The sequence below is a fragment of the Trichosurus vulpecula genome, chromosome 5 (assembly GCF_011100635.1).
Source record: "Trichosurus vulpecula isolate mTriVul1 chromosome 5, mTriVul1.pri, whole genome shotgun sequence".
In the NCBI taxonomy this organism is placed as follows: Eukaryota; Metazoa; Chordata; class Mammalia; order Diprotodontia; family Phalangeridae; genus Trichosurus; species Trichosurus vulpecula.
In genome coordinates, this window is record NC_050577.1 from 296,989,119 (window position 1) to 297,130,524 (window position 141,406).

Consider the following 141,406-nt stretch of genomic DNA (forward strand, 5'->3'; position numbering starts at 1 on the left):
TCTTCCATGGCTTGAGACCAATTCATATTTTTCTTGGAGGTTTTTGGTGTGGGATCTTTGTTGACTTCTTTTTTTGATATTTGTCACCAAAAAAAAGATTCTATAGTCTGAGTCTGAGTCCTTTTACACTGCTTGCTCATCTTCCCAGCCAGTTATTTGATTTTCGAGCTTTTGGTCAGAGTATGACTGCTTTCAGAGTGGAGAGTGCTCTGTCCCAAGCTTTGGAGGGCCTTGTGCTGCTGTTTTCAGAGCTACTTCTATTCTGAGCTGGGGATGATGCTCCTCTCCTGGCCTGTGCTCTGAGCACTCCTTTCTGCTGTGTAACTACCAGGAGGACTCCCTCTCCACAGTCACCACAAAGCTCTGCTGCTGCACCATGTCCGCCACCCTGGGACTCAGTGATTCAGGGCCCTGAGGACTGCTCTGCCCCGTCTACTCAGACCTGGTCTCTTCAGGCACTGCTCAAGCTGGTCTGCACTCTACTCCCAGCACGGGGTGATAGACCCTTCCCAGCCACCATCTAGGCTGTCCTGGGCTAGAGACTTGTTTCCCTCTGTTATTTTTTGGGTTCTGTAGCTCTGGAATTTGTTTAGAGTCATTTTTTACAGGTGGTTGAAGGGATTTGGGGGAGAGTTTCAGCTAGTCCCTGTTTTCCAGCTGCCATCTTCCATTGAGCTCTCAGAAAGGGATATTTCTAAGGTATGGTAAGGACAGTTAGTATAAAACATCCCCTCAGAAGTCCATGAGGTCTTTCCCATCAGTGGCTAAGTGTAATCCCTTAACCCTAATGAACTGGGGATCGAGAGTCAGCATGATGTTATGGAAGGAGGTCTGGGAGTCAGACACTTAGAGCTTTGTGATCACAGGCAAGTCACTCTGCCGGTCTCAGCCCCAGTTCCCTCATCTGTAAAATGGAGATCTTGTCAACATTATTATGAGGACAGTCCTTAGCAAATTTTAAAGATCTACAGAAAAGTCAGCCATAATTATCATCAGAGAAGGGTTGCCAAGAAGCAGGCACCAGGCTGGCCCAGTGGGTAGGAAGAGGGAGTCAAGAGGACTTGGGTTAGATCTCACCTCAAATGCTCACTAGCCACCTGGGCAAACTATTTGCTTTCTTTGACCCTCAGCTTCCTCATTTGCACAATGGGGTCGATGATAGTACAGAATTCGTGAGGCTCAAATAAGATAATGTCTGGAAAGCGCTTTGCAAACCCTAAAGGTAAATGGGAGCTATTTTTATTACTCCTATTATTGCTGTCACATGACTGCTTACATGGATTCCAAATCACTAATAGAAAATGGCTAAGGTAAAAGTCGTAAGAAGAGAAAATTGTTTTCTAAATTTGGGAGCATTGAGCAGGAAAGGAGGAGGAAGGGGAAAGTCCTTAATGTCTGTGTAGAGTCATGGACTATAGGATTTGATTGTGGGATTTGGAGGGGCAACAACAGTCATAATAAAATAATAATATAATATAATAAAAATAGTCATAATAAAATAAACACACATCACTGGGTCAACTGGGTGTCACAATGGATAGAGTGCTGGGCCTGGAGTCAGGAAGACCTGAGTTCAAATCTGACCTCAGACACTTACTAGCTGTAGGACCCTGGGCAAGTCATTTAACCTCTGTTTGTCTCAGTTTCTTTATCTGTAAAATGGGGTTAATAACAGCACCTACCTCCCAGCATCGCGAGGGTCAATCGAGAATGTAATAGTGAAACGCTTAGCACGGTGCCCCAGCAATGGGCAGTGTCATTATTACGTAGCATGTGGGGACCAGTTCTTCAAAGAGGCGCAGATGTCTTCTTCCTGCTTCCCATCCAACAGCATGGAAAATGTGGGGAGCAGTTTCTGGTCGCCAATAGCTCAAGATTGTTGGTATTGTGTTGTTCTGAGCTGAGGTGGACTCGGGCGGGTCCCCTGGTAGTTTAGGTTCAATCTAATAGTGGAACAGAATGAGACCCTCATAGGTCGTCCAATGAGGGGATTTAGTCGTTGCAGGAGAATTGAAGACACTTGGAGTTGGTTCAGCTGAGAGATGCTCCCTTGCCCAACCGGCCCATTGTGATCCACCAGCCAAGCATCAGAGAAGGCACTCCTCATGGTTTGTATTTAGGCAGTCAGGAAGTGATGTCTACCCCTCCCCTGAGCCAGCCAAGTCTTGAAGATGGGCTCTATACTTTTTAAGGAAAAACCAACCTAACTTGCACAGGGGTAAGGGTTAGGATGTCTCTTCTACTGCACGGGTGATGATGGTGTCTTCTCATTGGCTGTAAAGTTACAATGATTGATGACTCAGGAGTTCTGAGCAAACAGAAGGAGTGACCCATCCACATCTTTCTGTCTCTTTTCCTTTGAGGCAATAAAGGGTAGGACTGCTTTGAACTGAGGGTTTTGAGCCTTCCGGCCAAATGCCCCCACCCATCCAGGTGCAAATGGCCCCTTTGTTCCTTTTGTCTTTAGTCTTTACTGATCTTAGGTGAAGGAGTGTTCAGAGATGGGAGTGCCCAGCCAATCTGGTGAATGAGGGAGATTGGAGAGTCCCACTGTGATGCCAGGCTGAGGACAAACCAGTGCCTAGAGATGAATGTGGAAAGAGACTCACCTTAGGATGAAGACAGTTTAGGGGAGTGAGGCCCCTCAGGGTAGAGAGAAAGACCGACTGTGATCTCAAAGAAGATCCTAGGTGGGCGGCCCACCCAGCAGGAAGCTACACCCAAGGGAAATATCATGAGGACTCTACAAAGGAGAAAAGAATGTTCAGGGCTTTGGGAGATACCCCTTTGCTACACATGTTCTCTACACATGTGCCTCATTATCTTTGTTCTTTAATTTGAGCCTACCCCTCCCCCAATCCATGTCTTTAAAAGGAAGAGCACAACCCCTGTTTGGGGGTGTTTTATGCCAACTGTTCATATAATAACTTCTTGGCAAATCCCTTTTCTAAAACTACTAAAAAAAAAACCCAAAGAGCACACCAGTAGGGGCTCCTTAGGGATAGCACTAGAAATCCAGCCCCTCAGGATTATCTCTAGAATGTGAAGGGTAGTAGCAGCCACCCATGGGGACCCAGCCAACCAGTTCAAATGGGAGTTGGAGGAGTATTCCCACAGGGATTCTGTACTTATGATAGAGGCCAGAGAGCTTCCTCTGGATTGGAGTGGTCAGGGAAGACTTCTTGGAGGAGGAAGGATTTGGAGGTCTCCTTGAAATCTGAATAGGATTTGGACAGGAAACTCAGAGGGAGAAGGGACTGCCTGGTGGTAGTAGACAGGAAGTAGTATGAGCAGAAAGGTAGATTTGGGAAGAAAAGACAGGGCGCTAGGCAGGGAAGCCACCCAGGGCTCATCACCACAGAGGAAGCACACCAGGGAGACTTTGAATTGGACTTTTGATAAATAGGTATCTTTTTTTTTTTCAAAGCTCAGCTTCCTGAAATAGGTCAGGGTTTCTTTTGTGATAAATGCAGTGTCCCGAGAAGGTTGGACCTTGTACGTAAGCATGAGGTAATGGAGGGAAACAAGTTGGATACCAGATCCTCTTGATCCCTTTCCTGCTGCCCATTACAAAGGAGGTCACATCAACTTTGTACTGCTGTTGTCATGTTTCCTTTGTGTGGAAAGGGGAAGGAGGGCAGAGTTCCACCAAGGACAGTGGTATGATCATTGACTTAGAGCAAAGCAGGCTACTTCATTCCGATGATGTAATAATCATGGGGAACTGGTCCTTCCCCATGCCTCATTTCAGTGCCAAGGAGACCCTGAGTTCTCACAGGCTAGGCCTATGCAATGCAAGCTCTGAAGAGGTGAACCCCAGGTTTGCTTCAGGATAACAATTTTTTTTTCTTTCCTTTTCTTTTCTTTCTTTCTTTCTTTCTTTCTTTCTTTCTTTCTTTCTTTCTTTCTTTCTTTCTTTCTTTCTTTCTTCCTTCCTTCCTTCCTTCCTTCCTTCCTTCCTTCCTTCCTTTCTTTCTTTCATCAGAGCCAGCTCTTGAGAATCCACTACCAAACTGAAAGAGGACTGAGATCTGTGTTGGTGAAGGGAGCAGCCACACGGCTGAAGGGATGAAGCAATCAATATGGATCACAACAAGTATTTATATAGCTGCTTCAAAGTTTCTAAAACACATGATCTCATTCAGGCTTCACAAGAGCCTTTGTGAGGTGGGGATGAGAGGTATTATTATCCCATTTTACAGAGGAAGAGGTAAAATCTCAGAGAAGCAAAATGACTTGTCCATAACCAGACTAGGTCAACATCGGTGGCAGGATTTGACCCCAGCCCTATCTTCACTCCAAAAGCAAACCTCCTTCCACGGCAGCACATGGCTTCTCTCTTGCTTAAGGTGAGGGAAAAGTAAGGGTTAGAACTCAACTATAGATGCTATGTAAAGTGTTCAGACCCCTCCCCCCACCCACCATGGTGTCATCTCTATCACCTGTACAGCTGTGCCCCGGCCAGGAATTGTGGCCAGGAGGACTTCTGCTCTACACCTAGAAACTGAACTGTACCACCCCCCTTTTAAAAATAAAAAGATAATGTTTATTGATGTCCTTCATTTTTCTAGCATTTTTATTTTCAAATACATCCCTCCCTTCTCCCTTAGGGGATAGAGCTCTGGTCCTGGATACAGGAAGACCTAAATTCAAATCCCACCCCAGACAGTTACCAGCTTTGTGGTAACTAGGCAGCTCAGTTAACTTCTGCTTGCCTCAGTTTCCCTATCTGTAAAGTGGAGATAATCATGGCATCTTCTTCCCAGGGTTGTTGTGAGGGTCGAATGATATGATAATTGTAAAGCACTTAGCACGAGGCAGAGCCTGGCACGTGTTGTTATTGTTGAGTCGTTCGGTTGTGCCTGACTCTTCGTGACCCTGTGGACCACAGCTCTACAGGCCCTCCTATCCTCCCCTGTTTCCCAAAGTCTGTCCAAGTTCACTTGCATGGTTTCCATGGCACTAAATAGCCCTCTCATCCTCTGATGTCCTCTTTTCCTTTTGCCTTCAATCTTTCCAAACATCGGGGTCTTTTTCTAACGAGTCCCATCTTCTTATTATGTGGATAAAGTATTTAAGCTCCAGTTTCAGTATTTGACCTTCCAGTGAATAGCTTCTTCAAGTATTGACCGATTTGATCTCATTGCTATCCAAGGGACTCTCCAAAGTCTTCTCCAGCACCACAATCTGAAAGGGCCAATTCCTTGGCACTCAGCTTTCTTTATAGTCCACCTCTCACAGTCACACACTACCCCCGGAAAAACCATGGCTGTGACTACGTAGACCTTTGTTGGCAAAGGGATGTCTCTGCTTTTTAGTCTGCTGTCCAGATTTGCCATAGCTTTCCTTAAGAGGAGCAAGCATCTTTTAATTTCATTGCTGCAATCTCTGTCTACAGTGATCTTTAAGCCCAAGAGCATAAAATTTGACAGCGCTTCCATTTCTTCTCCCTTTATTTGCCAGGAAGTGATGGGCCCAGTTGCCAAGATCTTAGTTTTTTTTGATGTTAAGCCAGCTTTTAAATTCTCCTCTTTCACCCTCATCAAGAGGCTTTTTAATTCCTCTTCAAGAGGGCAGCTAGGTGGTGTAATGAATAGAGCCCCAGCCCTGGAGTCAGGAGAACTTGAGTTCGAATGTAGCCTCAGACACTTACTAGCTGTATGACCCTGGGCAAGTCACTTAACCCTGATTGCCTCCCCCCACCACCAAGAAAAAGAGAGAAAAAAAACTTCCTCTTTATTCTCTGACCACAGAGTGGTACCATCTGCCTAGCAATATTAGTGATATTTTTCCTGGCAACCTTAATTCCAGCTTTTGATTTGTCCAGCCTGGCATTTCGCATGATGCATTCTGCATATAAGTTAATCAGATAAGGTGACAGTCTACAGCCTTGTCATACTCCTTTCCCAGTCTTAAACTAATCACGTGTTCCACGTTTGGGTTCTAACTGTTGCTTCTTGGCCCAAATACGGGTCCCCTGGAGACAAGGAAGATGATCTGTGCTCCCATTGCCTTGAGGATGTTTTGTTGTGATCCGCTCAGTCAAAGTCTCCTGTGTAGTCAATGAAACAGAAGTAGATGCTTTTTTCTGGAAATCTCTCCCTTTCTCCATAATCCAGTGGATGTTGGCCATTCGATCTCTAGTTCATCTGCTTCTTCGAAAACCAGCCTGCTCTTCTGGTAATTCTCAGTTCACGTATTGCTGAAGCCTAGCTTGCAGAATCTTAAGCATAACCTTGTTGGTGTATGAAATGAGCATAATTGCGAGGTCATCTGAACATTCCTTGGCATTGCCCTACTTTAGGATTGGGACATAAATGTATCTTTTCCAATCTAGTGGCCACTGTTGAGTTTTCCAAATTTGCTGGCATATTGAATGCAGCAACGTCTTTTAGGGTTTTAAATAGCCCTGCTGGAATTCCATGGCCTCCACTAGCTTCATTCTTAGCGCTTGATTTCATTCTCCAAGATGGTTGACTGAACCAGTATCCGCAGCATCATGGTTATTGGTGATGTTGTCTTTCTTATATGGTTCTTTGGGGTACTCTTGCCACCTTTTCTTAATCTCTTCTGTTTCTGTTAAATCCCTACTATTTTTTATCATTTATTATGCCCATTTTTGCCTGAAACATTCAACATCACAGTAATACAAGTTGACCAGTTCTATGAAGACCTAAAACATCTTCTAGAAATAACACCCAAAAAGATATCATGTTCACCCTGGGGGATTGGAATGCTAAAGAAGAAAACCGAAAGATAATTGGAAGAACAGGCAAGTTTGGCCTTGGAGTACAAAATGAAGCAGGGCAGAGACTAATAGAGTTTGGTCAAGATCACACGCTGGTCATAGCAAATACTCTGTTTCAACAACTCAAAAAGGGGCTCTACACATGCACATCACCAGATGGTCAATATAGAAATCAGACTGGTTATTCACTTTGCAGCCAAAGGTGGAGAAGCTCCTATACAAGCCATCAAAACATGACTTGAAGCTGATTTCTTTGCAAAATTTAGAGTTAAATTGAAGAATGTAAGGAGAGCCATGAGACTGTGTAGTTATGACCTAAATAGCATCCCTTATGAATATAAAGTAGACGTGAGGAATAGATTTAAGGGATTAGATCTGGTAGATAGAGTGAGCCAAAGAACTATAGACAGAAGTCTGCAATATTGTACAGGCAGCTGCAACAAAAAAAAGTCCCAAAGAAAAAGAAGGGAAAGAAAGCAAAACGGCTGTCTGGTGAGGCTGAGGAGAAAAGGAAAGAGAAAGAGAAAGGGGAAAGGGACAGATAAACCCAACTGAATGCCGACTGCCTGGGAATAGCAAGGAGAGATAAGAGGTTTTCTTGAATGAGGAATGCCTGGCACATAGTAAGCACTATAAATGTTAGCTATTACCGGCTGTAACTAGCTAGTTACTACCCAGGACCACCTCTCATAACAAAGAATAAAGAAAGAAAGAAAAAAGCAGTTCAACTAAACTGAACTGATAATTAATTTATGAAATTATAAAATGGGGTTGGGCACATCTGGTTCTTTGGGCACTCACTGGGAGAGCCCACATTGGCAGCGCTGGATCGGCAATCACTTTTTGATAAGGCACAGAGGGTACAGAGATAAGTACGAAAGGCGTGGAGAGGCAGATGGCATGGGGACAGGGGCATGGGAGGTAGAAGGAAGCAGGTAAAGGGGACAGGATGGACTTCAAAGCCATCAACCATCCACCCACCATGGGTTAGAGTTGGGAGCACTAGGCAGCATGGACCCAATGGAGATGGAAGAGAGCAGGAGTTTGAGGTCTCATTTTTATAGTATTTTTGGGGGGGGCGGGGAAGAGACTTAACTCTTATCTGCGCCACCATGGGCTTGGTTCATTAACATATCCAAATCATCTCAAAGTTAGGGGTAAAGCTTTTAAGTTAACATGTCCATTTCATCTCAAAGTTGTCAGCACCTTTTGATGTTCTGCTGCTCTGGAACTACGGAGGTCTGGGATTTGTCTGAGATTCACACTTCATAGGACCAGAAGATCCTGACAGCCGCACCTGGGTGCCTTCTCCTGATTCAGCACATACAACCAGGATGTGAATTCTAGTTAACATATGATACAATTTGCAAATTTTGTTCCTCTAATCTTTGGGATGGTTTGTCCGTGACTTCCAGCTTCCCCTTTGCAATCTAACTTCGTGCTATTGCCCTCTTCATATTGGCTACTTATAAATCGATTACACAGACCAGAAGGGAGGGGAGGTGGTCAGGGGGACTAGAACAAGGCACAATTTTAACACAAAAAGAAACCAACACATCACAACTGAGTCTAACCTGAGATGAAGTGGTTTTTAAATTTTATTTTAATTTTACTGATATTCTTGACCAACACTAACAAACACAGACATTTCTATCTACAAGGACAGATAGGAAAAGAGAATTGGATAGGAAGCTATGACTCTCTACTGGGTCCAGTTTGCTTGCCTTTTTGTGTATGTGTGATTTTTTTGTGATTTCAGGGGTGTAGGGGACATCCCACGTGGGGAAATTCCCTCCACCAATGGAAATCTCAGTGACTTGGAGCCTTAGAGAATTGTCTGGGCATTGAGAAGCTCAGTGATTTGCCCATGTCACATAGCCAGGATATATCAGAGAATTTGAACCCAGGTCCTCCTGGCTTTGAGGCTTTCTCCCTGTTATATCCTGCTGCTTCTCCACCTTTTTTAAAATTATAAAATAAATTGAACACAGTTTCAAAGCTTGTTTGTGTTTCCCTCTAAAACTCTTTCTGTTCACTTCTGTGCATTCTTTTAAATGTTTCATTAACACTCCCTTGGAAGGGGAGGGAGGCTGAATGGGTCTATAGGGGCCACCCATAACACGGAGCATGCTCAGAGCTTCCCTTCCCACTTTGATGTGGGAGCTCCAGGGCTGGATTCTGGCCATACATCTGACTCATTGTAAAAGGGGTCAAGTTTGAGATGATGGAGAGTCCCCTAATTGGCTGAGTCACAGGACTGGTGATTTGAAGGAAATCTACCTGACCTTCTATTCCTTTTCAGTTTTGAATCATGTAGGACTGTTTTCACAATGCATCCTGAGAGTGGGGTTGGGCAAGGAAATAGCACCTCTACCTGCCACCTGAACTCCACGTGCCACAAGAACATGGCCCACTGAAGCAAGATTGTACCTTGGGCTCCAGATGCAACTTTTTTTTGTATTCATTCTTTTCTGATCTTGGGCCAAAACATAGGGCAGCACCATTAGGATGGGCATTACACCTTGGCTTGTCACTGTCCAAACAACTCCTGGTCCGTGTCTACTGATAAAATGGCTAGGCTTGGGTCAGTCCTCTTGTTGGTGGCCATCTTCTACAAGAGTCCTGGAAGAGCTGCCAAGCCTTTTCCCTTTGTTGCCATTCAGCTCCAACCCAAAGGACTAAGGACTTCTTGAACTCGAGAGGTTAAGCCTGAACACATCCATCTCAGTGTAGACAGTGTCTACCTACCTGGACCCTCAGGCAATGTAATCTGACCTGCTGAGTACCCTGCAGGAGCTGGACTCTTAAGTGTGGTCTCCCAATTAGAGTGGGTGTTTTTATCCCTGGTGCTTAGTAAGCACATAGTTAAATGGTTAATAAATGCTTTTTTATTTTTTCACTTATTACATTCATTCTCCGGAAATCCTGGAAGTTTCCAGGGAAGCTCCTAAGGACACATTCCCTGAAATGGCCCTAAAAACCAATTCAAATGTTTAATGCCAGAAAATTCCAATTGGCTGCATGGTCTTGAATTAGTCCTTTTCTCTCTTTGCGTTTCAGTTTCAACCATAGAAGGATGGAGCTGGATGAGGTGGTCTCTGAGGGGTCATTCTAACTCTGACATTGCATGTTCTAAAGGTCCTTCCCGCTCCCACATTTGCTGTTCTAAGGTCCTTCCCACCGCTGATAGTTTCTGTTCCAGAATCTTTTTCAGCTCTGACATTCCATGTTCTATTTTCTAGGGCCCCTCCCAGCTCCAAAATTCATGTTTCCAAGAGTTCTGATATTCCATGAGGCAGTTAGGCGTTGCAGTGCAGAGTACTGGATCTGCAGTGAGGAAGATCTGAATTCAAGTGCAGTCTCAGACAATTACCAGCTGTTTGATCCTGGGCAAGTCACTTTACCTCTGCCTCAGTTTCCTCAACTGCAAAATGGAGATGGTAGCAACACCTCACTCCCAGGGTTGTTGTGAAGATCAAATGAGATACTACTATATGCCTGGCACACAGTAGGTGCTGTAGAAATGTTATTCCCCTATTCTTCTAAGGTCTCTCCCAGCTCTGACATCCCATAATTGTTCAAACATGTTACAGTGGGTACTCAGCTGGACAGCCACACACAAAAAGCACAATTTCCCAACCTTCCATCAGGCTCTCACTTCTGCTACAGAGCCAGGAGCTGTGACCCCAGCTCTGTGCTTCAGTTGATACAGAATACAATGGTGCATGAAGACCAGTCTCCCCTCTCCTCCTTTATAATCTCTTCAACTAAAAGTGATCACTGAGGGCTGGCTCTGGCTTTGGAGCTAGAAGGCCAGGGCCCTATCCCCCGTTCTGCCTCTGCCATCTAGGACAGAGTGAATGAGCAGAGAACCAAGTGTATTTGGTAAGTCTGCTGCTTTCCACTTGGGTAGCCTTAGAAAAATCCCTTCGACATCATAACGGATGGTTTCAGAGAATCCTGGTAAGACTTATATGAACAGATGCAGAAGGCAATGAGTAGAACCGGAGGTCAGTCTCCCTCTATGCCATTTCCACTGGTGATCTCATCAGATCCCCTAGTTCCAAAGATCATCTCTATGCTGATGACTCTCATTCAGATGGAGTTATCCAACCCTGTGGTGTCTCTCCAGATCTTTAGTCTTGTATCTGCAGCTGCAGACTGGAGATCTTGAAGTTGGGGTCCCAAGGACATCTCAAATTCCAAAGCTAAACTCATTATCTTTCCCTACAAACCTTCCACTCTTACTGATGAGGGCAGGGCCATCATCCCAGCCCCCCGACTCCCAATCTGGGAGTCATCTGGGACTCTTCACTCCCTCTCTTCCCTCCCATAGCCAATCTGCTGCCAAGTCCTGTCAATTTCACTTTTGCAATGTCTCTCACATATACCCCCTTCTGTCCTCTGATGTCCTCATCACCTCCCCTCTGAATCATTGCAGCAGCCTTCTCCTTGGTTTTCTTGCTACAAGGCTCTCAGAACTCCAGTCTGTCTTCCACTAAGCTGACAGAGATTTTCCCAAAGCATAGATTGGACCATGTAATTACCCTACTCAATAAACTTCAGTGGCCCCCAATTACCTCCAGGATCAGATCGAAAAAAAAATCTGAAAAAAGGCTGCCCACCTCCTGACAGAGAGGTGGTAAACTCAAGATGGAGAATGAGACACGTTTTTAGACATACCTGGCCAATGTGGAGATTCGTGTTGCTTAGTTATATTTGATACAAAGGGTTTGCTTTTCTTTCAGTTTGGGGACGGGGAGTTTGGATGGGGGTGGATAACGGGAAGTTCTGGCAATCGTTTTACAGCAAGTGAAGAAAAAAGTAAGGAAAGAGGGATGTCGGGAGGACTCCAAATGCACAGAAGGATGGTGAGTAGGAAACAGGGAAACCAGACCGCTTTGAAAAGAACGTGTTGAATTTGTCGATGCTGGGAGGAAGGAGCAAAACGTCACCGCAATCTTTTTTTTTCTTTCTGTTATCCTTTGTACATAGCATTTGGTGTTTGTTAAATTCAGAATAAAATGAAATAGAAAAGGAGTCGCGACTCTCTGGGACTCGGTTTCCTCATCTGAAAAGAGGCGGGGGATTGATTCAGACGATCTCCAAGGCTCCAGTCAGCTCTACATCTGAGATGCCATGGGCTTGGCCAAGCCTCTTCTCTCAATGTTCCCACAGATAGAAGTGGTGGGCTTGGTCTGGATCTTCAAGGCCCCTTTCGGCCGTGACTCCTGTAAGGAGTCCACGAAAGAGGCTGCACGCCCACTCCCGCCCCGTCACTTTAAGCTGCGTCTTGTATTCCCCTCTCTCAGCCCCAGCCTCTCACTGCGGCTCACTGAGATGCCCGCTCTTTCCCGGCTCCCTCGCGAGCCACGGCAAGAAACAGGCGGGGCTCCCGGGCCAGCTCCGCCCCGTCCCTCCTCCCAGGGGGAATGGGGCTGGACTAGAGGCCGCCAGGGGTGACATCAGCGCATGACTCTGTTTTTATGAATGAAAGGAATCCTGTGAGTGAGTAATTCCAGGAAACTCACATTACAACTCAGCAGATTGCTGCGTTCGCCGCTGTCCCGCGCGCCTCCCCGCCAGCAGCCAGCCTCCACTCTCGGATACCCGAGCCCGAGTCCGATCCCGGAGCACGGCCCCGGGAGGCGGCGGCTGGAGGCCGAGTGGGACCCGTCACGCCGGGACGGCGGAGGAAGAGAGAGAGACAGGGGAGAGGAGAGAAGGGAGAAGGGGAAGGAAGGAGAGACTCCCAGACCGAGTAGGAGAACCAGGGTGAGTACGCGCGGACGAGGCCGCTTCTCCGGGGGCCTCCAAGGTTGGGGTGCGTGGGTCGGCCTTTCCGCTGTCCTGCTGCTGCCTTCCACCCCACAGTGACCCCCTTCTGTCCCTTCCTGTCCGCTTTTTGCCCCCTCGCCGACCTTGGCTTCCTGGAAGCTTGGGAGGGGAACGCTGGACTAGGAGTGTGTGTGTGTGTGTGTGTGTGTGTGTGTGTGTGTGTGTGTGTGTGAGAGAGAGTGTGTGTGTGTGTGTGTGTGTGTGTGAGTGTGTGTGTATGCGTGTGAGTGTGTGTGTGTGTGTGTGTGTGTGTGCGTGTATGTGTGTGTGTCTACCTGTCTGTCTGTCCTACTGTCGCCCCGGGAGGTTGGGCATTGTTCGGAATTGTTCGGCTGTCTGTCCCCTCTCCGCAGAGAAGGGGATTCCCTGAGCTAGCTTTGGGAGGCACTTGCTGGGCGGGGTGGGAGGAAGAAGGGGTGGGTTTCTGAATCGCCCCCACTCCCCGGTTGGTATACAGAGGAGGGGGAAGGGTGTCTGTCTGTCTTCCCCACCCCGGGACGAAAGGTACTTCACTGAAGTTCGGAGAACTGAAAGTAAAGGTGTCTGTCCCACCCCACCTCCCTCTGTAGGGGGAGGGAAGGCGGAGTGTTTGTCTGTCTCCGCCCCCCCCCCCCCCCCCACCACCCGAGTCTGAGCCAGAGGGGACCTCGCTGAGGTTGGGGAACCTGGAAGGAAAATTTGTCTGTTCTAAAAGGCTGGCTAGCTGTGGGAGGGGAGGTGGGGCCCAACGTTCCTGACTGGGGGGCCAGGAGGGCAAACTTGGGAATGGGGGAAGAAGAAGCACGCCCCCTGCCCAGCCCCAAAGAGCCGTACTATCGGAGCCACTAGCGAGGCGGGTGGGAGGCCAGGGGAGCCACACCGGGCGCCCTTGGGGCGGGTGTGCGTGCGTGCGTGACCCAATGTGTACATTCCGTTTGTTGTTCGTGTGTGTGTGTGTGTGTGTGTGTGTGTGTGTGTGTACACTTGCGCACGCAAACACGGATTAGCTCAGCGGGGAGGGGGAGGGGGAGGGGGAGGAGGAGGAGGAGGAGGAGGAGGAGGAGGAGGAGGAGGAGGAGGAGGAGGAGGAGGAGGAGGAAGTGAATGGGCCGGCCCCAGGCGCCCGGGGGAGCGTCCTGTCCCGCCCGAGCTCAGGCTGCGGCCAGGGTCTCCTGGCTTCCCTCCTTCCCTTTCCCCTGCTCTTGACTTTGGTGTTTCCCTGCTCTCCTCCCCGCTGCAGGGTTCCTTTGGGATGTTTGTGCCCCCGGATGAAGCTTAGAGATCAGAGAGGCCAAGGGGCTTCCCCAAGGTCACACAGCTAATTAGGTAGAATAACCAGAATTCCCATTCAAACTCAAGACCAGTGTGCTCTTCGTGGACTGTCTAGAGCTGCAGGACTGGGGGTGGGGGTGGGGGGTGGCCAGGGCCCATTAAACTCATCCCTCTTTTAAGGCCACCTCAAAGCCTTGGGCAGAGGGTTTGGGTCAGTCCGGGCCCCTCCCACTTGGCTAGATGGATCAGGAAACACTTGTCTAAGACCCTGAGATGATACACCTCATGGGCTTGGCACCTAGCTCACCTGTCCTCGGAGATGATTTAGAGCTGGCAAGGGCCTCAGAGGTCATTTGATTCAACCTCCTCATTTTATGGATGGAGAAGTTGAGGCTCAGAAAGGGGGACCTGCCCAAGGTCACAAGCTGCAGAGCTGGTATTCCAACGTCCTCATTCCACAGAGAGGAAGTGGCTGACTCTCCAGGTCACAGCAACAAAAGCTGCAATGAAACCCAGGGTTTCTGGGGCCCAGGCTTTCTCCCCAGATGGCAGGTGTTAGCTGCTGCTGGGTGCTGGTAGGGACAAGGAAGGGGCCCCCGGGGGAGACAGAGGAAGAAGTCAGAAGCCTAGAGCTCAGAACTCGATGTTCAAATGTGGAGGCCCAGCTGGGCTGGTGGAGTCCCCACCCATTGACACTGAGATCCAGAGTATACAACACCTCAGTGTGTCCAATGCCGGGGAAGGGGGTGGGGAGTGGGAGGAGAAGCAGGCAGTGAAGGGGTTAATGTGTATGTGAGGAGGTGGGGGGAGAGGAGGGGAGGGAGCCTCAGAAGCTGCTGCCCCCCCCCCCCAGCGAAAAGTCAAAGGAACCAGGATGCACCTGTTTCTGCCCAGTGGTCTGAAGAGCCCCACGTTAGGACTGCTGGGTCATCAGCACCCCCCCCCCCACCCCTGGCATCTGTAGGTCCAAGTCTCCAGCTCCTCCCACTTCCTGTGCATTGTAGAACAATACTGTTCTCCTAAGCATATCTGCCTGCCCCCCCCCCCCACCTTACCACCAGCTGAACTGGGGAGGGGACAGGCAGGCCTAATCAGAGGATCCCTAAGCTTGGAGATCTTAGGCTTACTGGAAAGAAGCTGGGTACCTAGACTTTGCCACTGTAGCTGTAGAACCTCGGAGGTTAGCCCAACTATCTCATTTTACTGCAGACGCTAGGGCTGAGGGGCTAAATGCTCTCCACAGTAAGTGGTAGAGCCAGATTTTGAACTAGGGTCTGGTGGTGATTCCAAGATTGATGATCTTTGGGGAACACATGCTGTTTGAATAGCTAAAACATAATTGTGTGTGGGGAGGGGGGCAGAGATTCCATTTATTCTGTGTTTCTGGAGGCAGTGCTGGCTGGCTTTGGCACCAACATAAGGTGGAAGTTTCTAATGGTTGGAGCTGCCCGACCATGGACCAGGCCACTTCTGGCTTAGTGAAAGGTCTTCAAGTAGAAGCTGCAGGATCCCTTGCCCAGGTTGGTGTAGAGACGAGCCATGAGGCAGGGGCTTGGACTAGATGCCCTTTAACATGGTGTTGGGGTATGGTGAATACAGCCTTTCAGTGCTCTAGCCATTTCCCTAAGTCTATAAGTTGCAGAGAAGGCATCATGCTGCATTTTTTTTTTACCTGGGAGTTCCCTAAACCAATGAAATCACAGGTTATCTCTACCAGCACAGTTAGAGAAACTCATGAGAACATTTTGGAAAGAGACCACGTACTGTTAGCTGGACTTCGGCTCAGGCAAATCAATTCAATAAACAGTCCTGTAGATATGGTAGGTACTCAGCAAATGGCTCATGGGATCCCAGAATGATAGGACTTGGAGGGAGCTTAGAACAGGGAATGTCAGAGCTGGGAGGGAGCTTAGAACAGGGAATGTCAGAGCTGGTAGGGAGCTTAGAACAGGGAATGTCAGAGCTGGGAGGGGCCTTAGAACAGGGAATGTCAGAGCTTGGAGGGAGCTTAGAACAGAGAATGTCAGAGCTGGTAGGGAGCTTAGAACAGGGAATGTCAGAGCTGGTAGGGAGCTTAGAACAGGGAATGTCAGAGCTGGGAGGGGCCTTAGAACAGGGAATGTCAGAGCTTGGAGGGAACTTAGAACAGAGAATGTCAGAGCTGGTAGGGAGCTTAGAACAGGGAATGTCAGAGCTGGTAGGGAGCTTAGAACAGGGAATGTCAGAGCTTGGAGAAAGGTTAGAACAGGGAAGGTCAGAGCTGGGAGGGGCCTTAGAACAGGGAATGTCAGAGCTGGTAGGGAGCTTAGAACAGGGAATGTCAGAGCTTGGAGAAAGGTTAGAACAGGGAAGGTCAGAGCTGGGAGGGGCCTTAGAACAGGGAAGGTCAGGGCTGGTAGGGAGCTTAGAACAGGGAATGTCAGAACTTGGAGAAAGGTTAGAACAGGGAAGGTCAGAGCTGGGAGGGGCCTTAGAACAGGGAATGTCAGAGCTGGTAGGGAGCTTAGAACAGGGAATGTCAGAGCTTGGAGGGAGGTTAGAACAGGGAAGGTCAGAGCTGGGAGGGGCCTTAGAACAGGGAATGTCAGAGCTGGTAGGGAGCTTAGAACAGGGAATGTCAGAGCTTGGAGGGAGGTTAGAACAGGGAAAGTCAGAACTTGGAGAAAGGTTAGAACAGGGAAGGTCAGAGCTGGGAGGGGCCTTAGAACAGGGAAGGTCAGGGCTGGTAGGGAGCTTAGAACAGGGAATGTCAGAGCTTGGAGGGAGGTTAGAACAGGGAATGTCAGAGCTTGGAGAAAGGTTAGAACAGGGAATGTCAGAGCTGGGAGGGGCCTTAGAACAGGGAAGGTCAGAGCTGGGAGGGAGCTTAGAACAGGGAATGTCAGAGCTGGTAGGGAGCTTAGAACAGGGAATGTCAGAGCTTGGAGGGAGGTTAGAACAGGGAAAGTCAGAACTTGGAGAAAGGTTAGAACAGGGAAGGTCAGAGCTGGGAGGGGCCTTAGAACAGGGAAGGTCAGGGCTGGTAGGGAGCTTAGAACAGGGAATGTCAGAACTTGGAGAAAGGTTAGAACAGGGAAGGTCAGAGCTGGGAGGGGCCTTAGAACAGGGAATGTCAGAGCTGGTAGGGAGCTTAGAACAGGGAATGTCAGAGCTTGGAGAAAGGTTAGAACAGGGAAGGTCAGAGCTGGGAGGGGCCTTAGAACAGGGAAGGTCAGGGCTGGTAGGGAGCTTAGAACAGGGAATGTCAGAACTTGGAGAAAGGTTAGAACAGGGAAGGTCAGAGCTGGGAGGGGCCTTAGAACAGGGAATGTCAGAGCTGGTAGGGAGCTTAGAACAGGGAATGTCAGAGCTTGGAGGGAGGTTAGAACAGGGAAGGTCAGAGCTGGGAGGGGCCTTAGAACAGGGAATGTCAGAGCTGGTAGGGAGCTTAGAACAGGGAATGTCAGAGCTTGGAGGGAGCTTAGAACAGGGAATATCAGAGCTTGGAGGGAGGTTAGAACAGGGAATGTCAGAACTTGGAGAAAGGTTAGAACAGGGAAGGTCAGAGCTGGGAGGGGCCTTAGAACAGGGAAGGTCAGGGCTGGGAGGGAGCTTAGAACAGGGAATGTCAGAACTTGGAGAAAGGTTAGAACAGGGAAGGTCAGAGCTGGGAGGGGCCTTAGAACAGGGAAGGTCAGGGCTGGGAGGGAGCTTAGAACAGGGAATGTCAGAGCTTGGAGGGAGAACAGGGAATGTCAGAACTGGGAGGGAGCTTAGAATAGGGAATGTCAGGGCTGGGAGGGGACTTAGAACAGGGAATGTCAGGGCTGGGAGGGAGCTTAGAACAGGGAATGTCAGAGCTGGGAGGGAGCTTAGAACAGGGAATGTCAGGGCTGGGAGGGGACTTAGAACAGGGAATGTCAGGGCTGGGAGGGAGCTTAGAACAGGGAATGTCAGAGCTTGGAGAAAGGTTAGAACAGGGAATGTCAGAGCTGGGAGGTGCCTTAGAATAGGGAATGTCAGGGCTCTGAGGGGTCTTAGAACAGGGAATGTCAGAGTTGGAAGGTGTCTTAGAATAGGGAGGGGCAGGGCTGGGGAGCTGAGAGATCATGCAGTCTGACCCTCATGTTTCAGAGATTAGGAAAGTGAAACCAGAAAGAGCAGGTGCTTTGCCCTAGGGAGTCAGTGGGAGACCCCAGATTGGCAGCTTGGGCTTTGAACCCGAGCCCTGTGCCTTCTGCATTAAACCACAATCAGTTAATAATGCTCACAACATCCTAGTGGATCAGTGACCTCCAAGACTCAGGGGTTTCCTGCAGCGATGCAGAGAGCAGCCATCCATGGTTGCCCATTCTGGGCAGCGCTAGCCGTGTTCTCCCCTAAATTTATCATAGGGGGTCCTTAAGAATGCCCCCCCCGGGCCCAGATATCTGCTAAGGGTACAGGACTTTTCCAAGCCATTTCTTAACCCTGATCTCTTTTGGAATGTAGTGAAGAGAACGCTGGGCCAGGAGTCTGGAGACCCGGGTTCCATTCCTGGCTCTGAAATGATTCACCGTGGGACACAGACAGGTCTCTCTCTGGCTTTTGTTTTCTCCAACGTAAAAATGTGCGTGGCTGGCCAAGAACTCGTGGGACTGGCCACGATCTGCCAGTTCCCTTCTCGCCCTGACATTCTGTGACTGGGGGACACCCAGACTGGTCCCAAAGTGACCACAGCCTGAAGTTGGGAGGGTTGGTGGGAGGGGGGTGCATCTATTCCTCACAGGTCTTTAAACGAAGGTGAACAGAGCTAGGAGAAATGAGGGGACGTCATGAGGAAGCAGAACCGGGCTCCATGGAAGGGGAAACTCCCCCGCAATCAGAAATGGAATGGGGGGCCCATAGGTGCCAGGTGCTCCATTCAAGGCTCATAGCCCGCCTTCCATAGGAAGCTTTTTATGGTCTCAGCCTCCTCCCTCCCCCTCCCCTACCTCTGCTCTCGATCGCTTTAGAGTAGGGAGGAACCCGAAGGCCATCTGATACACCCCATCATTTTACAAATGAGAAGACTGAGGCCAGGAGGAAAGAGAGTCCGGATCCCAGGATCACACATGTAAAGCTAGAAGGACTTTAGAAGCCCCCCAATCTCTAATTTTGTAGATGGGACTAGAGGGGTCAAGGGTCACAGAGCAAGAGCTAGAAGGGACTAAGCCCCTCATTTTACAGATGAGGAAACTGAGGCCCAGAAGTTGAAATGACTTGCAGTGGCTCTCTATCACCTGACCTCAAATACAAAGTCGTCTGTAACCTAGTGCCCCTCCCCCACCTTCACAGCCTTCTTACTCCCCAACACAGACTCTTCAGTCAAGCGACCCTGGCCTCCTGGCTCCTCCTCTTCTCTTGGCTGGGCCTTTTCTCTGGCTGTCCCTCCCTGGCTTCCTTTAAGGCCCAACTAAAATCCCACCTTCTACCTTCCCCAACCCCTCTTCATTCTAGTGTCTTCTCTCGGTTAATTCTTTCCTGTTTATCTGGTATCTAGCCTGTTGGTTGTGCTCTGTTAGATTTTGAACTCCTTGAGGGCAGGGCATGTGTTTTGCCTCTTTCTGTATCCCCAGTGCTTAGCACAGCGCTTGGCAAGTAGGAGGTGTTTTAAAAATGCCTGCTGGATTGGATTAGATAGGGCTAGAGCTGGATTCAGAGGGCCCTGCTTCAGGACTCTCAAGGTAGCATCCCCCAGACCAGAGAATGCCAGAGTGGAGAGTGAAGGGCTTGTGGTCTCTAGTCAAAAGGCCAAGGGGAATAGCACCTTTCCAGGTTAAAGGGGGAAAAATGGAAAGTGGACAGGCAGCCCTAGGGGGCCACTTTGACTACTGCCTAGATAAACAGAGCCCTGGGCCCCAGTGAGGAACCAAGGGTGCCCCACCTCCCCACACTGGCCCCCTTTAGGAACAGAACTTCCTCGGCGGGGCTGAGATCACATCTGCCTCTGTGACTGATGCCCACAGTCTCTTCTCCATTGGCATGCTGGGATCTGTTGTCCTATGCCTCAGAATCACAGAAACTGGAAAGCCGGGCAGGACCTCAGGGGTCACCAAGTCTGGCCCCCTCATTTTTCAGCGGGGTGCGGGGGGAACTAAATTGCCTCAGGTCCCAAGTGGCAGAACTGAGATTTGAACCTGTGTCCTCAGACTCCAAATCTGCCACTCTCTCCACCCCACTTCCTAGCTCTGGGAGTCTGGCTGATCGTTTTGGCTCCAGAGGTAGAGGAAAACAAATTTTTTCTCTCTGTGCTCACAGGATGGGTGAAACCGACTGAGAGTCAGAGACAGAGCAGCCTGCCAACATGGGGTGGGGCAGTCTGCGGCAGGATTCCTACAGGGGACCCAAGAGGGATTTTTATAGTATCAGTGATGGCAGACACACTCATAGGCCATGTGCTGAACAGGCCCTGACCTTGTCAATTTTATATCTCCAGAAAGAATGTCAGGGCCTGTCCCCCTCCCCCCAAATCGCTTAGGTCAGCTGTGCTGGCTTTGTAAGTGACCAGGAGCACAGAGGAAGCCACTGGTCGTGTCCTGGCCTGGGAGGCAGGAAGTAGCCCTGGCCTATGGACTCCATGTGACCTTGGACAGGTCCCTGTCTGGAGGGGATGAACTCAAGGATCTCTTAGGTCCCTTAGAGTCCTAAGGATATTGTGATCCTAGAAGCATCTTTCTGTTTACAAAGTGTTTGACAGCAAAATTTTTAAGCCTTCCTCTCCTCCCCCATTTTCATTTTAAGTGTTCAGAATACGCAAACTTCTTTCAGCAGCAGACTAAGTAAATCAACAGAAAAATAAAACAACATAAAATTCCATTTAATTTAAAGAAGCGGCTGTCCAACAGACATCTAAAACTCAATATGTCCAAAACAGAACTCATTATCTCCCCCCCAACCCTCCCCATCTCCTATTTTCCCTATCACTGTAAAGAGTATTGCTATCCTCCCAGTCCCCAAGGCTTCCAACCCCAGAACCATCCTGTTCTCCTTAGCTCTCTCCTCCATAGTCAAGCTGTTGTTGCCAAGGCCTGTTGATTTCACCTTTGCAGTGTCTCTTGTTGATTTCACCTTTGCAGTGTCTCTTGTTGATTTCACCTTTGCAGTGTCTCTTGTTGATTTCACAGTTGCAGCACCTCTTGCATAAGCCCCCTTTCTCTTCTGACACTGTCCCAACCTAGGTGCTCACCTTATGCCTGACTGTTGCAGTAACCTGCTGGTGGGTCTGCCTACCTCAAGTCTCTACCCCCTCCAGTCTATCCTCCATTCAGCCACCAAAGAGATTTTCCTAAAGCCCTTATCACATTATTCTGCACCCTCCTTCCCACGTGCTCTCAATGAGCCATAAGGGCTCGCTCTTATATCCGGAATCAAATACAAGTGAATACTAAATAAATACAAGGTAATTGGAGAGGGAGTGAATCACTAACAATTATGGTGATCAGGAAAGGATTCTTGTCACTTGAGGTGAGCCTGGGAGGGGGCTAGGATTTACAAAAAGCAGAGGTAAGGAGGAAAAGCATTCCAGGCTGGGGAGGTGGGAAGGGGCAGTCTATGCAAAAGCCCAGAGAGGAGATGGAATGTCATGAATGGAGGTAGACAAGCAGGCCAATTTGGCTGGAATGGAGAGTCTATGAAGGGGAGTTGGCAGCAGTAGACCTGGAATGACAAATAGGCTGGAGCCAGACTGTGAAAGGCTTTAAATGCTAACCCAAGGAGTTTGTATTTCTAAAGAATATCATGACTTCAGTGACTCCAATAGGGGTCCACAAAGTCATTTATTAATTCAACAAGCATTTGTTAGGGCCTACCATGATGACTGCTCTCTTCTCTCTGCTTTAAGCAAATTTGAATGCAAGGCAGGGGTTGTAGATAAGGGAAGGAGTTGGTGAATTTCCCTGTAGCGTTCCATCAAATTGCCCAAATGAAATAAATTACTCAACTAACAATCATTTATTAAATACTTATGTTATATGTGCTAAGAAGATTGAATTCTGCCTTGTACACATATTAGCTGTATGATCCTGGGTAAATAATCTCAGTGCTCTTTGCCTCATCTGTAAATTGGGAAGGATAGCAATGCCAGCCTCCCAGGTTTGCTGAGGGCATCAAATGTGATAAGATATGCCAAGGATTATCCATGTACATGTTAGCTATTATCCCGCCTGACTTGGAGCTTAAAGGAGTTTGAACCCAGATCTTCCTGACCCTAAGTCTGGCCTCCATATTGCCTCTGTCTTAATGGTCTGACTGTGCTGGTTTCAGCCTCAGTGATCCCGTGATTTCCCCAGAGTGCAGCTCTTTGGGTATCTTCCTGGATTGCTCTGGCCCTGCTCAGCAGACAGAGGTGTGATCTAATTCATTTGTTCATTCCACAAACATTTTTGGATCGACAAAGATGTGTGAGGAGGAGGAAGAGGAGAGTAAGCAGGAGCCAGAGAAGGAGGCTAGGACTCCCTCATTGTTGAGGCTTTCCTACAGGACGTGTCTGACTCAGCTGAGCCTGAGCATTCCTGGGCAAGGAGCCTAGCCTCAGCCAGGACCTGGGATGTGGCTGAGAAAGCCACTGCCAGGGTGAGGGAGAAGAGATGGGAAAGGAGCCAGAGAAAGGCAGAACCGGGTTGAGTGGCTGTGTGGCATCGGGCTTGGAGTCAGAGGACCTGGGTTTGAATCGATACTTAACACCTGTGTGATCTTGGGCACTTTTTCTTTGGGCCTGGTCTATAAAGTGGAGGCTAGGGAAGTTTGGATTAGATGACTTCTTGTCTTTCTCCTCAAAGCTGAATATCTAAAGCTGCCCCCTCTCCTTCACACACACTTCTCCGGAAAAAGGCTGGTGGACTGGGAACCACATCTCAATGACTCCTGGTCAAATGACTCCTACCAAAGTTTCCCAAATGAGAGATCTCAGGCCAAGCACTTTCCCTGTCTTGACTTCAGTCTCCTCACCTGTTAAGTGAGGCAGGCCAACAAGATGACTTTCAGGGCAGTTATTCCAAGTGGAATGGTCCTCTGAAAGTGTCACCATGCTTTCCCCAAAGTTGATGATGGACCCACCTCTTCAAGGTCTTCCCTTCAAAGTCTGGCTTCTCTCAATTCCACAAATGCTTATTACTTCTTTCAGGGTCCACAGACTAGCACTGTGCTAGGCCCCTGGGAGACAGAAAGTTAAAGCAGGCTGTTTAAGAAATAACTACAGCACAGGCTAGAATTGTGTGCCTGGATGCTCCGAGGAAACTTTAGGAGGCAATAGGAAATTGAAGCCTCCCAAGCAGGACAGTTTATCACGTTTTGTGTTTGGTTTTTGTTTTTGTGCCCCCAGACCTAGCACACAGTAGACATTTAATAAATGCTTATTGGTTGATTCAAGGAGGGAAGGATCCCCTTTAGCTTCAGGGATCAAGGAAGACTTCATGGGGGAGGAGGCCCCTGAAATGAGCCTTGAATGAAAAATAGGGGAGGAGGAAGTGAGTTCACTCCAGGCACAGGGGCCCCAGGGGACAAATGCATTGTGGAAGGAAAAAGCAAGATGAGATTAGGGAATGTCTGGCTGACTGGCTTGGTTGGAGCATATAGTTCATGGAGGGGGACAGGTGGCTGGAATGGTTGGTTGGGCCAGATGGAAGAGCATTTGGAATCCTGGGCTAAGAAATTTCTGTGTTACCCTTTGGGCAATCGGGGGCCACTCAGGGGTCTTGAGCAGAGGGGGGATGTGGTGAGACATGGGCTCTCCTATACCATCCTGAAGGTCAGCTTGGAGGGGAGAGGTTATTATAGTTGTCCAGGCCAGAGGTGAGGAGGGCCTACGTAGGGAGGGTGGCTTTGACAGGAAAGGATGGGAAGGCTACGGCCCCCAGCCCTGACCTTTGCTTGCTCTCATAGGAAGGCTGCCCCTCTTCACCTTTCCATAGCCAACCCAGCCCCTAAGACCCAAGTTAAACCCCAGGCTGTATGTAGCTAGAAGAGACCGAAGAGACCATCTAGTCCAAATGTCTCATTTTACAGTTGAAGAGACTGAGGCTCAGGGCAGCAAAGCCACTTGGCCAAGGTCACACAGGTAGTAAATAGAAGGGTCAGGGTTTGAACCCGGGTCCCTAGACTCTACATGCAAAGCAGTCAGGCTGCTGCTTGCATCCTGCGGGAAGGTTTTCTTAAATCTCTCCCTATCCTTGGTGATCTTCCCCTGGCTTCCCATTGTATTTACTGTCTGAACCACTCAACAGGCCCTTAGCATAGGATGCCTGGGACTATCACTCACTATGTTATGGTTCAGTCACCCATAGGTCCCAGCCAGCTCTCGGTCCCAGGAGCCTGTGGGCGGGGAGCAGGGCCGTTGACCTGGCTGTGCTGAATCATTGTGAGACAGCATCTGGTCTACACGGGACTCTAGCTCCCAGTCTTGCCTCCTCCCCCAGAGGGCCCTCCCTCTAGATCCCTGTTCATTCATGCCTCCCTTCATGGCTCTTGGCCCAGGCAGGACAGGGTGTGGAGGTGGTGGTTTTTCTTACACATTTCCCCCTTGCCCTATTTGTCATCATCTCCCACCCCCTTTATTCTTCTAGGGAACTGAGAAGCTAACAAGGCCAAGTCTCCATAGGTGACCGTGTGTTGTGAGTCACAAGGATATGCGTGGGGCCCTCTGAGCAGGGCACCAGCCTAGGGGTCAGCATCCTGGGGCTGTAATCCTGGCTCTGCCTTTTGAACCCCTCAGCCCCAAGGGAGTGTCAGCTGGTCTTGCATTTCTGCCCCCCACCTCACCTCCATGACTTAGGTGGTGCACATACAATGGTCTCCATCCACAAGTGTGGATGAGTTGGTGACCTCAGGGAGGTCTTCAACACTGGACTTCAAGGTGGAGCTTTGAAATCTTTGATTAAAAATTTATTAAGATCTTTTGTTTTCTCTTCCAAATATATCCATGTCACCTCCTTTCCTCAGAGTCGACAAAACGACAAAACTGTGACCTGATTTGTAGCATTTGCCAGTTTCCAAAGTGTAAATGCTCACGCTGAAAGCTAGACAACGATGGCTTCCAGCCTGGCCCTGATAGGTGCGATATTCTGTACTTCCTGTTGATGGTGGGATTCTGGTTGGGACTCGAAGGCAGCCAGGGAAGGCAGGAGGTGGAGATGAGGAAGGGGGGCCTTCCAGGCATGGGGGGCAGCTGGAGAAAATGTTCGGAGCCTAGAGATGGAGGGTCTTGATTGAAGAGTACAAGGTGGGGAGTACGGGGTAAGAAACCTGGGAAGGTAGGAGGGGGCTGGATTATGAAGGGCTTTGAATGTCAAGCAGAGGATTTTGTGTTTCATCCTGGAGATTCTCAAGTAGAGGGGTGACACGGGTCAGACCTGAGCTTTTGGGAGGTCACTTTGCCAGCCCAGTGGGGGATGGACTGTGGCAGGGCTGGGCTATCTCAATAGGCCAGAGGGAGGGGACAGTTCCTGGCTCCGGGACTCCCCTCAATCAGGGCAGATCTGTTCCTACTTTTAAATGTAGTCTTAGGATGGTGCCAGGAGCAGAGAAGTCACACACAGTCAGTGCCAGAAAAAGCACTTGAACCCAGGTCTTTGAGGCCAGTTTTCTGCCTGCTGTGTTTTGGTGTCTCTTCAGTAGGATAACATATTTACCAAGTTGTCCCCATACCCCCTTTGACAGATCCCAGAAGTGCTGGGCCCCAGAATCCTCTCCAATTCTAATCTGGAGCTGGGACCATTAACTAATCATATGGGCCTGCCTGGGGACAGACCTCCTCCCTCAGCTGCCTCAGTTTCCCCAAACCCATCTCCTTTCTCTTCCTCTCTGGCCCAGGCTGCCCCACCCCTTCCTCTCAACCAGGAATGCCAGGGGCAGTGGAAGGATGTGCTCATCAGAAGGCTGATGCCAAGGCCCACTCCTGCCTCTATGGGCTCTGATGGACTCCCAGGACATGACAGAGATGGGAGGAGAAGCTGTGCTTTCCTGGGGGACTTCCTAGATCACCAACTTCCTCCTCAGACTTCCTCTGAGCCTTGTTCCACTCCCACTAGGAATGGCCTTGGTTCCCTCTGGGCTCCATCCCCTCCCACCCCTTACTCTATTCTGGAGGAGCGTCTGAGAACCCGGGGGAATCTCCCCACTTCTGCCTAAGTCACCCTGATGGGGAAGAAGACTCCATGACCCTGGAGATAGGGAGCAGGCTGAGGGGCATGATATGAGATGAAAAAGGATACCCTAGGGTGGAGGGTTGGCAGAAGTGGCAGAGCTTAAGGAGCTGGTGGAGTAGGAGGAGCGGAGAGTTGAAAGCAGTAGTGGCCTGGGCCCCTGCTTGTAACTCTACGCTAGGCAGCTAGTGGAAGGAGGCTCTGCCTGTCAGAAGGAACAAGGTAACAAACCTGAGGGCCAGGCCTCTTGCCTTTGTGCCCTGGTGTCTATAGAGAAGGGCTGGCCCTGGTTAGAGCAAACCTGACACCTTTCTTACTCCCTCCCCCAACCCTATGACTATTATATTTACTGTGTGGACACTGTGTGTTTTAGCTGTGTGGCTGGGGACTCACAGGTCCCTCCCAGCTGCAAATCTATGATCCTATCATTTATGTCAGGCCCCATTTAAATGAAAAGCTGGGACTGTTTGTTCTGTTTGTTCTCCAGGGGGCCAGTTCTGTGCCTGGCATACAGTAAGCACTTAATAAATGCTTTGTTCATTGACTGACACTGGGTAGGCACTTAAGTGCTTGCTGGACTGAATAAAGTGCAGTGGTGTGGTACCAGGAGAATGCTGGTTCTGGAGTCATCAGACCTGGGTTCAAGGCCCACCTCTGACGGTTTACTATGCGACCCTAGAGAAGCCACTTTTCTTCTTGAGGCCTGAGTTTCCTCACTGGTAAAATCTGGGGTGTAGATCAGCTGGTCTCTGAAGTGCCTTCCAGCCTATGAACTCCCTATGAGAAGCCAGGCTCATATAACCAATGAGAAGTGCTCCGTGTACTCACGTACCTTGCTCTGGCCTCAGTTTTTTCATCTGTAAAATGAAGAGGAAGAATCAGCTGTGTATGACCTCTGAGGACCCGACTCATTCTAGATTGTGAAGACACGACCAGGGCCTGCCCCACACATGCTCAAGTATGATCCCTGTTAGAAAAAGGGCTTCACGGTACGGGGTGGCACAGAAGAGAACTGGTCTGGGAGCCAGGAGTCTTGGGTTCACTATGGTATGTGGCCCGGAACAAGCCAGTTCCCACTCTCTGGGCTCCATCTATCAAATAAGGGAGTTGGACGGCGTGGTGTGTGACAAAGAATGCTACATTTTTCTTCGTAACCTTGAGAAGCCTGATGGAGATATCTGCCCAGGTGGGCCTGTTCTACTGGCTCTCCTGCCCCCCCCCCCCAAACTGGCCAAAAGTGCTACCAGGGGCTGCTTCTGGCCCAGGCTCTGGCCACTTTCCTCCAGAAAAGATACCTTCTCCCTGTATCGTGCCCATTTCCCCAGCTGTGCTCGGGATGAGACATCCCTTCTCCTCCAAAGTGGCATCCCTCGGGGAGGCGCCAGTCCTGGACAGCCCTAAGTACAAGCACTCCAGAGGAGAAAGGGACCCCCTTGGAATTCTCTTTTCACTAGATGGGGGAAGAACGAGTCAGCTGCTGGGAGGGATGGGCGAGGCTGAGTATCTGTGGGGAGGCCACTGGTTGGTCATAGGAGGCTAAGAATAATGCACGGGCATTAATAATAACGTGTACAGTGCCTGGCACATAGCAAGCCCTTAGGAAATACTTGTCAGCTGACATAATAATAATGACAACACTTATGGTTGGCATTCCCATGACACTTTAAGGTTTGCAAAGCACTTCACAGATATCGTCTCATTTGAACCTCACAACAGTCTATCGAGGTTGGTGTCATTACCGTCTCCATCTAACAGATGGCGAAGCTGAGGCTTCTTCCACTATACCACGCTGGTGGGCTGTTGGGTGATCAATGACAAGGCAGGTGGGGGAGGCTCAGCAGGGGGGGCCGGGCACTGGGAAAACAGGAATCCCTCAGCCTTGCCTTCCACTGGATGGCTCAGCCCTCCCCTCCCTGCAAAGGGAAGAGGCTTGTGAAGGGTGGGAGGCAGGAGGAAAACCCCTCCCACCTCGAGGCAGAGGCTGCGGCCACAGAGAGTGCCTTACTGACCTCACAGCCTCTCTGCTGGGCACGGGGGGGCCCGTCACAGGCAAAGGCCTGGCTCTGGAGTGTCGGTCAGCCTGGTTTGGGGAGCCAGCCCTGCCATTTACAAGGCATGTGACTCCCCTTTGGCTGGGCTGTAGCTTCTTCCTCCATGGTGTTGTTGTTCAGGCGTTTCAGTTGTGTCCAACTCTTTGTGACCCCATTTGGGGTTTTCTTGGCAAAAATGGGGCTTGCCATTTCCTTCAGTTCATTATATAGATGAAGAAACTGAAGTAAACAGGGTTAAGTGACTCATCCAGGGTCCCACAGCTAAGTAAATGTCTGAGGCCAGATTTGAACTCAGGAAGATGAGTCTTCTTGACTCCAGGCCCAGCGCTCTGTCTGTTGAACCACATAGTTAACTAACCCAACAGAACGATGGCTAGGATCAAATGAGATATGGCACATAACTCACCCAAAGAGTATAGGTGTGTACGCATGAGGATGGTGTGGTATAGTAGGTAAGAGACTTGGCCTTAGAGTCAGGAAGACCTGGGTTCAAGTCCCACACCTGACATATGCTGGCTGTGTGACTTTGGACAAGTCACAGCCTCTCAGGACTCTGAGAGGCTCTAAGTTGCTGATCACCTGCGTTGGTGTGGGGAATTTCCTCCTGGGAGTTCTCTAGACTAATAAAACCAGCCCTTGATCACTTAGGCTTATCATTATCCTGTCCCACATCTGGCTGGCTTCATCTACCCACACCAATGCTCCTGGGCCAGTTCTAAACCTCATTCACCCGCCCAGGTGGCATGGGGTCGGTCACTGACTGGGCCCTTACAGGTCCTATAGCCCTCATTGACCAGACCCAAGGCCACACAACCAGTAAGCACAGCCAGGTCTTCCCAACATCAAATGCAGGGCTCTCTGCACTGTGCCCCATTACTGAATCTGCTTAGCCATGTCCATTTACGAGGTCTTGTAATTAGGTCTCCATATAGCAGTCTGCCTTGGCGTCATTGCTTTGCTAGACCGTGACCTTTCTGAGGACAGGAACCCCAGCTCTATCTTTCTTTTTTTGAGACTTGGGTCTCCCTGCCTCCATTCTAGGGCTCATCCCATTGGTGCCCCTAGATTTAGGGCAGACACCTAAATGGCCCAGAACTCCTGAGCTCAAGTGATCCAGGAGCTTCAACCTCCCTAGCAACAAGGAATCCAGCATTGTGCAGCCACTACCAGCCTCCGCTGTTGAGGCTAGAGCTCTGCCCACAAAGTAGGCACTTCACCAATGCTGATGAATGAATGAGTCCAAGAGGAGGGATTTCAGAGGAGGCTGACGGAGGAGGAAGTGCGGGGTTGGTGGCCACCTGCTTTGTCCATGGACACAGCTAGCTCCGATCGTGGATGAACACCTGCTCAACCCCATCCCTCAGACGGAAAGTAAGAAATGGGGCTTGGGACCATAATGCTTCATCTCCTCTTTTCCTCCAGGTCTCCAGCCCTGAGGGCACCTGACCCCAAAATGTCTATGGACACCTTATCCAGCAAAGCATTAAAGGTGAGAGCCCAGCCTCCCCTCCCCTAACCCTTTCCCTTGATTCTTTCACTGCCTGCCTTGTCCCCTACTTCCTCCCTGCTCCTCACCCCAAGCTAGTCAAGGTCCCAAGTTCTAGAATTCTCCTAGCTCCCCAGACACAAGATTCCAAACTCTAGTGTTGTCCTGGCCCCAAGGCCTAGGTTCTAGAGTTCTCCTGACTTCCAGTCAAGTCCTCAGCAGCTGCAGATGATCGACTTTAGAGTTAAAATGGAACCTGGGGATTCTCTAGCCCAGGGGTGGTTAACCTATTGTGTACAGATTTCAGGGGAGAAATCATGTTTACCTGTGTGACCCTGGGCAAGTCACTTCATCTGTTTGCCTCTGTTTCCCTATGTGTAAAATGAGGGAGTTGGACCAGATGGCTTCTGGGGTCCCTTCTGGTTCTAGAGCTATTGTCCTTCTGTTTTTTTTTTTTTTTCATTTTCCCTCAAGACCAGTCCCCTTAGGTAAAGGGAATGTGGAAAATTTAAGACCTTTCCAGGTAGAGGTAGGGAGTGAGTGATACTGCTGGGAAGTGAAGATATACTCAACTCCTGCCAACAAAACTATGATGTGTATGGCACTGGCCTTAGGAGAAAAGAGCCAAGATGATTCCTCTATTCTCGCCTCATCCATGGCCCCTCCACCCCTCCATCCCCTTCCCTCCCCCTCCTAGTATCAGGAAATAGAAGGTGGTAATTGGAAGAGGGTTAGAAAGGAGGAGGCAGGAAGGGAAGCAGCAGAAGGAAAGAGGAGGGAGGAAGACAAGAAAAAGAATACAGGGAAAAGCAGCATGATTGAGGAGATTGGTATAAGGAAAGGAAAGATGAGGGAGGGACTGAGGAACGGGGAGAAGGGAGAGTAAGGATCACAGTTTGGTTCTGGAGCTGAAAAGGATCTTCTGAGATCATCATTTTACAGAAGAGAAAATTGAGGCCTCCAGAAGAAGGAAAATCAGAGGGAGAAGGGAAGTAGAGGGGGACTAATGAGGAAAAGAAAGAGAAGATAAATATTAGAAGAAGAGAAAAGAAAGAAGATAAAAGGGGATCGAGGAAGAAGAGAGGAAAGAGAGAAAAGCAGAGGGAAGAAGAGTGAAGAGAAAGGGGAAGACAACTGAGAAAGATGAAAGAGAAGGGGGAGGACAGAGGAAATAGGAAGGGGAGGGGAAAGAAAGGAAAGAGAGAGAGAAGAAGCAGTAACAGAGGAAGGATGATGAAACGAAGGCAAAGAGGAGAGGAATGGGACAACAAGAGAGAAAGGAGAGATAAGTTAGAGGAGGAGAGAAAAGCAGAGGGAAGGGGAGAAGAGGGAGAGGAAAGGACAAAGTGAGACCAAGGGAAGAAGAAGGAAGATGAATGGGAAGGAGCCAGTGAGAGTTGAAGAGGAAGCAAAGTAGAAGTAAATGAAAGGAGAGAGAAAGAGCAGGGGAAGAATAGGGAGAGAAGAGAGAAAGTGGGAAACGAGGAAGGGAAAGAGGTAAAAAGAAGAGAAGGGAAGAGAGAAGGGAAACTGAGAAGAGGGTGAGAGCAGAGGAGGGAAGAAGAAAGGGGGGATGAATGAGAAGAGAAGAGCAGGGGAGAGTGGGAAGAAGAGAGAAAGGAGTGAGGAAAGAAGAGAAAGGGAAGGATGAAGGAGACAACAGAGAGAGAGAAGAAATAATATTGAGAGAAAAATGGTGGGAGGAGAGGAGCCAGGTGAGAAGAGAAAGGGAAGGATAAAGTAGAGATGGTATGGGCGATGGTGTCCACGTTGGTGTCTGTGTCAATGTCTGTATCAATGTCAGTATCTGTGTCAATGTCATCGTCAGTGCCTGTGTCCATGTCAGAGTCAGTGTTTGTGTCAATGTCGATATCTGTGTCCATGTCAGTGTCTGTGACAATGTCAGCATCCGTGTCTGTGTGGATGTCGGGGTGTCGCTGCCCGGCTTCCCAGCCACGCCCGCCCCGACGCCCTGCCTGATCCCGCAGATCAAGCGCGAGCTGGGCGAGAACACGGGCCCGCACCTGTCGGATGAGGAGCTGATGGCGTTGTCGGTGCGGGAGCTAAACCACCACCTGCGGGGCCTGTCCAAGGAGGAGGTGGCGCGGCTGAAGCAGCGGCGCCGCACGCTCAAGAACCGCGGCTACGCCGCCAGCTGCCGCGTAAAGCGCGTGTGCCAGAAAGAGGAGCTGCAGAAGCAGAAGAGCGAGCTGGAGCGCGAGGTGGACAAGCTGGCCCGCGAGAACGCCGCCATGCGCCTCGAGCTCGACGCCCTGCGCTCCAAGTACGAGGCGCTGCAGGGCTTCGCGCGCTCGGTGGCCGCGCACGGCGGGCCCGCCGCCAAGGTGGCGCCCGCTAGCGTCATCACTATCGTCAAGTCCTCGGCCACGGCTTCCGCGGCTGCTGCGGCCAGCCCAGCCACCTGCTCCTCGTGACCGCGGGTCCCGCCCCCCGCTGCCCCTCCCTGCGCGGATGGGGGGTCCAGGCCCCGCCCACACCAAGGCCCCGCCCTCCCCTCCCAGCCCCGTTCCGCTGATAGGGTGACCTGGCCCTTGCCCCGCCCCCCGATCTCATCCCTGCGCAGATAGGGCGGTCCTTGTCTAGGCTCCACCCTCATATGGGCCCCGCCCCCACGACCGCATCCCTCCCTCATGGGATTTCAGCTTCTCCCCCAATGCCCCGCCTCCTCGTCCAAGCATTAACACCTCCCAGGCCACGCCCCCTCCCCTGGCCCCGCCTTCCAAATCTCCTACTTCAGTCGGCCTGGCCAACGCCCTTCCGTTCCTCGTGCTCCTGAGTGGCAGCTTGCAGCCCCGGGCCCAGCGCTCCTTCTTTCGTCTGGCCCCTCACGAGCCTGGGGGTGGGGAGTGGGTCTGGGGGTGGACATCAGCTTGGGAAAGGGGCGGCTGCTCGTTGCCCGGTTGGGGGAAGGGGTAGCTCAGAAGCAGAAACTGAGAAGAGCAAAGCTAGCCCCTCCTTCGCCCCACCCCCTCAAATTTTGTTGGTTAAATCAGTGAGCATTGATTAGGCGCCGACCTGGTGCCCGGCACTGGGATGTGGGGCACCCCTCCACTGCCGGCCTTCACTCTGTGCTGCCCACGCCCTCCCTGCTCTTAGCATCCTGCCCTTCCTTAGCTGGAAAATGGACACGAGGGAGGGGACACACAGGAGGTGGGGGGACGGACAGGCTCAGGATTGTTCTGTGCGGACCCCCTCTTCCAAGAAAACGGACCAGCAAGCTCAGCCCCTTTCTCCCAGGCCCGGGAGGAGAGGGACAGGTAGGGAGGATGGCCCAACCGCCCCCCTCCTCCGATTTTTGGTTCTCTTGGCCCCTGCAGCAGAGACCTTGGAAACAGGTTGGAGACCAGGCTTGCATGCATGGGAGCTCTCTTCCTGAGGAATGGGGTCTTCACAGGGGGTCCAGACATCCCTCGAGCCTGAGATGGTCCCTCCAAGTCCCACCCACCACCACCACCCAGCTTGGCCATCGATCTTCCCAGGGCCTGGGGCTCTCAGAGATGCGCTAAAATTACTCCTGGGCGTCCCTGAGGGCTGGGGTCTCCGGGAGGGACCAGTCTGCCCTAAGAGAGGCACTTGGAGCTGGAGAGAAGGAAGGATTATGCAGGGTATCAGTGAACTCGGGAGGGTGGGAGGCGGTGGCCAGCATGAGATCCCTGCTTCCAGGCAGGAAGGAGAAGATCTAGGTCCCCTCTCCGTGAGCACTTTTGGGAAGGGGGTCAAAGACTCTGGGGTTTCTTGTCTTCCAATGGTAGGCGCTTTGTGGTCCCCCTCCCTAGCCCCCCAGCCTCCCCTTGCCCAGCTGCTCCCCTCCCTCAACTACACCCCCCCTTCATTCCGCCCCAACCCCCTTTTTTATTTATTGCACAGAGCTAAGTTATTCTCCGCCACAGCTGCCAGCCCACCTCACTGGAGCCCAGTCTGGGTGGGAAAGTGGACGAGCTGGGTGTTATATTTTATATCTGCAAATAAATCACAATTTATCTATATGTAACGGAAGACCCTGAAAAATGTCCCCCAGGGGTTCCAGAATTTATTTATTTTCTGACTTAGAGTAAGCGCTGCTCGCCTCCTGTATTTTGTAGACTTTCTGAATAAAGCAAGTTCTTTTTCACTGAGATGAGCGTGGCCTGGATCGTGTCCTGGGAGGCACCTAAGGATGGCTGGGAATGTTTGGGCATGGGCTCGAGTCCATAGTTGCACTGGCATGTACCACACTCACAGAACCAGCTAGTGGACCTGCCTCTTCATTTCCACCAACAGATCGTCCTCTAATTTCATCCAACCCATACAGGAAAAGGAACTTCCCTATGGTCCTGCCAGAAGACCTCCCAGGAGGAGGAACCCACTACCCTCAGAAGAGGAGGTTCTGGGGAGGTAGAAATCCGAGGCCAGTTAGGTCAAATCCCCTCTCTTCCCACCCCATGGTGAAAGCTCTCACTTGAGCCCACTTCAGGAGGCCCAATGGACAGAACTGGAGGCGTTTGAAGAGACCTGGGAAGGACATGAGTGAGAGGCACCTCCAGTAGCAGAAAGGTGAGGTTCAAAGCCATGTTGGGCCACATGTCAGGGAAAGCTTGATAAAAATGGACCAGAGGCAGAAAACCTGGGTCTGAACCTCTCATTGCTGTGTGGCTCCGGACAAAGCATTTCCTTAGAGCCCCTCCTCTAGAAAGATGTCAGTGTGGGCACTGCCACATGAAGAAACCCTTGTGAGCCCTAAATTTATCCTAGAAATGGGGGCCCTGATTCCCATTTCTGTTAGAGAGAGGCTGGGTTAGGGTTAGTGGGAAGGGCACTGAATTTGGAGTCAGTGGGTCCAAGTTCAAATCTCCACTTACAATGTTGGCCTCTAGTCAAAGCCTGTTTTGTCTCCTGTAGAAGGAGAGTCAGATAAGATGATCTTTCTAGGCTTGAAATCCTACACAAAGGCCTGTACAAGGGCCCCAGGTGTGTCACTGTGGGCAGGTGTTCAGATAAGACTTGATGACTGAATATTTTGGGGACTCAGTATCTGGCCCAGGGGAAGCAGCCAACCCTCCAGCTCCTGACCTGAATGTCAGGCAGCTCTGGCCTTGGAAAGCCTCTCCCTCACCCCTGCAGGAAGGCCCCATCACTCCTCCCCAGCTCCCCTGGGGTTTGCCCTAGGATGAGGGCAGGGCCTTTCTGCTGTATTTAGCACAGTGCCAGGCCCATAGGAAGCCCTTGAGAAATGTCTGCTGACTCGATCTTCTCCAAGTCCTTCCCCCAGGCTGGCCTCACTCTCCTGTCTAAATGAGGGGGGTGGGTTAGATAGCCCCTAGCTCTGATACCTGGTGATTTAAGTCCTGGACATTGATCCTTCTCCACCCCACCCCCTCATTACCCCACTCCGGAGGTATTGGGAGAGAAAGGAACTTTGGAATTGGAAGTCCTGGGTTCTAATCCTACTGATCCTGAATGACAGACTCTAAGTCACTGCCTCCTCTGTATGACAGGGGTGGGGGGCTGGACTAGCTGGGTTCCAGCTCTACTGCTATGATCCTGTATTACTGTCACCTCCTCCCACTCCAGGACAGCTGAGCACAGGCCCTGCTAAACAGAGATCGCACCCCAATCACTGCCCCCCCCATACCAAAGTGCTGAGCTCAGCCCTCCCCCAGGCTGGGCCAGCTGCTGGCACCAGGCTCTGGGCAGGAAGCTCCAAGAGGGATGACAAGGCAGCTATGTTTACCCAGAGGTCAAAGGCTGGTGGGGAATTTCCCCCACCCCTGCTACATTCCAGGGGGCTCAGATCAGTGAGCGGGGCCAGGCCCTCCAGAGGCATGCAGGTTTCTGGCACCCTGGCCTCATGCACACCTGGCTCAGCCTCTGGGCACAATGCCAACCTCAGAGCAGCTCCGGCCTCAGGCCTCTGGGGGGCACAGATAGGGGAAGGGTCCTGTGGGAGGATGCCAGGCCTAGGGGCAGACAGCATGATGCCCAGCCCCTAGGGTGCTCCAGACTCCCATGTCGTCCGTGAGATGGGGCTCGAACCCCAACACCAAAGCTGCAAGGAGTGGGCCCTGGGAGGCAGCAGGAAGGGTCCATGTCATCCAGGCAGCGATGGAGCTGGAAAGGGGAGTGTTGGTGCCCTTCACTGTGGCTGAAGCACTGGGTTGAGTCCCAGGACCTGTGTGTGAATCTTACTTGGCTGCCGTGACCAAAAACCACCTCTCTGAGGACCAGGTGAATAAGGTCTGCTCCGGCTTCGATCCCAGCCTAGGTGTCTGGGGGACTCAGCAGCACGAAATAGACCTTCCTGTGAAGGCATCAGGCTCAGACAGACAGGCCTGGCTACCCTGTCTCTCAGCCAAACCCAGGGCTCACCTGGCAGCCCCCACCTCTGGGACTGTGTGAGTCCCACCTCAAGTACCCCCTTGCGCCAACACCCCCCCCCCCATCAAATACAGAAAGAGGAGGTAGGGACAGATCACTCACAGGCCAAAGTGATTTCAGTACAATCTATATTATCTCATGTATATATATATATATATATATATAGATAGATAGATATATATATATAATCTCTCAGCTTATCTGCTCCTGTCCCGGCGCCTTTAAAATATCACAGACCAAAATAGAGAGAGCTGCTTTCTGGGGGAGCCTCACAATCCTACCTGGCATACAAAACTAGGTGACTCTGACTTCTCATAGATCATACAATGAAGGTTTCAAGTCTTTATATACAAAGAGCTACACTACCTGAAAATAATAATCATACAAAAAGGGCGTGGGAGGTAAGTTACACATAAAAAGAGCAGGAGGGAGGCGCCCCCCAACCTGCTGCCCCAGGAGGCTTGGGGCCCCTGCCCCCTCAGAGTTCTGGCAAAGGCCTTCATGGGCAGGGGCAGCAACCGCTACTTTGGCCCAAAAGGCATGAGGAGGGAGAGGCCATGATGGGAGAGGGGACAGTGGGCAGATGCCCGTCCTGTGGCTGGGGAGGGCTGGGCCTGGCCTTGATGGGGGCAGTGGCTAAGGCCCACACCAGTACCAGTGGGGAGGGTTAGGGGAGCTCATTTCGGAATCACCACCAGGATCACAGGCAGAGAGGCTGAGATCTCCCGCCCCCAGCCAGGCCATCCCATCTGCTGGGGTTCACCTCATAGAGTTACCTCTGCTGCCCCTCACTCAAGGGACTAGAAAGACATTTGGTGGGAAGATATCAATCAACAAGCCCCTCTCCCCTCATCTGACCCAGGAGAGGCCCTAAAATCAGGAGCCTTCCCTCCTGAATGTGGGGAGGAAGGTACATCTAACCAGAGGGCTCCTGACAGCCCTCTCTCCACAAGGCCAGGGGATGATGGGAGGTGTTTGTTTCATGCATTTCGAAGTTCTGATTTACTAATTACAAGAGAAGATTTGCTCACTCAGCCTGCCTTCCTGTCTAGGAAGAGGCCTCAAGGTAGGAATGGGGGGGTGGTGGCAGTAGGCGTGAGGATGGTGGGGGCATTCTGACACCTGCTGAAGGCCCCCGGGTCTCAGAGCCCAGTGAGCCTGGTGGCAAACGTCCAGGTAGCAGCTGGCTCTCAGCGAGGGGCTGGGACAAGGTGGATACGCCTGAAAGGGAGGGCAGGGCAAGAGAAACTAAGGCACACAAGAGACAGGGCGTCTGGGGGGTGGGTCCCAGAGCCCTGCCAGGCCAGAAGACAAGAAGGGGCTGGGCCCTCCCTCCCCTCCCCTACTGAAGGAAAGCCCCTCTTCCATCTTCTCATTTTCTTTGCTCCCCTCTCCCCAAGCATTCTGGAGAGCTGGCTTTCAGGGACCTAGAGAAACTGGTCTGAGATGCCCCACGACCAGCCCTGAGGCCTACACAATGGACCAGCAGCCCTGCCCTGAGGCATGATTCTTCTGGAAGAAATCAAGGCTCTGGAGGAGACTGGGGTTGTGTGGCCCTGGTTTCCATGAGAACCTGGCAGCAGGGAGTGGCCTGGTGCCCCACTTGGAGGGGCACCATGGGCCAGGGGCACCAATTCTGCCTGGCATGTCAACGCTGTGAGGAATGGACCCACTTGTTTGGGGGGGAGTGGTCCAGGTTCTCTCCCATTTCTCCCTCTGGAGCAAGGCTGAGGTACTCATCAGGAACAAAGGAAGGAGGAGCGAGGGAAGTATTGCACAATTAGGTGGGGAGTGGGGGCTGCACCCTGTCCCATCCCTGGGCCTGGGGGCCTGGCTTGGTGCCAGCTCCAAGGGAGACAGACTGTGAGGGGCTGGGGGAGAAGGTAGGAGTGGATTGTGGCAACCACCCCATTCATCCAGCTCAGATACACATGGCCCTGGTCACTGTGCCCTGAAATAGCTGGGGGGTCTGGAGGCCTCCCAAGCCATGTGCTCTGACTGCTCTCTCCCAGGTTCCCAGGGGACCACCTGGCTCGGCACTCAGAAATATTCCTGGGGAGACAAACCTGGCCTGTTCCCCTCTGCTGGGACGCTCCTCCTACCATCCAGGGAAGTGATATGACTTGAGTGTTTCTGCTTTAATAAATTAAAGGAAGGTTCCAAGGCTGTGCTAAACAGTTTCCAACATCCCCCTCCCCTGGGGAGGGCGGGAGGGCGCCTCAGCTCTGCGCCGGCTCCTCGGGCTGCCTGGTCCTCCATCCCACTGGCTCCTAGAACTCATCATCGGAGCTCAGCAGAAGGGTCTTTTCGTTGTCTCGGCCGCCTCCACCCCCAAGGCTGTGGGAGCGGGCAAGCACGTGGGCGCCATTCCTCCAGGAGGGGCCATGCTCCAGTGTGGACTGCTGTGTGTACTGCTGGTAGGCAGGGGAGAAGTTATGAATGGCGTCCTGCACAATGTCATGGGGGTTCATGGTCTCCTTGAGGCTGCTGGAGATACTCTTCATGGGTGCGCAGCGGCCTGCAGGGAAGAGGCGGGAGAGGACTGTGAGGTGGGCTGGGCAGCCCACCCCCTTCCCGCCCCCACCAAAGTGGTCCTCAGTCTATCCCCAAGAAAAGGCCCCTGGAGACCAGTCCAAAATCAGCCACTGAACGACGATGCCACGCTTGGCCAACGCTTTGTGATGGATGTGTTTGGTATTGAGGAAATGGGAGGGAAGTGGAGAGAGCCACGCTCAGGCAGGGAGGGAGGCGGGTGTCTGGTCAGCCAGGCCCAGGCAGCAGGAAGGGCACACCCTTCTGGCAAGGAGAGGGGACCTTCGCCGATGCCCAACCACCAGTGGTGGCCTTCTCCTGCTCCCAGGGGCAGGGGGACCTGCTACTGGGGTGTCTTTGAGTCCAAAGAGCCTGGGGGGAAGGAAGCAACTGGAGACTGGGAAAAAAGGGAAAGCAAATGGGCATCTCCAGTAAGGGAGGTGGGGGGGGACGGACTATGGGGGGTGAGGCCGCAGGGTCAGTGGGCACCTGGATGGGAAAGGGCAGCGTGAGGGTCCTGGGGACAAGAGAGGCCATGTCTGTGCTCTGAGCTGAGGAGAGGGGGCCTGATGGTGCCCCCACCCCATCACTGCTGGGCAGCGAGGGGCTGACAGGGTCAGAACCCCCTGGATGGGGAAGGTCAGTGTGAGGGGCCTGGGGACAAAGGAGGCCATGTCTGCACTCTGAGCTGAGGAGAGGGGGCCTGCTGGTGCCCCCCACCCCATCACTGCCAGGCAGTGAGGGGCCAGCAGGGTCGGAACACCCTGGATGGGGAAGGACAGCGTGAGGAGCCCAAGGACAAGAGAGGTCACGTCTGAGGGCTACAATTCCCTGACTTGGTGACAATGACAGCAGAGACAAGAGATGGCCTCCCAAGCATTTCTTATCACTCTGTAGTGACCTAGCCTGAGCCTGGCCAGCTCTAAGGGCAAGGCCTCCTTGGTCAGTGGCACCGGCCAGGTGCTAGGGCTCTTGTGGGGATGGTGAGGGAGGGAATTCCCAACACTAAGGACCTCACGGCTTCTGGCTCCCTAAGAGGTCCTGGCACTGCTGGGGGATGGCACAGTGGGACATGGGGGAGCCCTGGAGTGGGGGAACCAGCAGCTGCCGTAGGTCCCTGCTGATCCTTCCCCTCCCAGGGGTCAGTGTGGGCTGAAAGGGCAGGGGAACAAGGTGAATGGAAGCATGCTGGCGAGGCGAGGAATGGAGAGGATGGAGGCCGCGATGGCCAGAGTACCTACCGTAAGGGCCATACGCCAGCACTGCGCAGCATCAGAAACCAGTCAGGAGAGAGGGGAAAGGGAACCAGAGACAGAAAGACGGGAGATAACTGGATGAACAAAATCCCAACAACCAAAGCAGACCCCTCACATCTCCGGAGCTCATGGACCCGCTGACTCTCGGGGGTCAGGCCTGTCCCTCTCAGGCCCCCACGTTCATGGCCGAGGCCCCCTAGGTGGCTCAGCACTGGGATTCGCTCCCCTTTCTGCATCCCCTGGGGCTGGCCTGCAGCATCCTGGAGGATGGTGGGGAAGAAGGCCCCCTGCCCCAATCCTGGCACCCTTCAAACTCAGCCGCCCTGCTTTCTCTAATCTGTGGCCTGGCTCAGGGGGCCTGGCTCCTCTTCCCATGTATAAGCTTCCTAAGGGCAGGAGGTGTTTCTGTTGTCTCTGTACCTCCAGGATTAGAACAACATCTGGCACATAATAAGGGCTTAATAAATGCCGACTGCCTGATGGGGCTGCTTCTGACTGATAACAACCAGGAAATCCTGTAGGACAGCAGAGCCTGGGGCCCAGCCAACAGGGTCAGACTGAACAGCTTTGGACCCAACGGGTGGCCACAAGGACCATTCCTAGCATGGATCAGGAAGAAGCCACAGGGTCACTAGTTTGGCCACTGCAGGCCAGAGCTCTCCATCGGGGTAGAGGGCATTTGGAAAACTCACTTTCAGCCTGGGATACTTCCCTGCTGGCCTAGTCAGGGTTCAGGGCCTGGGACACCACTATAGGAGTGAGGGGCAGAGAGGCTCACCTCCTCCAGCTCTAACCTTCACTGGCTGCATGGGACGTGGCAAAAGCGGTTTCCCTTCTGACCACAGGATGAGGACAAGGTGGCCCCCCTGAGGACAAGGCTACGGAACAGGAAGCTGCTGGCCTTATTCTGCTGGGAACCCACCGCAGTGCTCAGCATGGGATCTTACTCCCAGCGATAACTGATAAACCCCTATCTGATCAATGCCGTTGCCCAGGCAGCCCGCCCTTGGGCTCGTGGTTGCATGACTGGCAATGCCCTAAGACTGGGAATCCTGGTAAGCACTGGCAACTTCCTTCTAAGGGCACAAGAGGAGGCAGGCTGGAGATGCCCAGGGGTAGGGCTGCAGGGCCTCCCCCAGGGTGCAGCCAGCCTGATCACAACCTACTGCTGAGAATACGTTTGTTTGGGGTATGGGGCAAGAGGGGGTGGTGAAGCATGCTGAAGAGACCTTCCAGCCTGGGAGGCCCAGGGACCAGGGAAAGGGCAGTGGAGAACACTGTCCTCCAGCACCCAGAAGTCCGTGCTCCAGCACTTTGGCCCGGGCAGGAAGGGGGTGCCACACATCCAACCCCAATTCTGACCAGCCCCTCTGGTTCCTGGGTCAAAGAATTGGCCTCTCCTCCGCAGATGCTCTGCCCAACAGAGGGGCTCAAAGCCAAGGCTGGCCTCTGTCTCCCCAGCACTCAGGACACAGGAAGCGTTTTAGTAAATGCTTGGTGACAGGGAGTAGCACACCACAGAGGCTGTCTCCAGGATGTCCCAGAGGGGCTTGAAGACCCATGAGAAAAGTGAGAAGTTTCTGAGAGAATATGGATGTCTCAGGAAGCCTTTTCTGTTTCCAACAAGGAGGGGCCCGTCTCTCTCAGGGTCTCTGGAATGGACACCCCAGGTCCTGCTCCAACTCAGTTGAGGCTTGAGACAAAGCCGGCCAAGCCAAAGCCAGCCCACTCAGCTTCCTGCCTCAGGGCAGATTGTGAATGTTGGAGCTGACTTAGGACAAGAGGAAGGAGCTCCCATCCCCTCACCTAACACCCTCAGTTTCACTAACTGTAAATGAAGGAGCTTATTATCTGAGGATCCTGGAAGGGTGAAGGAGGTCATCAGCAGAAAGAGCAGAAAGCGCACCGAGGCCATTCCCAACCGATGCCAGGCCTCCCCTGGGCACACCTCTCCATTCCCTTACCTTGGGCATCCAGCCTTTTGTCAGCGTAGACCTTGTAGGTGAAGGCGTGGCGCAGGGCCAGGGAGGCAAAGAACATCTCCACACAGATAATGAAGTCCTGGTAGCCGGCAGCCACAGTGCCCTCCCCCACTGACACCTCGGCTGAGTGGATCTTGGGGATGGCCCCGCACTTCTCCAGGATGGCCAGGAGCATACCTGAGGGTGGGGAAACCGAGAAGGCAATGATCGGGTAAGTACGGAGAGGGGAGGCAGGGCCAGGTGACAGCTGGGCGTGAAGGACCTAGGAGCTCAGCAGTGTCACACAGAAGCCCCAAACCCAGTGGGTCCTTTAGCTGCACTGAGAGGCCCCACACCTACGGCAAACGGGTGACAGACCCCAGGACAGCTGCCCTGGGCTCAGGGAGGAGAGGCACATTCAAGGAGGGACCAATGCAGGATGGGATAGAGCATGTCGAGAGGAGAGCAACTGGGCTGGGAAATGAACTGTGGATGTGACCACCTTCTGAGGGTTAGAAGGCAGAAAGGTGTGTCTTCAAAGGAGGCCCACCCAACCAGGGGATGTGAGGGAAGGTACCTGCTCACATCCCCCGAGCAGCCGGTAGTGAGGAGAGCAGCACTGAGCCGCACAGCCCCGAGGGGAGAGATGATGGGCTCCTAACTCCTCTATTCCTTGCCTTCTGGGGAGCAGCCCAAGAAGGACCTCCGTGTGGGCAGATCCCCACTATTCTCCAGAGGGCAGAGGAATCCACGTTCATCCAATGAGCCTGGAAATAATTTATCCATACCACCCCCCCAGGAGCACATGTACCCAAGAAGGGTGATCATGGAAGGCCAGGACAGCCACCGTCACCGTCAGAGGTCAGAGGAGCACCGAGCCAGGGGCCTAGTCTACAACAACAAGAGGATATATGGGTTTCTCCTCACAAGGGAAATCCGGGGTCAGTCTGATAGAGAATGCCAACCAAGACTCAAGAGACCCAACGTCCCTAACACACTGACGTCTCCTCGGTTAGCTTCCTTGGACCAGGCTGTTGACACGACAGAACCTGTACCCAGACTCCTGGCTGCCCCAGGCATCCGAGCACCTCATGGCAGGCTGGCCAGCTCCTTGAGGGGCGCTACCTGGGCCTGAGTCACTCACTCAGCATGGACAATGGAGAGCACAGGACACCCCAGAGGTCATGAGGACCACGATGAGTTTGGTAAAGAGCCCCAAGGGAGGCTGGGAGAGGCAGAGAGGGCCTGGTTCTGCCCAGCAGTTGGGGATGAGCCTCACCTTGCCAGAAGGAGAGGAAGATGACGGACTTGACCATGAAGAATTTGAGGACAGGGCTGTAGGGGCTCAGCAGCTCACGGGTGGCAAAGTAGAAGAGGAAGAGGGCATAGAGGGCCAGGCTAACTGAGATGTTGTAGATGATCGTCACGTAGAGGTAACCACTGGTGACACTACAAGAGGAAGGACATATGAACACTCACAGCCTGGCTGGCGCTGGGAGCGGATGTGCTGCCGCCCCTGCCAGGACCCAGGGCACCGTCCTTTAGACAGAGGGAACCCTGACATGTAACCTGGCAGAGGGCGGGATGTGGAGGGCAACAGGGGTGCCCCCGGCATGTTTTCTTAGACCAAAATTAAAATCAGTTTGTATTTCCTAAACAGCTGTTGGCAGGTGCAGGAGCCCCTGAGCAGTGCCCTAGGGTCAAGGATACCATACAGGGTGCGACAGGGTGCCTGGGGGAGTCAAGGAGGGATTTCCACGAGGAATGACCTCTAGCACCCACCAGAACAGCCCAGAACACCTCCTCTCCCCCCAACCCCATTCCCAGCACACCCTGCCAGGCTCCTGGTTTTGCCCCCGCCCCTGTCCCTTTGCTTGGGTTACCAAGGTCTATCATCTGTGGGAATCAGAAGGTAGGGTCAACCAGGGCAGAGTCATGGGCTTCTTCTCTGAGAGAAAGGTCACTTTACTCAGTTTCCCAGTTACAACACATCTCCAAACAATGTTGCATGGATTCTAAACCATCCCTACCACCGAAGGAACGAGTCACTCTTAACCCAAGGGGGAGGAGGACTGGGGCACCCACCCACACATGCACGCGCACCCACACTCATATACACACACATCCATGCACACACACACACATGTACTCTCACACCCATACACATACACACACACACTGCCACTCCCAGGGTCCCACTCTCACCTGAGGCTCACCTTTCCCTCCTCTCCCCACTCCCTTGTTCCTCAATCCAGCCCCAGTATGGGGGGGGGTACACTTCCCCCAAAGCATGTGCTTACTCGAAGTCGCCATCCCGGTACTTTCCGAAGGCCTGGAGGATCACTGTGCTAATGGCCATGAGGGGCTTCACCACACAGAACTGCAGGGTGGCCTGGAAGGAACCAGAGGAAAGGTGAGAGGTGTGTGGGAGTAAGGACTGGGAAACCCCAGGTTCAGGGAAGGCCCATCCCTTCTCTCTGGGTCACATTTCCTCTTGTGTAGGACGAGGGGCTTGACCAGGTGACCCCTCCTGTTCCCAGCTCCCATGATGCTAATTGCACTGAGGTACGACTCCACATTGGCTGACGTGCCACACCTGGCACCGGCCAGGCTCAGACTGGGGCCAAGTAGGCTACTTTCTCTTTCCAATGACAACGCTTCCAGTATCTTCCCTCAATGACTCCAAGCCTCTTCAAGCCTCTCAGACCCAGCCACATCCTACAGCTAATTCTCAAAGGCACGGCGTCCAGGCCCATGCCACCCGGATCAGATCGGCCTTTTCTGCACACGCTCTAACCTGGCAATGCCCTAATACGTAGCCTGGCTTTCAGGAGGGACTGCATTTTTTTCTAGATGTGGCTGAATGAGCTTCGAGTTCCTGTGGCCCTCTGGTAACCTCCATGGCCTCGATAAATGCAAATAATCACTCCCTTAGCTATGGGGACCATTCTCTCTGCCCTGGTTTTGCAATCTCCTATGGTGGCTCCGGCTAATTAAACGGAGTAGGATTGCAAAACTCTCATTAAGTGTCCAAACAAAACTATAATTCACGAGATACACAATAGTCCAGTGGGGGTGGGGCGGGGGAACCACAGTGAAATGTTTTGTAAAACAAAAAAGAAGGTTGAGGATCACGGCACAAGGACAACAGACAGCTTTTATTAAGCGCTCATCTGAGCCCCAGCTAACCCTCTGGGAGAAGCACTACCTACATTCCCATTTCAGAGGCTGAGAGCTTAAGGGACTTGCCTGGGGTCATGTGACCAAGCTTCTGAAGTCAGGATCTGAATTCTGGTCTTCCTGCCTCCAAGTCTGCTGCTCCATCCATTCTAACCATGACTGAGCTGCCTTTCACAGACTCGAGAGTTGACAGGGACACCGAAGGTCTAATTCAACCCTTTTATTTTACAGATGAAGAAACGAAGGCCCAGAGGGGGCCCAAGATCACCCGGGTGAGCGACAGACGCACCTATCACCAGAGGAGGCTTGAGAGGGCAGCCTCCTAAGCCTGGCCCCTCCAGGGACCACGGGCTCCCAGTGGTTGGCACCAGGCAATGGAAACCCTGATGCCTCTTCACAGATAAAACCAGGGAGGTGCGGTGGAGGGAGGGGTCAGGAACAAGACCAAACAGGAAACACTGTCCTCCCCCCAAGCAGGGCCTGAGGAAGCAGCAAGGACCAATGGAAAAATAGGGGCCGGTGGGGTGGCCTCGGGGAATTATCTCCCTTCCCTGGGCCTCGGTCCGGACTCTGCAAAGGTGATTGACTGCCTGGCCCTCGAGGCCCTCTTCTAACCCTGATATTCTGCCTTTCTAAGTCAAGTCAACCCTCCAGGAACGTGTGAGCTCATCCCCTGGGCAGGGATCTCGGCTGATCCTGACCTTGCCCCCTCCCCTGCTTCTCTGAAACAGATCCCATCCCTTTTTTAGTGCCTTGTCTAAAAGAGAGGCTTAGCAAACACTTGTACAGGGGAGCAGGCCACCATCGTCCAGCGTTTATAAACCACAGCTGCGTTACCCCCACTCTGTGTCTCTCCAGTCACAGGGGAACAACCCACAACTTTGGATTCTTCAGGCACTGCATAATTTCATGACTCACATCACTGGAATTTCATGACTCACATCACTGGAATTCATGTCACACATCACCAGGAAAAAGAATGGTATTAAAAAACAGGCCTTGGTTTCCTTAGAAAGGAAAATCCCTGAGAATCCATGCTGAGATGCCTGGGCCAGCTAAGTGCCCCGAGCTACTTCCTGAGGTCAACGATCTAGCCTGCCTTCCTCTTCCTCTTCAATTTCGGGCCCAGTCTGTGGACCGGCCACAGTGTCTGTCCAAGAGATGTGGACTGCTGGACCATTCCTCTGCTCTGTCTGTCCAACCGCAGAACAGCATTTGGACAAATGCACTCTTCATCCACCTGGTTTTTCCTGTGTCAATGAAGCTGAACTCTGGCTCAGTGAAGGATTTCATACAAAAGACTCAGAATGTCTGGAGGCTTTGTGCAATCAGGACCATGTCCTCAGCCAATGGGGGCAGCACCTCCTCATCTATTGAGAATCTCTCTTCAATCTGGAGTTCATACTGGACCAATGGCCTTCAGGACACTGGCAAATACCTTTGGTGAGCATGCGTGTCCCTGTTTTAGGCCTGTGGGTCTCAACTAGAGAGCTGAGAGAAGTTCTGACCTATTTTTTCAAAAACTCTTTCTCATGTGTGCATGAAGACAGGAGGGTGGAAGAAAGCCTTCCAGGCCATGGTGTACCAGTGTGTGCCAACTTACCCGCTGGGGAATGGCTCTTGGTCAGTGGGACTGGGAATTCCTTGAGGTCAGGGACTGTCTGGTTTTTGACCCTTTTGTATCCCCAGCACCTGAGACATAGTAGTGCCTGACAAGGAGTAGGTACTTAATCAATGTTAATTGACCATTTTGTTCCACAGAATCAAATGATTTCCTGTAAGTCAAATATAAAGAGTTCTATCTTGTTCTCCCTACAACTGTGAGGCAATTGAGTAATGTAAAGTTGCAAAACGCTTTACAGAATCATCTGCCAAAGCCACCTGGTTCCTTCTCATAGCTCCATCCAGGTTGAGCCCAATAAGGGTGTAGATGACCTTATCGAGGGAGTAAATAAAACATGAGTCAGCAGAGAGTGGTGACTGCCTTTAAGAAAAAATATTATAAGGTCCATAATTTTTTCCAGATGGAAAAAAATATTTCCATTTTTTTCAATTTTTTCCTTCTTTCAGTAATCTTAAGACTTGATTCCTCAAAATGTAGCAGCTGCAGCACAGACCACCTTTGTCCCATGTCTTTCTTGAGCTACCCACTGGGGACTGTGATGTGAAAGTCTGAATGTAGTGGTCCCAGGGTCACTGATGGAGAAGAAAATCTGCTGTAGAAATCTTGGCAGGTATTTTTCATTTTTATTCTGTTGTTCATCCTTCTGGTTTCATCAGTTAAGTGTTGTTGAGATGTTCTAGATTCACTGGGTCTCCCACCAAGCTTTCGGACAATGGGATCTCTTGCTACTTTATGAAGGGGGACTGCTCAGATCTTCTGTCAACCTTCTCAGTAAGTGCTTACCAATTAAATTCTAGTTTGAACTGGTGTTGCTCTTAACTACACCTCCAGTTAGCAAGGTGGTTAAGCATTAGATGGCCTAGGTGGTTTGGTCAGTTTATGATGATTAAGCTTCCTTAGGAACTAGTGATAGTCTGTGTCCATGTATATGCTTTTATCCAGTTAACATTTTGAGGCACTAACAGCCTGTTTAATAGGTTAGACTGGAATTGTCTCAATTACCTGCAACAGCTTCTTCTCATTTTTATTCTAATTTATTATTAATTTCAATCTTTGTTCTAACAAATTGACCACACAATTGATTTAGAAATAATTTCCACCTCAGTACCCAGAAGTCTCCTGTGAATACAATCAATGTCATTTTTTATGACGTTATTTGGAACAAATCATGTCCGATGCCTCCCAGATCTTTTCTGGAAGAAAACATTCTTAATAGATAAAGAGGAGGCTCCTGGGTTGTCTACAAGACTTTGGCCTCATTTGTGACTAATTTTCCAGCATCATTTTTTTTAGCCATCTTCCTCTCTGCTGGCTACTGCACTGAAGTTACCAAGTATTTAAAATACACATCAGGTTTAATTTGGATGGGTCATAAATTGGGTCGTAAATGAGTCATTTGTAGACTTTTCTACTGCTATCCTCTGTGACAGATTCTGGTAAGAAGCTGTAATTATCTTTATCCTGGCCTTTTTGCAAACAATCCTTATGAGCCCTGTAAGTGAAGCTGAGCAAGTGTCTTATGAAATAATGTTTTTTATTGCCTTTAGATGAAGGATGAAACCAGCTCCCTCATTACCTCTCTCTAGAGAATCTGAGAGTCCCGCCTATACTCAGTGAAAGTTCATAGAGGGAGCTGGGCAGTGCAGTGGGTAGAACACTGGGCCCAGAGTTGGGAAGACCTGAGTTCAAATCCAGCTTCATATCACTTATCACTCACACTTATCAGAGTGTCTAATATGACAAAAAAGGAAAATGCTGGAGGTTGGAGGGGATGTGGGAAAATTGGAACACTAATGCATTGTTGGTGGAGTTGTGAACTGATTCAACCACTCTGGAGAGCAATTTTGAACTATGCCCAAAGGGCTATAAAATTGTGCATACCCTTTGATCCAGCAATAGCACTCCTAGATCTATATGCCAAAGACATCCCAAAAAAAAAAAAAAAGGAAAAGGACCTATTTGTACAAAATATTTATAGCAGCTCTTTTTGTGGTGGCTAAGAATTGGAAATCAAAGGGATGCCCATCAATCAGGGAATGGTTAAATAAAGTGTGATATATAATTGTGATGGAATATTATTGTGCTATAAGAAATGACAAGCAGGATCATTTCAGAAAAACCTGGGAAGACTTAAACGAACTGATTCAAAGTGAAGTGAAAAGAACCAGGAAAACACTGTGCACAGTAACAGCGATACTGTGATACAAAGGTGAATGAATGACTTAGCTGTTGTCAGCAATACAATGATCCAAGACAATCCCAAAGGATAAATGATTAAGTATACTATCTGCCTCCAGAGAAAGAACTGATATCGTCTGAATACAAACTGAAGCAGGCTATTTTTCACTTTCTTTCTTTCATTTTTTCTTTTATGTGAATCTTCTTGTACAAAATGCCTAATACAGAAATGTTTTACATACTTGCACGTGTATAACCTATGTCTGATTGCTTACTGACTTGGGGAGGGGAGGGAGGGATAGAATTTGGAATTCAAAACTTTAAATAAAGATGTTAAAAATTTTATTTGTTATGGAGAAGGGTTTTTAGGAGGGTTAGTGGGACATATATTAGGTGAAACTATTATGAGATTAAAAAATAAAATATATCAATAAAAAAATTTTGAAAAAGAAAAAAAATCCAGTTTTAAACACTTACTAGCTGGGTGGGCAAGTCACTTAAGCATTTGCCTCAGTTTCCCCAACTGTTAAGTGGGAATAATAATAGCGCCTGTCTCTCAGGGTTGTTGTGAAGATCAAATCGAATATACGTCACATGTTAGCTCAGTGCCGGTGATGGGGTGCTTATGCTTGGACCCTAATTCTAATACCACATTTCTCCACAGTCTCTGCTTGGGTGCCTGTGCCTGAACTCCAGTTCTAAGGTCACATCTCTCCCTAGCTTCAAAGCACTGGCCCTAGCAGTCTCTCTCTCTAGCTAAAGGGCAGCGTGCCCCAACTAACTTATCTCTGCTTCTTCCTCAGTAAGCAGCTATGCCCAATTATGGATTGATTCCGGATGTGATAAACTGAGTTTAACATATCTCCTAGACGTAGTCAAATGTATACTCCCTTACATTCATCTTGTCTAACAAGACACGTGATGGAGTCCACCTGGATATTCCCAGTCAGCCATGAACTTCTGGTGACTTGGTGTCGTTTCACAGCAAAAGTCACACCCCCAAGGTAGCCCACCCCTTGGGCTATTTCCCAGTGAACTCTGGGTAGGGCACCTGTGCAGTAGATACAAAAAGTGCATGTTCCTTTAAGAACTGACCACTCCTTAATCACACCTTAAACACTCCTTAATCCCACCCCAAAACACCAAATTGACAGGTTTCACCCCTAAATCTTGTACTTAAACTTTCCCTGTAGCCCTGTATGGTTGCAGGTTCCCTAAGAACTCTTGCCCGCTTTATTTACATAAAGCATAATAAATCTTTGCCTCCTTGACTTAAAGAATGCTCGGGTCCGTGAATTCATTCCAGGCGACCTGGGAACTTTGGTTTGGGATTCCTACATCCCTGGGGTTCATTTCTCCCCCAACACCGGCACATACATAGTCAAGTGCTGAATAAAAGCTGCTTCCTTTTTGTCTTCTGGTTTAGCTCCCCTGGCACAGGGATCCTTAACCTATGGACTGTGAACTTTGAAAACGTTCTTAAACAATGATTTCAATATGAATAAACTGGGCTCCTTTGTAATCCTATGTATTTAATTTATTGCATTTAAAAACATGACAATCTGAGAAGTCCCTAAGATTCATCAGACTGCTAAAGTAGGGCGGGGAGATGGAGATCTGAGACACATAAAGGGTTAATGACCCCTGCTCTGGTGTGTTTGTTCACTGGTCATTAAACGAGGATCTCACATACTGAGTACTAACAATCCTAAAATCGTGGTAGAAGAGGAAAGGGGCCACATAAGTTGCCTTTGTTTCATGGGTTGCCATGATCAAAGAATTCAGCACCTACTCCTCAGCCTACTGGTGACAGAGCACTCCAGCTGAGGGGGGGTGGTATTTAGAAAACTGACAGTGTGTCCCCAGATGAAGGTTTTCCAGCATGGCAGACTGCCAGATCCATTCCCATAGCCTTCTAGGACCCATTGGCATCTCTTCACCACTGGTGTAACCCTCCAGGACCCGTTGGCATCTTCTCATCACAATAAAGCTTCAGATTCGGATTTTGTCTAGGCCAATTCCCGATTACTGGCCTGTCATTCTCATCAAAGCCACTTGACTCAAGTAGGTAAATCTAGCCTTATACGTTTGAACAAATACTTAAAAATATAACTTTGATCAGGACAAAATACCATGAAACAAAACAATTGCTTATGGCTTGACTCTGGGGCTGGTAGGGATTACACAGATGGTCAACTGTCCAGTGCTGTTTGCAGGGACCCAGAGACCAGCCGTAGACTGATAGCCGCCTATTCTGACCCTCTCTGGGCCAGGAGACAATGAACAGTGCCCTCTGGGTTGGCTGTGCCCCTTTAATGAGCTGATAGACCCAGGGCCAATCCAGCATCATACTGAAGAGAACCCAGAGGGGTAAGAACAGAGCTCTGAGGCATTCATAATTATAAGTGGACAGTGGGGATGGCAGGGGAAGGGAGGAGAGACAGAGAAAGAACAGGGCCATTTAACCAAACTGGCTAATTTCCTTTGCCCCTCTCAGCAATCCCATTTTAAAGAATTTTAGACCCAGACAGGGCAGAAAGGAAAATATTTGTAATCAGGGGACAGTGGCTGGGGAGCACATGACAAAAACAAAAACAAAAAACCTGAGTCACTAAGGGCCCTGACCCCAGTACGGGGGTTGTGTTTCCCTGAAATTCTGTGGCAAAGTCTTGAAAGAAGGAGGAGAGTGAGGGAGCGCTAGGGTGGGAAGAAGTGGAAAGAAGCAGGAGCGCCATCCTCCTCCACGGGAGGTGGCCCCCTGCTCTGCGGGGAGTGGCCCCATCCCCATGGGCCTCAGCTCCCATGGGCCACCACTCCAACCCCATTCCCTTGAGAGGTCACCGAAGCTGAGCTGCCATGGGCCTCTGAGTTCCCCTTGCTAACCCCACCAGTGCTGAAGGTGTCACAGAGGATGGTGTGGAGGCCTGGGGCAGGAGCTGAGAGGTCACAGGGTCACTGGAGGGGCCAGGGCAGCATGGAGTAGCAGGCCTGGAGTCCAGACCAAGCTCACTCCCTTGAGCTGCCTAGGAAGCTAAGGTTCAACTCCACAGGTTGAATCTTGGGGCACCTCTATGAGACAAGGGGGAATGGTCAGGTGGGGAGCTTGCTGCGATCCCCATGTGAGATAAGGAATAAGAGGGCCAAATGACATGAACGGATCTGCCTTGTCATGCACCTCGCACTGACCACAACCCAACAGCCTCCTGACCTCCAGGCTCAGCTGATGCAAAGCTTTCACATCAATTCTCCTCCCACCCCACCCCCCACGCACTGCACCCCAGACACAATGAGTAAGCGTCTGGGGCCGGTTCCTCCTCCCGAAGCACTCCATCATGGGGACTGAGGGTGCTGGTTCCTGCATCGATTTCCAGGCACCCCCAGCCAAGACTCCCACTTCCCTAACAAGACGGTGAATGGTCCTGGGGACCTATGGTGACATGTGTTTAGAAAGGAAATGAGCAGAGACAAGTCTCCTGGCTGCCTTTATCCTGGGCCTAGTGTGTGGAGCTCCCCTGGATTCTCCCCTTCTACTCTCTTGTCTCTGCATTCGAGGGTATTGCAGCACAAAAAGGCCTCTGGGTCGGGACCTCTCCTTCTAAGGGCCCGCCTCTGTTTCCCCATCTGTCCTTGCCCACACTCGAGCCTGTGCTCCTCCATGTCTTTCAGCTCCCAAATCCTCTGACTCAATAACCTTGGTAATGAGACATCTCCCTGGCCCATGAGCCTGGTGCCCACTGCCCAGGGAGGCGGCCTTCGGTCTCATCATACCTGTTTGCAGAACCTGAGAAAGCCAATGGAGTACGTCTTCCCCCAGAGGCAGCAGGTACCGTACATACAGCTTGACCTAAATGGGAGATAGGAGAGTGAGCAGAAAGCTGGAGACCCTGAACAGTGGGAGATAAAGTGATGGCGGGGGCGGGGGGGGGGGGGGCGGCGGGGAGCACCGGGGAAGCCGGCCAAAATGAAGGCTTTGGAATGGCGTTTCCCCTTAAGCCCTGTGTAGGACTGATCAGCCCAAAGAGGAGGACAGTGGGAAGGTAACAGAGACTACAGGGAAGGAGGGGAATAGGGATGCTGCAGAAAAGACCCCAGGAAACACAGGCTTAAAGTGGAAAAGATGGGGGGCCAGAAAGAGAAAGCAGACATCTGTCCACAAGCTGTCACGGAGCAGAGCAGATCAGGGGTGGGGTCTGCTTCTGCAACTGAATCAGCCTGGGGATTCCCACAAACTCACGGTGGTGCAAAGAAAGGCCCGTCTTCTCCTCTCTACCCCTGTGGCACCTGGCACTGGCTTCTGCACACATGGATTGCTCAATCACTATTTGCTGATGGGCCCAGGCACCACGAGATGAAGAGAGCCAGGTCAGAACAGGAAGCTCCCCTCACCCGGAGCTTTCGCCAGTGTGAACATGACTGTACTGACCAGGAGGGAGATGGAGGCTCCTTGCAGGGGAGGCCTTGGCCAGCTTCTTCCCCCACTCCTGAACTGTGGGACCCTCAAGAGTTAGGCCCAGGGTAACAAAGAGACAGGGAATGAGCTACCCAGGGGAGCGGGGCTCAGGGGAAGGCCGCATACTCACTCAATGGACTTCCCTCGGATCTCCGACATAATGGCGCTCTCTCCTCCAAGGTATTCATAGCAGAGGCTCAGAAAGTTGTAGATGACAAAAGCTGTAGAGAAAAGACCCTATGAGGCTACAAATCAACTCCTGAGAGACAACGAGATGGCGGGAGGCTTCACTCCCCCATGGGCACAATCCTGGGGTGCTGCACAGAGTGTGTCAAAAGGGAGGCCAGAGCTGGTCCTGAAAACAACAGGGGAAGCCACAGTGGCTCATGAATGAGGATTCCCACCCCACGGTCGCAGTACGTAAGGGAGAAAAGCAATGACGGGGTAGAGGTTGGCTGCAAACTCTACACTGCCAGGAATGAGGTCTGGGGTGGCCTCTCCCCCCACCCCCTATCTCATCATCAGCACCAACTACAGCTACTCCAAGGACAAGCTAGAAATGGAATAAGATGGCATGATGGAGGCCCGAGACGGGAGAGAGGAGATGAGGCAGAGCCAAAGGTCAACCACGCCAGGGAGCCGGCTGCTGCGGAAGGGACGCTGGGCTCAGGCCAGGCTCCAGTCCTGGCGCCACCATCTCTTGGCCCCAACTCCACCCCGGAAGCCCAATTTTCTCCACAAACCTGGCACTACTTCCCCAGGGCCAGTGCAATGGAGCTATCCACTGTTTCTCTTGCTCATCTGTGTTTGTAATGGGGGATGGGTGTGAGGGGAGGTGGGAGGGAGAAAATGTGGACCTGGAAATAAAGTTGAATCTGAAAAAACATGGAGATATCTTAGGAGCAAGAAGGGATGTGAATAACACTGAACTCTGGTAACAGGAGAGAACTAGAGGGAAAGCCCACCCGCCAATCATAGCTAGGGGACGATACAAGGAGGCAGGTACCAGCCTCATCACATGAAGAGGGACAACCTTTGAAAGCCAGGAAAGCAGCTAGGGGCCAGCATGAGCCCTTCTTGGGGTTCACAAACAAGGGGCACAGGGGCAAGACCATGTGGATCAAGGATGACCACTGACTAACCAAGCAGGGATGGGGACCACTGGGGATACTGGCACAAAGAGGCAAAGAAGGAGTTCTAGGGAGGGAACAAGTACATCCAAAGTCACATACATCCTTGATACAAACGCTAGGTGATTTGGGAGGGGGGCCACTGACTGCTGGGAGATCAGAAAGGGCTTCATGCAAAGAGGGTGGCTTCTATGAGGTGGGAGGGCAGAAGGTCAGGGCAAGAGAGATGGGGTTGGAATGCCACAGGTGAGGAACAAGATCGAAGGGAGAGAATGAGGGAGTGATGGCCAGCGAGACCAGCAAGCTAGGCCAGGGCGAGGTGGTGAAAGACTTCACAAGCTAAATAGAGGAGTTTATACTGGATCCTAGACTCTTTTTCAAAAATATATTTTGATTCAATTAGTTTCCTATATATATATATATATTTGCATTTAAAAACATGATTCTGAGAAAGATCCATGGGCCTCACCAGATCACCCAAGAGGTCCAGGACACAAAAAGGTTAGAGCCCCTGGACGAGAGGCCAGAGCAAACCACTGAAATTGGCCGAGTAACGTGAGTAATGTTGTGAGTAATGTGGTGAGATGTGCCCTTAAGGAAAATCACTTGGGGAGCAGTGTGGAGCATTGACAGGAGGTATGGGGCTTTAGCCACTAAGGGCATGTGTCCATGCTGGGGGAGGGACTAGTGGCCTGCCAAAAACCTGGTTTGGGGTCTACCAGCCTCTCAAATCTCTGACAATCTAAAATCAGAACCTGCCCAAATGGAAGAGACATTCGAAGTTATCTGGTTCAGCTCCACTCACATGATGAATCCTACGGGCAACATTCCTGTAAGGCGTTCAATGATGCTTCTCTGAAGACCCGAACTCATGCCCCTTTCCAAGACAGCCCATTTCCATGTTCGATGGCTTTCTCTTACAATCTGCCCCCCCCCTTCCCGTGTGACTTCAAACCACAAAATCTCACTGTTGGATGAAACCTCAGGAGCCACTTTCTCAAAACCACCTGAGAACAGAAATACCCTGTACAGCTTCCTCAAAAAGTGGTGAGGCAGGCTGAGTGGAAGCCTCCAGGACTGGGACCCTGTAGCCTCCTGAGAGGACCCGCTTCCCTTCCGGCCACTCTCACTGTGAGGAGGAGCTGAGATCAGCCTCCGCAGTTTCATGCCGGGCTCCTGAGCCGACTGTCTTCCATAAGATAGCTCTCAAATGCTCAAAGGCAGACAGACGTTTCCCTCCACTTCCTGCCTCTCCCTTCCCTGCCCCCTCCAGATCCTCTGAGAAGATGGTTTGGAGTGGAGGTGAGGGCTGGCACCCTCCCCCACTGCCAACGTCTTCTCTAAAGACCAGTGTCCAGAAGAGACCAAGGTCCTTGAGAGGATGTCTGAGAACAGGGCAGAAGCTTACAGGATGCGCAGCCTCCTTGCTCTAGACATCACATTTCTGCCAATACAGCCCAAGACGGCCTCAGTCTGCTCTGGGCTGCCCACTGGCCGTCTTTCTCCCTCTAGGCGCCTGAGACCTGTCCCCAGGAGTGGCCAGAAGCACTTACTGAGGCTATTCCTCTCTTAGCCAGCCCTCTGCTGACCCCCTGGCGGCAGGAGCTCCTGGATAGCAGCAGGAGGGTAAGAATAAGGCGGACCCAGGGGCAGCTGGGAAAAGCCTCCATCCACACCCTGGCCGGAGCAGCTGTCTCCAGTATACACCCAACAAAGCTGCTCCAGGAAGGATTAGAGGGCACAGTCAAATGGGGAAACAAGAACTCTGCCCTCAGCAAGGCAACTAGATTGAAAAGCGTTTAGACTGAAAACAGCTAAGGGATCATCTCTCCAAGTGGCCTTGTTCTTAGGGACAGTCTGAGAGGAGAGCCTCTGTCTCAGAGCTTCAGGCGTGGTCTTCCAAGGCAGCGCCCCCTCCCCCTCCTGGATCCCCCCTGGCCTTCCAAGGCAGTGTCCCCTCCCCATTCTGGATCCCCCTGGCCTTCCAAGGCAGTGCCCCCCTCCCCTTCTGGATCCCCCTGGCCTTCCAAGACAGCGCCCCCTCTCCATTCTGGACCCCCTTGCCTTCCAAGGCAGTGCCCCCTCCCCCTCCTAGATCCTCCTGGCCTTCCAAAGCAGCATCTCCTCCCCTTCCTGGATCCCCCTGGCCTTCCAAGTCAGCACCCCCTCCCCCTTCTGGACATGCTGACCCCCCTTACCTGCCAGTCCCTACCCCCCAATGCCCAGATCAAGGCTCTCTCCCCCAGGGCAAGGCTGCAAGCAGGGGACCAGACATAAAGGGACTGGGGCTCCAGCTTAACTCTGCTCTTGTGCCCCAACAGTGGAAATGCTGGTAAAGCTGGCCATGGTCAGAAAAAGGCCAGGAGAAGGAGCAGGATGGGTACACTGTCTGGGTGAGCAGTCCCCTCATTAATAAACTTATTTCTACCAGGAGCAGAGGCAGACTTAAAAGATAAGAGAAAGAATGAAGACATTTCATGAAGGCCTCCTTGGCTCCTAGGGCTGCTGGGCCACGGTGGCCATGGCAGCTACAGCGGCCAGGGCCCCGTACTGGGAAGCCAAGGTCTGGCCCTGAGCGAGTGACTCCATTGTTCTCAGTCACCATTTCCTTGTCTGTCAAAGGAAGGGACTGGTGAAGGTCCCTGCCAGCTCCAGAGCCCAGGGCCTCGATCACCCGAAGTTCCTCTGAATATGTCAAGGCAAGGACAGACAATTCCCTCTTGGGGGTGACCGTACTCAGGGGCAGGGGGATGGATGGCAAGACCTGCATCTTCTCGTTCCTTACATAGCTCAGCCCCTCGCTGTGATCACAAACCTATCCCCCTACAAGTCTGGGGCTTCCCAGTGTGTGCTTTGATAGAAATCTGGCAAACAGAAAGCCTAGAGAGAAGGAAAATGAAAATAACCTTGGAGAAGCCCTGAAATCTGTGACAGCTCAAGTCTCTTCCCCTTCCATAAAGCAGAGGACCCCCACCCCTTCCCAGAAGTCAAGGGGGAGTAAAATAGGAGAAGTAAAGGAGCATTAGGAGAATCTCACACACACATCCAGACACGCACACAGACACTTTCTCACACACACACATACACACACACACACACACACACACACACACACAGGCAGACATGCACACACACTCAGACACACCCCCCCACACACACACACATACTCGCACACACCCACACACACTCTCTCTCTCACACACACCCCCAGATATGCACCCAGACACTCACAGAGACACACACACACTCACACCCCCCTACACACACACTCACACATACACCCAGACATGCATGCGTGTGTGTGCACACACACACATACACACACACTCCATTCTTTAGCTCCACACAGGCACAGCTGTGGCTGAACACCTGGCTGCACAGAATAAAGCATGCTGAAGAAAAGTGATCCCAGGTGCCAGATGGGAGAAGACAGGAAGTCAGCCACACTGACTGGAGACACCGAAAGCTGGTGGCCTTTAGGGTAGCCTGAACCCTAAGCAAACACCCTCAGAGAAAGGGAGGGGAGGACAGCTGTTGCTAGGGGATGAGCTTCACAGGGCAGCAGACTTCCTGCTCGGCTTTGCCACTGGCTTCATCGGGGGAGGCAGGCAGGAGAGGAACAAAGATGGCCTGTGGGGCAGGGGAGGGTCCGCCCACCATCTGCCACCACCTCATGGGCTTTGTCAAAGGGCTTAGGAAGCTGGCTGGGTCCTCGGGCAGAGGAGGGTGCCCAGGAGCCTCCCGGAGGCCCAGCTGATGGCGGCAGAAAGCCAGAGGCCTCTTCCTGGCCAAGGAAGTGAGACTGGGGCTCTGCCACGACAAGGGGAGGCCCCATCCCCAGGGCCAGGCCGGACCTTTGCTTCTAGAGCAGCTTTCCTAGGGAGCTCCTCCAGATGCATGCTGGAGGCCTTGCTGGCTTCCCCTGGGTCTCAGCCCCATCACGGCTCTGGGGAGGAGCCTTCTGTATTAGCAGGGAGAATTCTGGAGGGCTCACTTGAACTTCTGGCTCTGGCAGAGGAGACAGGGCATGTGGTTAATCTGTGCCTCAGTCTCTGCATCAAATAGGGGTAGGGGCTTTCTCTGGCTTACTTCTCCAGGGGCAGCAGGCAGTGCATGGAAAAAGGTGGGCACTTTTGAGGACAAGGCATTCCCCCCCCTCCACCCCAGGTATCTGGAGGGCTTTGAGGAAGAAGAAATAGGGCCTGGGGGTCAGGGCAGAGAACAGAATGGAAAGGCTCTGGGCTTCTGCTTCCAGTCCTGGTCCCTTCATTTACTTGCTGACCACACTGAGTGCCTCAATTTCTACATCTGTAAGTTGGGGGCGTGGCTGGCACTGCCCACCTCCCAGGGCTGCTGCAGGGAAATGCTTCATCATTGGTGGCAGGGGCAGGGTGGGGGGGTGGGAGAGAAGCAGCCTCTTCTGCGGGGGCCATGCTCCAGACAAGAGAGAGGGAACAGAAGGGGCTCTGCCCACCTGGCCCCTGGGGCAGGTGACTGTGCCTGGAGTGGACCTGGGCAACAGGGACAAATACAACAAGGATGGGCTGCATGCCAAGGGATTTCCACCCATTGGAATGGGCCAGGAGAAAGCCTGTTGGGAGCAGCCTCCCTGGCTGGGGCCTCTGCCCCACCTCCCCAATCTAGAAAATGGGACGTGCGTCTGTGCCCTCCACCATTTTAGGAAAGCTCAGCAAATGAAGCACTGAGGAAACCTGCCTTCACGCCAACCATGATCCAGAGAAACCAAGGCTGGGAATGCCCACCCCAATAGTAAGGAGGCCAAGCAGTGAAGCCTGCAGCCTGGGGGATTCACAGGCAGCAGCAGCAGGGGATGCCAGGCAGAAGCAGGCACTGCCTGGCATCAAAGCTCCCAGACCAGGGGCAACATTCCCTCCCCCAGGGTCCGGGCTGGGCCCTGCACCCCCACGCCCCCACGCCCCCAAGCTCCCAGGCCCCACATGGGCCTTACCCTCATAGCAGTCACGCACGGTGCCAAAGTACACATAGTACTGGTCATTGGTGAAGAAGAGGAGGCTGAGCCAGGAGTCAAAGGCGTAGATGGGCACGATGAAGAGGATGCGGACGATGTAGCGCTGCTCATTGGGGCAGCTGTAGCAGCGCAGGTGTCTGTAGATCTGGGGGCAGAGCCAGAACGGCACCATGAGCCTAGGGGAGGGGGCTCAGAAAGTCAGGCCAGAGACCCCCCCCAGCCCCTAAGAGACCATGGAACAAGGGGCAGTGGGAGGTCTGGGGTCACCGGCGCAAGGCCAGGAGGCCTGCGGCTGAGGGTATGGCCCACATGAACCTGTGCAGAGTCAGCCTCCCAGAGGCCTGGATCAGGGGCTGGAACACATGGGTCCAAAACCTGGCTCCAGCAGCTCCCAGCACCTCTCAGAGCGCTGTCCACTTCAATTATGAAATGGGAAAACTCTTCTAGCACTCATTTCCTGAAGGGCCTCTGGAGCCCCTAACGTGGGGTGTCAGCAGTAGCTCAACTCCCAGTGGCCCTAGAAGTGTCTTGGGATATTGGGAGGATGAAAAAAGACTACCAGGAAGTGGTCTACAAAAGGAGCCTGCTCCCCAAGCCCGGCTACCCCCAAACAGGCAGGCCCACAGGAGCCGGCCCCTTCCCTGGGAGCTCAAAGCCAAGATGAGGCTGCCCAGAAGCCTAAGAATCCAGCCTCCATCTGCTGGGGGCCCCTGAAGTCAGTGAAGGGCTGGGGTCACCAGGGCTGCCCACACGGGGCTCGTGACGGAAGTCTGAATGAGACACGTCTGTCATTGCCCAGCCACCGTGGGGCCTGCCCGCCTGTCTTCCTCTTCCCCACCAAGGCTGGAGCTCAGGGACCCAGGGGAGAGAGGTGGCAGCCCTAAGGCTCACCTGGTGGCCGGTGATGAGCAAGGCTGTCCACACAAAGAAGCCAGAGATGGCCTGGGCTGCGGTGGTCATCAGGAAGATGGGCTGCTCCATCGCAGTCGGGCTGCCTTCGGGGATCCAGGAGAAGCTAGGGGGTGCTGCTGTGGTGGGTGGGGAGGCTGGCTCGGGGGCCAGCACAGCCTGGGTCACCATCATGGTGCTTCCTGGTGACGGCTTCCCTTAGGGAAGCCCTGGAAGTAGCAAGTGAACCTGGAGAGGGAAGGAAAACACCTGAGTATTAGGGCAAAGGCATGATCAAGGCAACCACAATCAATCAATAAACAAGTCTGAAGCACCTATTATACGCCAGGCACTGTGCTCAGTGCTGGGAATACAAAAAGAGGCAAAAGGTAGTTCCTGCCCTCAAGGAGCTTATACTCTAATGGTGGGGACAATGAGCAAATGTGTACCAACAAGCCAATGAGTGATGGTGGGAATGCAGTAGAATGAAGAGGGGTGGGGGGAGACTTCCAATAGGAAGGAAGTTTTTAGCTGGGACTTAACGGAAGCCAAGGAGGTCATAGTCAGAGTGGAGGCCGAGGGAGTTCTAGGAATGCTGTCTGTGGACCAGTCGGAAGGCCTGGGTGACTGGATGGAAGAGGCCGTGCCAGAGGTGTCGGAAGGCTGGCCAGGGGATCAAGGCTTGAGCAGAGGGGCCTCAATGCCTCTGCCCAGTCCCCCCGGTCCTCCATTCACCTGGGCTCCTCTGGCTCATGGCCTTCCTTGATCTTTGGCGCTGTCATAGTGAAACTTCCCCCTGTCCTTTGTCCTCCGTCCTTTCCACCAACTTCCACAGAAACTCTTAACACTACCCCACCATGTGCGAGTGTGCGCGCACACACACACACACTCTCTCTCTCTCTCCTTCAAAACCAAGGTGGATCCTTGTTCCAGTTATATAGATGCACTGCTTGTGCCCATTTCACAGATGAGGCTCTGAGAAGCTATGCCCATAGCTGGCATGGCTGGGACACCGCATCTGGGGCACCTTCTACTGCATCCGGGGTCCTCTCCTGGGGAAGGTCCATCTAGCTCGGGAGAGTGTGGGAAGGACCCATAGGCCTCATACCTGCTTTCAAGACTGGGCAAGGAACATCAAGCAGGGCCTGCCGGAGATGCCCCAGAACATGCCCCATTCCCATGGCCTACTGACACAAGAAACAAACCCTGGAAGGAAGGCCTGGGCTCACTGCTGCCACCTGCGGGCAGGCCTGTAAGTGCCATCCGCCCAAGCTGGAGTAATTCCTCCACCTGCTGTCTGAAAATGTCTGAAACCTTAGCACCGCTGCTCCAGTGTGGACCTCCCACTTGGGCGGCACAGGAACAATTTCCCTTTGCCCCAAACTGCCGAGGCTCCCAGTGACCGGAAATGCCAAATCAACAAACGCAAAGGAGAATTTAATAATAAGCTGCTGGACTGAGCCGAGACCGATCCAAAAAGCCGTGAGGCTGGGACATGAGGCGACGAGCAAGACACCGGGGGTGCGGGGAGGGTGGCAGGCTGGGCATCGTCCCGGCCCTGATCCTCATTCACTGCGCCTCGGCCAAGGCATCTAGGCCCCGGATGCTTCCCCCATAAAGAGGCAGGATGGTGCAGTGGGCAGAGCGCTGAACCTGGGTGAGGAAAATCCTGTCTCGGGCATTCACTAGCTGGGGGACCCCGGGGCAGGTGGCAATCTCTCTTGGACTCAGTTTCCTCATCTGCAAAATGACTCACAGACTCTAAGTTCCCTTCCAGCTCTCTAGCTATGATCATCCTACCTTCTATTTCTGGAGGCAGGGGGCTGCACCAGATAATCCCCAACTCGGTTCCCAACCAGAGCTGACTCTATGCCAGAATGGTAGTCAGCAAACAACCCAGGCCAGCTCCTCAGCCAAACAAGCAAAACCAATTACCTTGGGGCTCCCAAGACAATGCAATCAACCAATGTGCATTTATCACATATATCCTCTCTACCAGACTGTGCAAAGCATAGGAGACCAAGACGGGTCCTGCCCTCAGGTGGCTTCCCTTCTACTGGTACCCAGTAAGTACAGGATAGATACAACAAACGAGAAGGGGCAGGGATGAAGGGTGGGGCAGGAAGTGACATCTGGAAGACTCAGGAAAGGCCTCTTCTGAAAGGTCCCTGTAGCAGCGACTATTAACAGCCAGGGATGCCAAGTCAGACAGTTGGCATATCTAGGGCATATCATTTCTGCCATCACGATTCAGAGACGAGAACCAGGACCACCAGGGGATGTTAGAGGGAAGCAGCTTTTACTTTAACATAAGGCTTTTCTAACCAAGAATCTGAACTGACCAAAAATGGCTGGTACTGGGTTGGTGGGTAGGGAGTTCTCCATCCACAGAAGAAGTTGGGGGACCGCTTATTCCCCCAAACACTTATTAATAGCATAGCACCCCAGAACTAGGACTGGAAGAGACCCCCCCAAGATCATCCTCTTCAACCTCTTCACTGTGGAGACCTTCAGGGGCAAGATCTGAGCTTGATCTTCTGACCACAGAGCCAGGAACTGTGAGCCCCTAAGTGAGGGCTCACATGGAGGGGATGAAAAACCATGGATCCCTATTTTAAAACTCCCACAAGGCATTTACTTTAAAGGAGAGAGAAAGTGCCAACCACCAGGGGAGGGGAGAGAATCAGGGAAAGCTTCACAAAGGAAGGAGGTAACAGCTGGACTAAATAAACCTTGGATAGAGAAAGCTAGAGCTTCGAAGGCCTGGGGCATGGGTGAGGAACCTTTGGTCTCAAGGCCACATGTGGCCCTCTAGGTCTTCCAGTGCGGCCCTTTGATTAAATCCAACCATAGAGAACCTGAGGTAACATGGGCCAATCAAAAAGGGAACAGAAGCTTAGCTGGGCCTCAGAGGGACAGGGACGAGGTCGAGAACGTGAGCTTGGAACCAGACTCTGGTCAGCCTTCAGCGCCTGGCGGAGGAACTGTGTTTTAATCTCAAGCCAACAGGGAAGGAGGGAAAGCTTCTTAGGAAGGGAATGAATGAAATGGTCAGACTAATGTCTCAGGAAGATTCTTCTGACACCTGGAGGGGGTGGCAGGGTGGGGCCGTTTGTGTCCTCTTTGGCACCTGAAGCTAACGAGCACAGATTACAGGCCAGAAAGCAGATTTCAGCTCAGTATCAAGAGAGAATGTCTAAAGACGCAGTGATTCAGCAATAGAGGGGCTGCCTACTGAGGTCTTGCAGCAGCTGGCTGTCACTAACCAGGGCCCAGCTGAGGGTACAGGGAGGCTGGGGAGTGGCTCCGTGCAGCTAGCAGACACCAGCTCGGACCAGAGCGGGGGTTCTAAAACTGGAGTACGGAACCTTGTTTAAAAGAAGTCAATTTGACGTATACTTCACTGCCGCTGGCTTCCTTTGTAATCCAATGTATTTTAAGAAGCACTCTTCTGAGGAGTCCGAGGGCTCACCAGACTGCCTGCCAGAGAGGTCCAGGGCACATAAAAATGGTTCCGAACCCCTGCACTAGATGATCCAAGTCCCAACTCCCCAGATGCTAAGATTCTAGGTGGGCTCCCTCCAGCTGCTCACTCTCACCCCCTTCTTTTATACTCTGGGCCCCCACCTACTTAATCCAAGGTCAGGACGGTGGGGGATCATTTCTCTTCCCAGCTGCTTTGTGCTGTTCCAAACAAAGCCCCAGAAACCCTTTTGTTTCCTGGCTTGGGCAGCTCTTTGTAATCCCTTTACCCAGCAGCCAGTGGAAACCAGGAGGGGAAACCACACCTCGTTAGATGTCCGGCATTAGGCAGCACAGGCCTACTAGGAAACACCGTAAATCATGGAATTTGGCTGGATCACTCAGGCTTCCACCTCTCTAGGCTTCACATAAACAAGTGCAGGCTTGCCAACACCTCCCAAGGCCAAAATCAGGTCATCCCAGGACTTCCTTGAAAGAGGATCCCAGGTAGCGCCAATTTCCATGCAGGTTGTAAAAGTGTGCACCAAAGACCCCTACAGTGATCAAGAGCCTTGAGGGAATGGGAGGAGAGATCTGAAGGGTGGAAGAGGAGGTAAGAAAGATGGCAGCTTCACCCAGACTGTAATATACGTGGTTCAAAACTGGAGCTCCTCAGAAACTCTAGACCCGCGATGCCCAGCCCTGATATTATGATAGCCACCCCCCCAGGGTGTCTCCAAGGGTGCCATGAAGAAGGAAGGAAGGAAGGAAGGAAGGAAGGAAGGAAGGAAGGAAGGAAGGAAGGAAGGAAGGAAGGAAAAGAGAGAGAGAGAAAGAGAGAGAGAGAGAGATAGAGAAAGGGGAGGGGAGGGAGGGAGGAAGGAAGAAAAAGAGAGACAAAGAGAGAAAGAAAGGAGAGAGAGAGATTCCAAATCACCCATCTACAACATGTTCCCAGGCACTTCCAGAATGGGGAGGAGGCATCACAAGATCCCCAGATGGGATGTTTGACTCCAGCACGCATAAGCACATGAGTCACAGCCCTAACCCTATCACCAACATTCAAAACCACCAAATCAGGTCCAGGAAACACACTCGTTGCCTCAGCATGTGTGACATCAGGTGTCGGCCAGATTAGCCTAAGAAGGAAAAAGAACCCAGAGCCAGCTCAGTTCCCTTCTCCAACAGGACCAGACAACAGTGAGGGTCAGTTGCCTTGTCCACACCCCTCCCCCCCCCACCATGGGTCTGGATCTAGAGAGGAGGAGATGAACAGGAAGAATGAGCTTCTCTGATTTGTTCCACCAGGGCCCAGGCAGGACAGGGGCTGCTGGCTTCCATATTTCTCCTCTGCCCAATGCCTCAACCTTGAAGCAGGTGCATGTGGGGAAAACCCTGGCTGGCCGGTATTCAGGACTCCAAAGGCTTTGGCAGGCGCCAGTTTTTGAAGGATTTCTGACAACAACAAAGGGACTGAGAGGATTCCATGCCCCTTCTTCCAGCAGAGACAATTTGCTCTCATCGCCCCCTACAATGACCTAGGACATCTAGAGTTTACAACGGGCTGCACAAGTTGCAAGGGGCCCATTTTATAGACGAGGAGACTGAGTGAGCCTCAGCTAGAGAGACTGTGGTGTGTTTGTGGGAAATGGTGGCTCACAGACATGACTGACCTGTGGTCTTTCGGAGCCCAAGTGTTTCTACTTAGGCCATACCACAAAGGCCAGCCCACATTCCCTCAGAATCCCATGGAAATGAATTCTAGATCTCCCTCTCAGTGGCATTCCCATTTCTGGGCTTCCTCTGAGAGAAGAGAGTAGGATCCCCAGAGCCCCCAGGGAACACATCCGCAAGCCTCATCTTCCCTGCGTGCCCCTTTTGTACAAGACCCTGGTCTAGGCACTAGAGGGAGACAAAGATGAATGAGGCAGGAGCTCTGCCTCAAGGTAAATGGACACTAGTAACTCTAAGCCTAAGGCAGAATTTAAAGGCTGTCGTCCAGGCAGAGGAAAAGGGCCATCTCCTCCTCAAGAAAAGCTTCGAGGAGGTTGGAGGTCAATTGGTGGGAATAAGACCAGCAGGGCTCCGAGTATCATGAGCCACGGTCAAAGTTCAAGTCTTCCTTAGAAAACAGCAAGTCACCCACACTCGTAGAAGTGGGGAATCGAGGACAGTAGGGGGAGATTACAAAGGTCTCAAATGCCAAGCTAAGGAGCTGGAATTTTATTTGGGAAATTCTGAGTGCTGGTGAGGAGGGGGGGTGATCTGAGCTAAGCTGGGCATTAGGGAGACCTATCTCCCTATACACAGGATGGATTACAGAGGAGGATACTGGAGGCACAGAGGCTAGCCATCCCGAGGAGGGAGAGACAAAACACACAATCAGCAGGGGCAAATCAGCAGTCTTGGGGCAAAGAAGACAGGAGTCTGCATCCACAGAATCTGGCACATACAGCTGGGGCTTACTGAGTGCTCGATGACTGAAGAAATGATTCCTGTCATTCCCAGAAGTGAGGCTGGGAAGAGCCGCCCATTTGGGGAAGATGTGGAGTTGACGCTGTAAGAAGGACATCCAAAGAGGGATGAGCAGAAGAGGCTCCTGCAGAGCCTTCGTTAAAATCTTACAGATTCCCTGAAAGGTGTGACCATGGCAATGACTGGAAAACACCACCCTGATTCTAAATACAGAGAGTCAGAAAACAAGGGGCACCATTAATTGGGGAATGGCTGAACAAGTTGTGGTCTATGCATGTAATGGAATACTACTGTGCTATAAGAAATGACGAGCAGGCACATTTTGGGAAAACATGGAAAGACTTATACGAACTGATGCAGAGTGAAGTGAGCAGAACCAGGAGAACACCGTACACAGTGACAGCCACAGTGTGAGATGACTGACTTTGACAGACTTAGCCCTTCTCAGCAATGCAAGGACCTAAAACAAATCCAAAGGACTCATGATGGAAAATGCCATCCACATCCAGAGAAAGAAACATGGAGACTGAATGCAGAGCGAAGAAAACTTTTCTTTTTTTGTTTTGTTTTTTTCTTTCTCATGGTTACTCCAATTCATTCTAATTCTTCTATACAAGATGACTAAAGAGAAAATGTTTAATAGGAATGTATATGTAGAGCCTATATCGGATTGCATGGCGTCTTGAGGAGGGACAAGGAAGGGAGAGAGAGAAAATTTAAAACTTATGGAAGTGGATGTTGAAAACTAAAAATAAAACTTATTAAAAAAAAAGAAAAGAAAGAAAAAGAAAAACAAGGCCAGGGCTGGCCAGAGGTGTCAGGCACCTGGTCAAGGAGGGCTTCCTGAGCAGAATCCTAATGGACCAGGGAGCCCCTCAGAGGGGAGGACCTAGGAAGGCATGGCAGGAAAACCCTAGGGCTGACCAGGATCAGAGTGAGATGACCACTGAGCTGGTCCACGACACAAGTCTGGGAGAGACATCGTGGACTGATGGACACTGAACTGGGTCCACACTTGACCAGGAGGGTGACAATCAGCTGGAAAACTCTGGGAACAGTGCAGTGTTTCTAAATACCCCAGAGTCTCCCTGAAGCAGATGCCCACCTTGTTGGCACCAACATTCTCCTTGTGATCCGGAATGCTTCTGAGTCATGGAATACTAGCCTCTGAAGAACTGACGTTGCAGGTCCCCCAAAAGACAACAGAGGCACCAACCTGGCGCCTGTTAGCAGAGAAGAACCATGCAGAAGTGGTGAGATGGTCTTCATCACAGGGAAGATGGAGGCAGGACTGTCAAGGGGCAGGAGTAAGGGGCCACACGTAGATAGCCCATGCACTGCACTGGTCTCCAGGCAACGTGGAGACATCGAGAGGGAGGCTTTCAGCATGTGGGTGAAGACCTGGGGAAGGGCACAGGTATGGGGGGGGGGCGGGGAAGCCATGAGGGACACGCAGGATGAGAAGAGAGGCATCATGGGATCAAGTGAGTCAACACAGGAAGGCACTCTGAACTCGTTATTGGTGCTTTATAGATCTAGCCGTGGTGATGGAGATGTTACAGGATGAATGGGCTGGAGGCAGTGCCTAGAGGGCCTCTGACATGCCAAAGTATGTACAAGGTATGGAACTGCTGGGGATAAAGGTCATGAAGGTGAGCTAGGGCACCTTCCCATTTGCCAAGCAAAGCAGCCCTGACACAGCAACCCTGGAAGGGAAGAGGAGCTGTTATTATGCCATTTCACAGAAGAGGAAACTGAGGCAGACAGAAGTGTTCAGGGGCACAGAGCCAGGAAGTATCCAGGACAGGATTTGAACTCAGCTTTTCCTGACTCCAGGCTGAGCCCTCTAGCCTAAGGTTGACTCCCAGCTGCTTCTAAGATACAACAAATGTGAGGAGAGACCTAGACAAAGTACCAGGTCAACAAGTATTCATTAAGTGCCTACTGTATAAGCCAGGCACCCTGTGTGCTAAGTGCTGAGAGTACAAAGATGCGCCTGCCCCCAAGGAGCTTCTGGTCTGATGGGAAAGACACTAGGCAAACACCTATGAGCTACGTGCAGATAAACTGGGGATCATTAACTGAGGGAAGGCATTAGGGGAAGGTGGAAGGGAAGATTTCAGCTGGTACTTGGAAGCTAGGAGGAGGAGATGAGAAGGGAGAGCCAGAGACGACGTTCAGAGGCAGGACGAGGCAGGACCAGCCAGGACCAGCCAGGACCAGCCAGGACCAGCATCACTAGGGTGAGAAATACACGTATGGGAGCAAGGGGTAAGAAAGTGGGGCAGGGAGGAAGGGGCCAGGCTACTCGGGGCTTTGAACATCAAACACAGGATGTGATAATGGATCCTGGCACTTACTGAGCTTCCGGCATGAAGAATGGAACCAAGAGGGGAGAGAACGAAAGCCTGGAGACCTCTTAGTGCAAGTAAGAGGTGAGAAGGCCTGGCCAGTGGCCTCGTGAGTAGGGAAGTGGAGTGGGAGGCAAGGTGAACCGGGAAGGCTGGCAACTGACCGGATGTCCAGGGTGAGGAAGAAGGGAGTGACAAAGAAGGGCTCCAAGGTTTCAGGATCGAGAGTTCTGGACAGGCCGTCAGGAGAAGGAGAAGCTAGGAGACAAGACCAGCTTTGAGGGACTTTCAGTTTTGAATGTGCTGAGGAAGAAGTAGGAAGTTAGACATGTGGGACCAGAGCACAGGCGAGAGATCATAGGTTTAGAGAACTCAGAAGTCAAGGAGGCCAACCTCCTCAGTTTACAGATGGGGAAACTGAGGCCCAGAGAAACTAAGGGACTTGCCCAATGTCCCACGAAGCTGGCAGATGGAGATCTGGATCCATGACCCTTGAACTCCAGAGCCAATGCTCTTTCTCCCAGTTGATGCTGCCTCCCAATTACACCTGCATACACACAGCTGGGAGTCATCTTCAAAAAGATGGTCTTTGGCAGGGGATGAGATCTCTAAGACACTGAGTTCAGAAACACAAGAGAAGGCCAAGAACAGTGCCCAGGAGGCATTCACATCGAGGAAGCCAGAGTAGCAAAATGGCCCAAAAGGAGGGGTCAGACAGGTAGATGACCAGGGAGGCAACCATAATTTCCAACGTCAAATGCTGCAGAAAGGCCAAGGACAAAGAGAGAAAAGACCATGGGATCCAGAAATGCAGCAGGACCTTAGAGGGGATGAGGCCAAGGGCACAAGCAGAGAGCGGCTACTCTTGGCAAGAAGGAAGGCCAACTCGATCCCTGAGACAGGAAGGAGGAAGGGGGTTGAGTTTACAAGAGATTCTAAGTTACACAGAACTAGAGAAGAGAGTGCTCACAGAAATGGCTGCCATCTTGGTAAAGTAGGAAGTTCTTTCCTTTTTCCTGCCTTCCAACTCCATTATTCTCTATATATTTTCTATCTATTTCCTCTTTGTAGGATACAAATTCCTTGAGGGGCAGGAGGTGTTTTTGTCTCCCCAAGGCCTAGTATGTGCCTGATATATATTAAAAATGTATATATGTTAAATATATAACATGGTGCATTATAACTTATTAAATAGCTACTGAATGAAATTGAGGTCATTGGCTGGGAGGGAAGGGCCTGTAGAAGGTTTCCTATGGGTGGCCGATGATAGTTTCTTCCAACCTTCCCCATCCATGATTTCCTCTGAAACTAATTACTTATCCTAGAATTCTGACTATGTGATGAAGCACACGTTCCCAACAGCAGCACATCCCAACCAGCCAGTTGAGAGCAAGTCCCATCTGATGCATCACGGCCTGTTCTAAATGGGCCACTGCCACCCACCCACTCCCTAGCATCAGACTGCCAAGTTTACAGATTGCTAATTGTGACAAGCTAGTTCATCTTTCTCCTCTGCTGGGTCTTCTTCATGACCTTCTTCTCCTCTGTTTTTTCTTAACTCCCAACCGCCATCCATTTCTGAACATGCTTGGGGAGGGGGGGAAGTAAAGGGGGAAGGCCATTTCTATTTTAATTTTTAAAAACTAAAAACTCTAAATTCTAGTTTTGCTCATTAATCTCAAAGGATCAAAGCGTCTTTATTCCTACCCATGATGAGCTCTCTCACACAGCTGTAACACCCACAACATCCATGCTAAACTTATAACAAATTAGCATGCACGTCCACAGAATATTTATGAAGTTATGATTTTTTTTTAAAAAAGAAATCCTTACTTTGTATGGCCCAATGACAACAGACTTTGACCTAAACTCAGCTCAAGCATCTCATGATTCCTAACAGACTCAGGCCTCTGAAAAGAGGGAATTCCCTTTCTCTTGCCTCCAGTCTCCCATATTCAGGAGTGACAATAAAACCCAAGCTATTTTTTCAAGCTTCCATACAACTTTATCTGCTCTATTAATTTCTGGTATGTGTGTGACTGCCTTTTGTGGGGAGGCTGACCCACATTAGCATAGGTCAGCAAACTCAGTAGTGGGCCCTCCTCCAAAGAAAGAGGACTCAGGAGCTCCAAACAGGTTAACCTTTAGAAACAGGATCACACAAGGCTGGAGTACAGCAGGGAGGCCCAAGGGCTCTGGAAGCAGACGGTACCTGAACTCTGTCTCTTGTGGCCACCAATCCCCCACTGGCCTAGGAAGAAGACGTGGAGACCTGAGACCTAAGCTACCTTGATCCAGGTAGCTTAATACAGTTTCTGTGTTACTGCTGTTGTTTTTTTTAAAGACCTACTAAGCCTCTAGAAGGAGGTAAGAATCAGGTGATTCAGCCTAAAAGGGACCTGGGAAATCCTCTAATCCAGGACAGAGGCAGAAAACAGGAAGCCCAGAAAATGGAAATCATTTTAATCTATCTGAGGTCACACAGTTTATAAGGGGCAGAGCTGGTCTTCAAATCCAGAGGCCAAGGGTACAACTCCTGCCTCCTTGGCCTGCCATTCAAGGCCCTCTGTTCCCCAGCTAACTAACAAGTGCCTTACAGAAAGCCCCCACTTCCACCCACCTCCCGCCACACCAGGCTCTCCCCTGATGCCCCGCCTATGTTCACATCCAGCTTCAGGCCCCCAATCCCACCTTTTCCACAAAGCTTTCTCTCCCAGACTAAGCGAGTCCTCCTCTGCTCTCCAGGACTCTCCATACCACTCATCTGGCAATTAATTACAGACTGCCTTGGAACTGAGGGCCTGGGTTCCAATGCCACTTCTGTTCCCTACTACTTACAGTGATTCTGGGCTGAGTTGAAGACAAAATGAGATATCTGTAAAGCTTTTTATACATTTCAAAGCGCAACACAAATACTAGCTATTCGAAATCCAAAAGACATGCTTGTATGGGGCCAGGGCAGTGGGCAGAAGGCGGGTCTCTCGGTTAGGAAGAGCCAGATTCAAGGCCTGCCTGGGTCCCATGCTGGCTCTGACTCCAGGAAAGTACCTTAATTCTCAACCAGGCAATCAATCAAGGGGCACTTAGGAAGGCCTTACTAGGTGGCCAGTCCTCTGCTAAGTGCTAGAGAACCAGAAGAAAAAAGGCAAGACCAGCTTCTGCCTTCAACGAGCTTCTTTTCTATAAGGGGAGACAGCTGGAATATAAGTGGATATCAGAGGGATCTGGGAGGGGATGGTCCTGGCAGCTGAGGGTACAGGGAAAGGGCTCCTGAGTAGAGCCTTGAAGAAACTTAGGGATTCTGAGAGGCAGAAGGGAAAGTGTTCCAGGAATGGGGGATTGCCATTGTGCGAATAGCACCAATGGGAGATGGAACAGTGACACGGCAAAAAGGCCCATGGAGGGTATAGAGGGGAGCAGTGCCTAACAAGGCAGGAAATGGGGGTGGATGGAGCTAAGATGGCGCATCTGAGGCAGCCACTGAGCTGGGCTCTCCCTGCCTTCCCCTTCAAACAACTTTAAATAATGCCTCAAATCAGATTTTGGAGTGACGGAGTCACAAAAGGTCAGCCTGAGAAATTTATCCAGCCCACAAGGTCTGTAGGACAGGTCTGTGACACAGGGTTGGGGGCCAGCCCAGAGAGCAACACCAGCAACTGGGTGGGCCTTGGAGGCTGGAGTGACAATGGCGGCAGCAGCTTCAGGAGTTCTTAGCCCAGAGATGGAAAAGGGGTGAGACACCTGGTCAGAAAGAGATTCCGGGGGACCCTTTGCTGCCACTGGGTGAAGTTGGTGCTGACTGGCAACTCCACTGCCAATTGGGTGATGGTTCCAGGGCAGAGAGGAGTGTGGGGGCAGGGGGAGGGTCAGTCACAATGGAGCAGGGGCCATGGTTGCAGTTCCCAGGCAACGAGGAGCGTCAGCACTTATGGCTTCGAGGAAGCAGGGGCCTTTCCTGGGGAAAGACCAGAGTTTAGACCAGAAGAGCAATGACCAAAGAACCCAAAACATGCAGACCCCTAGAATTAGCTCTGAAAACAGTGGCATGAAAAAGCCTGAAGCTTGGCACAGTGCCATCCCACCCTGAGGTGACCAGAGCCCAACTTTCACATAAAGTTCAAAGTCAAGAAGCTGGCTGAGAAAAGGGGCAAACAACAGCAACCAAAGAACCTAAACATAAAAAGCTACTACAGAGCCAGGGAAGACTAAGCCACAAATTCAGAAAAACACAACAATGTGAGAACACCTACAAGCAAAAGGTCTCAAAGAAAAATGCACATTAAAGCCAAGCCCAACAAGAATTCCTGGAAGAGTTAAAGAAAGAGCTAAGAGTGGTAGAGGAAAAATTGGGGAAAAAACGAGAGTGTGGAAGAAAATGATGAAAAGAGAATTAACAGCTTAGTAAAAGATGCACTAAAACTCACTGAAGAACTTCTTAAAAAGCAGAATTAGCCAAATGAAAAAGATGTACAAAAGTTCACTGATGAAAATAATTCCTTAAAAATTAGAATTGGGCAAGTGGAAGCTAATGACTCCATGAGACACCAAGAAATAGTGATACTACTACCAGGTCTGTATCCCAAAGAGATCAGAGAAAAAAAAGAAAAGGACTTTTTGTACAAATATAGTGAGAACAACTGTTTTTGTGGTGGCAAAGAATTAGAATCAAGGGGATGCCCATCAACTGGGGAATGGCAGAACAAGTTATGCCACATGACTGTGATGGAATACTGCTGTGCTATGAGAAACGATGAGCGTAGTTTCAGAAAAACATGGGAAAACTTTCATGAAATGTTACAAAGTGAAGTGAGAAGAACCAGGAAATAACTGCGGGCAGGAACAGCAACCATGTAACGATGACTGACCGTGAAAGACTTGGCTACTTTGATCAACACAACCTAAGACAATCCTAAAGAACTCATGATGAAAACATGCCCTCCCCCTCCAAAGGGAGAACTCTAAGTGCAAACTGAAGTATCATCCTCCTGTTTTCATTGGGTTTTTTTGCTTTTTCCCCCAATATGGCTAATATAGAAATATGTTTTGCGTGATTTCACATGTACAATCGATATCATATTGCCTGCCCTCTCAGTGGGTGGGGAAGGGAGTGGGAAAGAGGGAGAGAGTTTGGAACTCAAAATTTAAAAAGAAAACCACAATAAAACAAATAATAAATTTTTAGGAAATAAAAATTAAAAAGCTAGAAATGACCAACCATGATTCCAGGGCACTGATGATGAAGCATGCTACCCTACCCACCTCCTGGCAAAGAAGCAAGGGACTCAAGATGAAGAACGAAGCATCTATTTTTTTTTTGACATGGCAGTGTGGTAACTTGCTTTCCTTGATTTGTTACAAGGGTTTTTCTTTTCTCTTTTTTTTCCCAAAGAGATGAAGGAGTGAAAGGTAATATAGAAAGAAAAATTCTTAGCTGGAAAAATACAACCATTAAAAATAACAAGGCTAGAAGGGGAGGAAGGGGCCATTTTGTGAAAATGCCAAAGCAAGGGGGTCCTATCTGACCTGAGAAGTAAAAGGAAGCTACTGGAGTTTATTGGGTGGTTAACACGTCCAGAGTTGGATGTTAGGAGGATTGCTCTGGCAGCCATGTGGGTGATGTTCTGGAGCTGGGAGAGAGGAGGCGGCGAGACCAATTTGGAGCCCCTAGCTATAGACCAGAGAAACAAAGGTGGTGGCTATATGAGTGTAGTAAAGGGAAGGCATCAGGGAAGATAGGAAGGCAAGGAGAGACAGCAAGCTTGGGCAACAGAGTGGCCACAGCGGGTGAGCGAAGGGGAGAAAATGTGGATGCCTGGGAGGATAGTAGTGCATGGATGGAGGGGGGCTCTCTATGCCAATGAAATCACAATGCCTGATGAAGACAAGAACAGTCTATAGCATTCTGAACTAGTTACCGAATTGCCCTGGTTTTTTTTTTTGTCATTAGATATTACTAGTAAAGGGTATGTATGGGCTATGGGAAGGAGCTGTAGGGCATTCTGAAGACAGCATTATCTGGATGGAGGCCTACATGGGAGGGGATGGTGCAGCCCAATAGATAAAGGCCGCCCAGAGGCCCTGAGCTTATGGACAGGGGAAGGAACTCCCGAAATCTGCTCCTTCCTGGCTGGGTGACTAAACAAGTCAGTGGACCTCTCTGAGCCCATCCGCCAAGTGGGCACAACACCAGGTAGACTGCTTAGTTCCTGGGGCTGCTCCAAGTGCTTTGTAAACTTTACAGTATTCTAGAAATATGAGTTGTCACAATTAGTTCTCAAAGTGATGCCTCATCTGTGAGGGCTTTTAAGTAGAAACGTGAGTGTAATGGGAGGAGTCTGGTCCACTGGGGACTGTTGTTCTGGGGTGTCTGACCCCATAGACCATCACATGCCAATATCATCCATGGGGTTTTCTTGGCAAAGATACTAGAGTGGTTTACCATTTCCTTCTCCAGCCTACTTTACAGACAAGGAAGCTGAGGTAAACAGGGTTAAGTGATTTGCCCAGGGTCACACAGCTAGTAGGTGTTTGAGGATGGATTTGAATTCAGGTCTTCCTGACTCCAGGCCCAGTGCTCCATCCACTGAGCCACCCAGTTGCCTCCTGGCACTGAGAACTATGGCATCCTTATTTCATTTCTGCATGGCACAAAGGAATTTCACAGAGGAGGAGGAGACTTTTCTGCTGGGCCCTGAAGAGGGCAAAACTAGAAGTAAAGGGTTCTGGTGACAATGAGGTGGATTTTAGCTCAAAATCAGGAAGGCCCTTGGTAACAACAGCAGCCAATGGGCAGGTGGTGAGTTCTCCATCACTGGAGGTCTTCACAAAAAGGCAGGACGACCCCCTGCTGGGGACATGATGGAGAGGGTGCAGGTGCCCAAGAGTCCAGGACTCTGGACACTCATTAAATATCTGACTGATTGTGTGTTGGGCCACACCAATGGCACACAGCCAGGAGATACCCATCAGAGGCAGGGGTGGAATAGTTAGGGAAGCCACCAGTCCGGCATCTTCCTGAGCTCTTATGGTCTGTAAAGCCATTGGCCATGATCTCATATGATCCTCACACTCACCAGTGAGGGAGCTAATACTATCTCCATTTTACAGATGAGGAAACTGAGGCTCAGAAAAGGTTTACAGCCCTTGCTAGCCCAGCTATTAGGTATGTGAGGCACCCAACCTCCACAGTGTGGGTCCAGGGCAAGGCAGTTCTGAACATCCATCTCCCATCTTTCCCTCAGATGACCCCATGCCCCAGCTGGCCAGGTTACCCAAGGCCTAGCCCAAGTCCAGGAAAGCCATGGTCCTGATTCAATTCAGAGAATATCTATGGATTACCTACTACGGTCAAGGCTCTTGGGGAATGCGCTCTAGGACACATGATCCTTGTCCATTAGGTGCTCACTACCTAGTTAGGAAACCACACCAGACAGCCACAAAAAAAGGGTTATCAATGCCACAGGGCAGGAGCCATGGGGCTCGGAGGAAGACGTCCACTTCTGGCCAGACTGAGCAGGGGACTACACAACGGAAGAAGTGGAACTGAGGGTAGTGATGTAGTAAGAGACAGCACTGGAGAGTTCCCGAGGGCACGGAGGGCGGCGGGTTATGACCGGCAGGTTAAAGCAGCAGTAACAGCTATAAACAGATTTCGCTTAAAGGTTTACAGGGTATTTTACACACATTGCCTTGGGTGCGGCCTTTTGACAGAGTCCAAGTTTTACAGAACAGATCCTTTCCTTAAGGGAATTTGTTCTTTGAAGTTGGGATTCAGTCAAAGAGCAGCACTTGAGGACCTAGAGGACCACAGGTGACCTCCAGGCTGCAGGTTCCCCACCCCTGCCTTGGATGATAAGAGCACCTAACACTCAGATGGCTGAAATGATCTGCCCAGGGTCACACAGCTAGCAAGCATCTAAGGCAGGACTCCTACCCAGGTCTTCCTAACTACCACACAGTCACTCTAATGCTGGTGTGGGCTCTGGGGCAGGAGCAATGTGGAGGACTGGTGACACGATCTGAGGGCGATTCTCTGACACCAGACCATGCCATGGCAGGATTCTAATCCTTAAATCATATAATAACAGAGAGCACGGCCTCCTTCCTCTTATCCCTAGAATTAAAACAAGAGAAAGACTGGACACTTGGGTAAAATGTCTCAGGTCCCTGACCACCACAGCTGATTCACCAGTGTCTCCACTGAAATTCTGGAAGCAGCCCAGATCTCCCCTGAACCCTATATCGGGGTCCTTGTGCCGTCTGGCCCACGTCTGCTAGGCCAGCCTCCTCCCAGAGCTTCTGGCTGACTCGAGGCCAAACACAAGGCCAGCAGTCCCCTCCCATCACTTGAAAGAAGAGATTTCTGTCTTCCATCACTCAAATGAACCCAATCCAACAGGACAGCGCTGACTAAAATTTTATGGGAAGTACAGTCATGACCCCTCACATGAAGTGGCCCCAACCAACATGGTCTCACAATGGCAGCACCATTAAACATCCAGGCAGGAAGGCCTGCTATCTCCAGCCAGGGAGCGCCCTGTTCCTGTGGAAGCCCCTAACCAGCAGGCAAGGGTCATGGCGGAAACCAACAAGTGAACCTTCCCGCTGCCAAATCCAGCCACTGCTAGAAGCCAGAGTCCTCCCTCACAGTGTGACCAACTAATGACAAAAAGGATGAGGACAACGATGGCTGGCATCTCTGTAGCACCTACTATGTGTGACGTGCTTTACAAAGGCAATTGCAATGGCTACCTCAGTCTGACCCTCAGTTTCCTCATCTTCCAAACAAGACAGCCGCACTGGACCACCTCTAAGAGCCCATTTCAGTTCTAACATTCAGGTTCCAGGCTAGAAGGGAAGGTCCTCTGTTAGTGCAGGGCATCATCTCACCTGGTGCTAATTGACCCCACTGGGCACCGGAGAGGAATCATGGGAGATAATTAAGGAGGCGCTGGGGAGGCTACAGAGACTCTCATCCCCCTCTGTAGAGGGCGGCTTATGGGAGACTGAGGGCTTCGAAGCTAGCCAGCAAGTATTAAGTGCCGCCATCCTCTCCCTCGCCAGTTCAGAAGCTTTCCAGCCAAGCAGACACACACTGCAAACTCCAGCTTAACTCTCCAATCTCCCTGATGTGTGCAGCTTCCCAAAGCCAACTGCCCTCCTTTAGCTGCTCTTCCCAGCAGGCCTCTGGCCCCCTCTCCCCACGTACCTCCCTTCTGGCTTCATCTGACCTCCACAGCCTTCAGACTCCTGGCCAGGCCTTCCAGAACCCGGGGTCACCTCCCTGTACTCGGTAAGAGTGAATTCCACACTCTCACTTTAATTCCCAGGTTCTCTCACCTAGTTCCTGTAACAGATAGCAAATGGGGGCATTGTCTCAGCTCAAAGGCAAGGCTCCCAGAGGCTGGAGGCCCCCAAAGGCTGGAGGCCCCCAGAGGTTGGAAGCCAGGGCCATGCTGTGAAGGAAAAAGGAATACAGGCCTTGGAGGCCTCTGAGACTTGAAGGGCTCCAACTGTATGATGCTTGGAAGGGCCCATGGAGCCCGCTGATGCCCTAGTTCCAAAACTGTGAGAACAGCTGGTTAGCTATTAGTAGAGAGGTGGCCTCACAGTGGGCTAGCAGGTGCCAGAGATTTCCTCCCAGTCCTGAAGCTTGACACACCTAACTGGGACTGCTCCAAACCTTGGGGGTCAGAGGAAAAGCCTGCCTGCCCTCCTCTCCCCTCCCCTGGGAGCCACAGAGGGTAAAGGGTTCCAGGTAGCAACTCCCAGGGAAGAGGCGAAGTAGCAACCTCACTGTCCTCTTACCAATGCTGACCCTTCTTAGGCAACAGACAGATTCCTCTAAAGAGGCCAAAAGTGATTTTGAATATGGTCTCTTTGTAACGCAAATACTTTGTAAGGCCCCCAAACAATTTGTTCTGGCAAATCCAAGTCCCCAGCTCTACCAGCCATTCCCCTCCAACAAGATTTACCTAAACTGGGGGCATTCTTAAAGCCAGCTTCCTTCCTCTTGGGAAACTGAGATCCTTTCCCAGGGCCATTCCCTATTCCTGGCCGTTACTATCACCACTGAAAAGACAAACAAAAATGCCAGTGGCAGAGATCAGCAGGCCAGGCTGAGGGCCCTGTCCTGGGATTCCCTAGTTACCGTTCTCCCTCATTTTTCCTATAAATGATGACCCTGAGGGCTGTCTGTACCAGCAGCAGCAGTAGCAGCCTCTAGGTCCTCGAACCTGGTGTCCCTGGATGCAGGCTGTCCTGGGAGCTGGGGACAAATCAGCAGAAGCCTCCCATCCAAGCCCTGGAAGGCCAGCTCTTCTTCCAGGCCTCTGTCAGGCCCTGATCAAAGCCCAGGAAACCTTCCCTCTGGTCATTATCTCCTATTATCCTGGAGGTGGCTCACCGGTGTCTCCTCCATTGGGCTGTAAATCTCTTGAGGGCAGGGACTGTCTTTTGCCTCTTTTTGTATCCCCAGAGCCTGGTACATTGCTTGGCACACAGTAGTCACTTGGTACACAGTAGTCACTTAATAAATGACTGACTGATTGGCTTCTGGGCCTTCCTTCAGGAAGAAGGCCCAGCCTGTGTTCTCGCAGGCCTCAGAGTTTGGAGTTTAGGCGAGGGTCCCAGGACCTGAAAGGTGAGAGCTTATTGGTCAATCCTGAAGCCCAACCAGGCCGATGTCCAAGCCACTTTCTGGCACCTACCCCTGCTGGACCCTCAGTAAACTGGAATTCCCAGGCAGAAGGGGAGCCTTGCCTGAAGAGACTCCTCCCCCTACTCTAGCATATTATTGTTGTCAGCACATTCCTCTCCCTCCACTGCACCCCACTCCCCCAACCCACCCCTGGCTTTGAGGCTTCAGGGAAATGCAAAAAACCCAGGCTCGTTAACATCCTTAATTGGTTCTGGAAAGACAGGATGGTGAGGGAAACCAAGCTAGGTGTGGGGGAGGCCACTGGCCAGTGAGGGTTGGGTAGGAGGCCTTAATGATGTGATTGCCAGGGAGGGAGCACCTCCTCGCAGAAAGCCTCAGTGCCCTCGCCCAGGGTCTGCCAGTTCACAAGGCATTATCTCCAGCCCACCCCAGCCTAGTCTCTTCCTCCCAGCTCTATTTATGTCCAGGGACCCAATAGCCTTTCAGCCGCCCAGGTTCACAACCTCAGCTCTGCCCACTTTTCCCACCCCCACATCCCCCCAGCTGCCAAGGCTTGTCAGGTTGCAGCCACAACAGCTCTGGCATCTGTCCCTGTCTCTACATTCACAGGCCACCACCCCAGCCCAGGGCCGCTGGTCTGCACTGCTATTAGGGCCTCTAATTGGGCTTCCTGCTTCCAGGCCCTTCCTCTTCAGGCTGGCCTCAATAGCTGCCATGACCACCTTCTAAAGGCACAGGTCTGACCATGTCATTCCCGACTCAGAAAACTCTGGTGGCCTTCTGCTGCCTCTAGGACAAACACTGCCCTCCATGGCCTGGCATGGGGGTCTCCACGGCCTGGTCTGGGGATCCTCACATCCTAGACGCAGCACTGCCCTCCATGGCCTAGCAGGGGGACCTCCACAGCCTGGCCTGGGGATCCCCACATCCTAGAGGCAGCACCAACTCCACAGCCTGGCATGGAGGCCTCCACAGCCTGGCCCGGGGATCCCCACATCCTAGAGGCAGCACCGACTCCATGGCCTGGCATGGGGGTCCCCACATCCTAAAAGCAGCACCACCCTCCATGGCCTGGCATGGGAGCCTCCACGGCCTGGCACAGCAGAGGGGGGCTGCTGCCGTAGCCTGATGGTATAGAGGGCCTCCAGCCTTTCCAGCCCAATTTCATGCCACTGCCTTTTCATGAATTGTCCTCCTCAGGCAGGTGAGGCTCCCTGATTCCCTCTCACCCAACTTTCTATCCCCCACCTAGGGATGATGTCGACTTCTCTTTAAGACCATCGTCCCATCATCATAGAACTAGTGAGCCCCAGGACCCTGCTTCGTACTAAGTTTCCACTGTGCCTCGATTAGGGAAAGCAAATCTGGAATGTGTTTCTGGTATTGTTTTAAAAGTACGTGGTGGATTAACACAGTCCAGAAGGTATAAGCTGTATGCTCCACATAGTGGAGATGAAGGTCAGAACCAGGCACCAACATAAGCAGGGTTAGTGTGAGACTGTGCACATGTGTGCACGCACACATACCACACACACGCGCGCACACACACACCACACACACCCCCCACTCACATACCACACATACACACACACACACACACACACATACACACACACACACACCCACCCCCTCACGGGCCCAGCTCAGATGCCATTTCCTCCACAAAGACTCAGCCAGGCCAGGTCAGGGAAGGTCTTCTCCCTCCACTGGACAGAACAGATGTTGTATGACTGACTCCCTAATGCATTTAGTATGTGATACTGTCAGTTGGGTCATTTGTTTTATCTTATTCTGCTATTATATTTCATGAGAGTAGGGACAGTGTCTTATCCAAACTTTGTGCCTTCTCAGCTGGAAAATGAGACCAGAGGGGTTTGGAGGCCCCCTCCAGCTTTAAATCTCTACTCCTACGAAGTCACTTAACTTTTCTGGGCCTTCGTTTCCTTATCTGTAAAATGAAGAAGCTGGATTAGATGGCCTCAGAAGCCTAGGCCCCTTGGACTCCAGGGCCCAGCCTAGAGCTGCATGCACAGGAGGCATTGAATGTTGGCCCAAAAGGTGCTCTAGAGAGGTAAGGCGAATCATCCCAGCAGCATAAGAAAATGCTGGGACTGTAGGGCCCAGTGACCCCCCTCCCCCCAAGGAGGTTACAGGAAAAAAGGCCCGGGTGTGCACAAGCCCTCAGAGCTAAGAAGAGAAGATACACCCTGCTGGGGAAAGGCTGGGCCCCAAGTAAGAGAAGAAGGTGAAGCATGCCAAGAAGCCAGGCCAAGGAAGGTACAAGGTCGGGGGCGTCCATGCAGATGGTGACCAAGATGATAGAAGAAGTGGGGATTCCGAGCCCCCAAGCTGGAGACCCAGGCTAATCAACAAGAGGGGAGCCAACATTCTGCCCGCTGTTTGGCTGGACAGTGTCTGGGGTAGGTGGCTGGGGCGTTTGGGCCAATGAAATCCTGATGAATGCTGTGGAACTCGGACTGACAGTGTTCTCCTCCTAAAGCTCTCCCTTCCACAAAGGCTGTGCATGGTTTCAAGTTCTTGTCACCCACTCTGCCTCTGACAGTGTGTGGCTGCGGTGGTGTGAGAAGTGGCACCATTCCCATTTCGCTATAGCCAGGAAGGACCAGGAAGTGGCCGTCTAGAAAACTTCCCAGGCCCCGGTCGCCAGGCTCAGACTATCACACGCCAATACGATACACACTTCCGAGCCAGGCACTGGATAGCCTCGGGGGGCGGGGAAGAGGGAAGTCTGAGAACTTGTACCATGGGCTTGGCCTCTTTCAACATTTCAGTGCATGTCAGTGCCCAGAGCTTAGTCTGACTCTGACAGTATCTGAGTGCGTATGTGTGGATGTTGTCAATTCATCCACTGGTTCACGAAACAAGTATTTGCCACCACTGTGTGCAAGGCGTGGGACCAGCTTCAGCCTGGTGGAGGGAGAGGGCAGAGAACCAAAACACAGTCTAGGTGTCTAGCCCAGCCTCATCTGCTCCCCCGACAACTCACTGATGAGGTGAGGCTGAGCAAGAAATCTAATCCTCCCGTGTCCTTGGGCAAAGAGGAGAGTGACTTTCGAAATGAAGCATCCCGTCACTGGCCTCTGCAACAAAAAAGGATCCAAAACTAGCCCAGACAACTTCAGCTTTCTTTTCCATTGACCTTTCCCTTCCCTTCCCTTCCCTCCCAACAGAGATGATACTTTCCGGAATGGACCCAAGCCATGGCCGTGGTGGGCCACACAGAAGCCGGTGGGCTCACCCGAGACGGGCTTGGTATAAAGAAAATCTTACTAAGAATCCCCCCACCCTGGAAGGGGCAAAGAGAGGCTGGACGCCCACTGGTAACCGGTCTCTAAAGGGGGTCCTTGTCCAGGCTGGGCTGGACCGGAGCGCCACTGAGACCCCTTCAGGCTCTATGTGTCAGAGAATGTCAGCCCCTGAAAGACAAGTCTAGCAGAATTAAACAATCCTCCAACAGCTACTGAAGGGAACAGACTTGGGGCAGAGGAGCTTCCTGAATGGGGTCCTCCTGGACTTTATCTCACTCAAACAGGGCTCTTTAAGAACAAAAAAAAAATGCCCAAAAAAAGAGTAGAAGGGGTGAAAATACCAGTAGCTTAAGTGATAAGAAGCAGGGGGAAGACTTGAAGAGTCTTTGTGAGGACCAAGACAGGGGAGAGAAAAGAACAGGGTCCTGGAGGCAGGGAGAAAGCTGAGGCCCAGAAGCCATGTCTTTGGCCTCTTTACTCTTCCTGCCCTCTTTGATAAACCCAAGCAAGGGGACCAACAGGTCGCTAACCATTGGACCTAGATGATCTAGGCTTGGAAATCCAAGGCACTCCACAGCAGTGAGTTTATATCTCCTGGAAGATACTTGGGGATCTGAAAAGAAGGTAGAATTTTTTTGGGAGGGGGAAGAAATATAACATTTTTCTAAGCAAAATTAACTCTAATCCCTAAAAACATATACTTACAGTTCAGCATTCTTTGGGAACGGAGTTGGGGGGAGAGCATCCCATCAGCAAAGAGCAAGATGCCAACCCAGTCTGCCCACCACCCAGCATGCCCACCATGCCTGGCGAGGAGCCCCTCAATCATCTCTCACTTAAGAGTGAGCGAAGAAGAGCAGCGCGGTAAGGAAAGGAAAAGTCCTTACTGGATTCATGAGGATAAGTGTTCACAACAAGCTGAGCTCAAGGGATACAAGAAAAGGGCAAAAGCCTGGTGGGCGCCTTCAAAGAGTTCATAGCCCATAAGGCAATGGTGTCCAGGCCAGGGAGCAGAACCAGGGGCCCATCCGATGACTGCTGGAGTAGCAGTAACCTGGATGACAGCTGTCATCAGTGGGCTCATGACCACGAAGAGCCAAATGGCCCTGCTCCTCCCAGGTGCGGCCTCTACTCTGAAGGATGGAGTATCTGCAGAGGCTGGCATGTTGGGGCAGAAAATGTCCAAGGTAGAAATGAAGACAAGAGCCATTCCTTAAAGGCTAGGAACCACATACAAGGGTGCTTCAAATGAAGAGTAAGAGAAATGCAAACCCAAACGCCACCAAGCTGTCATCTCACAGCCATCAGATCAGTAAGGATGACAAAACCGGAGGATGACAATTGCTGGAGGGGCTGTGGGAGGCTGTGAACTGGCCCAACCTCTCTGGAAAACCGCTTGGAATGCTACTTGAAAAGTCATGAAGCTGACCCAAGGACACCATTATTAGGTATGGAGGAGGAAGAGGAGGGGGGAGGAGGAAAAAGAGGAGGGGGAGAGGAGGAAGAAGAGGAGGAAGGGGAGGGGGAGGAGGGGAAAGAGGAGGAGGTCAGAGACACATTTATAAAACCACTTCTAATATCCATTGTGTGTTGGGTGCCCATTAACTGGAGAAGGCCAAACAAACTGAGGTAGAAGGCCTGCTCATTGTCTCTCCCTTAATCTGTAAACTCCAGGATTTACACTTGCCCTCTCTCTTGTATCTTTGTATTCCCAGGGTTTATCAAGCACCTGGAACAAAGTCGATCCTTAATCAATCCTGGCTGGCTGATGACCCCAGAGGGATGGACCATTAGAAACGATCCAACATGAAGGATCTGGGGAAGCTTGAAAAGCCCCTTATGAACTCATGCAAGAGCGAGAGCATGAAGACCACCGGCATGTGGAGGGAAAGCAGAGTGAAAGCCCTCTGGGCGCTGCCCAGCTCGGTGCCTGGGGGGATTTCCGAGGGCCGCCCAGGGGAGCAGCATACATCCTCTCCGAAGGGGCAGGGGGCCTACAGTGTGAAATGACTTGGCCAACCCAGTGATTTGTTGCCAAGGCAGGTTCTACCAGGATGCGGAATCAGTATGAAGGAAACAGCAATAAAAGATTTTCTAAAATCCCCATTTGCCAAATTAACTGTCTGGTGAGAGCACGTGGGCCACAGGGAGGCACGTTTAAGGCTGCACAGAGCTGGTCAAGAGAGCAGTCCTTAACCTCCTGGAGCTTACGACACTACAATTTTGTGGAAGAATAAGGGCACTGGCTGTTATTTAGGTTTCAAAACAGAGAGAGGCCTCACCCTCCCTTCTTGGCACCCATTTCTACCCCAGGGACCTCACAACATGGAGGGCAAAGAGCCCGGCTGACCCTCCTGTTCACAAACATGAAAATATGATCAAGGAAAACTCACCTCTTCCTGATCCTTTACAGAGGTGGGGGGCCACAGGGGAGCATCACTGCATGCAACAAAAGGTGCTGTCTTTGCTGAGTTGTTTTCTCTCCCTCTTAAAAAAGTTGTTACAAGAGACAGGTCTCTAAGAGGGGAGGGACATACAGGGAGAAATCTAGATGATAGTTTAAAGAAAAACCAACCCAACCCTATTTTCTTTTACAAAAGGATTAGAAGCCAAGCAAAGGGACAATAAGAGGCACCTCCATGGCTAAACGGATATACCACCAGTAAGCCTCAGTCTTTCAAGGTCTTTCCAGTCCATCAGAGTCACAGAAAAGGCGTCAGAAAAATAGTCTCCAGCCCCGCCAGGGCTGCGAAATTATCATTAATAATAACTCAGCTTTCCGTCCCACTAAGTGAGACTGGTAGCACAACTATCAGCATTTCCATTTTAGTTCTGAGAAAACTGAAGCTCAGGAGGTGGACTTAGGGGGGAAGCCAGGCCTTCCTAGGTGCTCTTGTTCTGAGGCAGTCCTCACACACACATCCCTCGTTCATCTCCCTCCCAAATGACATGCTCCGGGGGAAGCGGAGCCACCAAGACCCCACCCCACGAGCCTTGGCCAAGACTCCCCCATATCCCAAATTCATTTGTGACATGACCACCTCCAGCACAGCCAAGCCAAGTGAAAAGAGTACCCCAAGCTGGGGGCCAGGAGCCCCAGTTTCTCTTCCCACCTCTCCTCCTAGCTAGCTTTTCCGCCCCAGGTGCCACCTTTCCATTGGTGGACCACCACCGATCCAGGCCTCAGTTTCTCCATCTGTAAATAAGGGTTGGGCTAGACGTCTGAGCACTGAAAACATCCAATTCAGTGAAAAGGAAGGGGAAGGACTGAAAGGGGACAAGGCAGCAGCTTGAAGAGAAGCTATAAACACCAGGTACCAGAGACCTTCCCTCTGAGACCAAGCCACCCACTCAGCAGGTGCCGTGTGAGCTTATTTGTCTGGCTACCTAGATCCCGGTCCCTGGGGGCACCCACACGTACACTCTCTCTCTCTTCTCTGCCTGCAGAAAGCACAGGGCTAGGGCCCATCCCATCAATAATGGATTATCTCACCTGGCACACGGGGACCACACATGTGGCCCTCCCTCGGCTGTCCTAAAGCCCACACAAGGGGATGCATTCCCTGTCCCTTCCACAGGCTACCCAGAAGAATCAGCATTTCTAGTGAAGGTGTGCATCCACACCCATCTTTCCCAAAGCCCCAGAGCTAGGAAGGCAGGCTCCAGTCTACACCTGCGCCTCCTCAAGAACAGCCAAGCCATGCTCGGCAGGCACCTCTGATAGCAACCGTGAGCTGAGCCAGGCAGAGCTGAGCCTAGACAGACGGACTGATTAACTACTACCAAACTCAACATCATTTCACATACCCCCACCCTAAAACAAAAGAAAATCGTGAATATTAATATCATCTTTCATACCAAGGATGTGAATTAAAAGAGCATGGGGAAAAATGTTCAGCTTATGTAAGTTCACAATGTGTTTTAAAAAAGAACATCTATTTTTAACTCTAGGCTTTAAAATATAAGTTTTATCTACTTAAAAGGAGGAACAGAGGCCAGCATGATGAAGTAACTTGCCCATGATCCCTCCAGGAGCAAGGACCAGAGCCGGAATTATATAAAATGGGAGCCATTAGGATTCTCTACCTCCCCACCCACCACCCCAAGGATCCCACCACACAAAATCACTCCTTCACACAAGCAAGGAGGGTCATGGCAAGCACAAAAAGTCCTTCTCGGTGCCTCCAAGGCAGGTCCCAAGCGTTGATCTAGGCTTAAAGGGGCTCTCCCCTGTCCCCACCATTCTTACCCAGAAGAGCGTTGGGTCACAAGAGGCCCCTGGGAGTGGGGAGGGGTGGTGATACCTACAATCAGGTGCCAGGCCTAGCACAGCAATTATGGGGTATGTAGTAGGCACTTAATAAAGGATTCATGAACCAAATTATGTGCCCCAAGGCTATTTCTGGGGTCTCAGTGGCTTCAATGGGAAGAGACCTGGGCTGAAATCCCCACTCCCACCCTTGCTAGCTGTGGGACTATAGACTCATCAGTCACTTAGCCTTTAAGCCTCAGTTTCCTCATCTGTCAGGCAGGCTTATGTAACACAGGACTGATTTTGCAGGGTAGCTGTGATAACCCAATGGGACAGTATATTCAGGAAGCTACCACCACCCCTGCATAAGACTGAAGGTCCAGAGTACCCTCCAGGATAGTAGAAACAGCCCTGGACTTAGGTTAGGAGGTCCAAAGAGGGCGGCATGGGGCTGGAGCTGGAAGATCTGGGTTCAAATCCGCCTTCTGATGCCTGTGTGACCTTCAGCGAGTCACTCACTTAACCTCCTCAGTTCTCCCATCCGTAAAACGAGTGGGTGGGCGGGGTGGCCTCAAGGGCCCTTCCAGCTCTAACCTCCAACCCTCTTACTACAAGCCCGAACCTCCTTAGCTGGGCAAGTCACAAGCCACTGTCCGTAGACCTCAGTTTCCCTATCTGCAAAATAAGGCTGGTGAATCGGGTCTGAAGATCTCCAAGACCTCTTCCACCCCTGCACCTCGGGTACTCCCTGCATCTCTGGGTACCAAGTCTGGGCTCTCGGACGCCCACCCACTCTCTTTGCAAGGATCCCCCCATCCCCCACCCACAATTACCCCGCCCCCCTCCCCATCACTCAGCCCTTAGGACACCTCCACAGGGAGGTCCAATGGCACAAGGGGATGGACCATCACGCCACGCCACGTCGCGCCCTTGGTGGGGTGGGGGGAGAGGGTCACTGCACACACAGCCCCAGGGAAGCCCGGGGCTCCCGGGCACGGAACGGGGAGGGGCAGGGGGATTAGAACCGAACGGGCGAGAGAAGGAGGGGGGATTAGAACGGAGCTGACCAGACAGGGCTGGGGGATTAGAACGGAGCGGACCGGACAGGGAGGGGGGATTAGAACGGAGCGGGCAGGAGAGGGCGGGGGGATTAGAGCGGAGCGAGGGCGGGGGGGGGGGGCACATCTCCTCCTCTTCCTCCCGGCCCCGCCCCCCTCGGCCCCCCCCAGCCCTCCGGCCCCAAGGGCCCGCCCTCCCTCGCTCTCCCTGCCGACTCCCTCGGGCGAGGGGCGGCAGTTACCTCAGGAGCCCATGGCGGGCCGGAGAGGAGGCGGCGGCGGCGGCTGGAGCCCGAGTCCCTCTGGTGCCTGTGTAGCCGCCGGGGCCGAGATGACTGGAACCGCGCCGGGAGCCGCTGAGAAGGCGCGCAGGCGCACTGGGCCGCCGCCGGGGGATGGGAGGGGGAACGGGGGGAGAGGAGGAGCTTCGGAGGGGCGGGGCCTGCTGAGCTGAGCTCACCCGCGGCGCCTTAAAGGGACCGCGCTCCCCGCCCTGGTTTCTCTGCCTGCCTTTTTCCTCTTCCCGGGCTTCAGCCCTTCTCTTTTTCTTTCTTTCTTTTCTTCCCTCCTTTGCGCTCATCTTTCCCTCCTTTTCTCTCCACTCTGCTTTTCTCTTCCCATTTTGTCTCTTCTTTTCCTCCTTTTCCTCTCTTTTCTGTTACTCTCTCCTCTGCCCTTTTCTCTCTTCTCTGTTTTTCCCTTCTTTTCCTCCTTCCCTCTGGTCTCCTTTTCCTCTCTTTCTTTTCTTTTATCTCTTCCCCTGCCCTTTTCTCTCCTTCTTCCTCCTCCTCCTCTGCGGCCTCTTCTTGGCCCGCTCCTAGAGCCCCCTCCCCGCGTCCCACCGCTCCCCCCCCCCCCCCACCATCCAGTGGCGCGGAAACTGACCCGGCCTTCGTCAGTATCACTGGCATTGACATAGTCCGCACACACGAGCCTGCTGAGCGCTCCCGGCATCTTTATCCACATTTTCCAGACGAAGAAACGAGGCTCAGAGAGGTGACGGACCCTAGGAAAGGTCACAAACCTGGTAATGGTGGGAACCGGATTTGAAGATCTCTCTGGATTCTAGGATCACCAGGAGAATCCCTCCTCTGTGTGACCCTGGGCCAGTCACTTCACCTCTGCTCGTCTGGGTTTCCCAGCTATAAAATGGGAACGTAGCACAATCTCCCAGGGTTATAAGAGATAATCGTTGTAAAGCCCTTAGCACACTGCTTGGCACATAGTAGGGGTGTATAAATATTAGTTCTTATTATAGTAACCCTTCCTCTGACAGGTAATAGTTGTATGACCCTGGGCCGGTCACTTAACCCTTCTGCCTCAGTTTCCTCATCTGTAAAACGAGGATCATATAGCACCTACCCCCCAGGGTTGGGGTTGATAATCCAATGAGATCATATTGGTGGGGCGCTTAGCACACAGTAGGCGCTCGGTCAACGCTGGCTATTTTTATTATTTTATCACCCCTCCTCCGACACTTTCGGGCTGTGTGACTTCGGGCACGTGTCTCTTAGCCTCGATTTTCTCACTGGCCAAATGCGAGTGATGATACTACCCGTGAGGAATCACAAAGACAATTCATGCGACAACATCTGTGACAAAGACCCTGGAAAGCCCTAAGAGCCCAAACGCGGCAATGGCCAACCCTGTGTCTGGAGGATTGACGGATCAGGAGGAAGGCTGCCTGCCTGCCTCCAGACAGAGGGAATGGACTCCTGCAGCAGGAGTGAAGAGTGCTTTTGGACACGGCCAAGGACGGAATGTGTTTGGCTTGCCTCTGCATGCTTGTTATAAGGCGTTTCCCCTTCTTTTTCTTTTGGTCTTTCTTTCCTTTTTTCTTTTCCTTTTTTCAGGGGTGGAGAAAGTGGGAAGGAAGGGAAAATGCCTGATACTTGAAAAAAAATTTAACTTAAAAAATGCCTTTGGAGGGGAGGCCAGCAGAGTGACGGACCAGGTGGAGACCCCAGGCCTCAGGGAACCTCACCTGCAGGTTTCTACTCTTCCTTTATTCCCTGATCTGCTGTCCTAGGGCAGGAGTGAATTATTCTGGGATGGAAATTAAACTAGATGGAAGAGGAGGGGAGTGAGTGAAGGATAAGTTTAAATGGAAATTGGGTCAGAGAGCCTTTCCCTGTCCCCCTGGTCCCTCAAGACACAGATTAGGTCTGGAATGGCTCCTGCTCCCCTGGGCCTTCCAGGCCTCACTCCAGTCAGAAACTATTTTATATCATTATAAATGGATAGAAGCCATTGATCTTTATGGCCTATCCCATGTGTGGATAGAGCACTGGGCCTGGGCTTAAGTTCAAATCCTGCCTCAGATGTTTACCTGCTGTGTGACCCTGGGCAAGTCACTTAAACTGTCTGCCTCAGTTTCCTCAGCTGTAAAATGGAGATTAATAATAGCACCTCCTTCCCAGGGTTGTTATGAGAATGACATGAAACTATGAGAGAATAATGGTAAAAGATGCTTAGTGCAGGATGTGACACGGAGCTTCATAGATGTTTGTTGGTAGATGGATTGATTGACAAGTCAGCCCCCTCACTTTTAGGATGGGGAAACTGAATTCTGTAACAGTGGAGTCTCATGGCCAAGGTCACACAGATAGTAAGCGGTGGAAGTGGGATTCAAGACCAAGTCTCGTACTGGGTAACTTTGTCTTTCCCAGTATTCTCTGGACCTCAGTTTTTACGTCTGTGAAATGGGGAAACACTCCTTGCATTGTCTGCCCTACAGGGTAGTCGTAAGGAAAATGCTTAGAAAAAGAAGGGAAAGCTTTAGAAAAACAGGAGCCGTAGTTGTTATGCATTTTCTTCCTTATTTCAGAAGAGGGATGGTGTTCAGATATGGGGTTATTCTCAAGCTCACTTAGCAATTTAAGTTGGACACAGAGACTAGTTTCAGCCTCCCAGGGATTAGACAGAGGCTCCAGGCCGAATACGACCACAGGCCACCTCTTACTCTCCCTCCCCCTCCTGTTGAAAGAAGCCCCTCTTCCAAAGGAGCTTCCAAGGATAAGAGGGCAATGGATGAAGTTCTGCTTTGAAGCTGGAACCAGTGACCTGTAGTGGACAGAATGATGGACTTGGAACCTGAGTTCAAATCCTGCCTCAGACACTAAGTATGTGACCCTGGGCAATTCACACCCCTCTCTGGGCCTCAGTTTCACCCTCTGTCAAATTAGGGGTTGAATTCCATTCTTGTTTCTAGTTCTGAAATCCTGTGATCCCTGACCACGTGTGGGATTCGAGTCAGGCAGCGTGAGCTTAAAACAGTCATTTATGAGCTTGTTAATAGCAGCTGTGAATCCTGGAAGTTTCATCACCTGTCTGCGTGTTAGCTTCTTCATCTGTAGGACAGAGCTATAGCCACGGCCCCAGGCCCTCAAAGGGCTGTGAAGATCAGCAAGCTTGTTTGGTCCGTATAAACTGTAAAGCACTGTGCACACATGAGAGGCATTACTCTGGATATTTTGGACCTGCACTATTAGAAGGTCAGAATTTCCCTTCCCTTTCTGAGTCCCAGAAGCCAGAAGCAACCTCTGGTTCCTCCCCACTTTTGCTGTTGTTCAGTCATACCTGACTCTTCATGGCCCCATTTGGGGTTTCGTCAGCAGGGACACTGGAGTGGTTTGCCACTTCCTTCTCCAGTTCATTTTACAGATGAGGAAACTGAGGCAAACAGGGTTAGGCAACTTGCCCAGAGTCACATAGCTACTAAGTGTCTGAGCCTAGATTTGAACTCAGGTTTTCTTGACTCCAGGGCCAGTCCCCCTGGGGAAATGTGCCTGTTTTGGCCCCTAGGGAACCCTCAACAGCCTACACTCCCAGCTCTCACCTCATGCCTGACGTGACTTCATCTTCCATCCCTGTCACGTATGACTGAGCATCACCCACACAACCAGCCCCACAGCCTATCTTGGCGCCTACCCATCTGGTCAGGTTTTATTGAAGCCCTACTGTGGACAGGCCATCAGAATCCACAGTAGGGTCTTTCCAGTTCTGGGCTTATGATCTTAAGTCACTTCACCCCTCTGGGTCTCTAGAAGGCCTCTGAGGGCCCTCTCAGCTTGGGTATTTTTGTAAATGAATCTAAACTCGTTCGGTCTTGTATTGAAGCACTTCTGGAACAATGCGCTCAGTCCTCAGCACCACCTTTAAGGAAGGGCACTGGGCCAATATCATTAGGCACTCTTTCAGTCGGGCAGACTTGGTTTCAGGTCCTCCGCACAGACTGGCTGCATGGAGGCTTCCTCTGAGCTCTCGCTGTGTGGAGAAGGTGCCTGGCATTTGAGGGCTGTGCCAGGAGAAACCCATACCACCTGGTCACTCAAGCCTTCGAAGTAGCCCCCTGGGAACAAAAATTCTGCCACCCTGAACTGCATTCCTACGGGTCCATTAGGAAGGACTGGAAGGTGTTTGCTTCCCTGACTCCGAAAGGCAAGAAAATTTCCCAGAACCACTTCCCGCCTGAGCAGAGTGTTTATTCTCTCCAAAGAACTCAAGCCAAAGCTAATAGTTCTAATTGTTGTAAATGGCCCTAAATTAGGGATGCCAGGTGTTGGTGTTTTCAATACCGGAGATGAGGGAAGCATCGTCTCACTGGACGGTCGGGGGAACAGAGAAGTTGTTCATAGTGTCAGCTAAATGTGTTGGAGGAAGTTTATGAGGGTCAGAAGGTTGGCTTCCCAGAACCAAGAAGTGGGTACGTGAGCCCTCATGGATACAGCATCACAAGCCTGGACTGGGAGGAGCCCTTAGACGTCCTCCTGTTCGTCTTCTTAGAGTTCCCATGAGGGAAATGAGGCTGAGAGGCACATGACTTGCCCCAAATCACACAGGCTGTGTGTGGAGTCTGGATTGGAACCCAGGTCCTCTGAGGTCAGAATCTCAGAGTTGGAAGGGACCTCAGCGACCTGAACAAGAATCCCCTCAAGCAGCGAACTCTACCAAAGGTCACCCAACCACTTCATGATGATATCCAAGGAGGGGAAGCCATCTCCAAAGGCAGGAAGTCTGGCCTGGCGTTAACCCTAAATGTGCCTCTTTACAGCCCGGTGATCCTGGTTCTGCGCTCTGGGACCAAGCAGGATAGGGCTAGTCCCTAACTTCATACACTTGGAGTCAGTGCTCAGGCCCCCAGGCTCTGGTCTTCTCTCCTCCCAGCTAAACTCCACCTCTAGCATTCTTCCTACATACCAGCCTGCCTCCCCCCCCCCCCCCCCCCCCGCCACCCCCACAGCATCCTCGAACTGAGGAGGACCTTGGAGATCAGCTCCAGCCCCACAATACATGACAGACCTCGGCGGAGGGGGTGGAGGGGACAGGAAGAGAACACACCTACTACGTGCCAGACACTGCGCTAACAAGCCTGCAAGTCACGATCCCCATTTTACAGTTGAGGAAACCAAGGCAGACGGAGGTTAAGTGACTTGTCCAACGTCACACAGCTAGTAAGTGTCTAGGCAGCGTTTGAACTCAGATCCTCCTAACCCCAAGCCCACGTGCCCCCTAAGGGAGAGTGGAACAAAATGTCCAAACGTAGGCCATCCTTGCGTATGTAGGATACTTCTTGGCTCTATTCTAAATGAGTTTCTTTAACGAATTTTTTAATTTAAATTTTATTGATTCCCTCCTTTTACATTTCAGTCATTTCTAGATCTTCCCATCCCCCTTCACCCAGTGAGCCTTCCGTTGTAACAAAGACAAACAGTTCAGTTCAATCGGCCAAGGCATCTGGTGCTGCGTGCGCTGTTCAGTGCCCGTAGGCCCCGAGCCGTCTCTCCTAGGAGAGGAGTGTGACGCGCTTCCTCCTGCTTTCTCCAGGGCCAAGATGGGCCCATCAAATCATTCAGCTTCCTTCGGGGGAGGGCAGGGGGCGGTTCTTTTCCTTTAGGTTATTGTAGTCCTGACCCGGACTTGGAGTCAGGAATCCCCAAGAAAAATTAGGCTTCTGATGCTTCCCAGATACGTGACCCTGGGCAAATTGCTTTACCTGGCTCGTTTTCTCACCTATCAGATGGGTTTCTGTGAAGCTCAAATGAGATGATCCGTGCGAAGCGTTCTGTAAACCTTATAGCCCGTACAGATATCGGCCGCTACGATTATTTCATTCTGCATCCCTTCGAATGCATCTTATTTTTCTTTAGCACTCCGTTAGAACATAAGCTTATTGAGGACAGAGGACAGGGGCTGTTTCCTTTTTGTCTCGGAGCCCGCAATGCCTCGTACAAAAATACAGCAGGCGTCTCATTGAATGGTTGTAGACTGACTGAAAGAATCCCTTGTAATCATTGCTTCTCTGAGGACAATGATGCCTCATCTGTAAAATGAGAGGGTTGGTCTGGATGGCCTCTGAGGTCCCTTCCTGCTCTAAATCTAAATCTTTGGTGATTTGATCACCAAGGTCACTAAAGGGGCAGGATCAGAATTTGAACCCAGGGCCTTTGACTCCCAAGCCAATGGGCGTGCCAACTCTCAAGGTTTGAGTGAGTAGAGTGATCAGAGCTTGGACCCCCAACGGCTTGGAAAAAAGGCCTTTCGGGGACTTCTCCCTGGGCAAATGGCTGTGGATGAACACCTCCCTCCGGCTGGTTCCCATTTGGGTGCCCAGCCCAGTGGAAGGCTGGGGTGTGCTGGGGCCATGGGCTTGGAAGTCATCTGGGTGAAGGTGGTCATTGAAGTCATCAGAGAGGGTGAAGTTATGAAGGGAGAGAGGTATGGAAGGAGACAAGGAGAGCTGAGGAGGATCTTGGAATCGCCAGCACCAAGCATGGTGCCTGACACATAGTAAGCCTTTAATAAAGGCTTGTTGAATGAATGAATGAATGGCGTGGCCTTGGGCAAGGAGGATGGTGCTCATATTTCACAGATGTCCGTCAGGAGGAAGATGAGCCTGTGAAGACACAGTGAGGAAGCCGTCACAGCCCCAAGGATTCCAGGTCTCAGAGCCCAGGAGAGAGGCCCCTGAGCTCGCAGTCTGACCCAGGTGGGCCTAACAACTCACCTAGGAACATGCGCCAGTGCAGCTTTCTCTCCTCCCAGCAGCCCAAACAAGCTGATGAACAGGGTTAGTCATTGTGTCTGAAGGGGTGGTTTGTCCCTGGCCCTTAATTGGTTAATTTTATTAAAGTTTTACTGACTCATTCTCCTTTTAGACTCCATAGTCATCCTGATTATCCTCCCCCAACACAGAACCCTCCTTTGTGACAAAGAAAAATGATTAAGTAAAACAGACTGATACAGCAATAAGTGACGATAACTACTGTTTATGCAGCGCTTGAAGGTTTGCAAAATGCTTCACATGTGCTAACTCCTTTGATCCTTACGACAGCCCTGGGATATAGAGGTGCTGTTGTGATCCCCCTTTGGACAGATGGGGAAACGGAGACTGCGAAAGATTAAGTGACCTGAGGAGGGTCACAAAGCCAGTAAGTGTATTTCTACCTTGGTGAGAGAGTGAAACTCACTAGAAAGCAGGAAAGCAGGAAAGAAAGAAAGAAAGAAAGAAAGAAAGAAAGGAAGGAAGGAAAGAAAGAAAGAAAGAAAGAAAGAAAGAGAGGAAGAGAGGGAGGGAGGAAGGAAGGAAGGAAGAAAGGAAGGAAGGAAGGAAGGAAGGAAGGAAGGAAGGAAGGAAGGAAGGAAGAAAGGAAGAAAGAAAGAGAGGAAGAAAGAAAGAGAGGAAGAGAGGAAGGAAGGAAGGAGGGAAGGAAGGAAGGAAGGAAGGAAGGAAGGAAGGAAGGAAGGAAGGAAGGAAGGAAGAAAGGAAGAAAGAAAGAGAGGAAGAAAGAAAGAGAGGAAGAGAGGAAGGAAGGAAGAAAGGAAGGAAGGAAGGAAGGAAGGAAGGAAGGAAGGAAGGAAGAAAGAAAGGAAGGAAGGAAGAAAGGAAGAAAGAAAGAGAGGAAGAAAGAAAGAGAGGAAGAAAGAGAGGAAGAGAGGAAGGAAGGAAGAAAGGAAGGAAGGAAGGAAGAAAGAAAGAAAGGAAGGAAGGAAGGAAGGAAGGAAGAAAGAAAGAAAGGAAGGAAAAAAGGAAGGAAGGAAGAAAGGAAGGAAGGAAGGAAGGAAGAAAGGAAGAAAGAAAGGAAGGAAGGAAGGAAGGAAAAAAGGAAGGAAGGAAGAAAGAAAGAAAAGAAAGGAATGAAGGAAGGAAGGAAGAAAGAAAAAAGAAAAAGGAATGAAGGAAGGAAGGAAGAAAGAAAAAAGAAAAAGGAAGGAAGGAAGAAAGAAGAAGGAAGGAAGAAAGAAAGAGAAAGAAAGGAAGGAAGAAGAAGGAAAGGAAGGAAGAAGGAGAAGGAAAAGAAGGAAGGAAGAAAAGAAAGAAGAAAGGAAGGAAAACAAAAAAGAAGGAAGAGAAAATCCAAGAGATGAATCAGGGACTGATTCTTCATTCTCTGGAAGGATTCTCCAGAAGTTTCCTCTGCATGGCAGGCTCCCTGAAGGCACTTAAAAAGAACAGGTGATCTTCCAGGAAGATGCCTGCTCCCCATCCCCAGTGCTTGAGCTGGCTGTGCCCCCCTCCACTGTTACCCAGATGACCTCATACCCAGGCCACCGCACCCTCTGAGAACATGACTCATAGAAGTGCAGAGTTGGAAGGAAGCTCAGAGGTCATCTGGCCTGACTGCAACCTGAATTCTCTTCTCCAGCATGAATCAAGGCAGGCAGGAGAAGTCAGGTGTGGGTCATAGCGACTTTGAGCTCCCGGGTTAAACCAGGCAGGGATGAGCTATGTGGTCATGAGCAAGTCACTTCCCCTACTTTAAGACTAAGTTTCCTTGTCTTTGAAAATGGGGAGGGCAGAAGTGTCAGGTTCAGGTTGGGTCAGCACTTTGGCATTTCTTGTTGGGGAATGCCAAGCCTGTTCAGGGCATCCACCCTGTTTACAGAGGAAGAAACTGAGTACTCAGTGGTTTGAGTGCATAGAATTACAATCATAAGCCTCAGAGTTTGAAGGGACCTTTGAGATCTTCCAGTGATTCAGGGGTCCTTGACTTTGGGCACCAGACTGCTGAAGCTTTGTGGGGAAGCCACGCTCAAATTAGGAACTGCTACATTTCAGTTAGTGAAAATAAAGATGGAATTCTTTTCCCCCCTAAGTTACAGAAATAGTATGGCAGAAGGAATAGAGGACCAGGTGTGGGGTCAAGAAGGAGACTGGGTTCAGATTCCACTGCTTGAGGAAGCGCACACAGTTACATTGGCCCAACTCATTATCCTCCAACCATGACACCCCATCTTCCCCCCCCTTGTCTGCACGTTCCTAAAGAGCTCGGCTTCCTCACTTTGACTTCTTTGAATCCTTAGCTCAGCAGGTACTCCCTCTAATACAAAGCCTAGCCAGGGGTGGGGAACCTGGGGCCTCGAGGCCACATGTGGCCTTCTAGGTCCTTGGGTGTGGCTTTTTGACCGAGTCTATCTTTTACAGAACAAATCTTTTTATCAAGAGGACTTGTTCTATGAAGTTTAGATTCAGTCAAAGGGCCCCACTTGAGGGCCTAGAGGGCCACATGTGGCCTCGAGGCCCCAGGTTCCCCACCCCTAGACCCTCCTCCTCAGAAATTACTTTATATATATTTATATGTTTTATATATTGTAGATTATAGCACATTATATATTATTATAGATTTATATATTACTTTGTTTTATATATTATATTATCTGTTGCTATCACTTTATATATGTGTTTTGTATTTCATATATGTATTTTATATTACTTTGCATATATTTATATGTGGTTTGTATAATATAATCCATATATTACTTTATATCTATGTTTTGCATGTTATATGTAATATATGACATATACATTAACATATATGTAATATGATATAACATTTAATCCATTATTTTATGTCTGTTGTGTTTTACATATTATATATTATTGCCCATTTATATATTTGCATATATTTGTATCTTTTCTACATTTTACTATATTATATTTTATGTATTCCTTTGTGCGTGTTTGTGTGCGTTTTATTCGTAGGCTGTTTCTGCCCACAGATTGGAGGCTCTTTGAGGACAGGGACTTTTGTCTTTGTCTCGTACAGCCCCTGGCACATCTTGGCCATCTGATGCTTTCTGTTGTTACCAATGGTGTCACCATGGATATGACTGAGCTTGTCTGAGTCCCAGTTTCCCCATCTGTAAATGGTGATAGTCACAGCCCCTAATCTGCATAGTTATGGGGCTCCAATGAGATGATGGATGTAAAAAGGGCCCCAGTTCCCTTGCTCACTTCACTCCCATCTCACTCTCTGTGCTGCCTCCCCAGAGGTTCTCCCCCCACAGCATGCATTTCTGTTTTGTCTTTCTCTATCACAGTATATACTCCTTGAAAACATGGACTGTCTTGTTTTCTTGTGCATAGCACAGAGCCTGGAACATGGCAAAATAATAAATCATCTATCTATCTACCTACCTACCTACCTATCCATCTATCCATCCATCCATCTATCTATCTATCATGTATCTATCTATGCTATTTACACACCATAGTATAAATGTCAGTTTTTATTATTATGGATGGTGAGACTGAGGCCTGGAGACATTAACTGAGTTGTTCAAGGTTGTATAAGTAGTAAATACTGAGGATGAAATTTGAACCCAGTTGCTTGACTCCAAGCATTGTAACCAGAATGGCCTTTGTTTTCTTTGAGTGACTCAGTTTATCTCAGTGAGCTTTACTAGCTGCTAAGCCCCAGGCCCAAACCCCATTAGGTGTTAACGTAATCCATGTGGATGTGAACCTTCCAGGGTCCTAAGGGGAGGGGCCAACTCAAGAACCAATCACCAGAGCCTGAGCTCTGGTGATTCAGATGATGTTTGATGTCTGAAGCCCTATAAGAAGGGAGGACAGAGCCATTTGTGTGGGGCTCTGGAGATGGTGTTGATGAGGAGACTCCGGGCAGCTGTAGTTAAGGAGCCCTTCAGCTTGTAAACCTGGATGTTGAAACTTTGTTGAACTCTGGTAACTATCTGTTGGGACTTGAATCAGGCAAAGTCAGTTGATGTTTGTAATTTGTTTGCATTTTGTTTTGAAGTTCAGGATGCTGGTTTTTTCCCCTGAACTAACTGAATGATTTTTGAATTAAAAGTAAGCCTGTCGACCCCTTCACCTTGCTTTCCTTAATTAAGCAGATCAGAAGAAACTGTGCTGTTGGCAGCTTTCTGGGTGCTGGCTGTGGGTGAATCTTATACCCCCACAGAAGCTGCCAGCCACATTGTTAAAACAAGCATCCTCTCTTTTTTTTCTCTTTCTTTTTTTTTTGGCAGGGCAATTGGGGTTAAGTGACTTGCCCAAGGTCACACAGCTAGTACATGTGTCAAGTGTCTGAAGCCAGATTTGAACTCAGGTCCTCCTGACTCCAGGCGGGTACTCTACTCACTGTGCCACCTAGCTCCCTCAATTGCCTCCTTTCTCAACAAAGAATTACCTCATCATTAGCCTGAGAGTAGAGGCCAGGCCGAGTGAAGAATTGGTACATTTATAGGTTGAAAACTGGAAAGACTTTTGAGGTCACCTAGTCACAGAATCATGGAATTTCGGCATTGGAAGGGACTTTGGTGACCGTTTAGTCCAGTACATAAGTGACAAAGAGTCCTCACTACAAACATCTCAACCCAAAGTCTTCTTCCCAAAGCTGCCCATTCCACTGTGGGTTGGCTGATTCACAGCCTCTTTGCAATCAACCAACCAATCAGCCAGCTTTTAAGCACCTACTATGTGCCAGGCACTGAGGATACACATACAAATGGTGAAGCAACCCCGGTTCTCAAGAAACAACCCCCATTCCAATGGAGGAAACAACAGTATGTAGACGTATCTAAAGAATAAACAGAAATGAGTCCAAAGTGGTTAAATTTGGGAGGGAGGGCACCAACAGTATGCTGGGTCTTAAAGAGAAAGACAGATTCTCCAAGACGAGGCAAGGAGGCAGCGGATTCCAGGCTTGAAGACCAGAGAGCAAGCCAGCTTGGCTGGACCAAACCATGTCCCATGAAGCTGGAAAGCCGGGCTGGGGCCCGTTCATAAAGATCTTTAAAAGCTAAACAAAGGGTATATTTTTTTAGCCTGGAGGTAATGGCCGCTTGTTAGTTGAGTAAGAGGGTCACGTGGTTAGATCTGTGTTTGAGGAAAATCATTTTGGCAGCTGTATATAGGATGGACTGGAGCAGGGAGAGGCTTGAGGCAGGGAGACCCATGAGCATGCTGGCACAATAATCTGGGCAAGCGGGGATGAGGGTCTGAACTACAGGAGAAGTAGAGAAAGGGCATGGAATGGGGGAGAAATTCAGCCTCTGATTGGATGGGGAGTAGGTAATAGTGCTGAGGCTACAAATCTGACAGAACGAAAGATGTGGAAACTGAGGCACCCAGGGTGAAGTGACTCGCCCAGTCACACAGCTAGGATGTGTCTGAGACTGGATGTGAACTAAGGGTTTCCTGACTCCAGGCCTGGCGCTCTCTCCACTGGGCCACCCAGCTGTTCCATGATTCAGGTTACGTCTTTGTAAAATGCGGATAATAGTAGCAGCTATCTCGCAGGTTGTTGTGGGATCCAATGAGTTAGCACATGTGAAGTGCTTTTCAAACCCTTAAGAGTTATTATTATTATTATTAATAGGATATTGGGGAGGAATGGGTCATACAACCTAGAAAGATGGGTTGGAGCCAGACTGTTACGGCTTAAATGCCAAACAGAGGAGTTTGTGTTTTCTCTTAGAGGCGATAGCGAGTCACTGAAGCTTCTTGAGAAGGGAGAGGTCCGTTCAGTTGTGTGTGCAACATGGGCCTCAGTTTTCTCATCCATGAAATGGATGCGTTCAACCAACAAGCCTCGAAGGTACCTTTCCAGCTGGTGCTTCTTTGTGCTCTCACTTCTTGGGGCCTCTTGCATGGACCCCCTTTCTAGCCCTGAGAATAGCAAGGGGATTGGAAGAAAAGTTGGGGGAGAAAGCCGAGTCACTTGATTATTTTCTACTTTATTACTCCAAATTAACGACCACAATAAAGCTCCAAAAAGTCCAATATTTACACAGGAAAAAAGTACAAAATTCCCCCCAAAGTTCTTCAGTATTTTTTTTCCATTTTTTTTAAATTACAAAGTAATAAAAAGATTTACTCTTTAGTTAAAAAAAAAGAAAAAAAAGACAGAGAAAGAGGGGTAAATAAATTAGGAAAAATAGCCCAAAACAAAAGCAAAAACCAAACAAAAACAAAAACTTGTGTTAAATAGAAAGCACTAAAAAAATCCAATTCCCCCTGGGCATTTCATCCTCTCATGGATCCCATAGGTGCCCACATCTGGGGAAACAGGGCAGCGGAGGGGGTGTGGCTCCCAACGATTCACTGGAAACCAATTTCTTCCCATTTGTCTGATAATCATTCCCAAGGATTTCTCTTCCCCAACAAGGATGGTGAGGGTGGGGAATGTTCCCCTCAGCTGTAGGATTGGATCCAAGGAGGGCTCGGGGTTCTTCTCCTCCTTTCCTGGGCAGCCCAGGAGAGGGGCCTTCTGGGCATCAAAATCGGGATAACCAAACTGAAGTGTGAAGGGGTTGGGGGGAGAAGGGGCCTGTTGTCCCACAGCATCCTGCAGGGACCCTCCCAGGCCCTTAACGCTCATCCTGGAGAATACACAAACCCAATAGACACGCACAGGCACACTCTCGGACATACCCACAGCCACACCATCCATCACTGCCCCCCACCCCCACCCCCCTACCCAGCTTTCTAGAAATCCTCTTGAGGCTCTGGGCTCACAGCTGCCTTCCCTTCCCTGCCAGGCTCCAGGGAGTAGGGGGAGAGGGAGTGGCCCAGGCCCCCAGCTCGGCCCAGGACACCCCCTGTATCAGTGCTAAGGAGAGAGAGAATGGGGCAAGGATGTCAGGAAGCATCCAACGGCTTGAGCCCAGTGACCCCACGAGTGACCCTGGAAAGCCGGCGTCTTCTGAGGCTTCAAGGCCTGTCTAACCAAGAAACCCAAGCCCCCAGGGACAGAGTCAGGGCCTCAGGGAGTCACAAGTTTACTTTCACAAAACAAAATGAAATCCAGACAGCTTCTGCCATGTGCAAGCCTTCCCTTTCCTCTTCATCCAGAGGTTGGCTCCTCAGACTCAGAGGATGCTCAGATCAACATTGACACAGAAAACAGGAGTGTGGGGTGGGAGGGCAGAGGGGCCCTGACCCCTGGAGATCCCCAGCCTGGGCTAGGAGGAGGAGAGGGAGAGCCCCCCACGCCCCATTGTTCAGGGGTGGCAGGCATGGGGAAGGGCTTGGTGTGGCTCCAGGAGGGGTGAGTGGTGGCGTTCCCAAAAGGGTCCCTTGGGGTCTAGAGGGCAGAAGGCAGACTGGGGAGGAAGGCAGATACCAGGGCCAGAAGTCGGTGCAGTGGGAGCTTCGTGTCTCTTCTCCATTGGCAAAAAAAGAAGAAAAAAGAAAAGAAAAGAAAAAAGAAAGAAAGAAAAATCCCAGAGAGCAACAAAAATCTGTTGTCTGTTTTGTGGGATTTTTTTTCGTTTTCTTTTTGTTCTTTTTTTAAGTCTTTTTCAAAATTTTTTTAAAAGAAAAATACAGTGAAGACACTAGAAAGGGACAAAGAAAGAGAAAAAATTAGGATTGACCTCTCTCCTGTATCCCAGTCACTCCCTGCTTCTCTTTGCCCATGCCCTGTCCTCCTCTGATAGACTATACGAGCTCCTTGAGGAAGGGGATATTTAACCCAAGGAAGGGGATATGAACTCAAGGAAGGGTACGAATTTGGTTTCCAAAATTGAGCTGTGTGACCCCAGGCAAGTCAATTTACCTCAACTGTATGCAGGGAGTAGGGACTTAGTTAATGTATCTTTATTAAATCCAATCTGGTGGCAGGCCCAGATGTCCTGCCCTTCCATGCCAATGTCCCCAGGGGACGAGGGTGGGAGATGGTCGACTTTTCCCCAACTTTCTCTTTCTAACCCCAGGGACGAGTGCTCACGCGTTTAGGGTGGCCAGCACAGAGTAGCTGCTTAATAAATTTTGGATGACCCTTCCTAGCATCATCTGCCCTATCCTGTCCCTGACTCCATCTCCCAAAGGGAGGATGCCCACATGGAGGAGCTGGGACACCCCATCGCTGTCCTTGGACGGCCCCTGGAGAGCAGGTCCTAAGGCTGGGGAGATGGGCAGGGGTGAGGGCAGGGGCTTTGGTCACCCCAGGAAGAGGGTGACTTACCTAAGCAAACACTGGTCCGGTGGCATCTTCCCCTCACTTCCCGAGGTGGTCAAATGGCACGCTTGTCTGGAGGAGAACAAGGGGTATCCAGATTATATGTGATTGTAGACAGAGCTGAAAGGTGTCTTGGAGACTATTAAATCCAAACTCCTCATTTTACAATATTACAGGCCCAGAGAGGAGACGGAGTCAATTTACAAAATGAGGAAACTGAGGCCCACTTCAAATCCTACCTGTCAAATGTCACACATGTTGGAATCTCTGAGGCAGGATTTGAACCAGGGTCTCCCCTGACTCCATACCTGGTGCTCTATCTATCGTGGTAACACTGCTTCTCTGGGCAGCTAGGTGGCACAGTGGATAGAGTACTGGGCTTGGAAACAGGAAGACTCATCTTCATGAGTTCAAATGCGACTTCAAGACACTTCCTAGCTGTGTGACCCTAGGCAAATCACTCAGTTTCCCCATCTGTCAAATGAGCTGGAGAAGGAAATGGCAAACCACTCTGGTATCTTTGCCAAGAAAACCCCAAATGGGGTTGTGGAGAGTCTGATATGACTTGAAAGGACCTGACAGCAAGAATACTGCTTCTCTAGACCACAAGTTCCATGAGGGCAGGGACCAAGTTCACTGCTACTCTTAGATCTTCCCCTCAGGAGCTTACCTAGGGCTGGGGGCATAGTAGCCTGGTCTTTAGAGTTAGAAATGACCATGCTTCTGGCATCTCTTTGCTTCGTGAGCATGGGCAAGGCCCAACTCCCCATCTGAGCCTCAGTTCTGGGGTAAATGCAGCGCCCATCTTGAAGGGCTGACACGAGGACTCAATGAATCGATGTGCTTTATGAATGTCAGCTCTTATTACTTCAGTGCACATAGTTGGTGAATTAAAGGAATACATCAATTTTTAGTTCAGGATCCTAAAGTGAGTTGAGGGCAAAGGACAGAGTCCAGCTGTCTGGACACCCAGCCCACCGCTCTGTCCAGGCTGCCCCAGCAACTGCCAGGCTCATTGGAAATGGCCTTGGGCTGGGGAAGGAGGAGTGGGGAAGGAGTGTCTTTTCTCTCCTCGCCTGACACTAGACCTGAAATGAATGAATCTACTCCCTCCTTGTGTCCAGGTGAGATACTGTTCTAAGTCCTTCTCCCTCCCAGGTCCCAGGGACTTTTTTTGGCCCCTTCCTTCTGGACCACTCTGCAGTACCTGACAGTGACGACTACTGTGGATTCCTAGACACTCTTTCCTCTCTAAGTTGCCACGCTGCTTCCTTCTTTAGGCTGTCCAGCCACCTCCCTGACCACTCCCTCTCTGCCTCCTTTGGTGGGTCACCACCCAGGTCCTGGCTGCCTTAGCACTTCTTAGCCCAGAGCTCTCTGCCATGGTGATCTCACCAGTGCCCATGGGGTTAACCACCATCTCTAAACAGATGACTGAGATCTGGGTATCCAGCCTGGCTTCTCTCCAACTTCAGCCCCAGGTTGAACTTGCCTGCTGGACCTTTCAAATCAGATGTCCGCATGCCAATGTGGGAATCTTTTTGACTATGAATAATTTGTTACAAGAATCTTGGATGTTGTTTTTTTTTTAATTCCCCAATATTGGAGTTGGGGGCAGGGAGGCAAAGGGAGAGAAAGATGACTTTTATTCATTGAAAACTCTACAATTAAATTAAACAGCAAACAAGTGTCCCAAACTCAACATGTCCAAAACAGAACTATCTTGACCCTTAAATTCACCCTTCTTCCAAATGTTGCTGGTTGGTTGAAGACACCATTATCCTTCAAGCCATGCACGGACATAAGCTCGGAGTAATCTTTGATTCCTGGCTCTCCCTCACCACTCCTATCTGATCATCTGTGAAGTCTCTTGCCTCCAGTCCCTTCTCTACCTTCACTCAGCTGCCACCTGAGTTCAGGCTCTCCTCACCGGTGGCCAGGAGCCCCACTTCCTTATTGGTCTCACTATCTCCAGCCTCCTTCCAATCCAACCTTTGCACAAGTGCCAAATTTGTCCTCCCAAGCACAGGCCTGAGCATGCGACGTCCTTTCTCAAGAAGCTCCAGGGGCTCCCTATTTACTGTAGGATAAAATACAGACTCCCCTGGTTGGCTTTACCATGTCCCCAGATTATCTTTCCAGACTTATTACACATTCCACTCCCTCCTGCACTCTGTGCTTCTGAGAAGCTCTCGCTTCCTTCAGATGTTCAGCTCATGTCAAGCCTTTCCTGGTGTCCCCAGTTGCTAATGCTCTCCATGCTTGGAATTACTTGATATCCATCTTTCATCTATTCTCTTGTCTTTTACATTACTTTTGTTTTCCAGTGTTTTGCATTCTACCCAAGCGGGATGTAAATTCCTCCAAGGCCAGGAGGACTTCCTTTCTGTCTTTCTCCATCAGCATCTCACACCGTGCTTGGCACTTAATAAAGACTCCTTAAGTCCTTCAACAAATTCTTGTTGAACACATGAATGGATGAATGAATGAACGCATGAATGAATACATGAATAATGGATGGATGGATGGATGGATAGATGGATGGATGCATGCATGAAGCATGGACATCCACTCACCTGTGATGCAGAAATCCGAGATACCTCTTGGCGTCCTGTGAGATCGGAGGAGGAGACGTTGGCCGGGGCTCCTCGGTGTAACCTCATACTCACCTTCCTCTCCCTGTCTACCCGTGAGATCGCTCTGGGAGAAGTATTGCCTAGAGGAAGAGAAAAAGAAAGGATGCTCTCGACCACCACCCAGAAACGGACAGGGAGAGATAGCAGCATATTTGAGGTCAGGAGGTTCGAATCCTGTCTGGGACATTTACCAGATGGGGGACCCAAGGCAAGGGTTTATTGTGTTTTTTGTGTTTCATTGCATCCCTCGTACTTAGAACAGTATCTTACAGACAATAGGTGCTTAATAAATGCTTATCAACAGACAAATCTGTTTCTCCTCTCGGGGACCTGAGGACCTCCCGGCTCTCAATGTTTGATCCTAGGACCCCTGCCCTGCCCCCCAGCCTCTCCCAGCCCCCAGCCTCACCAGCTTGCTGGATGCGGGAGGCTGGGTTGGAAGCCACGGGCTCGGCCACGTTGCGCAGGCGGTTGGCAGCTGCACCAGCAGGGGGTCCTGGGGGGAGGGCCCGCGTAGCAGATCCTCGCAACTGCCCCATCCTCTCCTCTCTCTCGTGCTCCCGCCGCTCTCGGTCCATATCCTCGGGGTTCCGGGCCGCACCCTGTGGGGTGGGGGAGGGGAATACAGAACAGGGATGGGGAGAGGTTGGCATCGTCCCAAAGAAAGAGCAACATCAGACCCCAGAAAGGGATTCCCAGACCCGAGTGATGGGCAAGAGAGGACCACCAGCTTGAGTTCCGGAAGGCACCTTAGAGACCATCTTGTCCAATCCCCTCATTGTATGGAAAAGGAAATGGAGGCCCAGAGAAGGGGCAGACTTGCCCAAGATCACGCAGGTTATAAGAGGCAGAACCAAGATTTGAACCCAGATCTTCTCAGAGCGAAGCCAGAAGAGAGAAGGAACACGAAGAGATGAAGGAGGAAGTCAAGAGGGTCCAGAGTAAAAGGAAGAAGTGGGGGGAAGGGGTTTCTGTCATGCCCCACCCCAGCCGGCCTCTCTGTGTCCTAGGGGCTACAGGGCGGTATTGCTGTCCACAGTGGCTCTGGTTACCTAGCCTCCAGCTGATGGCTAGAGCCAGTGGGGCCACCCAGGAGCCCCTAGGAAGCAGGAGAGGGTGGGAAAGGCCGAAGCGGCCGAAAAGTCCCCTGGGGTGCTACTCCTCAGCAGCAGTCTCCCCAGTTTTTAAGACAAGATTTAGGGGTGAAAGAGAGCGAGAGGCCAGAGAGCTGAGCGCAGAGCCAGTGACGGCAAGTTACCTAATTGGTCCCGGGGCGCAGCGCAGGGAAGGGCAGGGGGCTGACTGGAAGGGGGCCGCATCTGTAGGGGAGAGAGCTCAAGGCTGAGTTGGGGGGGGACACACATATACACACCTTCAATCCCAGAGTCACAGTCGGGGTATGAGGGAGAGCGGGGAGAGGAACCGCCTCTCTGGAAACAGAGCTAGGGACTACACCTGTACTTTCACTGGTATAGGGAACTCCTAAACGAGTAAAGTCTCTCCACCAATGCAGGTTAGCACCTTCTCTGCAAGTCACTCTTAAAAAGTTGCATATGGACAATGAGAAATGACCAGGAATGGAACTCGAACCCAGGTCTTCACCTCTAGTGTGTGGGGTTAACATTTTAAAAGTACATAAGATGTTCCACCCAAATGTTAAGTTATTCTATGTAAGCAGCATGAGAAAAAACCACGCCCTTCCTTTATTAATTAATGAGGACCCAGAAAAACTCCACTTTAGAGTAACCAAAAATGCATCTTCTACTTTATCTGTTGGACATTTCCATTTAGACCAGAGATCCAAGTGGGATCTTTCTGGGGCAGGCGAAACCCTCCAAGGCCCTAGGAGACCAGGCTTTCCCCAGGTGGTGGGAGGGCTGGGTGCTCCCAGGTTCAAGGGGAATGTCAGAGGCCCAGACTCTCAGAGTTGGAAGAGACCTCGTGAGAAGCAACCAATTCAACCTGTAGCTGAGTTGAAATATTCTGTCTGACTCCCCCACTGAGTCACCTCCTGCTCTCCCGAACTCGGAGGAAGAGCCCAGAATTCCATAGGGTGCTCAAGAAAGGGCTGCTTGGTCTCAATGATCCCTGATGGGAGGAGCTGCCTGATCTTTCTGTAGGCCACATCTGCTTTGCGCCCTGTCCCTCCTCTCCTCATCCCAGCCCCAAGTTTTGCAGTTACCAGGCAGAGGTATGTGAACTGAATGGGTAGGAATGTATACCACTGCCAGCCCTACCCCTCTCCATGCTGGGAATCCCAGCAAACCTCAGCAAAAGGAAGCGTCCTAGACATACATCAGGCGTGAAGCTGCAGACTGGCCTTTCTGCTCCTCCCACACGACACTCCAGCTTCATCTCTAGGTCTTGGTACTAATCATCCTCCATGCCTGGGAGGTCCCCCCTCCGCCTGGTAGAAACCTTTCCTTCCTTCGAGGCTGAGCTCAAGTACCATCATCTCTTTAGGAGATTTTTTCCTGAGTCCCTCCCACTTGCTAGGAATGCTTCCCTCTCTCTCAAACGATCGTGTTAATTCTGTCTATATTCATATATGTAACTGCTATCTTTGAAGGCAGGAACTGTTTTTTTCTTTGCATTCCCAGTGCTTAGAATAGCACCTAGCACACAATAGATGCTTAATAAATGCTTACTAATTGATACGGCCAGGTCCCGATTTGCTGCGGGAGGGAAAGACGGAGCTTTAGGGATCCCTGCTGAGGGGAAGGCCAGGATGAGACCTGAATTCTTCCCTGCCCTCCCTCACTGATGGGACCACCAGAGAGATAAGAAATTCTATGGAACATGGCATCTGTCATTCCCCAAACTCCCCTTCTTCTCCCTTTCCTCTTCCTAATAAAATATCTTTTTCACATCTGCTCTGCCAGGCATCCAAAGGGGCCCTTGGCCCTAGCAGCAGAGACTCAGACCCCCTCTCGGGGGAGGGAGGGTTTACTGATTTGGCAGCAGCAACTGCTAGGGTTTGGAACTAGAAGTGACCAGAAACAAGTATGGGGAGCCCAGGATAAATGGAGGAGCAATTTTAAAAGTTCTTGCCTAAAGGAGAAAGATTCAGACAATGCTCCCCTTCCTGCCCCACTTAGCCCTCACCTACTCTCTCGAAAATCCCATCCAAAGTCAACATGCCATGAGGGTGGAGGTATCCCAGACTAGGGCAGACTAGGGGCCTAAAGACCCTGTAATACAACTCCCACATTTGGCAGAGTGGGGCAAATGGGCCCCGGAGAAGCAAAGAGCCTTGCTCAAGGTGACCCTGTAAGAAATGGTTTAGGCAGGACTCAAACCCGGGGCTTTTTTCTCCCAATCCAGCTTTTTCTGATAGCCACACAACTGATAGGGAGGAAGACCCGGAGGCTGGAAAAGTGACGCGGATTGCCTCAGAGAAGCTCAGGCGCACGCACAGAGTGAAAGGGACCTCCCAAGTGAGCCGGCTCCTCCCTCACTTTCCCTCATTCATCCTCAGTGAGGGCCGGGCCTTTGCCCTGGAGGATCTGAGCAGACACGGTTTACACCGCCGCAGGTCATTAAGTCAAAGGCCCCCGGCTTTACAGAATCTTGAGCGGCTGGTATCTAGACACTTCCGAACTTCAGTCCCTTGGTCTATTCTCCAGACCAGATTCAAGGGTGAACTAAGCCTGGCCTCTTTCCCCAGGTTCAGGACAGAAAAGAGGGAGGGAAAGAAGGCAGAAGAAAGGAAAGGGAAGTCAAGAAATAGAAACCTGAATTTTACTTTAAGGTTGGCAAAGTGCTTTACAAATATTCTCGTCTGGTCCTCACAACAACCCTGTGAGGTAGGTGCCACTCTTATCTCCATTTTACAGATGAGGAAACTGAGGCAGAAGGGTAAATGACTTGCCCAGGGTCGCTCAGCTAGTAAGCATCTCAGGCAGGATACGAACTCTGGTCTTCCTGAGCCCAGACCCAGTGCTCTGTGTACTACAGGGTCAGCTGCTTACGAGATCTTGACCTCTTCCCTTCGGACACACCGAGATGGAGCGGGGGGAAGACGCAGCTTAAAGCCGTACTGCATCTAGAACCAGGAAGGTGAGTGTCCTGCCCCCCATTTTAGGAAGGACATTAAGAAGCTGGTCCGCATCCAGAGAAGGGCAAAGAGAATATCAGGAAGCATGGAGATCCCACCATCCGCAGATGTCTCCGCTCTCCATCTTCCTTCATGTAGGAGTACAGACAGATTCTGAGGACCTGGAGATGCTCAGCCTGGAGAAGTGAGACTTTGTTGGGGGAGACCTCAGTATCTTTAGGGATGTCACCCAAAAGAGGGATTAGCCTTGTTCTGTTTTGCCCCAGAAGGCAGGACAAGAGTGGTTGGAGGCTCCACCCACTTGGCCTTCAGCTCAATGAAAAATATCCTGCCACTCAGAACTGACCCAAAGGAGAGTGGGATTCTTTGATAGGTAGTGAGCTCTCCATCACTGGAGGTCTTCAGGTAATGGCTGGATAACCACTCATCGGGGATGTTGCAGAGGGGTTTTTGTCTATCCTTGGGATGACTTATTGTCCACTTGTTTTCTGAAGATGTTCTCCTTCCCCACATGGGGAATCTTCCAAATCACTATGGCCAACAGAGGTGGGAGATCAGGAACCTGTCCACTCATGGCAGCCAAATCCAAAATAAAGTGGACGCTTGTCGAAGGCCCAGCCACAGGCTCACAGCAAGAAAGTGGCCGTGGAATAGTGGGTGTAGATGGTCCCACCAGCCTTCCCAAGAGATGCCACCAACCTGAAGGTCCGAGGTCGAGGGGGAGGCATTGCCTCATCTGGTCTGATATCCCAGTGACATAGATGAGAAAGAGAGAGTCTCAGCATGAAGCACCTTCCAGGACTCTTCAGCCTTCTCCAAGGTAGGCTTATTAGGCATCCCCCCTTCCCTCTTTCTTTGAATGGATAGTCTTAAGAGGTGGTGGATGAGCTCCCCCTCCTTGGAGATCTTCACTCCATCAAGTATGTTAGAGTTAGGGGCTCCTTTCTGATATGCATTGGCTACTCTCAAGTTCTGTGATTCCTAAGGGTTCTGTCTCAGAAGTCATGGCCCTTGCCAGGTCAAGTAGAGAGTCACAGTAGTTTGAACCCTCCTGAAATGGCTAGTGATGTTGGTGTGGTGTTAAGGCTGGAATTTCTCATGGTCCCTGAAAGGTGTTGATGTCTTGGGAATTTGTGACCAATTTGTAAATGACAAGGAAGAAAAGACCACACACACACACACACACACACACACACACACAGACACGCACACACACAACTTTCCAGGAGAAGACCTTCCCATGCCTTCTATGCCCATGTCCCCTGGGTTGAATGGATGGAAAGTCTATATCCTCTCCTGAATCTCCAGCTTCTGGCTCTGGAAGAGCCAATGAGGTGTAACCACTGAGGAGGCCTGCAAAGTTTGAGGTAAGGAGGTGGCAAACAGCAGTTTAGAGACCCCATGGCAGTATCTCCAAGGCCTGGCTTCATCCTCTAGCTGACCACGTAGTGTGCCTTTTCTACCATGAAGGACTTCAGTCATCTCTCATTTGGGAAAAAAAATAGCTGACTAGCGAGAGGAATGCCAGGCTGCTTCCCAGGCCATGAGGGCAAGACGAAAAGGAGTCAGAATGAGACCACTGCTATTGATAAGGAGCATCCATCACAGCAGTCTGCATACCGCAGGTGCTGACTAAATGTTTGAGTAGAAAAGAGGAGCTGGAGAAGTGGGCATCCCTGGAGGGGATGGGTGAGGATGTGATCAGCCAGGAGGGGACAAGAGACCTGCCCTTCAGGGAGAGCGGTCCGTGACACTTGGCAATGACGACATTAAGAGACAGTCACGGCCAGGTGAGTAAGGAAGAGGCCTTTTTAATGAGCTCAAGTTTGGTACAGAGATCACTGGTAGGCCATCAAGATGGCGGTCTAGTCCCATCTGGCATCCCCCTTCGGTCATCTCCACCGACAGCCCAATTCTCTGGGCAGGTCAGAGTACCAGCTCAGGATGCCCTCCTAGGGACCATCCAAGACAACTCGCCCACACCACCTCTGCTCTGTCACTATGTCTTGGGGCGGGGCGTGCCCCAGGGGCTGGAGGACCCCATTCCTGGCTTGCTCTCTTGGTCACATTTTGGCCCCAGCCTGGGCGTTATCCACAGGTCCCGGTATAGTAGACATTCTCAGCTTTGCACTCACGGTGCCTCCGTGAGGTCAGAACTGGGGCCCTGGGGTCCAGACCACGGGCCAACGGCTAAGGTGCCCCATCTCCTCCATCTCCTCAACCTCCTCCACCTGCTCGTCTGCACGGCACGGGGTGCCCAGGGGCGTTGGGCACCTGGAAGGGGACACAGAGCACAAAGTGGGGGAGCTCAGCTGCCTGGTACCTGGGACATGACCGCTGAGAAATAATCAACAGAAGCCAAGGGCAGGCCGAGCCAGCAGGTCCTTACCAGTACATAGGTTGGCCCGAGTGGCCTGGGTGTGGGCTGACTTCTTTCTCGAAAGAATGAGATTGTCCTGGGGTAGCTCCCTTTCCCGGAAGAGATTTAGAAGAAACAAGACATGGGGATTTTGGAAGTCCTAAAGCAGTCCCCACCCTAGTCAGGAACCCATAGAAGCCCCTTCCAGCGAAGGCAAGATGGCAGCCATGCCAGAATATATATCCCGAGGGATGGCGCTTGGCCTTCCCCCCAACCCTGGGGGGAAGGAAAGGAGAGATGCTCTTGGCATCCTAGCTGTCAGCGAGGGAGGCTGGGGGGAAGAGGGCCACACGCAATGCAGCGTGGACAGCAGCCACGGGGAAAAGGAAGGAGAGCAGCAGGGCCGCGGCGAGGAAGGTGGTCAGGCAGCTCCCAAGGTACCCCCAACCCCCCCAGCGAGAGGCACGGAGGGGGTCGAGGGAGAGAAGCCAGCTCTTCGGGCCCTGGACTGCAGGATGAGCAGGAGACGGGACTTCAGCTCCGTCTCCAGCCTGGCCCTGCTGACAGAGACAGCAGTTACCCCAGTGGGGGCCACCTACCCTCTGGGCCCCCACTGGTGCTGCCTCTCGCTGGGACAAGGGGGAGCGGGGAAGGGATGGGCGCGCCCAGCCAAGCCGAACCCAGAAGCATGCTGCTGCTTCTGCTGTTATCACCTACCGCCGCAGACCTCAAGACCACCAGACCACCTCCCATATCTCTCCGCTAGCTCCTATGGCCGAGAGCCGCCGCTCAGGAAGGGGGGAAGAGTGGAGGGGGGTGACTCACGAATTTGAGCATGTTCCAGTCAAAGACATAGTCATAGGAGAAGCCCTGACGATGGAAGAGGTTCCGGAAGAGCTGCCTTAGATATGAGTAATCGGGCTTGTCATCGAACCGGAGAGAGCGGCAGAAGTTGAGGTATGTGGAGAATTCAGCTGGGAGACAGGGAAGGGAGAGAAGGGAGAAAACAGTGAGACTCTCCCAGACAACAAAGCATTCCTGTTCTGGGCCAGAGAGAGGCTTCTAAGGCATTGAGTTACATAACTGCGCAAACCAATTTTTTTGAAAAATATTTTAACCTCTAAAATGGGGCAGGGAAGGGGTCAAAATTAAGGCGGGGGAGGGGGGAAGCTGTCCCTCAGCATAGTACCATTCTTTTTATCTATTCTGTATGTATCTTGTTTGTATATAATTTGGTATGTTATCTCTGCTCCCATTAGATTGTAAGCTCCTTTAGGGCAGGAACTGTCTTTTTGCCTTTCTTTGAACCCCTAGCACTTAGCACAGCACCTGGCACATAGTCTTCTTGTTGTTCAGTTATTTTCAGTCATGTCTGACTCTTCATGACCCCATTTGGGGTTTTCTTGGCAAAGATACTGGAGTGGTTTTCCATGTCCTTCTCCAGCTCATTTTACAGTTAAGTGACTTGCCCAGGGTCACACAGCTAGGAAACATCTGAAGCTGGATTTGAACCCTCTTAGTAGGCATTTAATAAATGCTTGTTGACTGCTGACTGACTGGTGACCTCTGACCTGGCTATCAGCTCCCTTCAGATTTAGCCTAGATAAGAATAAAGCCTTGTCAGAGCTGGAACACTGGTCACTGTATTTGGTCAGACTTAAGGCATATCTAAAGTAAAGTTGCCCAGTTTGGCCTTAATGTATCTCTTTGTTCTTTTGGTTTGTCATTTGAAATATTAATTATTTTTAAATATTAAAATTAATATTTTAATGTTACTTTTCAGTTCCAAATTCTCTCATTCCCTCCAGCCCCCCCCCCCCGCCCCACTCATTGAGAAGGCAACTGAATATATTTTGAAAACTAAACCTGTGATTTCACTGGCATAAAGAGCTCCTGGAGAGGGAGCTGTCTGCTGCCTCTGAAGATGGACCCCTGCTTTGCCAGTCCTAGTCTTAAGAAGATGCCTCTGTTAGCGGGCTTGGAGGATCACCGATTTAGAGCTGAAAGGGGAATTAGATGGCCTCCTTTACTTTAATGCCATATAAATTTTCACATGTACTCACTATGTCTCCCATTTGAAAGACAAAACCTGCTCCTCACCTCCCGAAAGAGGTGACAGACTCAAGCTGCAGAATGAGACCAACATTTTTGGACATCGCCAATGTAAGGTTTTTGGGGTTTTTTTAAAAAAATTAAATTTATGTAAGATCCTTGTGAGTAGGAATTGTCTCACTCTTTGTACTTGTATGTCCAGCTCCTAGCTTAATGCCTGGTACAGAGTAGGAGCTTAATAAATCTTGATTGATTCTGCTTTGTGAAGGGTCTCTGAAGTCACTAGGACTGTCATGTTTGAGTCCTGGCTGACCAGGGCTTCTCTCTTTTATGTCCCTGGAAGAGTCCCTGGAAGGGACTGCTGGCCCCTTCTTAGTCACCTTGCCCATCACCCAACCATGCCAACCACAGACCTTTCATTGTCCTCAACACGGTGGCCTTGGGCCAAGCAGGGAACAAGGAAGTTGTCAGCACCTCGGACAGCGCCAGAGGTGAAGTTTATCTCTATACCTGTGTTGTCTTTCTCTTTAGAATGGAAGCTGGATGCAGGGGGTGATCCACTTTTATCCTGTATCCCCAGCACCCAGCCTGCGCCTGGCATGTAGTGGTGATTTCATGAATGCCTGTTTGATTCCAGGTACTAGAGCTACTTACAGGGGTATCCTTTGCAAAGGACCTCGATGGGTGTGGACATCTTCTTCTCACTAATACGTTCATACTTCTGCCTCTTGGTGGCTGCTTTGAGGCCCTGCCAGGGCAGGGAGCCCAGGTTGAAATACATGAGCACGTAACCCAAACTCTCCAGGTCATCGCGACGGCTCTGCTCTGTAGGGGGAGAGAGGGAAGGAGACAGTCAGGCACCAGCTCATAGAGCCAGGGAACAAAGAGAGAAAACACCAGAGGCCCCAGGAAGCAGAAGCCAGCAGTGCCGCCATTTTAAATCTGTCACCCCAGAGAGGCTAGACTTGGGTTTGAATCCCACTTCAGACACTTCTTACTAGCCGAGCAGGGTACCCATGGGCAAGGTCCAGTTTAATCTGGACACTCTCCATCCCTCTTTTGCATGCCTCCTGGAATCTCATAATCTCATCTGGTCCAGTCTCTTGGCCCATGCAAGAACCCCCTCTGCAGCCTCTCTGACTGGGTAAGGGTAGGGGAGAGTGGCACAGGTTGCCCTGCCTCTACCTCCCAGTTGGGGGCACTGCATTATGACCACCACCACCACCAGCAGCACTAATCAATGTTTGCTGAATGAATAAAGGAAGGCCCAAACCTCAGTTATGTATAGGTTTCAACACAGTTTGGAGGAGGGGTGATATCATTCATTCTCATGCCCATTACCCCACTTCAGGCCCTCATTTCCTCTTGCTTGGACTACTGCAAAAGCTAAGTGATTGCCTCATTGTCTCTCCCCCCCGCCCCCTCCCCAGTGAAATCTTTTTATCTTTTTTATGCACAGGTCCTTCTTCTTACACCCTCGATCCAAAATTGTCAACAGTCTTCACTGCTTAATCTCCCCGCCTAGGATAAAACCTGGACTCCTCAACCTGACATTCAAGGCTCCTTCCCTAGAGTGGTTCTAACCTACTCTTCCAGCCTTAACCCATGCTGCCCTTTGTACAAGTCCTGTGATCCAGCCAAAATCGGGCCACTCTACATTTCCTGAACAAGCTCTGCACTTTCCAGCCTCCGCACCTTTGTTCACATCATTCCTACCCCTGATCTAAGAATATCAAAATTCTATATCTATCCTTCAAGGCTAAACTCAGGGGTTAGCTCCTCCATGAAGGAGGGTCCCTGATCCCCCCGTATATTTCTGTGTATATGTTACATACTCCTCCTAGGCTGTAAGTGCTGTGAAGGGCAGGGATGCCTTTGTGGCTCCCCCAGAACCAAGTATAAGCCTATGCATGTAGTAGGCACTTAATGAATGAGAGAATTTGTTTGGCTTGACTCTGCATCTTTATTATGAAGGTTTCAGTTTTGTTTTTTCTTTTTTCCCAGCTGAGGGAAGGTGAGAGGGAAAGAAAATAAAATTTTGTTAAATAATTTTTTATAAAGAAATTAAAAATTAGAATAAAGGAATGAATAATTAGCTTAGCCTTTCAAGAAGCACCAGACCCCATCTGCCCAGTCCTGGGAACAACAAATGTCAGGCCAGTAAGACCCAAAGGATCTTGGGTTGGCTTCACTATTTACAATCCAGGTGAGATGTCCTCTAATGGCTCTTCTGGCTATAGATATCTATGAACTTGAGATTCTGTATGTCTATGGTTTATCACTTGACATGCCCACCTTTAAGTCCTGGGTGGCATCTCAAATTCATCATTTCCAAACATAAACCTATTACCACATAGGCTGGAAAGGTTGTGAACCAGCAGACTGTTGAGGCTCTGAAATGCCAGTCCGAGCAGTATGAACCCTACTTGAAGGGCAGCAGAGAAGACTTTTGAGCAGAAGAGTGACCCAACTATTTGAATAAGGCAAGTCCATATAGCAGTGAGATAAAGGTTGGAGAAGAGAGAACAGGGGAGGTACAAAGACCTATTGGAAGGAGGCCATTGTAATAATCTGGATAGATGGTTAGGAGGGTTTCTGTCACAAGGCAGCAGTCCTAATGGATCCTTTCTGAGCTTCGGTCCCTAGCTCAAGCCTTCCCTTCCTCCAGGAGGCTGCTCCCCTTGGGCTATTGTGAGGTCTCCCCTTCCTAGAGTTCCTCCATTCATTAACAGTCTGGACCACAGCCCTTTTGATATCAAATGGTGCTCCTTGTTCTATTCTTTAATAGTACATTAATAATAATTATATCATGTAAGATCGTGTTTACACACATGTGTAGTTGTTTGGCAGGATTCTTGAGGACAGAGCACACAGTAGGTGCTCAGGCAATGTTTTTTGAATGAGGCTACCAGTAGAACCTTCGCTGGCCTCCATCCATCCTGCCAGATAAAGCTCTCATCACCCCAACATTCCTTTGCTCAAATACCCTCAGTGGCTCCTTGTGAACTACAAAATCAAGTCCAAACCACCTGAATCTTTCCCCACTGACATGGTGCTCAAGGCCCTCCAGAAATGGGGCTCTGAATGGATTTTCCAACATTTGCCAGGCCTGGGGTCAGGAAGACTCATTTTCATGACTTCAGAGCTGGCCTTAGACACTCACTAGCTGACACTTAACCCTCTCTGCCTCAGTTTCCTCATCTATAAAATGAGCTGGAGAAGGAAATGGCAAACCACTCTGCCAAGAAAACCCCAAACAGGGTCACGAAGAATTGGACGACGCTCAACAACAACATTCCACGATGTAATACGGACTTCCACTCAAATGGAATAACTTCCTATCCCCTGAAGATATCCACATTTTTCTAGCCACCCTATCTTTACTCATGCTGTTCCCTCTACATAGAAAGTTTCCCCTAACCTCCCCTATCATTACCATCCCACTTATCATTCAAGGTCAGGCTCAAACACCACCAGCTTGACGAAGCCTACTCTGACCTCTTGCAGCCAAGAGTGACCTCTTCCTTACCTGAACCTGGCACTCCCCTCCCATATGCCTTTAGCAGGTGGTAATTCTCATTCTGGGTGTCTGGCTCTCTCCTCCTTACTCTCTTCCTTACTTATTGCAAGCTCCTTAAGGTCAGGGCAGGAGGCTAACATTCTAGCACACGGTTTAGGAGTTGTTGCTTTGTTTTTAAACAAATTCAGAACAATAGCTAACATTCTGGTTGTGCTTCAAGGATTGCAAAGTACCTAATGTGCTCCCTTGAGCCTAGAACAGTTCTGGATCCTGCTTATTATCCCCATTTTTACAGATGAGGAAAATGAGGTTGAGAGAGGTGCTTTGGCGCTGGTCACACAGCTACTGTTTGAAGCTGAATTTGAATCCAGATCTTTCTAGCTACAAGTCCTATTTTATGTCTGCCATGACAGCTGGCTGAATGAATGAGGAGCCAACATACACTCAGGAAGTTAGATTAGTTAGAAAAGAAAAAAAAGATTAATGGGCTTTGGGAGAAAGACTTGGACTGTGATCTAGAACTTCACAATATCATTATTTAGGACCCTAAATCTAGGGTCTAGAATAGATCCTTAGGTCTAGGGAAGGGAAAGCACATTTATATAGCGCCTAGTGTGCTAAATGCTTTACAAATATCTCATTTCATCCTCAAAATAACCCCTTGAGGTAGTTTCTATTTTTTAATTTGTTTATATATTTAATCTATTTTAAGCCCCATTTTAGAGTTGAGGAAAATGAGGCAAAGAGAGGTTAAGTGACTTGCCCAAGGTCACACAGCTAATAGGTGTCTGAGGCCAAATCTGAACTCAGAGCTGCCTGACTCCAGGCCTAGAGTTCTATCCACTGCACCACCGGCTGCCTCAGAGGCCATCTAGCCCAACTCTCTCATTTGACAGAGGAGGAGACTGAGGCACAGAGGGGCAGAGCCAAGTCCTCTCCCCACCATGGCTCTGGTGATATAGAAAGAGCACAGGCCCATCATTAAAAGATCCTCGCTCATCCCCCAGCTGTGTGACCCTGGGTAAGTCCCTTTTCATCTCTTCTGTGCTGAGCACAGACATAAGTGGGGTGGCCTATGCTGTTTCCTCAGTTATAAAATGAGAGAGTAGGACTCGATGACCTTTGAAACCCCTCCCCTCTCTAAAACCATGACCTGTATGACTCCAGTGACCTTGGGCAGGTCACTGGACCTGTCTGAGCCTAGGCTTCTTCCTCTGTGAAATGACCCTTCCAGCCTTAGAGCCAGGATCCTGTGATTCTGTGATGCTGGGCAAGTGACCCTCGCCTCCTTGTCTGTAAAACAGAGATTGGACTCCGAGGTCCTTGTCTAGGCTCCAATGAAGAGCATCTCTCAGCACAGGGAGAGAGGAGCCCTGAACTGTGTTGGAGGAGGGAAGGCCCACGCTGACAAAGGGCAGTGTTTATGTCCTTCCACGAAGTGTTATTTTAATGGCAATTAAAAAGATGGAGGGGAGGGAGCATCTGGAGCCATTTCAACAAGTCTCCTCCAGCTCCACGACCAAGATTGGTTTATACCTTGATTTTCCCCACAATAGAAAGGCAGGCACCAATACATGGGTAACAAGAATCCTTCCCTCCTGGTCCGGATCAAGGCTGATCCCCTGAGCTCTACCTCCTTTGCCTTCCTCCTTGCCCCAACACTCGCAGCCATAGTTTCACCCACGCAGTCTAGCTCAAGTCCACACTGGTGGAGGGTTCAAGTGTTCATCTTATCCACCTCCTTGCTTTCCAGCCCTGCCAGTGCTTTCCTGTGACTTTAGACAAGGCATTTCCCCAATCTGGACCTCAGTTTCTTCATTGGTCAAACTGACCTAATTAACTCTCAAGACTAGAAAAAAGGTTCTCTCGGGCAGGGAAGGACCTGCCATCTGCTTTCTCTTAAATCCCTTGTATAAGCTTAGCCTCATGGGGGTCATCGTCCTAGACCTTAGAGGTCAGCCAGTCAAATCCTAGAAGCCCAGCATTCAAGGATTGGAAGGGGCCTTGGGGCCATCAAGTCCCTAACACACCAAAAGAGCCTTCATTTCACAGATGAGGTAACTGAGGCCCAGTAGCACCAAATATTTGACTGGAATGTGAAGAGTACGACAAATTTTGATAAATAGAAGCTATTTCGAATGTCCCCAGGCAGTCCCCTATTTTGAACAACCTTGCATGAGTCTTTCAGCAAAAGGAAGAATCCTTTCTTGATTACTTCCTCCTCCCCATTTTTCACATCTTGGGTTTGCTAAAAGAGACATCTAGTTGCAGAGACCCTGCTAATAATGGGAGGGAGGCAGCAGAGTGTACTGGAGTGTACTGGACTTGGAATCAGGAGAGACCCAGGTTCAAATCCAGCCTCTGACACTCACTAGCTGTGTAATCATGGGTCAGTCATGTAACCTCTGAGCTTCTTCATCTATAAACTGGGGGAATGATGCTAGTACTTAGTTCTAGGGCTCAAATAAAAAAACGTTTAAAGCATTTTGGCAATTTAAAAATACAATGTTTCAGCTGTAAGGTCTTTCATTTTCATCTTTTTCCATGGGTTTCAGATGGAAGCAGGCTTGGGATAAGTTGTTAATTCTGCTGTTATTCTTTTAAATTTAATGTTCTGTGGACTATTGCAAAGGTAGATAAAATGACTCCTTTTTGCGATTGACTAAGAATGCTGGGACATAAGCTGCTTCTCCTTCGGATCATTTAAAGCAGCCTCAGGACAATTCCAGCAGCAGACAGGATGACATATACTTCATACTACCTACTGCTGCTGTTGTTAGTACTATAAATGGTACTACTGCAATGGGGGCTCAAGTCCGTAGCCCTAGCTTAGAGTGCACACGGACTCAAGAGGACAATCACACCCATGCTCAACCTCGTTCTCATTTTCCCCGGTTCAGGCCACTCACCAATGCCCAAGTGGGTGTTGATAGAAGCATAGCGAGCCGTGCCAGTCAGATTTTTGTTTTCCCGGTAGGGGATATGCTGGTGGGTGCGAGCGTCTCGGTATTTCTTGGCCAGGCCAAAATCGATGATGTACACCAGGTTTCCCTTCTTGCCCAGCCCCATGAGGAAGTTGTCAGGTTTCACGTCCCGGTGGATGAAGTTCTTAGAGTGGATGTACTCAATGCGGCTGATCTGGGGAGGAAGGGAGAGAGGGGTGGTAACTGCGAGCGCCCTGATTCCAAGGAGTTGAGAGAGAGAAAGAAAACTGGGCAGCAGTCGGTATTAGACCAGATCAGGAAAAGATCTGACCCCAACATGGCTCTCCCCTCCTCTCATAGCGATGCCTCCAGTTACTCTACTCTGTCCCCTGACCTACTCTCCTGCCTCTGGGTCCTTGCTCAGGCTGTGTCCTGTGCCTGGAATGCCTTCTTTCCCTTTCTTTATCAGTTGTATTCCTACCCATCCTACCTGTCCAACTCAAATGCTAATCCCTCCAGTAGGAGAATCTCCCTCCATTACCCTCTAGTGCTAAGACCCCACAGAGTAAAAAAAAAAAAAAAAAAGAAAGAAAGAAATATGCCCTCAAGGAGCTTCCACTCTATCAGAGGAGACAACAACACACATACATAAGGAAATATGATATATTCCAGGTCCAACACTTTGTTCCTCTTTAAGGTCTGCAAAGTGATTTACACATACTGTCTGCTCCTCCCAACAACCCTGAGAAGGAAGGAGGGGGAGGGGGTGTTGTTGAGTCATTTCAGTCACGTCTGATTCTTCGTGACCCCGTTTGGGGTTTCCTTGGCAAAGATCCTGAAGTGGTTTTGCCATTTCCTTCTCCAACTCATTTTACAGATGAGGAAACTGAGGCAAATGGGGTTAAGTGATTCGCCCAGGGTCACACTGCTTATAAGTATCTGAGGCTGGATTTGAACTCAGGTCCTCCTAACTATCTCCATTTTGAACATAAGGAAACCAAGGCCCAGAGAGCGGAAGTCATCTGCCCAAGATGGCACTCTTGGGAACCAGAAGACCAGAGACTCCCTCCTAGGTCCTCTGGTTTGTCCTGTGTTACCTCCCACTCCGCAAGACAAAGAGCCCTAGACTAGGAGTCAGGAAACAGCAGTTCTAGGCTCTCAGCTCGGGCGATTGTTGGCTGGATGACCTTAGTCACTTCCCCCTCTGGAGGCTTCAGGCTGCCCCCTCCTTTTAACCCAAACCCTTACTTCCCCTGAGGACATCATATCCCAGCAACCCTCACCACTGGAGGCCACTTGGCCTCCCTCAATGGCCTCCCCACAAACACTCCCTTCCACTGTCACCCAACAAACTTTCTTCTTTCAAAAGCATGAGATCATAGGACCAGAGATCCAGGACTGGAAGGCGCTTCAGAGGCTGTTTGTCCAAGCTTCTTTTACAGAGGGGGAAAGTGAGACCCCACAAAGTTAAGAGACTTGCCCAAAGTTACACATGCATGAAATCATAGAGCTGGGAGAATCCTCAGAGGCCATCTGGTCCAACCTCTTCATTTCAAAGATGAAGAAACTATAGACGTTTTAAACTCAACATGCCCCAAAACACTCATTATCTTTCCCCCTTGATGCTCTCCGGGGAGGTGACTGGCTTAATTAAGGGCATACAGAAAGTAAGCATCTGGGATGGGATCTGAACCCAGATCCTATAAGATCAGCTTCGGTCATCTCTCCATCTTGGCTTTTGGTTTCTACTGACCTTCAGGCCATTCTCCCAACTAATTCCAGTGACTGGCATCTAGCTTATGGTCTTCTCCATCTAATCCCCTGCCACTCCTCACGGAGATGTCAACATTTGACATTGTCGCCAACATCCTGAGCCCCAACAACCTGTTCCATCATACTCCATCTGAGCCTGCTGAATGTCCTTGGAGAAGAGACCAGAATAGGCCTAACTTCATGCACTTCCTCATCAGGGTTCTCATTAATTATTATGGTTGCGACTGTTTAAATCAGTAATGTTTCTCTTCTGTCCCCTCCAACTACTACTTTTTTTAGATTGAACCTGTGATCTTATTTATTGATGCAAGGAATTCTTAGTGAGGAAATCGTCTCTACCAATATAGATTAGGGCCTGATCGGCAACCCAATAATCTTGGAGAGCTTCCTGGAGGACCAAGAGGTCGCGTAATTTGCCCAGGGTCACATGGTCAGGATGCCCAGAGTCACACAGTGAGGATGCTCAGGGTCACACAGTCAGGATGCTCAGGGTCACATGGTCAGGATGCCCAGAGTCACACAGTCAGGATGCTCAGAGTCACATAGTCAGGATGCTCAGGGCCACACAGTCAGGATGCTCAGGGTCACACAGTCAGGATGCCCAGAGTCACACAGTGAGGATACCCAGAGTCACACAGTCAGGTTGCCCAGAGTCACACAGTCAGGATGCCCAGAGTCACACAGTCAGGATGCTCAGGGTCACATGGTCAGGATGCCCAGAGTCACATGGTCAGGATGCCCAGGGTCACACGGTCAGGATGCCCAGAGTCACACAGTCAGGATGCCCAGAGTCACACGGTCAGGATGCCCAGGGTCACACGGTCAGGATGCCCAGAGTCACACGGTCAGGATGCCCAGGGTCACACGGTCAGGATGCCCAGGGTCACACGGTCAGGATGCCCAGGGTCACACGGTCAGGATGCCCAGGGTCACACAGTCAGGATGTTTCAGAGGCAAAACTCAAGCCTGGGTCTTCCTGTCTCTGAAGCCATTTCTCTACTGTCTAAGCTACTCAGCCTCTCTTTCCATCTTTAATCTCTTTGTATCTTGTTCCTCACAGTGACTGCTCCAAACTCAGGCTGCCAACACACCCACACACCATCTCACTCCACTGAGGGTATATGGAGAACATCCAATGGCAGTTTCCTCCTCTGTCCCTCAGATGGCATCAGCATCTCCTTCCTCCTGGTTGCCAGTCCCCAGAGACAGGTTTTTCCCATTACCCACTAGATCTCCTCCCTTTATTTCCCACCTTGTCCCTAACTCCCTCCCGGCTCAGTTACTGCTGCCTGTCTTTTCCTTGCCACTGGCTTCTTCCTATCTACCTACAAACACACTCAGATCTTACTGATCCTTTAAAAAAAAGGTTTCCTTTGGCCTTTCTACGACATCCAGCCACATTCCGTCCTTTCCTCTCCATCACTGCTTAGACTTTCAAAATTTTGCAGTCTGTTTCATCACCATGTGTCAACCTCTCATCATCTGATTTTCATCCCCCATTCACTAGTGAAACTCATGTAAAGTCATAAAGGATTCATGAATGGCATGTGGGGAAACCTACCAGATTTGGAGGCAGAGGGCCTGGGTTCAAATACCAATGCTAATGCTTTGGAGCTGTGTAGCCTTGGGCAAGTCACAATTTTTCTAGGTCCCATTTCCTGGAGTATAAAATGAGAGGGGACTACACTCTACGGCCCCTGAGGTCCCCCTCTCTCACTCAATGAGGTAGCCTGACTCTTTACCAGGGCTAACCCCTGGACCTGCTCAAGCTACCTTGTTCTACTCCTTCTTCTCCAACAGATTGCCCCACACTGTCATCCTCCCCTGTTTCATGTTCATCCTCTCTCTGTCTACTGGCTCATTCCCTACTGCCTACACACATACCCACGTCTCCCCGATCCTGAAAAAACCCTCACTTGATCCTCCCCTCTCCCATTCATCTTATATCTCTTTGAGAGGGGTTGGGGAAGGCTTCCTGTAGAAGTTGGGACATAAAAGAAGCCAGGGAGGTCAGTAGTCAGAGCATTCCAGGCACAGGGAATGGCCAGAGAAAGCTCCCAAAGCCAAGATATGGAGCATCTTCTTTGTTCGTGGACCAGCCAGGAGGCCAAGGTCACTGGACCAGAGTACATGTTGGGGAAGGAGGTGTAGGGAGACTGGAAAGTGAGGAGGCGGCAGGAGTCAGCTAAGCCAATGACTTAAGAGACGACAAACATGAGGAAGAAGGGGTATGTGGTTTCAGCAGAGAGATCCGAACTCACCATCTGGTCAGCCAAGAGAAGGACGGTCTTGAGGCTGAACTTGCGGGAGCAGAAATTGAAAAGGTCTTCCAGGCTGGGGCCCAGCAGCTCCATCACCATGACATTGTAGTCTCCCTCTGCGCCACACCATTTGATGGAGGGGATCCCCACTGCGAGGGCCAGAGGGAAAAGAACATCACACCAAGGTCACTGATGATGGGAGCCCCAACTCTCCCCTGACAAACCCATCCCCCACCACCAGGGAAACCCCAAGCCCTGAGACACAGACCCAGGGATTCCCTTTGTCAAGGACTTCTAGGGTCACAGAACCTCTTCCCCAGGACTCTGGCAGCAAGGAAGGAGGTGGCTCAGTGATTCGCCCAAGGTCACACAATGAAGAATTACAAGAGCCAGGCCTTTTTCCCCTACATTGGGGCCTCCAGCAGCCTCCAGCAGAGGCTGTGTGTCCTCGAGGGCCCCACTCACCTCCTCCCTGCATCATCTTGTAAAACTTGCTCTCGATGTGCAGCTGGGGGTGCTTTGTTTTCACACATTCCAACTTAATGGCCACCTCTTCCCCAGAAGCGATGTTGGCACCTGAAGAGGGAAGCAAGGCAGGATAAGGTCAGAAAGAGATCATGGGACCATAGCTTTGGAACAGAACTGGGAGGGACCCTAGAACAGGGAACATCAGAGTTAAGAGGGGCCTTAGAACATGGAATGTTGGAGCTGGAAGGGAACCTTAGAACATGAAACGTCAGGGCTGGGAGGGAACCTTAGAACAGAGAATGTCAGAGCTAGGAAGGAACTTTAGAACAGGGAATGTCAGAGCTGGGAAGGAACTTTAGAACAGGGAATGTCAGAGTTAAGAGGGGCCTTAGGACACAGAATGTTGGAGCTGGGAGGGAACCTTAGAACATGGAATGTCAGGGCTGGGAGGGAACCTTAGAACAGAGAATGTCAGAGCCAGGAGGGAACCTTAGAACACAAAATGTCAGAGCTGGGAAGGAACTTTAGAACAGGGAATGTCAGAGTTAAGAGGGGCCTTAGGACACAGAATGTTGGAGCTGGGAGGGAACCTTAGAACATGGAATGTCAGGGCTGGGAGGGAACCTTAGAACAGAGAATGTCAGAGCTGGGAAGGAACTTTAGAACAGGGAATGTCAGAGCTGGGAAGGAATTCTGGAGAACATCTGGTCCAAAGCAGCCATTTCTACAGAGATGAAGCAACTTGTGGGGAGCATTCCCATTGTGTTTCAGGGTTCGGAAATATAACATCACTTGATCTTCACAGTAACCCTGGTAGATGCAGTATCTTTCCCAGGGTCACACAACTAGTCAGTGCCTGAGGCTAGATTTGAACTCAGAGCTTCCCAACTCTAGGTCCAGAACTCTAATGCCCCACATCATCTAAGTTGTCCAAGGTTATGGCATGTGGCAGAGCCAGGACTGGAACCCAGGTCCTCTGACTTCAGAAGCCCAGGGCACTTCCTACTACGCTACCCTGTCACCTCCGTTGTCTTTCCGTCTCCAGCACCTCCTTCGCACCTATTGCCAGCTGGTAATGCCATAGTGCACAGAGTACCGGGACTGGAGGCAAGAAGACCTCAGTTCGAATCCAGCCCCAGACAGACTAGCTGCAAAGTCATCATCTCCCTACCTAATCATAAGTACCACGAGGGAAGGAGGGATTCTATTTTATCTAAACAATTGTCCCTTACCCTGCACTGCATCACAAACTTAGAATTATGCAGGGGAAGCAAAGTAAAAGACATAATCACAGGAGAGGGAGTCTGATAGCACAATCTGGGGGTACCCAATGGATGGCCCATTTGTGCCATTGGGACCCACCAAATGACAAAGAACTCAAGAGAGGCCCCAGCACATTGGATGGACCTTCTGTGACTGCCTCAGGGGGTGACGCACCCCACGGATGAAACCTCAGACTCACCAGAGTATTTGAGTACCTCTCCCAGTCCCTAACCCAGCGCTGGCACACAGCAAGTGCCTAATAAATGCTTGCAAGATGAATGGCTAGGGAATGTTAAGCGGGATCTAACTTTGCAGCTTTGTCCTTATTTGCTCCCCACCCAAGTCGATGTCATGTATTTGTTCAGTAATGACCAATTGAATGCCACCCCACACACCCACCACCATGATAACACAAGGGGGTGAGACCCCGGGCGCAAAACCCAAAGGAGCCACTTCTTCTTCCTCCCATTCAGCCTTGTCCTCTCTTCTGTCATCTCTCCACACATCTGTCCAATCCTACTTGCCCTCCACTAGACCTGCTCTATCACCAAAGGTCCATTTCCATGGAACCACTCATCAACAAGTCATTCATTAAACATCTATTAAGCACCTACTAGGTTCTGAGCACTCTCCTAAATGCCTAGGGGTGATACCATTCCCACTTCCTTGTAGCTGATAGAATGTTAGAGCTGGAAAGGGGTTCTGAGGAAGAGGAGAGGGTAGTCTTACCAGAGTGGCCAGAACACTGGACATGGGGTCGAAGGGCAGGGTTCAAATTCCAGCTCTGCCACTTACTATCTGTAGGGTCTTGGACTAGTCACTTCCCCTTGGTACCTGAGCTCCTTCCTCTGTAAAATGAGGAGATTGGACTCCTGACTCATAAGGTATCTGAGCTCTAGATGGATGATGACCCTAATCCAAAGGGCTCAGCCTCCATCAGCCTCAGCTCTGGCAGACAAACTTAAACATGGATCTTCTTCATAGCGAACATATCCCCCAGGGTGGGAAACATGACCTGTGACTCCCCTTCTCCCACCCTAGGGTCCTTTCCCACCTGAATCTTACTCTCAAAGCTTCATCTGGAGCCATAGCAGCTACCCCTCAACAAAGGCTCCAGCCCTAAGCCAGGGCTTCGAGAGCACTAAGCTTCCTGGAGAACCTGACCACAGAGGCAGATGTCGGCCCAACATCTGGAAACTCTTCCTGAGAGTGAGAGCCATCCCGATGTGGAGTGGGGTGCCCGGGGAGGTGACCCACCCCATGTCATCAAACAGAGGCTTGTCTGGGCTATTGTGGGGGATGGGAGCTTTGTTCAGGCAGTAGTTGGACTCGATGGCCCCAGAGGTCCTTTCAAACTCTGCAGTTCTCTGGTTCCTTGGAACAGATCCATGGGACCTCGCCTTTGAGCCCCGGGCTTTCTCCTACGCACATTTCTCAGCCTTACTGCGGTCTAATTCCCAACTTTCCCACCTTGGTCCTGGAACCTGCTTGGTTCCCTGGGGTTAGAGACTGTCTACACCTGATCCCAGATTACCCATCTACCTTTGGCTCTCCTCGCTGCCACTAACTCTTGGTCCGTAGTTCTGGCACCCAACTCGTCCTTCCCCTCTCTGCTCCCATACATTCCAGGGCACGATAGTGTGCTGTTTCTAGGGTTTAGGACCACACACAGTTAAAACATAAAGAAAAAGGCTGTGGGAAAGGAAGAATACCTCCAGAAGAGAGATATGAGGGAAGGTACCTTTTCTCCTTTGTAGAGGTAGGAGGCAACAAAGGCAAAATGTCACACACACTGTCAGACATAGCTGATGTGTTGTTTAGTTCTGTTAAAATGCTTCCCCCACCCTACTTTTTAAATTTTCATTTTGCTATCCATCTAATTTCTTTCTTCCTTCCTTCCTCTCTCTCTCTCTCTCTCTCTCTCTCTCTCTCTCTCTCTCTCTCTCTCTCTCCTCTCTCTCTTCCTTTCTTCCTTCCTTCCTTCCTTTCTTTCTTGTCTCTCTCTTTCTCTTTCTTTCTTCCTTCCTTCCTTCATTCTTTCTTTCTTTCTTCCTTCCTTTCTTTCTTTCTCCTCTCTTTTTCTCTTTCTCTCTTTCTTCCTTCCTTCTCTCCTTCCTTCCTTCCTTCCTTTCTTGCTTTCTTTCTTTCTTTCTTTCTTTCTTTCTTTCTTTCTTTCTTTCTCTGTCTCTTTCTCTTTCTCTCTTTCTTTCTTCCTTCCTTCCTTCATTCTTTCTTTCTTGTCTGTTTTTTGAGGCTGGGCCTCCCTATCTCACCCAGGCTAAAAGTACGGTGGTTACTCTTGGGTTGGTCCCATTACTGATCAGCACAAGGAAGGGCAAGGAGGCAGATAAGCATTTATATAGCGTTTACTGTGTGCCTGGCACTGTGTCAAGCACTCTACAAATATTATCTCATTTGAGCCTCATGTCAACCCTAGGAGGTAGGTGCTATCATTAGCCCCATTTCGCAGTTGAGAAAACAGAGGCAAACAGAGGTTAGATGACTTGCCCAGGGTGATGTGGTTAGCCCATGTCTGAGGCCTCCCTGACTGCAGGCCCAGAGTCTGCTTCCTTTTCCTGTTTCCCTCACCTTAGGCATCTGGAGGCCACCATATTGGTGTGATTCGTTAGCCCAACTGCAAACTCAAGAGATCTGCCAGTCTTGTTCTCCCCCAGCAGTGGGATTCATGTTTTCCACACTCTGCCTGGCTTTTTGTTCTTTGTCACGGGGGGCACTTCTATGGAAAGGGGAGAGGAGAGGGCAATATTTGGAAATGAAGTAATGAAACAATTAAGAAAAGAGAGAGACTATCTATTAAGGACATCTCCCCAGTCCAGGCTGAGTGGATGCTCCTAGCTAGCTATTCTCGTCCCCTGGACCACTTGGGCTCTCCACAGAGCCCCCACCCGGTGTCCTCGGCTCCTCAGGTCCCAGGCTGCCCCCAGACAGTTTGAGATCGGCCACTAGAGTGCTCTGAATGGAACCTACTGGATGGCTCTGGATTCCAAGCCCGTTCCCAGCCAATTAGGGAATCTCCTGAGTACTCGGGGGGACCCCATTCCTATATGGTGGAGAGGATCCTCCCATCGAGGATATTAATGCAGGTGCATCCTTTGCCCAGAGGAAAGAGACTAATTTAATTAGGCGGTCCATTTCCCTCCAAGTCCATACAAGACAAGACTTCTCCTCAGATCTGCTGCCCAGCAGGCCCCCAGAAAAGTGGGGGAGGGAAACTTCCCCATCTCTCAGCATCTCCTCTACTTCATGAACTTAGAAAGTGGTCCAGACAGTCCCTCCTCCATGGCCCCATTTGCCTCCCAGCTGTCTGGCAAGATGGAGGCTCATAGATTCTATCTATGGGTCAACCACAGTTCCAACGTGCAATCAAAGACTAAACACGTACCTTCTTCTTGGTCTCGGTTTCCTCAGCCAGCAATGGGCTGAATGATCCAGGGAGGGGGTAGAACCACCCTCTCATCAAATATCTCTGAAACCAAGATAAGCTCACAGCCATGGAGGGTGCCTTTGTATGGCCCTATCTGGAGGGAAGACACACTCGACTATCCTGACACCCAGCTGAGACTCAACTATCCTGACACCCAGGCAGGACTCAACTATCCTGATACCCAGCCAGGACTCAGCTATCCTGACACCCGGCCAGGACTCAGCTATCCCGATACCCGGCCAGGACTCAACCATCCTGACACGCAGCCAGGACTCGACTATCCTGATACCCAGCCAGGACTCAGCTATCCTGACACCCAGGCAGGACTCGACTATCCCGATACCCAGGCAGGACTCAGCTATCCCGATACCCAGGCAGGACTCAGCTATCCCGATACCCAGCCAGGACTCAGCTATCCTGATACCCGGCCAGGACTCAGCTATCCCGATACCCGGCCAGGACTCAACCATCCTGACACGCAGCCAGGACTCGACTATCCTGATACCCAGCCAGGACTCAGCTATCCTGACACCCAGGCAGGACTCGACTATCCTGATACCCAGGCAGGACTCAGCTATCCCAATACCCAGCCAGGACTCAGCTATCCTGATACCCGGCCAGGACTCAGCTATCCTGACACCCAGCCAGGACTCGACTATCCTAATACTCAGCCAGTACTCAACTACCCTGACACCCAGGCAGGACTCGACTATCCCGATACCTAGGCAGGACTCAGCTATCCCTACTACCCAGCAGGACTCAGCTATCCCTGATACCCGGCCAGGACTCAGCTATCCCTGACACCCAGCCAGGACTCGACTATCCTACTACTCAGCCAGTACTCGACTACCCTGACACCCAGGCAGGACTCGACTATCCCGATACCCTAGGCAGGACTCAGCTATCCGACACCCAGGCAGGACTCGACTATCCCTGATACCAGCCAGGACTCAGCTATCCCGATACCCGGCCAGGACTCAACCATCCTGACACGCAGCCAGGACTCGACTATCCTGACACCCAGGCAGGACTCGACTATCCCGATACCCAGCCAGGACTCAGCTATCCCGATACCCAGGCAGGACTCAGCTATCCTGACACCCAGGCAGGACTCGACTATGCTAACACAGCTGCTCTAGGTCTCAGTTTCCTGTCCTGCAAAATGAGCTAAATGGCCTTCGAGGTCCTTGCCAGCTATAGATCTATGGCGCTATGATGCAATGATCCTTTGACCTCTCTGATCCTCAGTTTTCCTTCTGTGTAAAATGAGGGGCTCGGGCCAGGTAGCCTCTGGGGTCTTTTCCAGCTCCAAAGCATTGCTCTTACAATCTGAGCCGGCTCTCCAGCCTCCCTGACAAGGGGCTGGAGAGAGCTGGAAGCCAGGTGCACCGTGGGCTTCTTCTTCTCCGTCTGCTTCATGGCCCCACCGTCACAGGAGTCGGGGCTGGAAGGGGCCTTCGATATCATCTGGTTCAATTCCATCATCGTCATCACCATCGTCATCATCACGATGAGTAAGAATAATAACCGATATTTATAGAAACCTTCAAAGTTTGCAAAGCTCTTTACATAATTATCTCCATGGATCCTTGAAACAAACCTTTGAGATAGCTAGGACGGCTGTTATTATCCTCATTTCACAGATGGGAAAACTGAGGCAGGTAGAGGTCAAGGCACTTGCTCAAAGTACCACACCCAGAAAGCAGATGAGGGAGGATTTGAAGCTGGGTCTGTCTACTGGGGATCATTTGGCAGATGGGGAAACTGAGGCCCAAGTAGCCGCAGTGACTAAAATGGTCACCCAAGCCTCATGACTCTCGGTACAGGGTTATTTTCCACTAATAATTATAATTAGACGCAGCATTTATAGAGGAGCTGAAGGTTAGCAAACACTTTCCACACATTATCTCACTGGAGTCTCACTAACAACCCCGTGAGGCGGTCGATGCAGGCCACTTTTCAGATTCATCTGTAATTACCGCCATTGTGGCTATTTTACAGATGGGGAAACAGAGTCAGGGAGTCGGTAAAGTGACTGGCCCAAGGCCCCGCAGCTGGCAGGATTGCCCCAAGGCCTGACTTCCTGACATGGAGCCCATCATTCTCCAGATGCCGCAGGACCCACCATGAATCCCATTCTGTGGCAGGATGAAACACAAGAGACTTGGATGCCATCTCTTTCCTCTTTAAATAGTTCTCCCAGAGAACTGGGTTGATGTGAAAAAAAATGGCTTTTGGTTTTGACCAGTGATCCCATCACTGTTAGAAACTCCCTCTACCCAAGCAGGTCAGGTTGGGAAGGAGCTGGTCTTAAAAGTAGCCTGAGATACTCAGAGGTTAAATGACTTGTATGGGGTCACCAAGTAAATGTCGGAGGCAGGAGTCAAAGGTTTGGAGACTCCCTTCCCTGAGGACCATTTCCCCTCCTAGAAAGTTGCCAGTGGCCACTGGGAAGTTAAGTGACTGGTCCAAGGTCACACAACCAGTGTGTGCTAGAGATAGGACCGGAACCCAGGTCTTTCTGTGGTCAAGGCCCCTCCAAAAAACCCCAAACGGTCCCAGATTGGTAAATTCTTCCTGATTGAAAGACGATGTACAAAGCGACTCCAACATTGCAAATGGAAGGAACAACAAAACAATCAGAACTGAATTTTGAAATGATTCCTTTAAAGAGGTGGGGGACGATGAGTATGGAGTACTACACACCCTGCATGTCAGACTCAGTTGATATTTGGTTAGTTTGGCTCCCCTCCCCTCCCCACCCTCCTTTGTTTTATTCTTTAGTTTAATAAAGCACTGTCTGAGAGGGGGCAAAAACAAAGAAACGAAGTTGATAGAAAAATAATTTTACAAATGTTAATTTTCCTTGTAATTTGCAAGGCTGAAAGTGGTCCTTTTCTTAAAACCCATTCACAGACCCAATCAACCAACCAAAGAACATTTATGGGGCACTCATATTATTATCAACCACGTACCCTCTTCTCTTGCTAAGTGCTGGAAGCTACAAAGATAACGAAGCAGTGACTTGACCAAGGACCATTGGTAGTATGTGAAGAAATCAGGATTTGAACCCAGGCACCGTGACTCCAAAGTAGAGCTATCTCCAGTATCCCCCAAGGATGCCCACATCTCTAAATGGAGTACTCCACGTTCCCTCCCAAGTGGAAGGAGCAGAAAGGAAGATTTTGGTCCAGCCTTTCCAGAAGGCTACAGCCCTGAGAACCAGCCTAAGGTGGCAGCATGTCTAGGGGGTTAATGAGCTTCTCAGTACTGGACATCATGAAGCCAAGGTCCTCTCATTACTTGTTCATAGAGTCAATCATACATCCAGAACTAGACAGGACCTCAGAGGCCCAGAGAGGTGTCGCTCAGGTAATAAGAGCAAACGTGGTATTTGACCCTGGGCCCTCTGATTCCAAAAGCAGTGTCTCCTTACTCTGTACCCTTCTCAGAAGTAGGCAGAAAGGAATCCATGCTCAGGCTCAGGATGGATTGAGGCCTTTGAGCTTCCCTCCAGCTCTGAGATCCCAGAAATCCCAGCAGGGCCTCCTTGCTGTCTGTCACTTTCCTTCTCTCTGGGCCGTATCTGCCTCCCCTCTAAATGAGGGGGTGGACTCAGTGGCCTCCGGGTCCCTTTCACCTTCTATGGAGCAGCGGCAGGGACACAAGAGAGGTGGGTGTCCAGCGGAACCTACCAGACAATGGCCAGAAAGATCTGCACATGGCAGGCAGGCCAAAGGGCAGAGTCTTCCCTAGCAATGCACCAGGGGGACTAGAAGGCTATGGGGTGTCTGTGTGTGATACGCAGTCACTAGTGTGTGCGTGTATGTGTGTGTGTGTGTGTGTGTGAGTGTATGTGTGTATGTCTGTGAGTGTGTGTGTGTGTGTGTGTGAGAGAGAGATAGACAGATAGAGAGAGAGAAAGAGAGAGAGAGATGGGCAGTCACTAGTGTGTGTGTGTGTGTGTGTGTGTGTGTGAGAGAGAGAGAGAGAGAGAGAGAGAGAGAGAGAGAGAGATATGGGCGGTCACTAGACTGCCAAGTCCCTCCTCTCTCCACTCTTCTCTCCCACTTGCAGGGGCCAGAGTCCAGGAGGAGGGCCTGGCCACACCACCCTGACTGCCTGGGCGGCACAAGCTGTTCCAGACATTCATTCAAGAGGCTGGGAGTCCAAGGTGTTTCTCCAGTCGGACAGGGTGGGAGGTATCAAGGGGGCGGGGAGAAGGGGGCCAGGAAGGGTCCCTCCCCGGTTCCCCAGGCAACAGGAGAGGACTGAACGTTCCCTTCTAGGCAAGTGGCCCAGGATCAGAAGGCTGCCCCAGCCTCCTCCTTCCTTCAGGACACTGATCTCACAGATGTGCCTACCCCCAGGAGATCCAGCAGCAGGGCCAAAATGTTCACAGATGTGAGAGACTCTATCTATCTACTGGACACATAGCCGTCCCGGCTCCCACCCTGCCTGCCCCCATCAGGGCAAACAAGTCTGCTGAAGGCCTAGGAACCAGGACTCCAGTCCCATTGGATTATATGGTTCAATGAGTTAGAGTCAGAAAGGATTGTAGAAACCATCAAGTCCAATCTGTTTGTTTTACAAATGAGGAAACCACATCCCAGAGGTCACGTGACTCACCCAAGGTCACCCAGCTCATTAGTGGCTGAGCTGAGGCCTACAGCCGGGTCTCTTCTCTTGGGAAGGAAGCTCACCTGGGGAGGGGCTATTTTTGTCCTTTCCTGTTCTCCTCCCCCATGCAGAGGCCTAGAAGTCTCCCATAGTGAGGACCACAAGGACAGGAATGGAGGCCATCAGGGTGGCTGCCCTTGGGACGGTCAGTTCTACTCCGCTTGGACCCACCAGGCTGAACTTGGAGCAGGGGTGGGAAGCAGGTTGAGGCTTGATACAATTTGAGCTGACCGCAAGGTGCATGGGGTGCCTCCCCCTCCTAAAGCAGAAAGAGCTTGGATGACTGTTCCGGCATGTTCTAGTGAAGATCCTCAGAGGGTCTGGGCTGGACTAAGGAGCTGCTGAGCTCCCTCTGAACTATGAGGCTCTGAGATCTGGGATTAGAGCAGCTGTGGGCTGGAATACATGGTCTCTGAACTCTCTGACAGGCCAGAGGCTAGATACAGGTGTGGAGAACCTGGGCCTCAAGGCCACATGTGGCCCTCTAGGCCCTCAAGTGCAGCCCTTTGATTGAATCCAAACTTCACAGAACAAACCCCATTAATAAAAAGATTTGTTCTGTTAAACTTGGACACAGGTTGCACCCAAAGACCTAGAAGGCCACACGTGGCCTCAAGGCAGAAAGTTTCCTACCCCTGGCCTAAGGTCATATAACTAGTAAATACCACAAAGAGGATTTGAATCCAGCTCCTATAACTCTGGAGCCAATGCTCTGTACCTCACTGCCTACTGGGAGTGGCCACTGACATAGCACATTACACTGAAGACTCCCCACCCCAAAAATCCCCATTCCCCACCACTGCCCAAATCCCCAGCCTTTCAACTTAGGGAAAACAGCATTGGCTGCATCAAAGGATCTGGGTTTGAATTCTGGGTTTTCTTCTTACTTCCTGTGCGAACTAGGGCAAGTCTCTTCACCTCCGTGGGCCTCAGTTTCCCCATCTGTAAAATGAGAGGGTTGGATCCTGAGGCCCCTCCCTTCCACGTCATTCAATGATCTTTAAAGCCTGTTCCATTTCTAGGGCCTCTGACCTCTTTGGCTCCCCTGTTGCGGACTGGATGGGTCCCTCCTGATGGAAAGCAAGGAACGGACTCTTCCTGGGAGCTCTCAGCCCCCTTGGTGGAGTCGGCCTGAAGAGGAGGAAGCGAGCAGAGGGCACGCTTCTGCAATTTTGCTCTTTGGGCTGCTAAGAATCGCAGGGAGCACAGAAGGGGAGGGAGGAAGCGGCGCTAGACTCCCACTCTCCATTTCTGGTTCACTATCCCCAGCCCTGCCAAACTGGTTTCAAAATCAGGAGTGGGGGTGGGGTGTGCAGACTTTGCTGGGGGCCCGCAGGCCTCTCTCACCGATTAGACATGGTTCTGGGCTACCGAGGAGGATTTCTTCCAGCAGGATGAGAGGAGGAAGCCTGAGCAGCCTGAAGAAGGGTAAGGCCACACAGGGCCCGAGTTAAAGGACCCGGGTGCCCGTCCAGTCCCAGTCACTTACTCCCTTGCGATCTTGGACAAGTTTCTAACCCTGTCTGGCCTCCCTCTCCTCACCTGCAGAGGAAGGATACAAATACTAGTCCTGCTACATGTTATATGTTAATGTCTCCCAGGGGCTACTGTTGAGATTTGAGAGAACTGTTGTCAAAATGGTTTCTCTGTAGTTAGAGGGCCTGGGTTCAGATCTTGCCTCTGATGCTCACTACCTGGGTAAGCTTGGGCAAGTCACTAACCATCTGTAAGACGAGAGATTGGCCTCAATGACCTGGAAGGCCTTTCCAATCCTAGATCTAGGGCCCTACGGTCTTATGGTAATAGGTATGTAGGAGGAGGGGAGGATTTAGGTCTGGAACAAACCTTAGAGAGTGCCTGGGGTTAAAAAAAATCATAATAACTGTATTTCACTATAATTCATTTCCTTTGTTTTTTATGCATTTAAAATCGTGATTCTGAAGAGTTCCTAGGCCTCCCCAGCCTGCCAGAGAGGTCCACAACAACACACACAAATAGGCTAAGAACCCCTACCCTAGTTCAATCTTCCCATTTTATTTATTTTAATCAATTTTTCATTTTTTTGTTTGTCCTGACATTGACAAGTATGAACATTTTCAATAACCCCGAATTTTACAGATGAGGAAACTGAGTCCTAAAGAATATAAGTGACTTGCCCAAGGTCACACAGCCAAATCTGTGGCAGAGCTGAGATTAGAACCCAGCCAGATGACCAGTCTGGGACTCTTTTCCTCCCGTGGACCACCCTGACCCTCGGGGTGTGTGCTGTGTGAGGACAAACAGACCAGACCCCTGCAGGCCGTTTTCTGAATCCCTGCAAGCTTTCTCCCCATATTTCAGATGATAAAGCAGAGCTAGGATTTCTACGCGGCATTGAAAAGGGACACGAGGCTAGCAACCACAGAAAGGAGAGAAGATGGGACTCTGAGAAGAGTAAAGTAAGAGAGTCACAGATCAAGGGGATGAAAAAGAAATAATCATATGAAACGGGCAACCTTTCTTACTAGCTCATGTTTCTAAAGACCACTCTTTCCCTTCTGCAACCCAGAGAGGCAGGTAGTAGCAAGAATGTTTATCCCTGTTTTTCAGAGGAGAAAATTAAGGCTCAGAGAGTCCTCCCGACTTGCCTGGGGCTGTCCAGAGCCTCTGGACTCCTTGTCCACACGTCCGTTCTTTCGCCCACCCCACCAGGCAGGTCCCAGGAAGCTGTGCCTCTCTATCCTGCACATCTGTTAGGATGTTAGAGTGGTAGACCCGGTGCTGCCCTCACTAAGAAAAGCACAATCTGCTCAGAACTTGAAGGAGTCGCCAGCCTGGGTTCAGAAAATCAGAGCTAGAAGGGCCTCTCGAGGTCATTCATTGGGCAAATGAGGAAACTGAGACCCAGGTCACACACCTAACAAAGGGCAGGGGCAGTATGCGAATCCAGGTGCTCCTGACTCAGAATCCAGGGCAAGAGCTCAGCTCCCCTCCCCCAGCCTTCTAATCCCAGAAGTAGCTGTTCTGGGTGACGAGGTTAGGGAGTTCATTTAGGCCAAGAAAAGCACAGACATGGCCAAAGGCTTCGCCACCCGGCCGACCCCACCTTGAACCCAAACCACACTCCAAACAAGCAAGAGGCCTCTTGAGAGGCGGGAGACACCCATGAGGCCGCGCCTGGCTAGTGATGGGTAAGCCCTTCCTTTTCTTACAGCAAGCCTGGGAGGCAAGCGCTGCAAACATCATGCCCATCCTGCACATAGGGAAACTGAGGCCCAGAAAGGCAACTTACCCCCAAATCTACATTGCTACTAAATGTCAGAGCTTGGATTCAAACCCAAGACTCCCGATTCCCAGAAGAGCGGTCTTTCCACACCCACGAGGAGGTGCTCCCTACTGCAGAAAGATATTGATAACACCAAATACCAGCTTCCTAGATCCTCCTGAGATGTTCTAGGAACCAAATCCTTCCTCTCCCGCAGCCCAGGGTCCAGGAAAGGGAGCTCCCACTGTAAACACCTCCTCTTAAGGATCACAGAGGTGCGACAGTGGTTAGAGCACCAGACCCGGGGTTCAAATCCAGCCTCAGCTCGTTCCTAGCTGGGTGACCCTGGGCAAGTCGCTTCACCCTGTTTGCCTCAGTTTCCTCATCTGTAAAATGAGCTGGAGAAGGACATGGCAAACCACTCTGCCAAGAAAACCCCAAATGGGGTCACAGAGAATCAGACATGACTGGACAACAGCAAAAAGATCACAGAACCTAGAGCTAGCCCTCAGAGGTCATCTGGCCTAACTGCCTCATCTTGCAGATGAAGAAACTGAGTCCCAGGGGAAGGAAAGGGACAGCGTCACCCAGACCACAAGTAGCTCTAGGTCCTTCGACTCCAAATCCAATTGGGTTATCTCTATCTTTGTATCCCAAGCACTGAATGCGAGACTGCGCATACAGTAGGCACTTAGTGTTTGCTGAAGTGTTCATGCGTTACCCAGAATTCTTCCATTCTCCTCTGCCTTTCTGGGTCCCCATTCCACCTCCAGTCTCTTCCACTGGAACAGAGCAGTGATTCTCAAACTTTTCATCTCAGGACCCCTTTACATTCTTCAAAATATTAAAGACTCCCCCAAAAAAGCTTTTGTTTCTGTGGGTTATATCTATTGTTATTTATCATGGTAGAAATGAAAACATCTTAGTATAATTATGAAAATGGTTTTGACCTTGCAGACCTCATGAAAGGGGCTTGGGGACCCCCGAGGTTTCCAGAGGACACTTTGAGAATCACGGAAGTAGAGAGAAGAAAAGGTTAATTTCCTGGAACCACAGATTTAGAGCTGGAAAGAACGTTCAAGCTCATCCGGCCCAACCCTTTCATTTTACAGATAGGGAAACTGAGGCCCAGAGAGGGAAATGACCTGGCAACGTCTCCCCGGAAATGAGTGACAGAATGTTGATTTAAAGCTGGCTCCTCTGACTCCCAAATCTGCACTCTTTCTTTCTTTCTCCTCGGGGCCTTGGACATTATACGGCCCAACCCTCTTGTTCTACAGAGGACGCAGGCAAAGTCCAGAGAAAGAAACATCTCGCTGGGGGTCACACAGCTGGTAAGAGTCACAGCTAGATTTTGAACCTTTGACTCCAAATGCAGTTTTCTTTCCAGTAAATCACAAAATCCCCACTGCTGTCCTTGCCTCATCTCCCCGCTCCCAAAAGGGGAACCGAGAACATCTATGGGTGTCTGTCATCTGACGACCAAATGGGGGTTTCTGACCCCCCCTCGCCGGTTCTGCTGCGGGCAACCCCGAGCTGGGTCGGGCAGGCCCAGGCAAGGCTGCCTTCCCGTGCGTGGCTCTCCCCCTTTCCCTCCTCCCTTCCCACGAGGGCTGGAGCAGATGGCAGAAGTTGGAAGGGGTGAGAGAGTTAAGAGGCCCAGAGACAAAGGGAGCACAAAGCTCTCTCTCCCTTCCTCCCACCCACCGAGGGAGGGGCCCAGCCATCAGGAACCGGAGCCCCTGACAACCCGTCGGCAGCGGCAGCCCCAGAATGCTTTGCCCGACAGACAATTCCCAGCACACAGACGAGCCAGCCGAAGGCCTTTCTGGCAGTCCCAGCCTCATGGGGCCGGGACTGCCAAAGCTGTCCCCTCCTGGCCCAGAACAGCCTGATCTGCCTCCTGGTACCCTCAGGACCCCCCACCCCGGGGCAAGCCAAGCGTCAGACGTCTCCAGGGCATTCCAGGCCCAACAGATCCTGCCAGCAGCTTCTCCCTCCTCCCCCCACCCTTACAGCCAAAGCAAACCAATTGTCCTTCCTCTAAACCTGTCCCCCGGCAGCATCCCCATCGCCCCGCCCCTAGCATTCTTTGATCTAGACCCAGCCAGAGGTTTCCATGCAACCTTCTCTGAGAGGCCAAGTCATAGAAGGGAAAGGGCATCGGGTTCAGAGGCCCAGCTATCACCACCATCATCATGGCTGTTGTTATGATAATAACCATGGCTTCTTTGTACTGAGAAGGCTTACAAAGCACTTCAGACATGTTATCATCTCGTTTGATTCTTGAAGCAGCCCTGTTGGGGTCCCCATTCTATCGAGAGGAAACTAAGGCAGGAAGAAGTTATGTGACTTGCCCCGCCCCCTCCCCAGTCACACAGCTAGTAAGGCATGACTCAAACTCAGGTCATCCTAACTCCAGGCCCGGAGCTCTAGAACACGGTTCTGTTCCTGTATGCCTCTGAACAAGTCACTGCCTCAGTTTCCTTCTTTGTTAAGCAGGTCACTCCCAGTTCTGACATTCTATGCCCTGATGTCCCTGTCCATTTTGATATCCTAGGTGTCTTTGAGAGACAGTGAAAATAGTGATGAATTTGGACTTGGAGCACCCTGGGTTCCCATCCCATGTCTGATCCTTCTTAGCTGTGTGACCCTGAGGGATGACTTCCATCTGTCAAATGAAGACATTGGGCTGGATCGCCTCTAAGCTCCAATGTTCCATGAGCTTCGGCTCCTGTTCCCTCTGTCCCACAGCTCAGAATGTGATTCTGCTGGGCTCCCCAGCCCTTTCCACCCTTCCCGAATGCTTATCACACTCGAGGGAGCAAACGTCCAGAGACTGGTATACTGATCTCTCCCGGTGAGTTCCTTGAGTGTGGGGTCACCAAGTCTTCCTCGTCTATTTAATCCTGGTATACAGTGGTGGTTGATAAATGCTTATTAGATGAATGAATGCATGAACAAATGAAGTAAATGAAGCCATCTACAAATTGCACCTCTGGGGATTATGGCAAAACAAGAGGGGGAGAAAGGGAAGGATGGGACCTGCCACCTGTGTGACCTTAGACATGACCTTCTTGGGCCTCAGTTTCCCTCTCTGTAAAATGAGGTAGATAAGCTCTGAGGCTATCCAACTCTAGAGCTATAACCTTGTGGGTCAGAGGTTAATCCTAGTCCCTTGGAGAAATCCCTGCCCCTCTCCTATTGTGGAAAATAATGAAGCTGGCCTTGACCTCTCTGGCCCTACCAGCTCTTAGTTTGACAATCCCTTTAGACCCAAGCCACAGGGACTTGCAAAGGTCCAGCCATCGGGCAGTCACCTCCCTGCCCTCCAAATGGAGAAAAGAAATTCCTTCTCCCCTCAGACAGAAGGAAGGCAGATGGAGCCGATCCAGCTTCCTTTTCTCCCTTTGACCTCTGCCCTCAGCCCTACCTCCTGTTCATGCTAGTCTGGAAAACAAATGTTTTTGGAAGGGTTAGTGAAGAAGAAAGACCAAGCCATCCTTGCCCCACTGCCAGCTCCATGGAGGCCAAGTTGGCAGGACGAGGACCAGTTCATAATGCAGGGTTCCCCTGAGGATACCCCTGCCTCCAACTCTGCTCCTCATCCCCAAATAGGGGGCTTTGGCACCTGGTCCCCATTTGGCCAGAGCAAGAGGCACCAGAACCACGCTAGCCACACCACTAACATTTGAGACAAGAGGTCTGAACATAAATATCTACATTGCTACCTACCAGCTGTCCTCCCAGGGGCAGGCCAATGGGGATGCCCCCAAGCCCCCTGGCCTCCTTCTGGGCCCACATGACAACCCTCCAGACAGCCCAACAGTCCTAGAAAGCGACAGAAGCCACGATGGCGGCCCCGGCCTTCCTCCCCACCTGCAGAGTCCATCTGCTATCACCCCCACTGAGCCCC

The 141,406-nt window shown here is 50.7% G+C and overlaps 3 protein-coding genes across 10 annotated transcripts in view; 1 reads left to right on the forward strand and 2 right to left on the reverse strand.

Moving 5' to 3' along the window:
• The first annotated feature begins 12,295 nt into the window (after positions 1–12,295).
• Positions 12,296–32,358, forward strand: MAFF (MAF bZIP transcription factor F). The gene is made up of 3 exons (XM_036761204.1): positions 12,296–12,523; positions 29,448–29,514; positions 31,500–32,358. Exons 2-3 carry the CDS (start codon positions 29,479–29,481, stop codon positions 31,944–31,946), a joined length of 483 nt encoding a protein of 160 aa, XP_036617099.1. The 5' UTR covers positions 12,296–12,523; positions 29,448–29,478; the 3' UTR covers positions 31,947–32,358.
• Positions 32,359–36,027: 3,669 nt separating this feature from the next.
• TMEM184B (transmembrane protein 184B) lies at positions 36,028–87,999 on the reverse strand. 4 transcript variants are annotated; one of them, XM_036762011.1, is made up of 10 exons: positions 87,845–87,978; positions 60,079–60,324; positions 59,167–59,332; positions 53,198–53,288; positions 52,386–52,461; positions 43,936–44,027; positions 42,915–43,084; positions 41,639–41,833; positions 39,660–39,680; positions 36,028–38,404 (listed from the first exon to the last, which is right to left on the reverse strand). In XM_036762011.1, the coding sequence occupies exons 2-10, from the start codon at positions 60,268–60,270 to the stop codon at positions 38,157–38,159; spliced, it is 1,251 nt and encodes a 416-aa protein (XP_036617906.1). In that variant the 5' UTR covers positions 60,271–60,324; positions 87,845–87,978; the 3' UTR covers positions 36,028–38,156. The 4 variants fall into 4 exon arrangements, with proteins under 4 accessions (XP_036617906.1, XP_036617908.1, XP_036617907.1 ...); XM_036762013.1 differs by lacking the exon at positions 87,845–87,978 and adding an exon at positions 63,707–63,764; XM_036762012.1 differs by lacking the exon at positions 87,845–87,978 and adding an exon at positions 63,703–63,740.
• Positions 88,000–100,563: 12,564 nt separating this feature from the next.
• CSNK1E (casein kinase 1 epsilon) overlaps positions 100,564–141,406 on the reverse strand; it is a 60,349-nt gene continuing 19,506 nt past the window's right edge. For 3 of the 5 annotated variants that reach the window (XM_036760170.1, XM_036760172.1, XM_036760171.1), the window contains exons 3-11: positions 124,856–124,966; positions 124,391–124,539; positions 120,342–120,570; positions 114,567–114,737; positions 112,686–112,834; positions 105,854–106,046; positions 105,385–105,524; positions 102,815–102,880; positions 100,564–102,185 (exon numbers count right to left, since the gene is read on the reverse strand). In XM_036760170.1, coding sequence (XP_036616065.1) covers positions 102,848–102,880; positions 105,385–105,524; positions 105,854–106,046; positions 112,686–112,834; positions 114,567–114,737; positions 120,342–120,570; positions 124,391–124,539; positions 124,856–124,966 — 1,175 coding nt within the window. In that variant the 3' untranslated portion in view covers positions 100,564–102,185; positions 102,815–102,847. Of the gene's footprint in view, positions 102,186–102,814; positions 105,525–105,853; positions 106,047–111,284; positions 111,776–111,890; positions 111,971–112,685; positions 112,835–114,566; positions 114,738–120,341; positions 120,571–124,390; positions 124,540–124,855; positions 124,967–141,406 lie in introns of those variants that run through there. The other 2 variants (XR_005010484.1, XM_036760173.1) reach the window with 2 other exon arrangements.

Bases quoted from the DNA above. Each gene is read 5' to 3' on its own strand.
- MAFF (XM_036761204.1), top strand. From the start codon at position 29,479: ATGTCTATGGACACCTTATCCAGCAAAGCATTAAAG. The intron at 29,515-31,499 runs GTGAGAGCCCAG...CTGATCCCGCAG, and splicing joins TATCCAGCAAAGCATTAAAG to ATCAAGCGCGAGCTGGGCGA.
- TMEM184B (XM_036762011.1), bottom strand. From the start codon at position 60,270: ATGATGGTGACCCAGGCTGTGCTGGCCCCCGAGCCAGCCTCCCCACCC. The intron at 43,085-43,935 runs GTAAGCACATGC...TTCCTCTTGTAG, and splicing joins TACCGGGATGGCGACTTCGA to TGTCACCAGTGGTTACCTCT. The intron at 41,834-42,914 runs GTGAGGCTCATC...CCCCACCCTCAG, and splicing joins CTTCCTCTCCTTCTGGCAAG to GTATGCTCCTGGCCATCCTG.